The sequence below is a fragment of the Schistocerca serialis genome, chromosome 7, assembly GCF_023864345.2.
Source record: "Schistocerca serialis cubense isolate TAMUIC-IGC-003099 chromosome 7, iqSchSeri2.2, whole genome shotgun sequence".
NCBI lineage: Eukaryota > Metazoa > Arthropoda > Insecta > Orthoptera > Acrididae > Schistocerca > Schistocerca serialis.
This window is the reverse complement of record NC_064644.1, coordinates 212,371,747-212,507,540: the sequence shown is the minus strand read 5'-3', so window position 1 is coordinate 212,507,540 and position 135,794 is coordinate 212,371,747. Positions and strand designations below refer to the sequence as shown.

The 135,794-nt window shown below is 42.1% G+C and overlaps 1 protein-coding gene across 2 annotated transcripts; it reads left to right on the top strand.

Moving 5' to 3' along the window:
- The first annotated feature begins 24,058 nt into the window (after positions 1-24,058).
- Positions 24,059-81,683, top strand: LOC126412321 (glutathione S-transferase 1-like). 2 transcript variants are annotated; one of them, XM_050081842.1, is made up of 6 exons: positions 24,059-24,189; positions 63,374-63,527; positions 66,553-66,611; positions 66,707-66,848; positions 78,897-79,064; positions 81,403-81,683. In XM_050081842.1, exons 2-6 carry the CDS (start codon positions 63,387-63,389, stop codon positions 81,559-81,561), a joined length of 669 nt encoding a protein of 222 aa, XP_049937799.1. In that variant the 5' UTR covers positions 24,059-24,189; positions 63,374-63,386; the 3' UTR covers positions 81,562-81,683. The 2 variants fall into 2 exon arrangements, with proteins under 2 accessions (XP_049937799.1, XP_049937798.1); XM_050081841.1 differs by lacking the exon at positions 24,059-24,189 and adding an exon at positions 60,388-60,492.
- Positions 81,684-135,794: the final 54,111 nt, after the last annotated feature.

The window sequence follows — 135,794 nt, the reverse complement described above, 5'->3', positions numbered from 1 at the left end:
CGTTGTAGGAGTATAGGATAACGCATTCTGACTAAATGAAACGCGCACGTCACAGTAAAGGGCGCCCGAAAAGTCTCAAATGGTTCAAATGGCTCTGAGCACTATGGCACTTAACATCTGAGGTCATCAGTCCCATAGACTTAGAACTACTTAAACCTAACTAACCTAAGGACATCACACACATCCATGCCCGAGGCAGGATTCGAACCTGCGACCGTAGCGGTCGCGCGGTTCCAGGCTGAAGCGCCTAGAACCGCTAAGTCACTCCGGCCGGCCCGAAAAGTCTCATCAGCACACTGTGTACCCCAATCTGCCGCAACGTAGGGGTGTATTTTCGCATGAAAACAATCATTAAGGTGCCATATTATAAAAAATGGTTCAAATGGCTCTGAGGACTATGGTACTTAACATCTGAGGTCATCAGTCCCATAGACTTAGAACTACTTAAACCTAACTAACCTAAGGACATCACACACATCCATGCCCGAGGCAGGATTCGAACCTGCGACCGTAGCAGTCGGGCAGGCCATATTACATCCTGCGATATATTGTCCCAAGCATATTGTGCCTTTTGTTGCAGTTCAGCAATGGTTCTTGCGGGTCCTGGAGAAAGTGTACACTCCCTCTTCATCATCCCCGCACACATGTGCAACTGGCGAGAAATCTGGTTATCTTGCTATCCAGAGCAGCTTTACAGCACAAAAAGCATGTTACGTGGCAACAGCCGTATATAGATGTGCATTTTCCTGCTGGAAAAGCCCATCACCTTCCAGTCGAAGAAATGACAGTAGCGTAGGGATGACAGGCTGTGCAATGTAGGAGGCATGGTTAGTTGACCCTGCAGCAACTCTAAATGTGACCGCGAGTTGTTAACTGTTGGCCGCCCCTCACTATAAAGTCTGTGGTGGGGACTGTGTTTCGCGAGCGAATGCATTGCGGGATAGGCCACCCACCAGGTCTACGCCACAGATATTTATGTCCATCACTTGCATACAGACAGAATCTACTCTCAATACTGAAGACAACAGAGTGTCATTCCACTCTCCAGTCGACTCTTTCACGACACCAGAGTAGCCAGCCGTGTGTCAGCGGCAGCCTGACACACGTGATCTTAATGCTGCTGCAAGCAGACGGTTCCCATTGGTGCCTGGTGACATAGCAGGTGCAGCATGTGTCGGGATTTGTCCCTGGATGATATCCTGTGGACCACCGCTTCTCGCCTATTGCGTCTATCTGGACGTGCCTCCATCCTGAACGAATGTCCGGAACTTAGTCTACAGGTATGGTGACGTTCCACAGACCACTTCTGAAAGCAGCGACACACTGCCGATACGTTGTGCCCGCCATGTGTAGCAATCTGAAGACACGTCTATTCAGCTTCCCGTGTGTCCACAATGTAACCCCTTTTAAACGGATGAAGCTGTCCGACACGTGTACGTATTAGTCGGCGAGTATTGGTTGTACACTAGAATGAATGTTGCAAACACTGTTCTGTAAACTCAGCACAACTACTGCCTGCAGAGTCACAACAGAGGGTGCACATATAGGCCTCCTGAGCGCCATCTGATAACCTATGACTGTGGAAAATGAAACAATAACACTACAAACTCTCGCGACTGCTACGGTCGCAGGTTCAAATCCTGCTTCGGGCATGGATGTGTGTGATGTCCTTACGTTAGCTAGGTTTAAGTAGTTCTAAGTTCTAGGGGACTGATGACCACAGATGTTAAGTCCCATAGCGCTCAGAGCCATTTGAACCAACTACAAACTCTCTGGCAGTGAACACAGTCTTTGAGAGTGTTGCATTTTGTTTCTAGCAATGTATCTATACACACTGAAGCGTCAAAGAAACTGGTATAGGCATGAGTATTCAAATACTGGAATAACTAAATAGGCAGAATACAGGGCTGCGGTCTGCAATGCCTATGTAACACAAGTGTGTGGCGCAGTTGTTACACCGGTTACTGCTGATACAATTGCATCAAGATTTAAGTGAGCTTGAACGTAGTGTTACAGTCAGCGCACGAGTGATGGGACACAACACCTCCGAGGTAGCGATGAGGTGGGGATTTTCCCATACGACTATTTCACGAATCTACCGTGAATATCAGGAATTCGGTAAAACATCCAATCTACGACATCGCTGCGACCAGAAAAAGATCGTGCAATAACGGGGTCAGCGACGACTGAAGAGATTCGTTCAACGTGACAGAAGTACAACCCTCCCGCAAATTGCTGCAGATTTCAATGCTGGGCCATCAGTAAGAGTCATAGTGCCAGCCATTCAACGAAACATCATTGATACGGGCTTTCAGAGCGGAAGGCCCACTAGCGTTGATGTGTGGCGCCTTATATCGCTCCTGTCTAGAGCCTGTGCATTGGAAGAATGCCTCATGCATGCACTTCGACGGATGGTCTGAAGCGGGTTCAGTCGAGTATGTAGTTCTAAGTTTCATCTGCTAGAGGACAGTAGGGGACAGGACTAAACAGAAAAAACTATAAAGTAGTTAAGAATTTTGACCAACGGAGTCCAGCAGTACATATACACATTCAAGAAACAGGTCAAAAGAATGTTTTTGTGAATTGTTCTGTTTATTTCTTGAGCGCTTTTTTGTTTCTTTATGTCTGCACAGTTTTTTATATGCTTTTAGTAGCGTGAATGATGCGTGAACGTGATCTAAAGTAAATATGTAGATCGTTGTTCTACTGATGGACGCTGTACGAACTAGTGTGAGAAAGTTTTAAGACAGAGTGAATGCAGACGACGGGGAATTTTGTATCATAATATGTTAAGTAAGTTTATGGTAAAAGGAAAGCTAATTCGATTGCAAACGAAAATATTTAATAACGTTAAGTATAAACAAAATATCAGACTATTAAATATTTATTTCCGGAAAAAGTACAGTTCGAAAGTGTGTTATTTGTTGATTGGTTAGTCATGAAAAGTTCGGACTAACGCGGGAGAATAATATTTTTCTATTGGCCTTAAAGAAAACTGACCAATCAGAACGGAGTATTCTTCGCGTGTCTTCTCTCTTGGAGATATAGAATGCTTGCAGCAGTATAACGGAGTCAGAGTCCAGCCTTTCAATGGTACGGTCGTGTGTAGTATGAGATAGCAGGAAGTTATAATTTGCCGGTTTTAGTTGTGCTACATGATTCAAAAGGGTTTTCAAGTGAAAGCATATTTATTCCGATCTTGTTTTAGAAAGTACAGGTTTTTTAAAGTAATTTTGGTATGAGAAAAGACTAATTTCTCGTTGCATATTGAGCAGATAGAGGACCAAAACCTTGAGTGCATTGGACACCGATAAACTTAATAGTATGGCGAGCATTTTCATTTAAGAACAATCCGTGTTTAGTAGCTGTTTAGATTTCGGGATATATGTTACCATAAACTTGCTAACGTGAATGAAAGGGTTTGTGCGTGACTGCGTTAAGATTAGCACGGGCTTGGCAAAGTGTAAATTATCAAGATTCAGAATATACCAAAGTTATGCCAGTATTTCCACATTTCATTCAAAATTAAGACCTTTTCCCGATTCTTGGAATAGTTTAGTTGTATGCAGACTGGCTCGAGTTGCAGTACGGTAGTTTTCTGCTCGGTTTTCCTACCGGCAATATGCTGCACTGCTGCAACGAGTTCACAGATAGGTGCAGGTAATGGACGAAAGTAATCGCGCCCCCGCAGTGTACCCTTGACTACTGCACGACACAAAGCTTTACGCCTCGCCTGAGCTCGTCAACATCGATTTTGGACTGTTTATGACTGGAAACATATTGCCTGGTCGGACGAGTCGTGTTTCAAATTGTATCGAGCGGAAGGACGTGTACGGGTGTGACGACAACCTCATGAACCCATGGACCCTGCATGCAGCAGGGGACTTTCAAGCTGGTGGAGCTCTGTAATAGTGTGGAGAGTGTGCAGTTGTAGTGATATGGGACTCCTGATACGTCTAGATACGACTCTGAAAGGTGACACGAATGTAAGCATCCTGTCTGATCACCTGCATCCATTCGAGTCCATTGTGCATTCCGACGGACTTGGGCAATTCCAGCAGAACAATGCGACATCCCACACGTCCAAAATTGCTACAGAGTGGCTCCAGGAACACTCTTCTGAGTGTAAACACTTCCGCTGCTCACCAAACTCCCCAGGCACGAAGATAATTGAATATATCTGGGATGCCTTGCAACGTGCTGTTCAGAAGATATCTCCACCGCCTCTTACTCTTACGGATTTATGGACAGCCCTGTAGGATTCACGGTGTCAGTTCCCTTCAGCACTACTTCAGGCATTAGTCGAGTCTATGCCACGTCGTGTTGCGGCACTTCTGCTTGCTCACGGGGGTTCCTACACGATATTACACAGATGTACCAGTTCCTTTGGCTCTTCGGTGTAAAAATAAAGGAGCTATGAAATCAGCAGCAATCATTTAATATTTTTTGAAGAAATTGCGTATTTTTTTATTTCATCAGTCTCGATATCAGTCATATAAAATTCAGCTGTATTGGTTACCGGTTTCGTGCTCACACATCCATTCTGTAACCACTCATCTAATATTGCAAAATACTTGTCTTACAGTAATGTATTCAAACAGTATGTATGTCCATATTATTGGTAGTCATTTGGTTTTAGACATACCTTGCTATTAACCGTAGTTACTCACACAGTATGGTGTCAAAGGGCTAGATTAGCTTCTGTACAGCAAAGTATACAGTGGGCACAAGTACCCTCATTCACATTACTTGCAACTGAGTGACACAACCAGACTGGCAAATGTTACATACAGCAGTCAACGGGACATCTTCACAGGTATCGTCCTCATACATACTCGCATGCATATATGGCTGCGTGTTAGCTGTCAGTGGTGCTGCCGCAACCATTGTTATTTATTGATAAAATTCTTAGAAGTAGAGAAATATCAAATTTACGTTATAGAAAACGTTGACAATTCTTTTTTTACAAAATATTATAGCATCCAAATGAAAATATAAATATTACATTACTAGAAATTTAACTTTTTTTTTACAAAATAACTTAGCGTCCAAATGCAACATACAAAGCCAGGAGGCAATGACATTCCGCGGCCCTCGGTATTCTACGCTGTATTTTTGTAGCAGGTTATAGTACCAGCCATTACTACCTTGCATTCTGGGAGTCAATGCTAAAACTCGAAATATGCTGCTCGTTATTACATGTTAGCCACATACTGTCTAAAAATAAAATAAGCCGAAAGACATAAAACAGTTTCAGCCTTTACAAATTACATTATTAGTGTAACCTTTGGTACCAAATCCACAGTAATGCATTAAACAAACATTACACAGCATCATATTGCACATCATCCGACAAGTCATCATACTTAGCGCGAAATAAAAAATTATCCAATTTTCTCACTACTAAACTGTTGCGGACATACCATCCCGCGGCAACATGCCTCGAATAAGCAATATTTTTTTGCGACATAAGATAATATGCCTGCCGTAAATAGTATAGCTGTTCCCCATTCACATTACACTGAGTCATTTCTCCCCTCTGTCCCATTCTTTTTCCCTGTTCGTGACATTCACCACTTACTTTGTCCATATTACTTAGTAGTCAGTGCTAAGACTCACTCGTGTACCATGTCTGGTCTGTACCTTCTTATACTTTAAATCTTTGAGTGTAGAGTAATATATATTCATTATGCTTGTGTTTTTGTGCAGACGTAATATATACATGGTAACATACACATGGAAAAACAATCTTTGTACTGATATAAACTCTGGCTATAGTTGAGTGCAGCAGCTGTATAGTTTTAATTTGTCTGAGAGCGGCCGAGAAGATCGAGAGCTGATTTACAACGAACTATTAAATAATATTATTGTGGAACATAAATACTGTGTATTGCAGTTTTTCTTATGTCTATGCACCTACAAGTAGCGACGGAATATCCCGCAAATGTGGAAATATTTTTACACACATAAACGTGGAAAGAATGACTCTTCATTGAGAATGAACATCACACATACACAAACAGTGGCTACGTTCAGTGAAAATGACAACAACCACTGTGGGAATGTCAAGGTCCTTTAGCATGTCCCGCCTGTGAACTGCTTTGTCACCCACAGCCGTCCAGCTAAGATCGCTGAGTCAGTTGTTGCAGTGAGAGATACTACGGCCTAGTCATAGTAACAGAAGAAAGGAAATACTGGGTACCCTAAAATATAACTGGGCACACATTGTGAAAGCCGTAAGGTCGAAACAGAAGTAGTCATTTTATGCATCCATGGATCGCATTTACGAGGATACTGAACATGTCGTTGCACTGAAGTTTAAGGAGAAAAAAAATTCATACTCACAAATATTTACATACTTGGCAGTTCAGTTCGATGAAGATATGACAGCTGGTCAGTTGCAATTATTATTTCTGATAAGTTCGAAACTAGGTCTGTGGTGAAGTTGCTGCGTACATGCGCATACAAGTGAAAGCGATCGAAATTCATTGCCAGCTCCGTCCATTGCAGGGGCAAGCTGACGCCTCGTATAGCAGGCAGGTTTCCCGTAGTCTTCAAGATGTCGAAGACAGCAACGTGCTGCCGACCATCATCAACAGTGACCTTGTGGAACAGGCATGGTAGCGCAGTATCATGTCGAATTAAGATTACTGAGAACACCGGCCACTTCCTGAATACAGCGCTACTCCGTGAACTACAACGGAACATTCAAGGAAAAGGCTGAGTACCCATTACAAGTAGGCGGAATCCTGACAGTGCTCATCCACGCACGGCCTACAGCACAGGACATTTTCTCACAGCATGTGAAGAAATACCGGGGCTGTGAGTATCTGCGCTCCAGGTACAGACAGTCCTAGGAGACAGCTGTCACTACAGCATTGCAAAATACGTCACACAGTATGAAAAACCTCAATAAAACCGGGTAGCCAAAAGTATCGTGAATGAATCTCTCATTTGAATATGTGCTGTGTGTAGGTGATTCACTGATGGTATGAGAAACTTTCAAGGATGATGGAAAAAGGTAAATACACTCCTGGAAATTGAAATAAGAACACCGTGTATTCATTGTCCCAGGAAGGGGAAACTTTATTGACACATTCCTGGGGTCAGATACATCACATGATCACACTGACAGAACCACAGGCACATAGACACAGGCAACAGAGCATGCACAATGTCGGCACTAGTACAGTGTATATCCACCTTTCGCAGCAATGCAGGCTGCTATTCTCCCATGGAGACGATCGTAGAGATGCTGGATGTAGTCCTGTGGAACGGCTTGCCATGCCATTTCCACCTGGCGCCTCAGTTGGACCAGCGTTCGTGCTGGACGTGCAGACCGCGTGAGACGACGCTTCATCCAGCCCCAAACATGCTCAATGGGGGACAGATCCGGAGATCTTGCTGGCCAGGGTAGTTGACTTACACCTTCTAGAGCACGTTGGGTGGCACGGGATACATGCGGACGTGCATTGTCCTGTTGGAACAGCAAGTTCCCTTGCCGGTCTAGGAATGGTAGAACGATGGGTTCGATGACGGTTTGGATGTACCGTGCACTATTCAGTGTCCCCTCGACGATCACCAGTGGTGTACGGCCAGTGTAGGAGATCGCTCCCCACACCATGATGCCGGGTGTTGGCCCTGTGTGCCTCGGTCGTATGCAGTCCTGATTGTGGCGCTCACCTGCACGGCGCCAAACACGCATACGACCATCATTGGCACCAAGGCAGAAGCGACTCTCATCGCTGAAGACGACACGTCTCCATTCGTCCCTCCATTCACGCCTGTCGCGACACCACTGGAGGCGGGCTGCACGATGTTGGGGCGTGAGCGGAAGACGGCCTAACGGTGTGCGGGACCGTAGCCCAGCTTCATGGAGACGGTTGCGAATGGTCCTCGCCGATACCCCAGGAGCAACAGTGTCCCTAATTTGCTGGGAAGTGGCGGTGCGGTCCCCTACGGCACTGCGTAGGATCCTACGGTCTTGGCGTGCATCCGTGCGTCGCTGCGGTCCGGTCCCAGGTCGACGGGCACGTGCACCTTCCGCCGACCACTGGCGACAACATCGATGTACTGTGGAGACCTCACGCGCCACGTGTTGAGCAATTCGGCGGTACGTCCACCCGGCCTCCCGCATGCCCACTATACGCCCTCGCTCAAAGTCCGTCAACTGCACATACGGTTCACGTCCACGCTGTCGCGGCATGCTACCAGTGTTAAAGACTGCGATGGAGCTCCGTATGCCACGGCAAACTGGCTGACACTGACGGCGGCGGTGCACAAATGCTGCGCAGCTAGCGCCATTCGACGGCCAACACCGCGGTTCCTGGTGTGTCCGCTGTGCGGTGCGTGTGATCATTGCTTGTACAGCCCTCTCGCAGTGTCCGGAGCAAGTATGGTGGGTCTGACACACCGGTGTCAATGTGTTCTTTTTTCCATTTCCAGGAGTGTATATCAGTTTGATGTAAGGGACTCTGGTCTAGAAAAGACCGAATCGAAAGTTATTAGAGAAAATCACTTAGATATATCTGACGGAATACGTTTACCGGGACTGTTGCCAAGGCTGTAGTGCAGGCAATCCCGAACAGCTCTTAGGTGTAGAGGTTGGGATAAAAACTCCACTAATCCAATGCAGATGGCGTACTATGTACTGACATGAACAGTCCTGCTGCACAATGTCTATACTGTAGGGGACTGCAGTCTATGTTAACAAGCTGAGGTACTAACATCGACCAGCCCCTCCCAAATGGAGTTGTATCCGGTGACGGAACTTCCGGAGATGACTTTCCTGTAAAGGCAAGCAAATGAAAGAAGCAGAGAAGTGGAATTGTTATACAGGACCAAATATCCGCGTAGAAGACATCCGGCTCACACCATGTTTCCAGATATCTGTTCCAAAAATTAGAGAAACGGGGAAATTTGTACCACAATACAACGACAATGAGAGAGGAGAGACTCATTGAGTTCTGCAATAAATTTCAGCTAGTAATAGAGAATACTCTGTTCAAGAATCAAAAGAGGAGGAGGAATACTTGGAAAAGGACGGGTGATACGGGAAGATTGCAGTTACGATACATCATGGTCAGACAGAGATTCCGAAATCAGATACTGGATTGTAAGTCATACCCGGGACCAGATATAGACTCAGATCACAATGTAGTAGTGATGAAGAGTATGCTGAAGTGTGAGAGATTAGTCAGGAAGAATCAATACACAAAAATTGGATACAGAAGTACGAAGGAATGACGAGATATGCTTGAAGTTCTCGAAGCCTATAGATACAGCAATAAGGAATACCTCAGTAGGTAATACAGTTGAAGCTGAATGGACATCTCTAAAAAGGGCAATCACAGAAGCTGGAAAGAAAAATAAGGTACAAAGAAAGTAACTGCGAAGAAACCAGGGTAACATAAGAAATACTTCAGTTGATCGATGAAAGAAAGAAGCACAAAAATGTTCAGGAAAAGCAGGAATACAGAAACAGAAGTCACTGAGGAGTGAAATAAATAGGGTGCAGGGAACCTAAGACGAAATGGCTGCGTGAGAAATGTGAAGAATTCGAAAAAGAAACGATTGTGGGAAGGACTGACTCAACATACGGGAAAGTCAAAACAACCTTCGGTGAAATTAAAAGCAAGGATGGTAACACGAAGTGTGCAGCGGGAAACCCACTTTTAAATGCAGAGGAGAGAGCGAATATATGGAAAGAGTACTTTGAAGGTCTCTAGATTTGTATGATGTGACAGAAGAAGAAACAGGAGTCGATTTAGAAGAAATAGGGGATCCAGTATTAGAATCGGAATTTAAAAGAGCTTTGGATGACTGAAGATCAAATAAGGCAGAATGGGTGGATAACGTAACATCATAATTTGTAAAATCACTGGGGGAAGAGGCAACAAAACGACTCTTCACATTGGTGTATAGAATGAATGAGTCTGACGACATTCCATCCGACTTTCGGAAAAAAAAAACATCCACACAGTTTCGACCGCAAGAGCTGACAAGTGCGAGAATTATCGTATAAGCAAATTAATAGCTCATGCATCCAAGTTTTTGACAAGAATAATACACAGAACAATACAAAAGAAAACTGAGGATGCGTTAGATGATTATCAGTTTGGCTTTAGGAAAGGTAAAGGCGGCAGAGAGACAATTCTGACACTGTGACTGATAATGGAAGCAAGGCTAAAGAAAAATCAAGACACGTTCATAGAAATTTGTCGATTTGGAAAAAGCGTTCGACAATGTAAAATGGTAAAAGATGTTCGAAATTCTAAGAAAAATAGCGTAAGCTACAGGGAGAGATGGGCAATATACAATACGTGTAAGAACCAAGAGCGAATAAGAGTGGACGACCAAGAACGAAGTGCTCGGATTAAAAAGGGTGTAAGACAAGGATGTAGTCTTTCGCCCCTACTTTTCAGTCTGTACATCGAAGAAGTAATGCTGGAAATAAAAGAAAGGTTCAGGAGTGGGATTGAACCTCAAGGCGAAAGCGTATCAACGATACGATTCGCGAAAGACATTGCTATCCTGAGTGAAAGTGAATAAGAATTATATGATCTGCTGAATGGAATAAATAGTCTAATCAGCGCAGAATATGGACTGAGAAGAAATCAAAGAAAGACCGAAGTAATGAGAAGTTTCAGAAACGAGAACAGCGAAAAACTTAGCATTAGAATTAATGGTCATGAAGTAGAGAAAGTTGTGGAATTCTCCTACCTAGGCATCAAAATAACTTATGACGGACGGAGCATGGATGACATCAAAAGCGAACTAGCACTGGCAAAAAGGGAATTCCTGGTGAAGAGAAGTCTACTAGTAGCAAACATAGGCCTTAACTTGAGGACGAAATTTTTGAGAATGTATGTTTGGAGCACAGCATTGTGTGGTAGTGAGACATGGACTGTGGGAAAATCGTAACTGAAGAGAATCGAAGCATTTGAAATGTAATGCTACAGACGAAAGTTGAAAATTAGGTGGACTGATAAGGTAAGGGATGAGCAAGTTCTGCGCAGAATCGGAGAGGAAGGGTATATATAGAAAACACTTGCAAGGAGAAGGGACGGGATTCTAGGACATTTGTTAAGACATCAGGGAATGACTTTGAAAGGTGGCTACACTGAGCCACTGCGCCAGAGATTGCGCCAAAGAGTATTATTAAGCCGCCTCCACAGTGCTTGTCGAGAGCTCGTAGCAGTGAGTGCCTGTTAAGAACTCGTAGTAGACAGTGCTTGTCGAGAGCTCGTGGTAGTCAGTGCCTGCCGAGGACTCGGGGCAGTCTGTGCTGAGATGTTGTAGCAGAGAGTGTTTGTTAAGATGTGCTATTAGGCAGTGCTTGCTGAGATGTGATATTGGAGAGTTCTGGTTGAGATGTGATAGTAGAGAGATGGTGTGAGATGTAATGTAAGGATTAGAGTGATTTTCATCAATATAAATGAGGTAACTAACTCCGTTTCTTTTTATTTCAGTGTCCTAAATAATGCGTCATTACAGGTTCAGTCAACAAAGCATCTGGCGTGTGTTCTTGTATTAGAGTTTAAGTCTGCTTTCCTTACGCAATTATAGTATTTGTAATTTTCTTTTATCACGTCAGTAAAATTGGTATTTAAAAATTCTTGTCTTGTTGAAGAAGAACCGTGCCAGATGTGCGTTGAGTCACACTTCCACATACAGAAGCTATACTTGTGCTTTGGTTTCGTAGGTTTCATAGTTGCTGGGGACTTAATTAATTAATTGTGTTAACGAAAATTTTCATTTCATTCTTTGTTGTTGTTCTTTGCAGTCAGATAGCGTAATAATGCTAGTCAGGGCCAACCGATTACGAGACACAGCGTAATCGGACATGCAGCTACTAAAAACTAAAAGTATTTTCAATCATATTTAATTAAGCCCCCATGCACGTGGCGACCGCTGCTTCGGATCGTCCCTTGGAATTCTTCTGATTGTAAAAATAGTAGACAGTAGTATTGTTGTAGTAATTTGTAGTTTAGTAATTGTAGTCTATTTTGCATGTGTAGATTTGGTAATTGTCATTCTTCTAATGGTATTTTTTCTCAGAATTCATTTATTGCCTTGTATACGCGTTTGACAATCTAGTGCAATTATTTCAATTGTTCGTTAATCGTGTTTGAGGGAAACTTTTCATGTAAATGGTATTGTTGGAGATAAAGAGTCATTGTGTGTAATTTTCGTACAGTGACGAATTTTTTTATGTTTTGTAAATGATTACGCGATCAATGAAAAAGGCAAAAATGATGAATAGTGAGAATTACGAAATTGTTGAAATGGCGAACTCGCCAACACAGGACAACAGTATGATGAATAATGGAGCTGAAAACAATTTAATAAGTCGGAAAGACAGTCCGGAACCATTTCAAAATTTTTCTCAATCAGAAAATTCACAGAATCCGAGATTAACGACAGAAGATTCTGGAATAGTATCGAACTCAGATAGCTTTACAGCTATGACGAAGGAAACTGGTTTCGCGGGAAATGTTAGGGGTGAAAAGAATTTTGAAACAGTTAATATGGAGCAGTTGATGGGTGTAATATTAACTTTGGGATCTGAATTAAAAACAGTGACAACACGGTTAGACTTACAAATGGGAACAATGGAGCAGTTAGGATCTGAATTAAAAACAGTGGGATCACAGATACGATGATGATGATGATGTCTGGTTTGTGGGGCGCTCAACAGCGTGGTTATCAGCGCCCGTACAATTACCCAATCTTTGCTCAGTCCAATTGCGCCACTTTCCTGGATGATGATGAAATGAGGAGGACGACACAAACACCCAGTCATCTCGAGGCAGGTGAAAATCCCTGACCCCGCCGGGAATCGAACCCGGGACCCCGTGCTCGGGAAGCGAGAACGCTACCGCGAGACCACGAGCGGCGGACACACACATACGATCTGAATTTAAAATAGAGATGGGAACTTTACGATCTGAATTAAAAACTGATATGGGAACAATGGAAACACGGTTTGGATCTGAATTAAAAACAGAGATGGGAACTTTGGAAACACGGTTAGACTCACGAATAGGGACATGTTTCAAAAATATGAAAGATGAGTTAAAGAAAGAAATCAGAGAAGAAGTACAACCGATTTTGAATTCTCATAATAATAGATTAGTTGCAGTAGAGATTAGACAAAGGGAACAGGATAGAGAACAGGAAGAAAGAGATCGCGTGATAGAACAGAAGTTTTCAGAGTTAAATTTACAACGCGCACATGATAAGGAAGAAATATTTGAGAGAATCGAGGAATCCGTACCAAATGACAGAATAAATAATCTAACACAACAATATGAACAGTTAACTACCAAATGTGTCAATACTGAAACCCGAGTCGCGACACTTACGGAAGACGTAAATAAACAGAGAGAAAAAATAGGTGATTTAGCGGAAAGAGTTGAGGAGATATCAGATAAATTGACAAATCTTAGTTTACATGGGGACAGAGATTCGGATGATACAGCTCCATTACCATTCGCAGAAACCGAAGAGTACCAGAACATAAATAAACATGTTGAAAATCAGGGAAAATTTAATGAACGCGTTAAAAGGGAAGTTGAGGCATTACGAAAGCAAGTCAAACAAATTGAAGGTGAAATCGTAGGAAAAGACAGCAAAAGAAATATGGAATCACAGATAGCAGAGGGGTTTGAAGAAAATAATTTGTTTCATTTACGGGATGCGACAAGAGAGCGCCAGGCGCGCGAACTTGACAATAATCGTCATTGGGACTGGGACAGACGCGGTAGGTCTTTGTCGCCACGAGGCGAAAACTTTGACTATAAACACTTTTTGACTGTTCGGAAATTTAAGATCTTCCGCAATTCTAAGAATGACATACATCCATGTTCATGGTTAGATCAATTTATGTACGCACTCCCACTAAATTGGCCATTAAGTCACAAACTAGAAATTATGTGCGGCTATTAATGTCCTCAGGGGATTCACTACTCTAAGTGAATATGTGCCGTAGCGAGCATAGGGCCCCGAGCTGTAGTGGTGCTATTTCTCTTTTAGTTTTCTGTACCGCTGCCTACTCTTTTACTATTCTTTGCATCTGTCAATACAACTGTTCGACTATCAATCTATCTAGTGAGTAAGTATACAATAACCTGATATGAATATTTTACCCTAAATGTGATTTCGGAAATTACCGTTTGGACTTACTGTATCTTCAGCAGCATTCATTCGTAGTTTAAACGAAATTTTACCTGTTTATCTTCGTGACAACATTACTTCATATGTTGACGATAATCTTATTGCTAAACATTCTTGGAGTGAGCACAACAAAATTTTGGATTCATTGTTACGTATCTTTGCAAGAGTTGTATTACAGTGAACTTAGAAAAATCGGAATTTGGTCGTTCTCAGGTGAAATTTCTCGGTCACATTATTTCTACAGAAGGTATTCTCCCTGATCCAGAAAAATTAGACGCTATTCGTAATTATGCTGTTCCTACTACAAAACGTGATGTTCGTAGTTTCCTTGGTGTCTGTAATTTTCTTCGACGCTTTGTTAAATTGGACGATTTGGCCACACCTCGTCTATGTGAACTATCCGGAAAGAAATCTAATTGGTGTTGGGATGAGGAAGCTCAGTCAGAATTTGAACAGCTTCGTGATGCTTTAGTTGCTGCTCCACTTCTTTCACATCCGGATCTATCTAAAGATTTTTGTTTGGCGACGGACTCATCATACAAGGGCCTAGGTGCACATTTATTTCAAGAGATAGAAGAAGACGGCGTTGTAGTACAGAAAACTATTGCATTTTGAAGTCGTGTTCTCTCTAAATTAGAAAAGAATTATTCGATTACGGAACTTGAAGCTTTGGCTGTTGTTTGGGCTTTCACAAAATTTCGCACATTTTTGTTTGGCAGACATACTAAGGTTTACACCGATCATCGAGCTCTGGAATTTCTTATGTCAACAAAATTAACTCACGGCAGATTGTCACGATGGGCGTTATACCTACAGGAGTTTGATTTTAGTATTGTTTACATACAGGGTTCTTCAAATATTGTTGCTGATGCTTTATCACGTGCACCTATGGGTTTGAAACAAAGTGCTGAAGAGGACTGCATAGAAAACAATTATTGTTTGATGTATATTCAAGGTGTTGCGTTTGAGAACTTTATTTCGTCTTCGCTCCAGGACATCGCTAAGGAGCAAAATAAGGATCCAATCTGGAAGGACATTAAGGAGAAGTGGAGGAGAAAGGAAAGCGTAGCGATTAGACAGCATTATTTAGTCCGCAATGACATTCTTTTTAAACGAAAATCGGTCGACAACTCTGTTTGGTTAGTTTGTATTCCTGATGAGTGGGTTAATAAGCTGATTTGGTATACGCATTTCAGTTATGCGCACTTTGGTCCCAGAAAATGCTTTCATAAATTACGAGAAAATTGCTACTTCAGTAATATGGAAAAACGTATTCGATCTGTTCTGGCCAAATGCAAATTATGTCAAAAGGCTAAGCCGCCAACAGTTTCTCACAGAGCACCGTTGTTTCCTATCATTCCAGCGAAATCAAAGAACATGGCTGCAGTCGATTTGTTCGGTCCAGTGGTTCGTTCTACTAATGGTTTTGCGTACATTTTCGTAGCAGTGGAGTTGACATCAAAATATGTGTGTTTTACACCTTTACGCAAAGCAACAGCTCGTTCAGTATCTAACGCTTTCATCAAACATTTTCTTAAAGAAGTTGGTCATGTTGATAAGGTTATATCAGATAATGGATCACAGTTTCGTTCTAAAATTTGGCTTCGTACTCTACAGCGTCGTAAAATTAAACCAATCTTCATTTCACTTTTTCACCCCCAATCTAACGCTTAAGAGAGATGGATGAAGGAAATCAATAAATTGTGTCGACTTTATTGTCATCAGAATCACAGAACTTGGGATCAGTATCTTCATATTTTTCAAAACATTCTGAATGAACTCCCTAATGATTCAATTTCTTTACCGCCTTAACTGATATTAAAAAACAAAGCACCGGCAAATCGCATATCTGAAATCGTTCCTTTTCCGCCTTCACGGAAACTGCGACATTCTGAAGTTGTCAACCTGGCTCTACGAAATATTGCATCTGCGGCTGCTAGAAGAGAGAGATCAGCTAAACGTCCTGGTCGTTTAAAAATCTTGTCAGTTGGTCAGAAGGTGTTAATTAAGTCCCACCGTTTGTCTCACAAAGGAAAAGGCTTGTGTCGCAAATTTTTTCTGCTTTATAACGGTCCATATAGAATTCGCAAAATTATACATGATAACACTGTTGAAGTAGAAACTCTTAAATCACGACGCTCTAAAGGAATACATCATATATCTAACGTAAAAATTTTTGTGGAATGACATACTTTAGAGAAACTCACAGCTACATGTAAACATGCGGAGAGTACAAGGATACCGCGCTGTGTTTTGGCGGCGGCACATACTCAAAGCAACAGTCAAGTCTGCGCGCCGCACAAGGCAGTCGTTGACCGCAAACAATTGCTTCCTACGTCACGCTCCTACAGCTGATAGAGCGCTCAGTGCGAGTGCACTCACAGCCGTAAACAAATACACAGTTTAATTTCTCCGATTAAATTCAGTATAAAGCTATAGTGACTTGATGAATTATGTTATTAACATTCAGTATTTTTCAGGATACGGTTCTATAAAATATTTAAGAACTTCAGGTAAATTCTGTGTGTCTCCGACGTTAAGAGGACTTGCTAACGAGAAATTTTCAAGAAGAATGTAATTTCGAAGAAGGAACTAATAAACTAAAAAGGGCAACTATTAATTGAGTTCATTTTTCAGGTAACATATTTCCACTTAGGTACGTACTTTAGAAGTAATTTGCTGCTCGCATTACGTGATTCATACTTTGTGCTAAATTTCATGTTCTATGAAATTACTTGTGAAGCGACGTGCTTGCGTACGTTAACTGATTTTGACAATGATTATTAATGAACTGGGTTGTTATTTGTATATATTATGCATCGCTTGGCTGCTATGCTTTTTCACTGATGTCATTTTTTTTTTAATTATGTGCCTGCTGTGCTTATTTATTTAAATTATATTTGTCACCTGATTAGTTGTGCTGATATGTATGTAAGTTATACTTTGTGATTTATCTGCTTGCGCCTTCATGTTTACTTATTAAGAGGACATATGAACATTTATTTGCTTATGCTGATATGATGCTAATGACCTGTTTGCTGCTATGCGTATGGATTGCATATTTATACATTTCTGTTTGTTGTCACAACTACTCTTTAATTTGGTATATAGCAATGCTGATGTACAGTGTACGAACATAGAGCTTAGGTTACAGTATGGTGTTAATTATAGATTGTTTGCTTGGCAGAGCCTCGTTGTAAGAATTGTGCTGCATCCACTTGTTGACATTCTGTTCTCCACTGGTATATTTACTCGCTATTGCTTGTTTTGCTTACGCTCAGTGCCTTATATTTTTAAGATAAGAAAATGAACTGCTATAATTCGACGAACGACCTTGGTACAAAGAAACTTCATAGAAGTCACATGAACTGAGGTTTTATGGAAGCTGTATAAATTTATGCTAATAGGAAGGAAGCTAACGACATGACATACCAACACTAGGTTTAGACCATTGACAGTCATTACACTGCATTTTTCGTGAGCAATTGAAATAGGAAGTGACACTTGACACAAAAAATACTCCACATGTTTGCTTCTGCCATAATTCTTGAAGTGGTGTACACACTGTGAGATATTATGATTATTCACACTCCGTAATCGTACTTAATTACTGAGAGTTATTCGAACTAAGTCTGTTAGAGGTCATGTATGCATTTCTTTTGTTTATAATTCATAATGAGTAGAAGATTTGGGTCAGATGGATTACACAGAGGTTGTGTGTTGACAATGTGTCTTCAGATTGTATGGGATGATGAACTGAAGTTTGCACTAGGATTTTATCTGTACTTGTTCGAGGAGACTGACTAGAGGAAAGAGTTGTTATGGAAGTGAAGTGATATTGGTAATAAGGTTTATATGTATCGACGTATTGAAGAGGTATTGTTGAGGTATTGAGATTATATGAAGTTGATGATTATTGGAGTTTTTGTGGACAAGAGGTAAGGTAAATGCTATTAATGATAAGGTTTATATGTATCGACGTAAGAGGTATTATTGAAGTATTGAGATTATGTGATGCTGATGATTATTGGAGTTTTGGTGTATAAGAAGTAAAGTAAGTGAGGAGCATATTTTTTTTGTTGGTCTTATGGAACAAGGAGGATGAAGATAGCAGACTAGAACACTAAAGTAGAAGGAAGATAGTCTATACACACACTTTGTTAAATCACTAAGCAGTATATACTTTTTTTTGAAGAGAGGAAGTATTTGCATATCTTGGCTCACTGACAGTTGTTCAACAACAGTACATTTGATCTGGCTTGGCAAACATTGGTCTTGACATGATGACTATGACGTTGACTTAACTATTATTACTGTTATACATTGCTGCCACTACTACTTGATACACATGATGAACATCAGATTTTGACAGAATTGCATTTACACAGTTAACACTGTTCAATTATACAGTAGTACTTAATGTGGATGAAAGATGAATGAGTGTGTTTTGTGTGTTTTCCTTTCCTAATCCTACCCACCTATCTCCTAAATATTATTTTATTTGTTTGTTGTGGCTTGCACGGACACCCATAAATATTATAGGTTTACTAATATTTGAGTATTTGTAATAGTTAATATGAAAATTATCTGACATCATTTGTGTGTTTGTTATGATTTGTAAGTTTAGTGTGAAAGCATTTGTATGTGCATTCAAACTATTGTTCATGCCTGAACTGTCTGATTAGTGATGGTAAATATTATGAACTGTTACCTGCACTTTTTCAACATAATGTGTGATACTTAGGAATGATTAATTTCTGCTGATGAACTGTGTGATCAGTGATAGTGAATATTATGGACTGTTACTTGTACTTTTTCTACATGATTGGTGCACTAGGACATGTTTAATTTCTGCTGATGAACAGTGTGATCAGGGATAGTGAATATTATGGACTGTTACTTGTACTTTTTCTACATGATTGATGCCACTAGGACATATTTAATTTCTGCTTATATACTCTGATGAACAGTGTGATCAGTGATAGTGAATATCATGGACTGCTCTCTGGACCTGCTCATCATTGCTAGGTGCAACTGATGGACTACTTGTATGGAAATGAAGTCACTTGTTGCTGCCTGCACCTACTCAACATTGCTGGGTGCCACTGTTAGAACTGTTTCTACTGAAATGATGTTACTTCTTGCTGTCTGCACCTACTCAACATTGCTGGGTGCCACTGATGGATTGCTTTTACTGAACTAATGTGACTTGTTGCTGTGTGTACCTCTTCAACTTTACTGGGTGCCACAGATGGAACTGCTTCTACTGAAATGATGTCACTTGTTGGTGTCTGCACCTGCTCAGCATTGCTGGGTGCCACTAATGGAACTGCTTCTACTGAAATGAAGTCACTTGTTGGTGTCTGCACCTGCTCAACATTACTGGGTGCACAGATGAAGCTACTTCTACGGAAATGATGTCACTTGCCGGTGTCTGCACCTACTCAACATTGCTGGGTGCCACTGATGGACTGCTTCTACTGAACTAATGTGACTTGTTGCTGTGTGTACCTCTTCAACTTTACTGGGTGCCACAGATGGAACTGCTTCTACTGAAATGATGTCACTTGTTGGTGTCTGCACCTGCTCAACATTGCTGGGTGCAACTGATGGACTGCTTCTACTGAAATGATGTCACTTGTTGGTGTCTGCTCCTGCTCAACATTGCTGGGTGCAACTGATGGACTGCTTCTACTGAAATGATGTCACTTGTTGGTGTGTGTACCTCTTCAACTTTACTGGGTGCCACAGATGGAACTGCTTCTACTGAAATGATGTCACTTGTTGGTGTCTGCACCTGCTCAACATTGCTGGGTGCAACTGATGGACTGCTTCTACTGAAATGATGTCACTTGTTGGTGTCTGCTCCTGCTCAACATTGCTGGGTGCAACTGATGGACTGCTTCTACTGAAATGATGTCACTTGTTGGTGTCTGCACCTGCTCAACATTGCTGGGTGCAACTGATGGACTGCTTCTACTGAAATGATGTCACTTGTTGGTGTCTGCTCCTGCTCAACATTGCTGGGTGCAACTGATGGACTGCTTCTACTGAAATGATGTCACTTGTTGGTGTTTGCACCTGTTGACCATTGCTGGGCTGGAATTATCAACTATTTGTTTTTTTTTTTTTTGAACAGTTAAAAGTATTTTATGTGAACATTTGTATAAACTGATTTTTTGTGTATTGTGTTAACTATTATGTAAAGCCACATGTATGAAAAGAATTTGTATTGCCTACTGTATTTTATATATTAGGTTATTGAAAGGTCAGTGCAAAGCCAAAATTTTAACTAATTATGTGATATTTAGGTATTAATATTATCTTTTGTTTTGTCTGTATTTTTGTGGACGAATTTGGTGGTATTTTCTCCACCAATGCTGGCAAAAAATACCATCAAATTCTGGCCTGTGGAGGAGGGGCATATGAAAGGTGGCTACACTGAGCCACTGCGCCAGAGATTGCGCCAAAGAGTATTATTAAGCCGCCTCCACAGTGCTTGTCGAGAGCTCGTAGCAGTGAGTGCCTGTTAAGAACTCGTAGTAGTGAGTGCCTGTTAAGAACTCGTAGTAGACGGTGCTTGTCGAGAGCTCGTGGTAGTCAGTGCCTGTCAAGGACTCGGGGCAGTATGTGCTGAGATGTTGTAGCAGAGAGTGTTTGTTAAGATGTGCTATTAGGCAGTGCTTGCTGAGATGTGATATTGGAGAGTTCTGGTTGAGATGTGATAGTAGAGAGACGGTGTGAGATGTAATGTAAGAATTAGAGTGATTTTCATCAATATAAATGAGGTAACTAACTCCGTTTCTTTTTATTTCAGTGTCCTAAATAATGCGTCATTACAGGTTCAGTCAACAAAGCATCTGGCGTGTGTTCTTGTATTAGAGTTTAATTCTGCTTTCCTTACGCAATTATAGTATTTGTAATTTTCTTTTATCACGTCAGTAAAATTGGTATTTAAAAATTCTTGTCTTGTTGAAGAAGAACCGTGCCAGATGTGCGTTGAGTCACACTTCCACATACAGAACAGTTATACTTGTGCTTTGGTTTCGTAGGTTTCATGGTTGCTGGGGACTTAATTAATTAATTGTGTTAACGAAAATTTTCATTTCATTCTTTGTTGTTGTTCTTTGCAGTCAGATAGCGTAATAATACTAGTCAGGGCCAACCGATTACGAGACACAGCGTAATCGGACATGCAGCTACTAAAAACTGAAAGTATTTTCAATCATTTTTAATTAAGCCCCCATGCAACTTCCATGGTACAAGAGGGAGTTGTAGAGGGTAAAAACTGTAGAGGCAGACAGAGACTGGAATACACCTACCAAATAATTGAGGACGTAGATTGCAAGTGCGACTCTAAGATGAAGAGGCTGGCATAAGAGAGTAATTTAAGGCGGGCCGCATCAAACCAGTCAGACGACTGATGACTCAACAAAAAGAAAAAAAAGTAACGATCAAGGAGGACGACGAACTACACGGACTTCAGACTTAGGATATGCAGTGTTTTCTCGAGTGAATGAGACGTATGCTATCAGCACTCAATCAACTGCCCGTGAAATGGATGTGTCGAGTATTACGGAAAATGTAGCTACACTCTTACCATTCACAGAAAATGCAAGCTTTTATTCCTGCTGTCTTCGGACCTCGTGTCATGTTCAGCCAATAGTAGTTGTATCGCCATAGACCTCACTTTCCTGTGCATGTACTTTTCACGGATGAAGCCTGTTTCAAAAGAGACGAAATGCTAAATGGTCGCAGTAATCATGTTTGGTTAAATGAAAATTCCCACTCTATAGCCGCACAGAGTCATCAACTTAGATTACCAGTCAGCAAGTGGGCAGTCATAGTCAGTGATTATGTACTAGCCCCTTTTTCTTCTTCTTCCGCACTTAAATACGGTAGTGTGCAGTGTTTATCAGAGACATTCTACCCAGGTTTCTGGAACATACTCCACCTGTTACTCCTCAACGGATGTGGTTCCAACATCTTGGTGCCCAACCTCACTTTGGACGGAAGGTTCGTCAACACCTGAATCAGACAAGTCAACACCTGCGCATTCCTCGAAAAGTGGATAGGAGGAGGAGGTCCTGTTTCTTGACCAGCACGTTCACTGATGCCATCCCACCACCCCACTTGACTTCTACTTGTGGGACCATGTAGAAGGTGTTGTGTAAGAGACGCCTGTCAAGACTGTAGAGGATCTCCTGGCAAGAGTTCTCTCTGTCTGTTCAAACTACACTGGGGACCTCAACACGGGTACGACAGAACTTCGGGCGACAATTTCACTCCTGTATTGACGCTGGAGGACCCCATTTTGAACGGCTTTTGTGAATGTAACAGCTTGTATAATGAGGGAAATTATCTGAGGGTATTGGACAGCATTCAGTAGGAATTACGTACTTAATGATCTGTGGTGGAAGCTGGGGCCTCCGTTCGAGCGCTGCTGAGGATAACGAGGAACTTCAGAGGATTTTCGCTTATACTTTTCGGTTCGGTCATTTCCGGACTAGGCTCCCTTACCTCACATTGGGACATTTACCCTTGTCTATCATCCCCTAAATACTGTAACATCATCACGTAATCACCCAACCCAAAGACCGAAGGTTTGGGTTACATACGGCATTGGCGTGAGGGCAGTCTCTTACAGACAAGTAGTTAGTGAACATAGCAGCACGCGGCGAATTGAATGACTTGTACGTGAGATGATAATCGGTGCAAGGCGCATGGCTCAAAAATTACCGGAGGTCAAACAAGTATTCGCGTTTCAGAGGTCACCAGTGTCCAGGGTGGATCTTGGATATCGCAGAGAGAATGTTTCAACACACATAAACCGCTGGAAGTGATGGTTCAAATGGTTCTAACCACTATGGGACTTAACATCGGAGGTCATTAGTCCCCTAGACTTAGAACTACTTAAACCTAACTAACCTAAGGACATCACACACATCCATGCCCGAGGCAGGACTCGAACCTGCGACCGTAGCAGCAGCGCGGTTCCGGACTGGAGCGCCTAGAACCGCTCGGCCACAGCGGCCGGCGCTGGAAGTGTTGACTGCCAGTGTCTGACGAACGGAAGTCACGTCGTACTCCTGAAGAAAGTGAGGCTTGATGAAGCCATTTCTGTCACGCTGTAAGGAGACAAATTCACGGCACGGGCTTCAGCAGCCTACGACCAAGATCACAGCAAACGCCTACTCATTACTTTTGGGCACTGAGTAGGAGAACCCGGAAAGTTCCATAATGTGATTTCCTAGAAATCAGTGAAACAGGAACCAAAATGAAGTTTTTTGTAAATAATCAAGTACAGTTCAAAAGGATCAATGATTACACCATTACAATACCAGAAGGAAAAATGACATTCATTGCTCCACATTGAGGATGTCTTTAGCATAAAAAGGGGGCACAGTGCTGTAACAAAAATTTTTGGTCACTAACCGAGTGATATAAAATCTCTGACAGACAGAAAAATAAAATTTGAAAAGAAACTGAGAAAGTTTCTCGCTCACGACTCCCAATCCGTAGAAGAATTTCTATGATTGTAATGTGTAAAAGGTGGCGGGTATGAGGTAATACGAGGCGCGAGCTGAAGACATTCTCCCCCTTCAGACGTATTCACCACCCAATCATAAATACAAATTAATTTGCGGTGTCAAAGTTAATTTACGATTTATCGTGCAAAATGATTCGTGGAACGTGAAACTAACTGTCTGCAATAAGACGCAGCGTCGCTGAGACAGCTGCCTGGAAAGTTTTCAGACGAGGAGTGTTACAGCTCGGTGATTGGCCGAAAGCGAAGTACGCATAAACAACGTGCCAGCTGTTTGAGGGCAGCCCAGACAGCTGGCTGTGTTTAGCTCGGCACGCAGCTGGCGGTCGGCAAGGCATGCCGGCCAGCTGATCCGCCTCGTCAGGCCGACACGCGGGTTCGCCTGCCCCCGCTTGTGGCTTCCCCTCTGAGACGGCCGGCGGTCACTACGTCCTTGCCACGTAACGCTGTTTCAGCGTCATAAGGTGAGGCAGCTCCCGCTGCTGCGCAGGCGCGCGGCTCTTGAGATAATGAAGGAATTTAAATGACGCTGAGCGTGCAGGATGCAAAACTGAACTCAAGTGAGCGATTGGCGTCAACATCAGGCAGATTATAAACACTGCTACTATATCTCCGCTATCCGCCATATTTCTTCTTTTCTTTTTTCTGGGCCGGCCGGAGTGTCCGAACGGTTCTAGGCGCTACAGTCGGGAACCGCACAACCGCTACGGTCGCAGGTTCGAATCCTGCCTCGGGCATGGATGTGTGTGATGTCCTTAAGTTAGTTAGGTTTAAGTAGTTCTAAGTTCTAGGGGACTGATGACCTCAGAAGTTAAGTCTCACAGTGCTCAGAGCCGTTTGAACCATCTTTCTTCTGGACGGCTTTAGATTCCATTTCCTTATTGGAGTACTAACGTTCCTGCATTGGAAACACTGGAGAGTATATGAATTACCAAATGAGATGACATAACACACAGCTTACAAGGACAATCTGTCTTTTACATTAGCGGAGAAAATTTTCCTTTTGGGTCCGGTACCTCTCTATTTGTTAGGTTCCTTCAGCTACGCGAGCCAAAGCCTTTTTGTCATGGCACAAGTCAGTATATGGTTTAGTATATGAATTACCAAATGAGATGACATAACACACAGCTTACAAGGACAATGTGCCTTTTAAATTAGCGGAGAAAATTTCCCTTTTGGGTCCGGTACCTCTCTATTTGTTAGGTTCCTTCAGCTACGCGAGCCAAAGCCTTTTTGTCATGGCACAAGTCAATATATGGTTTAGTATATAAATTAACAAATGAGATGACATAACACACAGCTTACAAGGATAATCTGCCTTTTAAATTAGCAGTGAAAATTTCCCTAATGGGTCCAGTATCTCTGTTTGTTAGTTCCTTCAGTTACGCGAGCCAAAGCCTTTTTGTCATGGCACAAGTCAATATATGGTTTACGGAATGCTGATTAGAAAGTTAGAAGAAGGTTCTGAACTACTGCGAGAACTCCTGTACAGAACACAAGGAGTGTCATATAGAAACATTTTAATTTGAATTTGAAGACTTGCTGTTCCTCACTCAGTTTTTTTTCAGTTCTACTTGAAGTGTACTGAAAATAAAATCTGCTGAATAGTGCACATCTTTCTATACAATGTTTAAAGCTATAACTCTAAAGGGGGAAAAATTTTGTTGTTGCTAAACCATTGTAAGGTTTACTACTCCACATTTTATTCAAAGGAAGTCACAAGGTACAGGTTATGCATTAGTGAACGACAATTATTAGATCTCCAGTGATATAGTACATACCAAATTAAGTACAAAATATCCTGTTTCATATCCTACTGCAATCGTAGATTTTATGAGGGCTTAGTAATGTGTGGTTAAGAAAGTTTTCTCCCAGTGCATATCGTTTTTCCATCTAATGTTCTCTGAATGTGTGATGTAGTTTCTTCTCAGTGAGTCAATACCGTAAACAACAACACGGTGGGATTTGTGTAGAGAGTTACAATTCCGAGACACCTGAACAATGGTATACATGGTGTTCGCGAACTGAAATGCGGATCAGTCTCGCCACTTTTTACTGGACTGTAAAATGAAATTAAAATTATAAAACAGAATAAAGCATTTTGACCAATTTGCAGCAGAGCTGATCAGGACCGCTAAATTGCTGGTTTCTGCTATACGACTGGTGTTATAGGTAACGCAACATATTATTTTTGTCGTCGAATTTCGGTTTAAAATGCGGACTTTATTGTGTGACGTCGTGGAATATTCCCCCTTCAGCCCCTACAGCTTCATGAAGCTCCCATAGGTGCTGGCGCTACACTTAGGCTTCAAAACGGCGTCTGTAACGGAGGTACGTTCAGCAGCGAATTGTCACTGAGTTTCTTTTGGTGCGAAACCAGAGCATCAGAGGTATTTATAGGCTCTTGCAGAATATTTACGGAGACCTAACAGTGAACAAAAGCATGAGTTGTTGGGGAACGCCTCTGTCATCATTGCAACAAGGTCGCCCAAACCTGTCCAATCTCCCGCGTGCATCTGTGACTCCTCAGGAAACTGAAGAAACGACTGTAGCGTATTCTTTACCACAAAAATACAAACGAACTTCTCCGTTTATATAACGCTTCACACGTCTGCGCACACGACAGGGGCTCGCAAAACTTGATCGAACTGTTCTACCTCATCCGCCTACAGCCCAGATCTCGCATCTTCCGGCGTCTTCTGTTTAGCCCAGTGAAGTATGCACTCCTCGGGAAGCAGTGTGTCGACGATGGGGAGGTTATTAATGCAGCAAGGCGTTGGCTCCAACATCCACCAATAGAGTGGTACCATGCGAGCATACAGGCCCTCCCAGTACGGTGGTGTAAGGCCGTCGCATTGAACGGAGATTATGTTGAAAAATAGGGTTTCGTAACTGAAAGACCGGGGAATAACATGGTGTTATGGAATCCTGAATGAGACCAACCTGCTTTCAGACAAAAAAGTGTTGCATTACGCATTGGATGCCCCTCATATAGTCCTCAATGAAGTATGTTATAAATGCAGTAACTAACTATAAACAGAGAATTTTACAGGCATTACAAGCCTTCTTTGAGCGCTTGTATAGTTAAGTGAACTCGAGACAGATGTTTAATAATGCAATTAATGACATTCTTGGTGTGAAGAAAGGTAAGGCGTCAGGAGATGTTATGGTAGAAAGGACAAAAACCTTGCAAAATTATTTACAGATTGTCTCAGAAATAACTGTGTTTCCTCAAAACCGAGATAATGCTGTAAGCATTGTATTTCACAAGAAGGACCACACGCAAGAAACAAAAGAAGCTAGAACCATCAGCCTCCTCTCCGTAATGTACAAGATTTTTGAAACTTCCTGGCAGATTAAAACTATGTGTCGGACCGAGCACCTGCCCGAGAACGGCAAAGCGGAGTGTGCGTTGATATAAAATTTTCTGGCTGATTAAAGCTGTGTGCCAGACCGAGACTCGAACTCAGGACCTTTGCCATTCGCGGGCAAGTGCTCGGTCCGGCACACAATTTTAATCAGCCAGGAAGTTTCATATCAACGCACATTCCACTGCAGAGTAAAATTTCATTCTGGATACAAGATTTTTACCAGCATTACAGAAAAAAGCTCGTATATTCAACTTACAAAGGAATCAAATGGTTTCCTAATTGTACAACAATGGACCCCTTGCAAGCCGAAGGAAAACGCCGAGATAGTTCTTTTAAAAAGGACACAGTCACTTTAAGTACCTGTGCCTGACCAATTTAAGCTTCCGTATATGATACTGCCATGTCGACATGGAGTTAAATCGCACTGTTTCTTTTTTACCACCAAAACGTTCTGGTACAACATACTCAAGTATATTGTTTAAAACTGCAATACTGGAAATGACAGCAAATAACGCAATTCTGTTTGCTGTGCGTATAGTAGGAAGAATACATGACTAAATTTATGGTTGATTTTAAGGTGTGTATGGCGCGAAATTTAGTGCACGGGCCTGCCACCTCGGGAAACAAAAATGGCTCTAATCTGTCTGTGTAACGAGTCAAACTGAGGTTGGATGACGTATAATTACATTATTGCATGTTGCTTCAGCTCTATGCTGGAACTCATCAATTGTAGTAGGTGGCGAGTGGTAGAATACCATCCTCCCCGTCACCCACTATGAAATGGTTTCACAAGGTGAGAGATATGGAGAGCGTGCTGCCCGAGGCAACAGTCGAATTCGCTCTGTATCGAGGTAGGTCAGGACGGTACTGAAACTTGGTGTCTCGTGTTGTCTTGTTGAATGAGATTTGGAAGCTAGGGCAGAGCAACCAGCCTCAAGAAGGCACAAATACAGCAGCTGCTGTCCAAATTATCGGCAATGTGAACTAGAGGACATTGTGTTGTGTCCCCAGCGGAACGCCATCGAACCATACCCGAGCTTATGAGACGACGGTGAATACAATATGATATCATTTGTCCTCATTAGAGCCCCCAAACACGGCCACGAGAGTAGTTTGATAAGTGTAGGAAATTTCCACGAAAGACTGGAACATTTTTGTTCCTCCATCACAATTTGTAAGACTGATTGTCCCAAGAATCCTATAAATAATTTCAACAATGTACAGCGTACCTATCGTTGACAGCCGTCTGAACTGGTCTGTATTGGTGAAGAGGACGAAACAGAGTTGCATGCTGTTATTAAACATTTCATTTGAAGGGCTGGACAGCCATACAAATCGAAACAAAATGTGCGAGGACACGGCACCATCATTGGAGACCATTTATTTTTGGGCTAATGAACTTAAACATGGGTGAGCAAGCACCAAAGACGAAGCACGCTTTATCCGTCCAATTGAGGCCACAGGAAGAAAAGAACTGAGAAAATCCATGACATGACAATGCAAGACCGTCAGACAAAAATTCGTGGGATTGCTGAGACTGTAGGCAACTCAACTGAGCGAGTGCATAACATCCTGCGCGGAGAATTGACAGTGAAGAAGTTGCGTGCGAGTTGGGTGCCGCGATTGCTCACAATCGACAAAAAGCACATCCGACACGACATTTAAACACAATGTCTGGCAATCTTAAACCGCAAGGCTTTTTGCACGGATTAGTGAATTCATAAAACTTTGATGAATCATTGTACATCAGAGTCAAAACGGCAGTCAAAACAGTGGACGAAGGTTGATGAAAGTGCACGGAAGAATGCAAAGACTATTTTGTCAGCTGGTAAGGTGAGGGGCACTGTTTATTGGTATTCCCAAAAAAAAATTATCATAGATTGCTTGGGAAAAACTGTTGACGCGCCCATTTCCTGGCACTACGTGCGTGACAAGTCTGTTCGATCCTTCACGGCCGAGCGAACAGTATACCTGTCCTGTCGGGCGCTGGTCACATGGAGCCGTTGAGATCTTGCATGACGGTGGGTATGGCCTTCTCGAACAAATATCTTGGATATTACATTTACAGTTTTGGCCTCGAACAACGCGAGCAGCAATACTGCAAAAGAAATAAACTGCTGTTTCAATAGGCCACGATCCTACTGTTGTTGAATCCTGACATGTGCTCTTACACGTCCCTCTGTCTTACACGAAGCGTAACGCGATCTTCTCATGAACAATATCCAAATACAGCTTACGAATGAGAAACCCGTTGTATAATTCTTCCTTAATTCTTTCCGCCCTGAAAGAATGTTTTAACCGTTATCTGAAATGTACCAATTTCCATTCATTATAATCTGTAGAATCGGGTAAAAAAACTGAAAAAAATTATCATGGTGACCGTTTATTCAATATATCTCTAGCATGATCGTGCTACTCAAAGTACAGACAAGTGTAACACCCAAATGGCACTTCATGCATTTGCTGAAATATCTTATATATGTTAAGTAAAACCTTACCAGCCTAAAAATATGCAGGAATTTCCTTAAACTAACGAAATATGCGAAAATATGTTGTATTTACCTCGGAGACGCATGCCTCTGTCTTGTTTAAGTTTTAAGCGATATGTTGCCCTCCGGTAGTCACAAAATGGAATAAAAAAGCTGGCAAAACCGTGAACTCGCACAATCGTTGCAGTCCGGAGTGAAACAGAAAAGTGATGTAGTTGACCCGCGGCAAATTAAAAACCAAACCACAACAATCGTGCGGGTCAAGGCGGAAAGAGCAACATATAGACTGTAAATGCAGTTACTCCCAACTACTTTGAGCTGTTGCACGAAATACTGTTCATTTGTACATCTAGGCATGAAGTACACTTCATGCCAAATTGATATCTGTTGCATTCTGTCTGCATGGTGCTGCAATGTCAATGACCAGCAGCGTATGTAAGAGTAACTTCCGTCCTGAAACTCTGTGCACTTAATAATAGATCCAGATCTTTTCGATGATTAGTGCATATCTCCTCTTCAACTTTTACTAGGCCTGCTGACTTAGTGGACTCAGTCGGGAGTACAAGGTCAGATTCCCCGTTCGTCCATCGAGGTGTGTATTTCCCAAGGTTTCCCTGGGTCGGTGAAATCAAATACCGGAATGGCTCTATTAAAGAGGACACGGTCGATTACCTTCCCATCTCTGTCCAACTGGAGAATGTGCTCTGCCGCTTAATGAACAAGATACGAGCATAGACCAACTGTGTGATTGGACTGAACAGTGTCTAGCAAACAGAACACAGCATGACATTCTCAATGGGTAGAAGTCTTCAGACATAAAAGTGACTTCGGGCGTACCCCAAGGGACTGTTAGGCCCATTTTTCACAGTACACGCAGGGTGTTTCACAACTACACCGAGAAACTTCGAGGATGTAGAAGGTGCCTTCCGAACAAAATGAGGATAGGAACCGTGTCAGGAAACGTCATCAAACCACGCTAAGGAGCGCCGAACTCGCAGACGGACGACGCCTGTGTACCTATAGATACAGGGCGATTCCATGGTGATGTCGCAAACTTTCAGGGCTGATGAAGAAGTATAAGATTCGAGGCAAACAAACGGGTCGAAAGTTAAAAGGAACAATCGTTCTGATACCGTGGTGATGATGCAAAATTTTAGGGCTGATGGAGAGGTATAAATGTATTAATTTGAGGCAAACAAACGAGTCGAATGTTAAAAGGAACAATCATTCTGATACCTCTGACAGTTGAATTCATGTGCTGGTACTGTTGAAGTATAAAATTCGAGGCAAACAAACGGGTCGAAAGTTAAAAGGAACAATCGTTCTGATACCGTGGTGATGATGCAAAATTTTAGGGCTGATAGAGAGGTATAAATGTATTAATTTGAGGCAAACAAACGAGTCGAATGTTAAAAGGAACAATCGTTCTGATACCTCTGACAGTTGAATTCATGTGCTGGTACTGTTGTTGCTAACACTGAGCATACGCAACTTACAGAGGCGGTAATATGGACCAAAACATAAAAAGTCAAGTAAACAAGGGCCGTAAAGTGCATACCGTGAGAGTTATGAGCAATTGTTCAACAGAGATGTGTTTCACAGTAGTGAAGATGAACAAGTGGTCGTAGTTCCTCAGCTATGCATCTTATAACTCATGTGAACTGGACATTTCTTCTTGTTTTGGTCCATACTACTTCCTTTGAAAATTTCCTACCCTAAAATCTTAGCAACAACAGTATCGGTACACGTATTCCACTGCCCGAGGTATCAGAACGATTTTCGATTATAACTACAGACTCAGCCGCTTCCAGACCAGATTCCTTACCTCAAATTGATAAATTTATATTTCTCCATAGCCCTTGAATGATTGTAACTTCACGGAATCATCCTGTGTATACGTACATATAAGGGGCCGGCGCATATAACTTCAACGCTTTGTAGCTTCGTTGGATGAGACTTTTCGCAGATGATGTTGTATACAAAGAAGTCGCAACGCTAGAAAATTGTAGCGAAATGCAGAAAGACCTGCAGAGGACAGACACTTGGTGTAGGGAGTTAAAATCGACCCTGTTCGTAAACGAATGTAAGGTACTGGTGTAACTAACCTGTCACTACGGGTTATTACGTTATTATTGGGAATGGAAATACTTATTGCTTATGACATTGACGTGAGAAGATTAGGGTCGCCACCGACTCTAACCATAAGTATTGTAACAAGGCCGGTCCCATTCCAAAATACCATTATCCACGATGGCGGCCTTGACGCCAGAGACATTATGAACTGTTTTGATAACACCGCCACCATTCCAAAGCATCGTTATTCGACAACAACAAGGTCGCACGCAGTGTATCCGGCACGTGTTGCCTCTCTAGTCTTTATTACCACCACCAGAGTAATCTGTCATCAAGTCAGCTGATGGTGTTGTGGGGTGGTGGAAATGGGTGCATCCAATACGATCCCTTAATTGAGCCACATGTTCGACTTCTACCAATAGGATTCAACTATCCTATGACCTCATTGTAGGACATATATAGGTTAAGTTCCGGGACCTCAGTCTTGGTCACTCAGTCAGCGGGAGACTAAGAAGAACAATCATGAAGCACCAGTCGACCTCCAGTGCAGTCACTCAGAACAGGATCAAACGGAAAAGTAAGTATCATATTTTACATTATTCTATCTCGTTCATTATCCTTATTATTCAATGTTTTCACTTATTCGCTAATATCTAATCATTCATCTTCTTTTTTCAACAGAGTCAAGCGCCACCATGCTTAGCTCGGCAGACGCGTCCGAACCTGCATCATCATTAGCTTCGTTAACTATCTCATCCGGACCTACGCCAGCGACAGCCGACTCATCTGATCCAGTAGCGACCACGTGGGATCCTGTAGCCCACCTAGCTCACATGTTGGAGCAGGACAAGGAGTTGCTGCTCTCCGTCCCACTCAGCAACTTGTGTGATGAAGACGCTCGATCTGCTCACCACACAACGACTTCAACCACTGGTGGTGTTAAAGATCAACTAAATGGTGGTCAGTACTGGATGCCTACATATAACTCATCACAATCGAACACTCCCGTGATAGTGCAACCACCGAGTTTAGATACTGTAAATAAAAAGAATACGTCTAGTGCGGCTACACTATTCACCACGACATATAATTTAACCTCCAGTGGTTCCAAACGTGTGAACATTGCTATAGACGTCCATCATGTCTGGGGGATCCAAGCTATAATGGAGATTGAAAATATTTCCAAAAGTGTTAAAGTCCCGATTTCCGAGTTCGACTGGGCCGGGATCTGTCATGCAGGGCGCTACATCAATCAACAAATGACCACCGAATATGATCCAACTCATTCCCCACCAGAAATTCGTCTTGCCGATGTCACACTTTCCATTACTACTGTATATGATGACTGCGCCTTATGCATTAAATCAGGTGTCGACAGCGTCTATCTAAGGCATCCGTCAGTTATCAAATTATTCAACCTAGACTCCTCTATACGGTTTGCTCTCGAGAGACTGAATCGTTGGGTTCCTAGCATAGAGGCAGCATATAGTGATGTTAAAAACTCTCTACGTGTTAATAATATACATATTGACGATTTTGAGCAGCATCTTCGTTCGCATATGGCCATTAAAATTACAGACTTCCAATTGAAATGCGTGTGTCAAAAACCAGAGTGCTCAGAGTCACCTATCGGATTGCGTGAGATACGTGCAGAATTTATTGCCAACCAAAGAGAATTATTTGGTATATATTGCACAGGTTCTAAGAAGAAACGTGCAGATTATGATAACACCCCAGAAATAGTACATCCAATGTATGATTTTTAAATAAATAATTTATATCTAATCTTATCGCCTGTTTCTCTTTTATTTCAGACCACCACTCCTATTATAATAAAATTGATCCAATAATTTTTTAATTCTACTCAAATTATGACCATCTTACTCTTCATACACGTGTTCCTCGTGTAGGCAGTATAGCTCAATCGGTTAATTGATCGAACTATACTGGCTACACACAAATATTATTATTATCCTCTCAGTTATATTTTCTATATATGTCAAGTACTTGTTTGTACATGGCTCATTTACTATCATGGCTGGCTGGGTGAAGCACCCTCGCCACAAGGACTTTGTTGTTGGTGACTGGTCATGTGAAGATTCAAGTGATGAGCAGAAGAAGAAGAAGAACAAGAAAAATGGAATTCTCCTTCCCGATAATATAAGAGCAATTATTGTAGGCCCATCCAACTGCGGCAAGACTAATGTCCTCATGACGCTGCTAACTCATGTGCAAGGTGTCCGATTTGAACATGTCGGTCTATTCTCAAAAACACTCTTTCAACCCAAGTATCAGCTATTGCATGAGATATTTCGAGGTGTAGATGGCGTTACATACACAACATTCAGTGAAAGCTCTGATATCCCCCCACCTGAAGAAACAAAACCAAACACAGTATTCATATTTGACGATGTTGCAGTAGAAAACCAAGACCAAATTCGAAAATATTTCTCTTTCGGTCGCCATATGGGTGCTGACGTATTTTATCTAAGTCAAACATATTCCAGAATCCCCAAACAACTTGTTAGGGATAACGCAAATCTCATTATAGCCTTCAAGCAAGACAATCTTAATTTAAGACACATTTACCAAGCACATGTGGGGACGGATATGTCGTTCAATGATTTCTTAAAGATATGTGCAGACTGTTGGAACCATTGACAGTATGGGTTTCTCGTTATTGATAAAACAAGAAAACTGTATGATGGTAGATACAGACGAAACTTTCAAGAATTTTTGCATATATAAGAAGGTAATAGACGTTAGCACATCAGTCTACGTCATACCATGGACAAATTCGCGCGTATGTCCACCTCTCAACCTGAGATGATTGGTGTACACAGACAGAACATTCGCTTGTACATGGATGCGAAAATTCAAGCTATGGCTCTTAAAGTTGCAAGTATGCGCAAGGAACTAGAGACCTATTACGAAACCCTTCTGAGAATGGTGAATGCGTTAAATGAGCTAGTTAATCAAGTCAGTAAGAAAGTAACCGACTTAACTGAAAAGGTCCATCATATTCAGGGAAAAATAGATGTAGACCTGATTGTTGTCGATAAGGGCGATCATGATCATACTAAGAAGCTGAAGAAAATGAATGCATATATAAAGCCTCATGTCGCAGAGACGTCTGATTAGTATACGTTGAGATGTCGACGACCAAACAGAAAGTCATTCAAGCGCGTACAGCAGTCCGAGAGAAATTACGGTTGCTTAGGTTAGGGCATATTGGTCGTCAGCAAACACTAAGAGAGACCTTTAAGCCCGTTACTGAGTCTCTCCGACAGCTCTCACCAAAAACAAAAACGACCCAAAACGACAGTCATGCCATTGATGAATTCATTATTAGTCACGCACCAGGCCAGATAGATAGAACATTCGGCGTTAGCCCGGGAAGACCGTACATGTTGGGCGCGCATCCCATAACTGTAACAGAAGACAAAATACAAATAGCTGATAGGCAGTTTGACCGAACACCAGGCTTAATGAACCTTATTTTCCTAAGACCAACTAAAAAACCTATAAATTATTCAGTTAGTGATAAGGACACGTACCGTCAAATATTACACATGACTGGTGTGCACAAGATCACCAAAAGCCTAACCAACAGGAAGTATAAAACCAATACTTGAAGACCAAAACAACAACAACGGTGCCAGCAGCGGAGATGGTATTGACATTGGTCTTAAGACAGTGAACAATCGAGTCCCTCAGTATATATATTATGACGACCCCAACGAACTAATAGACCGACTACGTCTGCTCATGGCATCAGCTGCTGCAGGTAATACAGCTCATTCGAATGAAGTTATCTCCATAACCTCTGAGCTTCGAGAGAGAGGTATCATCGAATAAGTATGGAGACCGTAGCTCGAGAACTACACAAACCAGCACGCAAAACATACCCGCGCAGGCATGTCATGATTAAAGGGATGGATGACTTGTGGCAAGCTGATCTTGTAGATATGCGACAATATTCACATGAGAATAATGGCTTCAAATACATTTTAATTGTTATTGATACATACTCCAAATTTGCATGGGCAGTACCAGTCAAGACAAAAACCGGACCAAATGTCGCTGATGCTTTTGAAAGCTTGCTGCAGATAGGAACCAATCGATGCCCGGACAATCTCCAAACCGATCATGGTGATGAGCTCTACAATAGGTACTTCAAGACAGTGATGCAGCGGTATGGAATACATCACTACTCGACATTCACTCACCTGAAGGCAAGTATCGTAGAGCGCTTGAACAGAACAATAAAAGGCAGGATGTGGATGCGGTTTGACCTTCGTGGCTCATACAAATGGACAGATATCCTCCCAGAAATAATTGCTCAATATAATAGAACCAAACATAGCACAATAAAAATGCGGCCAATTGATGTTCGTGATAACACACTCATGGATACGGTATACTTTCACATTAAGATACTGGATCCACGCAAACAAAAATTTAATGTAGGTGATTTGGTGCGTATCTCAAAACACAAAACCTCATTTGAGAAATCATACCTACCGAACTGGTCAACTGAGATATTTACAGTTTCAAATGTGCAGCGAACGAATCCTAGAACTTATTTATTGAAAGACAGTAAAGGTGAAGAAATTTCAGGCTCCTTCTACACTGAGGAGATGCAGAAGAGCTCACAACCAGATCTTTTTCTCGTGGAGAGAGTCATAAGACGACTTGGAAATAAAGCCCTAGTCAAATGGCTTGGTTTTCCTGCTACACAAAACAGTTGGATTGATGCCAGGGATTTGCTATATAATGAACATTCATCGTCCACAACCACCACAGTAGCCTGACATGCGCGATCGAAGGCGCATTAGAGGAGGCGGTGGTGTTCTGGACAAACTACCTTTGGAATTACACATCCCGGGATATAACTACTGCAGACCTGGGACAAAGCTTCAGAAACGCTTGGCGCGAGGTGATAAGGGAGTGAATCTGCTTGACGAAGCGTGCATGAAACACGACATTGCATACGAAGCAGATAAAGATCTACCAAGTCGTCACATTGCAGATAGGATTTTAGCTGATAAAGCTAAGGCGATACGGAAAAGAAAAGATATTGGTATAGGTCAACGCATCGCGGCATTCGCAGTTGATAAAACCATGCGCGGAAAAATCAAGTTAGGATTAGGAGTGATGAATTTCAAGCGCGTTATGAACGCTGCACGTCGCGCACTAAACATGAAGAACAAGAAGGGTTGTTTGAAGAACTGTATCCTGACAGCGATGTATGCAGCTAAAAACGCAATGAAGGACAAAGAATCACCAACGAGAAGATCCGTTAAAGCACCTCGCATTCTACCAATACCCAAGACATCCGGCGCTTTTATTCCTTTTCTCATCCCAGCCCTCTCCGCGCTCTCAGCGGTAGCTTCGCTCGCCGGTGGGGCTGCAGCTATCGCTCGAACAGTCAAGAATGCGCAAAACTCGCAAACCCAGTTAGAAGAGGCGAGAAGACATAACCGCATGATGGAAGCAGCAGTCATTGGAAAAGGCCTATACTTGAAACCGTACAGGAAGGGTCTTGGTCTATTCATAAATAAAAAAAAGCCCAATAGCGGTCCTACCAGATCGACCACTCATAAATACAGACCTTCTTAAGTTTGTTAGACATAAATTCAAGATACCAAGATTCCGTGGTGTGTTTATGAGGGATACATTACCTAAGACTATGTGGAAAACTGGTGAATGCGGTATTGTGAATTTAGATGTTGTCGGAGGTCCTGGCACCCACTGGGTGGCGTACGTTATGAAAGACGCTGGGGTAGTCTACTATTTCGACTCCTTTGGTGACCTGCAACCACCCGAAGAATTACAGCAATACTTCACTCACAGAAGACAGTTACTATACAATTATCAACGGTATCAGGACTTTAATACATACCTCTGCGGACATCTTTGCATCATCTTTCTCTTGACGTTCACAAAGAAGAAGAAGAAGAAGAAGAAGAACTAACATATATAAGCAGGATGTTTAAACCTTCATTCATCAGTTGACGTTCAGATGCAATGTCGTACACTTTTGACGTTGAAAGGACGGTCATCTGTATTGCGTGCAAATTACTTCCCACCAATTGATTTGAGTGCAGGTCAATGGAGTGTTGCATTGATTGGACTGGAGACGTACAACAGCATCCCGAATATCACCAACACTAACAATAAACTGCATCTCGATATTAATGGTGAAAAAGATATTCTTGAAATAGAATCTGGTGCATACGATATTGGCGATTTAAACGAACTCTTAAAACAGTCTGGAAAAGGTATTGAACTACGTGCAACCATCAATACACTTAAATCTGAAATAAGGACTCTAAATGCAACGATTGACTTTAGCCAGAAACATTCAATAGGACCCCTGCTTGGATTCACAAAAGGGCAGATTTTGAAGAAAGATCCAACTAAATTTTACAAGTCCAATCAGTCTGTGGATATACTCCCAGTCAGCACAATACGTGTCGAGTGTAACATTGCTACGAATTCCTATCTCAACGATACTCTCATTCACACTATTTACGGATTCTTCCCCTCAGTTGCAGCGGGGTATAAGATTGTTGAGACACCTGCCAATGCAATATACCTTCCAGTGACTGCTCAGACATTGGGCTATTTGGAGCTGCGTATTGTGGATCAGAATAATAAACTTGTCGACTTTCGCGGTGAGGAAATCATTATACGATTACATCTAAAACAAGATGGGCTTGCGGTATAAAACAAGTGCACGCAATACACAGCGCGCCACTTCGCTACTGAACAGCAAACTGATAACACCTGTGAACTATGAATTTCTTAAATCAGTTGGTCTCAAACCCTGCAATGACGTCATCACTCAATATAACCAATCCAGTAGAGTATGATGACAGAATTATACGTCAAGAATACTTCTCTCATAAATCTTACGCTTCAACCACGTTTAACAAGAATGATGAAATCAGGATTGTCATACAACACCAGGACACACTCACTCTTCCGTGCAAGAGTTTCATATATCTCGAGGGGTCATTCAAGAAAACTGATGGCACCGATACAGTTGGGTCCAAGCTGACACGCAACGCATTGGCATTCCTCTTCCAAGAGATTCGCTATGAACTGAATGGTTCTGAGATTGATCGTACACGCAATGTTGGTCTAACATCGACCCTTAAAACATACGTCTCGGCATCACCAGCAGATCTGCACAGTTTAGAAAATGCTGGATGGTTCATAGACGATGTGGAGGGTAGAACACTCCAGGAGTACAAGCGATTTACTGCATGCATACCTCTAAAAATACTTATGGGATATTTTGAGGATATGAGACAGATTATTATGAACGCTAAACAGGAACTTATTCTCGTATGGAGTGCGACAGACAATAACTCGTACATTCAAGGAGCTCAAGAAGAGAATAGGATCACAATCAACATATTAATATGGAAAATGCCTCACGTCAGTGTATCCGACGAGGAACGATTGAAGCTTTTGAAACTGTTGAATTCAGGTACATTTCTGTCACTGACCTTCCGCTCATGGGAGATCTTTGAGTATCCAGTGTTACCGACCGCGAGCCGACAAACATGGGCTATTAAGACCTCCAGTCATATCGAGACACCCAGATTCATTATACTTGCGTTTCAGACTGATAGAAGAGCAAATACATCAAACGATTCCACCGTGTTCGATAACTGCAAGTTAACTAACGCCAAAGTCTACCTCAATTCAGAATTCTACCCATATGACAATCTACATCTGCAATGGAATGAAAATGTATACAGCCTCGCGTATGACATGTGTGCAAGGTTTCGTCCTTCTTACTATGAAATTGCTGAAGGAGAGGGAGGGGGGTGTCTACTGAGTCCTCGTAAGTTCAAAGAGCTTTCACCGATCATTGTAATAGACTGCTCTAAACAGAATGAGATAATTAAGTCTGGACCTATAGACGTTCGAATTGAATTTGAATCATCGACAAATTTCCCAGAACACACCGCTGCATATGCATTAGTCCTACACGACAGAATAATCAATTACTCTCCGCTCACAGGTGTTGTGCAACGAGCTGTACAAATGAAAATGTGCTGTCCTGTGCATTGATCATTTGACGATGGCAACTCAGCCTGTGAAGATCATTGCAGATGTTCAAGGATTCCATGATGGAGAGCGAAGACAGTTCGTATTTAAACAAGTTGCTTTTGTGACCTACACACAAGACGCAGGAATAATTGAAACCTTCTCCGCAAATATTCGATCACCAAGACCGTTCACGCAAGTGAAATCTTGTAAAACACGGACTAGTGCATTGTGGTTAACTAATTTTTATCATGGAATTCACTGGGATGATCCCGGCATACCCTATAAAGATGTGGTGATCGCACTTAAATTATTCGATCACAAGGACACCATCGTTTACGTGAAGGGGAAGGACAAAACCTCCTGGATGCGTCAAATATTTAAATTTGCATCTATTCAAGACCTTGAATGGTACGGATGTCCATCCATCCATCGACTGAAGAACAATTACCAAAAAAGTGCTTTTGTATCTGCATATGAGAATGTAAAATTACTTTTCACTTTTATTAGAAATAAATAATAATTTATAAGATTGAGTGTTTTTTTCTTTCTAAGACATCCAACGTCGCTAGTATTGTAAGTTTATTCTTTTTATATTGTATATGAAGGGAACTCCACTGGAACTGTCCGAGAGAGACACATACCCCGGCCTTTGACGTGGAATGAGCCTACTGTCATAGTTAGGCGTGGATGCGTCAGATGCCGATCTCGCGGCCTCCGTCGAAATCGACAGACACGCGCAGCCGCTGACACTTGGTAGGGGGTTGCACCAGTTGCCGACCTCGCGGCCGCTGTGGAAAGCGATGCGTCAGATTACCTTCTCTAAAGTATCTGTTGACGTAGGACTGTAAGAGATAGCGCTGCAGTGGGCTGTGTGTGTTAGTGACAACTAGTAGAAGTCCGGCACTTGTGATTAAAAGCAGGAAACCTTATAACTTTATGCAGTGCGATGTGGCTGTATGTACGTATTCTGCATACACACAAATAAATTTATAATATTTTAATAAAAAGAATAATCATTATTAGGCTATCAAATAATAACAACATTTTTTTGGAATGAAATAACTGAGTTTATTATTGAATTCAGAATTTAACATTTTTCACATTATATATAAATATGAGTTTACAGATAAAAGATTGGTTTTTAACCAAAAATATGAAATTCCACATCTTTTTAGATAATTTTTTTTAACAATTTTAGATAATTAAGAAATATATATAAGCATTCTCTTCAGATAAATTATATATATAATTTTAAAGCTAATGCAGAGGTACTACCCTATCTTACAAAGTAACTAATATCGCTAATGAAGTTCCACTAGAAAAACAAAGCACTTTTAATTAATACCAAACCTATTTGTTTCAAGTCAATGGCTCTAAACATTTTCGAAAAGAACAACAACAAATTGAATATATATTTTTTTTCCAAGTAAGTCGATTTAAAGATTTTCAACTACAAGAACAAGGTGAACATATATATTTTTCTTTAAAGTGGACGTCTAGAAACATTTTCCGCTAGAACAAGCAATTGAACATATAGAAAGAATTTAATTAGTGGAACTCATACACTTAAAAACTAGTTCTGACTGGATGGCTAGCGGTAGGTGAAACTTACAAACTAAAATCTAAGCTCTATAATGACTAGAAGTGATGCATATATTACGTGAGAAAATTTTATTATTATTTTTTTGTTCATACAGAAGTTAATTGGCTAAATTTATAGCCTTTTCATATATATATATATATATATATATATATATATATATATATATATATTAATAATGGTCAGCAATATGTAGATATAAAGACTTTTTAAATAAGTTTTTTTTAATTTTATTTATTATGATTTTCTTTGAAAAAATAATGATTATATTTACATACACACACACTTAACACAAGTTCGCGCTCATTCGCACACTCAGACATGCATGGAAGCACGCAAACTGATACACGCAACAAAACACTCTCATCAACTATTTACACTATGATAAAAGAGCCATACTATTTCCACGCATAGCCCACATTCGTAACATTCACACGCTCATTCCCTCTCTATCACTCAACCAGAGTACCCCACCCCTACTTTCGTTTCAAGTAAATAGTGTGAGTATGGGAGGGTTCCCACCCCATCCTCACAAATGACTGTTTTATCGTCATGAGGAGACAGTCCGACTTTAGACTGCAGCACAGTGTACACCTCGTGAGCTCGTGATCGAATGCTAGTTTGTTGAACCATGTGTGGATGAGCGCCTTCAACGCTACGACCGTACAGGCACTGCAAGTAGTCCTCGACCGTAAGCGCACGAGACGCGATCCGTCTAACACCCTTTGCCCGTCTCAGAGTGCTCCCGTCTACTGTGCGATATGCATACATTTTCGATCTCAGTCCCACAAACTCTACAATTGGTAAACCATTCGACTCGTCTTTCATGAGACCGATAACCTTGTTCTGTGGAACAATACCATAAGGATTATTGACCTCATAAGAAGAGGTGTCGAATTCTTTACCATTGCACCTAATTACTTCATATGGATCACAGTTCTTGATCCAGTAGATAAGTAATTTTGGATCTACGAAATTAGGTTTCGCAAACTCATAGTGGAATCGGTACATGTAGAATTTGGAGATATCGAGTATATACATCCCCAAATAGATGGGTTTCATAAACTCTACTGCAGTCTTCGACATCTCCACAGCAACAAAGTTTTCATTGAAGATGGTGGCACGCTTAAAATTTGGCCTGGCTATACATTTTCTCACGCCGTAACGCCCTTCCCATGCGGTTCTAATAACAATATCGCGTTCATTTCTTACATTTTGCATAGTTTTCCCGAAAATGGAATTATTCATTAATTTATAAAAGTCTTTTTCAAAATCATTACTCGCGACCGCCCTCTTTTCAGTATTTAGTTCAATATACTCCTTCAACCAGGGGGATTGCTTGAAGGAGATTGCCCGGGTGATTTTAATGAGCTCCATTCCTAATCTGAGACACTGCTGGAGGTTACGATAATGAATAATATACCTCTGCTTATCCCCAACAGTGGCCATCAGTTTAGGGATGGTGCTTCCTCGTGGAGTTTGTTGCTCTGGACATAACGGCAAGTCGCTTGTCTCTCCATGCAAATTATTAGGGTACGCGATGTCTGCCTCAAGCACATACCCTACATCAGAATCGGCCGCAAGACCCATTATCTGTCCACCTAATCCCTTCAATTCGTCTTCAGGCACCCATTGGAACCCGGCAACCGGCAGCGGTTGCTTCATAGCATGCCCATATAAATTGTTAACATCTAAGTACAAAATGTAACTAGAATCAAGGGATGCGTTGTACTCGACACCCATCCGCGGATTATTTGCCCTGGCGTGTCTGTGAACACATTGACAAAGTCCTCCGCGGATCCCTCGCTCAAAAAATAGAAGCATTGAAGCATCAGTCAAAAGTTCAATGTTGCAATCCGTTTTTTTTAGCATAGCGTCCCAGGACAACCCAGGTGCCGTGTAATAAAAGGCAGGGTCCAGAGAGTACGTGGTCATACATACACTCCGGAACTTTTCGAAAACATCTGCAAGCAAACGAACGTCCGTGTCCATGTATAACCTTGCATATTCTCCCAAATTGGGGATGTTGAATTCCTGCCAGACATTAACGGCATGCTCATAATCTGTGATAGTTATGGTATCGCCAGTGAGAGTACTGGTAAAAGAAGTTATGTCGGGAAGCCTGGTTTCATTGAGTTTTGCCATACTATCAAGATACTCGTACGGGAAAACTCCTTTCCTCGTCGCAAGTTGAAACTTTTCCTCATCGGTAAATGCAGATCGAGTGATATGCATATCATTCCGAGGTAAAGTCTCAACCAGTTTCTGAAGCGAAGTTTGCATAAATCGTAGAGAGTCAAGGAAGCGGAGCGTAATTTTCGGCGTCATTCGTTTTGAAAAAGAAATGTACTTTTCAACACTTTCAGGCAGGATATTGACCTGATCATTCTTCATACCGAACTTAGCCAAGTGCTCAACGAGAAAATGAGCGTCATACCCGCTCAGATTATGAAAAAAGACGGGTATGTGTGTAGGTAACTGATACTTCAAGTTGCATGCTTTGTGGGCTGCACCGCGGAACTTACCCGTAAGATGACAATGGTCTCTACGAGGAGTCTCCGCTTTTCTATCTAAGACCAGCCCGCAAATATGACAATTAACAGCCTTTTCATACAAGTCATCATTTTCCTTTGATTTGGTCATGGGAATATTGATGCTGTAGAGCTTGTGAACTTGCCAAGAAAGTTTTTCAAGCTCTGTGAGAAGCCAAACAGCCGGGTCGTTCCCTACATAAGACTGATAGCTATTAAGTTTACAATCATATGCGCATACAATTTGGAACGCAGCCGCATAAGGTACGTGTTTTTGTGTGAAGGTTGTGTGTGAGGCTAAGGGGTTCCCTTCACAACGAGTAATAGGAGCCAGCAAGCATTCAAAATCGGCGTACACAACAAAAGGACAACGCTGCTGGTGGTGAGCATTTTTAAATTTAATGAAGTTATTTTCCTCAGTGGGCATAACAACACGTACCGGGTCCTTGCATGCACAATCTAATAGATGTGTCGCTAATAACTCTTGAGATGAAAAATAATTCAAACACCTTATACAAATATGTTGTTTATGATCATTTTTACTTAACTGGGAGGAAATGAGTCGGGACATGTCTTTGATCCAGACGTAGTGATAATTATCACGTTCGGAGAAGAGCAGCATGTTGACATGCAACTCTCGCTCACCTGCAAATTTTGAGAAATGGAGGGGGCCTACTACTGTATGCTTGTTCTGCTCATCTGACTTGCTTTTCTTCTCCAGGCCATAAACGTGGACCGATATTGCGGTATTCTGAGCCTCAAACGTAGGTATGCCTTGGATTCTTAAAGGGAACTCTATTCCGTCAAAGTTATACTGTCTCTTAATATCTTTGACTTTGTAACTGCTGGGACGCTCGGGATGATGTTTGTAATTGTAATTTCTCTCGCAAGCCAGGACTGACCATGCAAAACACGCATTATCAACTTATTTTGAACATTAATGCATGCTTGCTTTTTCTCAATATCTATAGGGAGTTTAATATAACTGGACCCTCCATTCATTGGATCATAGACATGTATATGGATGTCGAGGTGTGGCATACTGCTGAGCGCTTTAGCGGATCCACGTACTTCCATCTCGGAAAATCGGGCCATAATAACGCTCAAGGTGGATTCTCGATACCACTCAGCAATCGATGTGCTCTGAGAAATAACGCCATTGTCACCCCATATATAAAACAGAGTAGCCGTCTCCGCGTCACCTTGATGTTTAGGGGGGTGACTCAGTTCACAGCATAACACAGCACTGCATTTAAAGGCGTTAAATTCCGGATCTTCTAAGAGTTTGAGGAGCTCGGTCTCCAAGACGGGGAGGCACGCCTCCAAAAACCTTACAGGATCGCGATACCTCCCGCCTGGATTCTCAATTCTGGTGAAAGAGATTCGCCCCTCAAACGCTGTAGCAACTGCTGAGTATTCTAAGGGAGTCATTACGCCGTTATTCTGATCGAATTCGTTATCGATAGGACGGGGGAGAGAACTACCGCTAGCCATAAGGAAATTACTATTATTACTGTTGCTACAACTAGGAGTCCACCTGATAGATGAATGGGCTGGTGATGGGTGATCGTAATCATCATCATTTGCGGGGAGAGGTATACGTCTCGGAACGCATACCTTGCGTGGGCGGCGGCGGCGAGCTGCTGCTTCTAGAGGAGGAGGGGGTGACAGCCGGTTTGAAGGGCCAGGCTGTGGCGACGGCGGACGGGCTGCGCTGCTGCCCCTACCTGCCGGTGGCGTGGGGACTCGGTGTTGTTTTTCGCAGCCAAACGGTTGCGACAGCGCTGGGGGAGGAGCTGGCGCGTGTTCTGCACCCGCCTCCCGCGAAGCCCTTATAGGGGCTACGCAAGGCGCGGCGTGTCTTTGCGGTTCGGTGCGCCCGAGTCCCGCCCCCGCAACCACCGCTCTAGGAACACGGCCTACGCCGTGTGATATACCTGTAAGATAAATAAGGAAAAAAATTAATTTAGTGATTTATATTTAAAAGAGCGATAAATAATAACAATAAGAGTAGATAATGGTGGTTATGTGAAGGAATGTTAATGTTCAAAATTATTCACCTTCTCCGCTCTGACTCCATGGTTTGAGCAACTCATTGCCTAAATCAAGTAGATCCTCAAACCACTCAGGTAGGTTGATCTCCTCCTCAAACGGGTCAGGCAGGTTAGTCTCCTCCTCCTCTAAAGACTGAGTGTCCTGTGTGGCGGGCGCCGTTTGAACGCCACCGCCGCCTCCTTGAACGTTTTGGGTGGTAGAACCGAATGCTGAATTAGGCGCATCTACAAAGAAAAGACAAGCTTATGAGGACTAAATGTATACAATCAGGAAACGGGTATATATTAGATTAAATTATTTAAGTTTAAGAAGTATGATTGTATTATAAATGTACTTACATTCGAGCTGCGCTTGAGCCCTTTCCATTTCGATCTGATTGTCTAGATCAGCCATGATTTGCTGGAAGAAATCTAGAAAGATGGAGAAGACTGAATATAACATTGCATATGGAAAGAGAAGTGTGCTTTCAGTTAAGTGATAGAGAAATAAGCGGACCAGCAAATTAAAAAAAAAAAAAAAAAAAAAAAAAAGGAAAGAAATGAAATATTTACAAAGAGCACTGCACAACGAATATAACAGATACACAACACGTGGAAGCTCTATCTTTATAGCGGATACGGTAAATTAATTATAGCACATACAACATGTGGAAAGTCATCCTTTACATAGAGATGTCCAAAACGGATATAAGACTTAACACATACACAAACATAGAATCCGGTAAAAGACTTAGTAAACTTTACAGAGAGAGATCGAAAACGGGTATAACACGTAACATACAACACGTGGATGAACAATATTTATAGAGAGCAGTACAAAACGAATGTAACACTTAAAATAAAAGATTCAGACACCCAAGTTAGAGGTAAAAAAAAAGGCGTGGATAAGCAATTTTTATAGAGAGAGAGATTCAAAAGGGTAAAAAACGTAAGCCGGAACACACACAGAACAAGTGGAGGAGCGATCTTTATAGAGAGCATTATAAAAGATATGTAGCACTCATACACAGAGTTAAAGGGTGTAGATATCAGAATACTGAAAATGTACTTACCAGGGAATGGAACTTCGTCCACATGAGCACGTTTGCTGCTGCTGCTGTCACTGGCGGTTCGTGATCGTTTCATTTTTACACGTTTAATTACGAAGACGTGACAAGTATTGGATGAATGAAGTATACGAGCAGTGTGAGAGTGAAGTAGGCCGTGCATTGATTTATATAGGTCCTGCCTAGCGCGTGTATGTATGCGCGGGGTTGTGACATAGAGAGAGATGGCGCTAACTCTCTCTCTCTCTCACACCCCGCTACGGTAATAAAGACTAGAGAGGCAACACGTGCCGGATACACTGCGTGCGACCTTGTTGTTGTCGAATAACGATGCTTTGGAATGGTTGCGGTGTTATCAAAACAGTTCATAATGTCTCTGACGTCAAGGCCGCCATCGTGGATAATGGTATTTTGGAATGGGACAGACTTGTTACAATACTACCATACAACTAATCAAAGGTTTGGTCGAGTCGGAAAATAAATTAATTTGATCACAGACCGAAAACTCACAAGAATGCATATGTTGTGATGTCGCTCATAGGGGATACGGCGTTATTAATAGTATTTCACGTGCACTGTTCATGACAATCAAACATTTAAAATAAAATAGAAAATGCATGAACACTGTGCAGATCAGCTCCCAGCAACACACCTGAAAATAAGACTTAATCTAAGGCATTTGTCTTAAAATAAAGGGAAACTAATCACTGGACCTGTGCGTAAGGAAACGCGTTGGATGGGCTAACAGGAAAGTTACGAGGTAAGTGGCTTAGGTGCAAAAACGTAACCTCGGAATACAAGAGGAAATTGTGGATAAAATCATTTATTTGTAAGACATGGATGTGAAGCATGTGCACAATTCCTGATAACATTGAAGAAGAGCGTCGATACGTTCACCGCTATAATCTACACCTAAAATCATTGGTGTGAATCATTCATACCACTGCTGTTGCCTGATCACAATAACTCGTAAAGCGGTACACGTTTCGCAGTACACCCGCGTGCCCACGTGGTTTGTGGAGACGCACTTCGTAGGTATCGTGTCCAAGTTGCAACAATATCACATCACACAATCATGAGCGGTTAAAGTTCTTTAAAACAAGCATGAGACCGGACAGTTAGTGATGACGGTAGCCCAACAAAACATTAGTGTTCAACTACGTGGTCGGCTCCCCACGGACGAAAGATACATTAAGCAAGGAAAATTTACGAGAAGGCAAAGCTATTAATATTTAGAAAAATGAAAGCTTATACAGGCACAGCTGAAGCCAAACAGACATTCATACAGAAGCGAGTGCTCACCTCTTATCGACACCTTTGTGTGGCGCTCTTCCAGTGGATTCAAGTCTGCTATAGAAATTTACTAAGTGAAGCATCTTCCAAAGTTTTGTGGACGCGACAGACTGCCTCCCTTTTTCCTCTCCAGCCTCCTCCACGCTCCGCGTGGCCCGGAAAACCCAAAGATGCCATTTCCGCCACCAACGTAACGCAGGTGGATTTCTCACAAGTAGCGAAAACCTCTTTGCCTACTTGACCACTACGAGAGTTGGCTATTCTGTACAACTCCTGCTGAATCTCTACGACTATCGCAGACTTTCTGCAGCAGACTACGCCACCGTCTAGCAACGTGACACACAGCCACATTCATTCAATCACGCCATTATGAGAGTAAAGAGAAAAGAGAAACAAGGAAAAGAAAGAGAAATGGTAATGAAAATGGGCTACCGGACTAATGAAAGGTAGCTACAGGACCCTTTCACTGGTTACACACAAACAGAACGATCCGTTAGTGTAGGATTACACGATTGCACAAAAATCACTGGGAACAATTCTATGTCTTGGTTTTCCATCCACTCGACGGCTGTAGGGGAGGCTGCCTAAAGTTCTCGAATGGATCCTTTAAACGCACGTTTAGGGCATTCCTGAATGATGTGCTGGATCGTTTGCTCTGGATGTCCACAATCGCACTGTGGTGAATCTCGTATGCCCCATCTACAGAGCATCTCGCCACTTCTGCCATGACCAGTTCAGAGTCTATTGAGTATAGCCCAAGTTCTTCATGGCAGGTCTGTACCAGGTAGGTTTCCACCAGGTGATATTTCATTGCAGTTCTAGGATAGTCCAGTCTGAGACCATTCGTTTTTCCATGAATCCATAGCATCGTAAGACGTAGCCATAAGGTTTTGAGCTGTTCTCCATGGTGGTCTTCTAGATCTTAGTCGGGGAAGATTTGGGACAATGTCCTGATGGATTGGAAGGTTGGTATTAGAGGAGATTTTACGCCATTCAGTAACTAAGGCGGTTTGCCGCCTAAGATGTGGTGGAGTTATACTGCAGAGAACAGGAAGCCAAGTTAGTGGGGTGGATTTAATGGTCCCAGTAACGGTTCTCATGGTATTGTTTAGTTGAGTATCCACCTTAGACGTGTGGCTGCTGTTAAGCCAAACAGGGCTGCAATATTCCGCAACAGAGTATACCAGCGCTACAGAGGAAATCTTCAGAGTATGTACATCAGGTCCCCAGCTAGTATTGGCGAGCTTTTGAATAATATTATTTCTTGTATGTATCTTAGCAGCAGTATCTATTAGGTGTGGTTTGAATGTAAATGATATATCCAATTTAATACCAAGATATTTTGGGTTTGAGTTATGCTTTAACTTTCTACCAGCAAAGGTAACGTCAAGGGATCGGGTTGCCTGTTGGTTGTTTAAATGGAACACTGCAACTTCTGACTTTATTGGGTTAGGAATTAATCTTCAAGATCTGAAATATTTACCCATTACTCCGAGGTCTTGGTTAAGGGAGTTTTCACACTGTTCAAAACTTTCATGTTGCATAGCCAGGGCCATGTCATCTACGTAACAGAACTTCCGCGCATTTGTTGTTGGTATGTCGCTTATGTACACATTGAAAAGTAATGGTACTAATACAGAACCTTGTGGTAAGCCGTTGTTTGAAACAATGGTTCGACTCTTCTTTCCTTCTAGATGAACTTCAAGGGTTCTATTGCTGAGCATATCACTTAGTAATTTTTACAAGGTCTGGCAAGGGATAATCTCAAGTATCTTGCTAAGAAGACCATGTCTTCATACAGTATCGTATGCAGCGGTTAAATCTACAAATGCAACAGCTGTTTTAAGTTTCCGTTCATAACCGTTCTCGATATGTGTTGTTAAATCCAGTACTTGGTCGCAACAGTTACGTTGTGGTCGAAAACCAGCCTGCTCGATGGGGATTCTTTCATTCAAAGTCGTCCCAATACGATTATACAAGAGTCTCTCCAAGAGTTTGAAGCAGGTGCTCAGGAGAGAGATTGGTCTAATATGTTCAGGCTTGTCTGGTGTTTTCTCAGGTTTTAATATTGGCAATACTTTAGATCTTTTGAACATCTTAGGCACTCGGCCTTCTTCAAGGATGTTATTATAGAAGATCACGAGCCAGTTGATAACATTTTTCCCACTATACTTAATAAATTCTGGGTATAACTCATCTGGCCCCGCTGCCTTCCTAGTTTTGATGTTCGAGATAGCCGTTTTCAGTTCTTCCACTGTAAAAGGTGCTGCAGGGTGCGATCTTTCAGTAGCTTGTCTCCACCGAGTTTCAATTAGTTTCTTAATGTTTCTGGCGGTTTCTTTGTCAAGAGGTGCACTGGACATATTGGCTATACGGCCTGCAATTGCATTGGGAGTGGTTTTTGCTCTTTCACAGGGATTGTATGCACTATATCCTAGTTTGCTGAGTAGGGCCCTCGCTTTTCGACTGGACTTTCTAAAGTCTATACCTTCCACGGTTTTTTTCCACTTTTCTCTTCGGGCGCTGTCAAGTGACTCGATAAGTTCCTCTGCCACTTCCCTGTCTCCCGATTCTTTGAACTCGTTATAGAGGCGTTCAGTTGTTTCATTCCAGGCCCGAAGGGCTGATGACAGATTGAGATTCATCGGCCGAATCCTCAGGAAAAGTAATCTGTCAAAAAATGAAGTAGCTTGCAAAACCCTCGTTCGCCCAGTACCTGAATGTTGCTCCTCAGTACGGGTCCGTACCAGATACGATTGATTGAGAAAGTAGGGAAGATCAAATGAAGAGCAGCGCATTTTGTTACAAGTTCACTTAGCAAGCGCGAAAGCGACACAGACATCACCAACCATCTCCAGTGGCAGCTGCTGCAAGAGAAGCTTTCTGCATCACGGTGTAGTTCATTGTTAAACTTACTACGGGTACGCTCCTCGAAGAGTCGACAAATATACTGCTTCCTCCTGCGCGTATCTCGCGAAAAGACCATGACGATAAAATTACAGAGGGTCGAGCCCACAGGGAGAATAACTGTCAGTTGTTCTTCCCACAAACTACATGCGACTGGAGCAGGAAAAGGGAGAAGTAATAGTGGTTCAAAAAATACCCTAAGCCACGCACCGCAAGGTAGCCTGCAGAGAGTACATGTAGATGCAGATGAATCGAAATGTTCCTTTCTTCTCTCCAAGGTTTTCAGGTACTGACTTTTTGGGGATCCACGCAGTTCCTACCAGTATTCACAAACATTTTTGAATTCATGCCTCTTGCAATTCAAATGCAACCCGAAGGCCATCTTTTCACTCGTTTTTGCGTGCTTCTTGAAAAAACTTCAAAACTCCTGGTTGTTTCTCCAACATAGAACGTAATACAGTTTCCATAGTTAACTGCTGATCTCTCTGCCTTTCATGCACTTTTCCCCGTCACCTTCACGAGGGATATAACTTTAATAATAGTTCTCACGTGTACTGGGTTGAAACTGGAATTGCTTGACTTGAGAAAAATTCCACTACTGTTACATTGCTGGACTGGCCCTCCGAGTTCATCGGAAAAAATCTGAGACCAGCTCGGACATCCATCATGACATAGATTTAAATGGCTTAACTGTTAAACGTGTCAGAATGGTTGAGTGGTCACGTATCCTACGTCTAAAATCTTACGCAACACATTCCACAGTCAATTGGAGCTCTCATTAGAGCTACTGAAGGTGTTTTAGTCTATTAGAATCATGGTTACAAATATTTCGTTGGAATTAGCGGCCACGATAACTGGAGGGGGGGGGGGGGGTGAGTGGTGATGGGTGACAAATGAACGTATCATTACACGGTCAAAAACAGAGCGCTGACAACATTTCTTTAGTTTTCTGAAAATAGGTTGTGGTGACATATTGATCTGTAGCGTATCCCGAGGTCTTGGTTTGGTGTGAACGGTGAATTGGCGAAGCGGTGTCGAACGCTTCAGTTAACAAATTTTTGTTACCCAATAGGCACTTTCTTCATAACAAAATGATCACACACTCATATATGTACAGGCCGAATTAGGAAAACAGCAATCATTTACTTGAGTTAGAGGAGCTATCTTTCTTTAACACTGGACTGATTTCGCGCTTGGCTTGCTCATTTCTTGATAGTTTACATTCAGTACGTATGCCTAGTGTGAATGATGCACACTTTAATTGCACCACATGCCCAATTAACTTGGTAAGTTCCTGGTTTCCGATAAAGGTGTCATGTTTTGTACCAGTTCATTTAGTGTGAAAGCAGACTCGGTCTGTTTTAGTGCAAAGACGACAAAGTGTGAAACTTCCTGGCAGATTAAAACTGTGTGCCCGACCGAGACTCGAACGCGGGACTTTTGCCTTTCGCGGGCAAGTGCTCTACCAACTGAGCTACCCAAGCACGACTCACGCCCCGTCCCCACAGCTTTACTTCTGCCAGTACCTCGTCTCCTACCTTCCAAACTTTACAGAAGCTCTCCTGCGAACCTTACAAAACTAGCACTCCTGAAAGAAAGGATATTGCGGAGACATCGCTTAGCCACAGCCTGGGGGATGTTTCCAGAATGAGATTTTCACTCTGCAGCAGAGTGTGCGCTGATATGAAACATTCTGGCAGATTAAAACTGTGTGCCGGACCGAGACTCGAACTCGGGACCTTTGCCTTTCGCGGGCAAGTGCTCTACCATCTGAGCTACCCAAGCAAGACTCACACCCCCTCCATACAGCTTTACTTCTGCCAGTACCTTGTCTCCTACTTTCCAAACTTTACCGAAGCTCTCCTGCGAACCTTGCAGAACTAGCACTCCTGAAAGAAAGGATATTGCAGAGACATGGCTAGGCATTATGAACGACAAAGTGTGCTACGTTTGTTCATATTGAGATGGTATTGGTAATTTAAAAGGCTTGTCTGTTTTAAGACTGGAAACATGAATAAAAACGATTTTCTGCTCATCTCAGAAATGTTACTTGGGTGGGAATCATGCATAGGAAATAAAATAACCCCTCATAAACCTCCTGTCCTGAAATGGATGAAAACAATTACACTAGTTACTAGCAACGGTTAAACGCTTCACATACAGTGACCTTAAAATTCTATAGATACTTTTCTTTTCCTAAGATTTATCCCCATCTCTGGGTCGCTTTTCCAGAATTTAGTAAAATTTATTTCAATCCTTAACTTTGCGGCTAGATGCTCTTATAATACTACAATCTTCGATGTAACGTGACGAAGAGAATATCATTAATGGCGACAGTGTCTGTGTTTATGCAGCAAAAGCATTTACTACAGTGGAAAGTAACAAATGCAAGTACTGCGTAAACAGGACACTGTCACCATTCATGATAAACACTGATAAGAAAAAAAAAGTCATGGGATAGCGATATGCACATATACATATGGGGGTAGCATCGCGTACACGAGGTACAAAAGGGCAGTGCATTGGCGGAGCTGTCATTTGTATTCACGTGGTTCATGTGAAAAGGTTTCCGACGTGAATTTGGTCGCACGACGGGAATTAACGTAGAATGGTAGATTGGGGCTAGACACATGCGTCATTCCATTTCGGAAATAGTTCAGGAAATCAATATTACGAAATCCACGGTGTCAAGAGTGTGCCGAGAGTACCAAATTTCAGGCATTATCTCTCATCACGAAAGAGGCAGCATTCACTTAACGACCGAGAGCAGCGGCTTTTGCATAGAGCTGTCAGTGCTAACAGTCAAGCAACAGTTCGTGAAATACCAACAGAAATCAGTGTGGGACATACGATGAGCATTTCTGTTAGGGGCGTGGCGAAATTTGGAGTTAACGAGCTAAGGCAGACGACGACGGACGTGAGTGCCTTTGCTATTAGCAAAACATCGCCTGCAGGGCCTCTCCTGGGCTCGTGATCAAATCGGTTGGACCCTAGACGACTGTAAAACTGTGCCCTGGTCAGATGAATCCAGATTTCAGTAGGTAGGAGCTGATGGCAGGATTTGAGTGTGGCACAAGTCCCACGAAACCATGGACCCAAGTTGTCTACATAGCACTCTGCAAATTGGTGGTGGCTCCACAACGAAATGGGGTGTGTTTACATAGAGTGGTCTGGCTCCTCTGGTTCGACTGAATCGATCATTGACTGGAAAAGTTTATGTCCGGCTACATGGAGACCATTTTCAGCCACTCATGAACCTCGTGGTCGCAAACGAGGATGTCATATCAGAGTCGACAGTTGTTCGCGATTATTTGAAGAACATACTGGACAATTCGAACGAATGATTTGGCCATCCGACCGCCCGACATGAATCCGACAGTCGGCCGGGGTGACCGAGCGGTTCTAGGCGCTACAGTCTGGAACTGCGCGACCGCTACGGTCGCAGCTTCGAATCCTGCCTCGGGCGTGGATGTGTGTGACGTCCTTAGGTTAGTTAGGTTTAATTAGTTCTAAGTTCTAAGGGACTGATGACCTCAGAAGTTAAGTCCCATAGCGCTCAGAACCATTTGAACCATTGTCTTTTAATCCGACATTTGTGGGACATAATCGAGAGGTCAGTTCGTGCACAGCATCCTTTACTGGCAACAGTTTCGCAAATATGGACGGCTATAGAAGCAGCGAGGTTCAACATTTCTGCAGGGGAGTTCCATCAACTTGAGTCCATACCACGTCGAGTTGCCGGGCGAAAGGAGATCCGACACGCTATTAGGAGGTGTCCCTTGACTTTTGTCACTTCAGTGCGATCGCGCTGGAAGTGAATAAGATGACGACACAAAAACATCGCTCTTCCTGTGCTTAGTTTAAAAAATGTGCGAGCATTTGTTTTGTGGCTACATGACATACGGAGGTTTGGACCGCCAATGGGGGCATGGTCGGATGGCCGAATTGATTAAGGTGACTGCTCATGACAGGCGGGAAATAAGTGTTCGAGTCCCAGTCCGACATTTATTTTCATTTGTCAGTAGTGCTACTCGACGATGATATTATTGCACTTGGGCTCCCATCGCTGATATCGGAAACATGCGGTGGCGTTACACTGACGAAATACAGTGATGGTTAAGGAAAACATATCGCACTGTGAAGTATTTCAGGACACTTGTGCATACAGTATCGAATGGTTCACCGTGTCCTCTTGAAGTATCACGATAAAAACTCACGATAAGCTGACCGAAGTGCGCTCACTCTCAGGTGCAATAATATTGTGCTCGACTCTTAGCTTACGCTAATACATATTCGCAATACGTGAATATATTTCATAAGGGAAAGAAACCGTGTGAGCACCTGTTGTGAATCGTGTATGCTTTGTTTTGCGTAATCGAACTTTTAACTATTTGAGTATCGTATTACCTGAGACGTAAATCCATTATTTGCTTAAAACAGCGTGGAAAACCGCCTAAAGGAAGGGTTGAGGCTGGCCGTTGCGCCAGCACACAATCGTTAAGTCGCAGCGCGGATTCGATCCGTGCCCGGCCTCCCTCCCTGTCCGGGAAACTAGAGCTCTGCGCGTGACGTTTTTTTTTTTTTTTTTTTTTGGGAGCAGGAACAGGGTAAATTAACAACAGATCTTTATTGGTACAAACTTAAATACAACAGAAATGCCATCCTTCCGGCGAAAATAACACAAGACATTATACTCGTGCCAGGCGTGCAATTTTTTTGTTTTTATGAACAAGGTGTAGGAAAAAAAGGATAATGATCCTGATGTAAGCAAGAAGTGTGAAGCAATATACAGTGGAGTGAGGGAAAAACCACTGTGTTCTGGTATAGTGCATAAACGAAAGGAGGTGCGTGTCCATGCGCCTACTCCACTGTGGGTTACAATATATAAAGTAGCGTGGGGAGTCTCAGATGTCAGCAGGGGGGGGGGGGGGGGGGAGTGTTGTCGGCGTGGGGCACCATCCAACTGAGCGGGGGTGACGTAAAGATCGCATGTAGGTAATTGGCGAAGAAGGCGCGGTAGCGCGGTCGGTGTTCGACTTGACTGTGGGCGGTTTGTAAGTACTGCCAGAAATCAAGGCGTGATTTGTCGCCATCATTATACATGTAGGTGATTGTCCATCCCTTGACCCATACAATCGCATGATTTTTGGCGGCGGGGAAATAAGTATTCTCAGGATGGATAAAAGTCCATGGGTCAATCGAGTTCGGCGGAACACGGAGGTAACAGGCAACGAACTGTCGGGCAAGTTTCCAGACGTCACTGGGGCAGTACAAGTCAGTTGATGGACATCGTCATCCACGAGGTGGCAAATGGAACAAAGTGGAGAGTCCTGTAGTCCGATGGCGTGAAGGCGATGGTTTGTGGCGAATTTTTCATTTGCGACTTGGTACCATGTGGCCCGGACGTGGGAGGGAAGAAAAGGCTGGTGGATATGACGCCAAACCGTGGGCCACCGCTTGGACGGATGTCTCACTTCAATATTGTTGCTGGATATGGAACGAAGCAGTGGGGTGTAAAAATCTTTAGGTTGAGGAGAACGCGTGGTCGGTAAGTGTGTGTGAGCGTAACTGAAGTCGACGATGAAATCAGAAATGTGCGCCAGATGGTGCTTGATGTGTCCTACTGGTACTGGTGGTGTTATGGTTGCGGGTACAAGAATTTCCAGCAAGCTGCGCGTAAGAGAGGTGCCCCCGTGCCACTGTTTGTGCATGGTGGACATGTACAAGGACGGTGGAGGCGAAAATAATACCAAGGTATCGTAGTTTTTGTACACACGGGAGAGGTGCTAAGTCGGCGTGTGAGAGGCCGCGTCCAATGGACATCGCCGCGGATTTAGCCACATTCATGGTACTGTCCGCTGCAGTGCCGTACGTTGATATCAAATCAAGTACCGTGTGTGTTTCACTCCGTGAGCGGATCAAGAGGAGGAGGTCGTCCGCATACGCACGACATTTAAAACTGTGCTGTCGCAAGGTGAGACCAGAAAGGTGGCTAGTCAGACTCCCGATGAGTGGCTCCAGGCTCATGGCATAGAGTAGGGTCGAAAGTGGGCAGCCTTGCCGTACGGAACGCCGGATCGCCACTGGTCCCGCCACACGGCCATTAACCTGAATCAGCGATTCAGCTGTGCCGTACAGGCGCCGGATAACGTCGATAAAGGCTGGTGGAAAACCCATACGGTTCATCACGGAGAAGAGAAAAAGATGCCGCACTTTGTCGAATGCGCTGTCAAAATCAATGGCAACCACTGCGGCGCGGAGTTTGCACGCCGCTGTCAGTGCAATTAAATCGCGACGTTCTCCTGTGGCCGTTTGTATATTAACTGAGCCGCCCGGAGTTGTCTGTTCCGGGGATAGAATGCTAGGCAGGACCTTGCGGCATCGCGTTGCCAGTAGGCGTGTAAAAATTTTATAGTCTGCACAAACAAAATCACCCGATCCGCCCTGTAGTGAATGGTATAGGCAGTCCACATCACACACTTGCTAGGCGCCTCCATTTTAAAATTAAAGATGCTTTCACATTTGAAAATAATTTTTCTGTAAAAAACAGTAAGGAATTAATTAACAATATTCAATCTGTAAGTTGTACACCTGACACTAGACTGGTGTCCTTTGACATCGTCAGCCTTTACACAAATGTTCCGGTTGATGAAACCATAAACCTTGTAAAAGAGAATCTTCTTAAACATAAAAAATTAAGTGAAACTCAGATTGCGGAACTCATTGGTTTGCTTAAGGTCATTTTAAAATACAATTACTTCACATTTAACGGGAAAATGTATGTACAGCCAGATGGTCTAGCAATGGGTAGCCCCCTCGCCGGTATTCTAGCAGAGATTTTCATCAACGCCCTGGAAACAACGTTCTTCAATTCAAGTTCAGAATTACGCCACAAAATCCGCTATTATGCACGGTATGTTGATGACATTTTCATTGCTTTTGATGGCACTGATCATGAGTTAGAGCATCTCTTTAATACTTTCAACGGTTTACATGAAAAAATTTCCTTCACAAAAGAACTTCAAAATGATAAACGTGAACTTAATTTTCTCGATTTAACAATTTCTATAGAAGATAATTCCTTCCATTTTAATATCTTCCGCAAGGAAACATATTCAGATAATGTCATTCCTGCTGACTCAACTCATCCAAAAGCTCATAAATTGGCATTTTTTCATTCCGCCATTCACCGAATGGTAACCACTCCTTTATCACCTGCGGATCAAAAAAAGGAATTGAATGTCATCAAAGCGATTGCGGTTAATAATGGGTACAACCAGAATATGATCGATTACCTGCTCAATAAGAAAATCTCCCAAAAATGTTCGACTTTGAGAAATAATCTCCCCACGGATACCACGGAAACTAAAAAAATTATTTCCATCCCTTTCTTGGGTAACTTATCGTATAGGATTAAACGACTTCTAAATAAAAAATATAACTGTAACGTCTCCTTTTCTACAGATAACAGTTTAAAAAGAAATCTTGTACAGTCAGTAGAGATTGCCAGCGATTGGTTTTCTAATTCAGGTATTTACAAGCTAACCTGTAATAACTGCCCCTCATATTATATTGGTCAAACTGGCAGAGCTGTGAAAACACGATATAAAGAACATCTTTCAGGTAAAGAAGGAACGAATATTCACAACTCTACTTTTGCTGAACACCTCTTGATAACCGGCCATACGCCTAAACAGTTAGAAGACACGGTTATCCTACATAGACAGGTCAAAGGACGGAGACTAGATCTGTGGGAAGAGCTATTTATTTTTAAACATCTAGAGCTCAAAGACGGCAATATACTGAATGATCAGTTGAATCTTGCCTGTAGACAATTTTTCGAAGGTTTTAAACCCGTACTGTTTAATATATAACATTAATGCTAGTAACCTCAGTAGTCTATTTCCTCAGGAAGCTATAATGCACTTTCAAATCTTTCAGTTCACTACCGTTTATATAATGTGTTCTTCTCACGATGTATGGCTGCCACTACAGCGGCCCTCATGTAATTCTCTCTTATTCTATAATATGTAGTAACTGGATTGTGGACCAGGTCTCTTAATTTATGTCTTTAGAGCCATTACTGATTGTTCTTGAAGTTTTGACTTATATACGTTCTATGTGCTTCACTAATATGGTAATATAACTTTTATACTCTGGCTGTATAGGCCACTGTATGTAACTCACGGCGGAAGCGCCACCTGTCTTTTTGATGTGTGTATCTACGTTATTGTTCCTATACCTCCCACAATGTCATAACGGGAGTGTTAAATGCTTTCCATTTTATTTATTATCACTCTATTTAAGAACGCATTTAATATTGATATTTCAAATGTTACTTCAGTACGCCAATAGGCACATAGTTCGCGACATGAGCGCCACCTGCCCTGGCCGCTGTGCTACTACGCTGGCCGATTTTACTCAGTCGCTTATGCCCCCTCCAACTTCCATGTACCTATTTTATTTGTCTGACAAACCCTGTTCTCAGGGCTATATTTTATATGACTAATGAAACTATGCAGATGTTTGTCTAAACGATAAGGACATATCACTTCATGTTATTATAATACTGTAAGTACCAGGAATCCTTCTCACATCTTGTAATACAATATTTTCCTAATATGTTAAACTTTATTCTTGATTCATGTTTCATACCTTAATATATATTACGATGTTCATTGCCCCCCAGGCCGTCTTCTGAAGAAGATAGATTTATATCTATTGAAACCTAGGTAAAGATTACTTTATCCTTTGCAACTGGTCGGCTGCTCTTAATCTGATTAGTCTGCGTTTAGCAAGGTCAGGGGACGGTAATGTGCTGTCGTCACCCCTGGTGTCTGTTTGTGGATGGGTATAATAAGTCCCGTGACGAAGGACGGCGGTACGGCGTTCCCCATCGTCAGCAGTTCGTGGAACATCATTGTCCACCGTGACGCCATTAGTGTGAGGAAAGCGCGATAAAATTCTATCGGCAATCCGTCGACACCAGGTGACTTATTCAGAGCGCCTTTTTTGATGGCATCGTGGACTTCGTCACGCGTAATTGGCTCCATCATCTCGTCTGCTAGGCGAGCACGCCGTTGTGACCTTGACGGCAGCGGCGTTAAATAGCAAAATGACTAGACGAATTTCCTTGATCAGTGGCAGGAGAGGAAGTAAAGACTCCAGTCTTTTAAACGACGCGGCCTGGTTGCTTCGTCAGGAACACCCACGTCTAGGTGACTCAGCGTTTCGAGCCGGGCAGTATATAGGGCACTGCCAAATCGGTGGGAGGCAGACCTGCCGTGTGCATCAAGGAGCTCACCTCGTTACTGCTGAAGTCTCGTTTCTCATGTAAGTCTCCCATTTCAGAATTCTGTCAGTGTAGACCAATGCATGTAGTTCGTTGCCTAACGTCAAAACCACCTTCTGTGTTATACAAATGAAAGGTATAAATGTCAAACTTTCTGACTTTTTAACAAAATGTGTTTCCAGTGCTATTGTGTTCTCGGTTCTCTGTTGCATGCCCCTAGACTTGTTACAAGTGCCAGATAATGGAGAGGAAATGTTCCAAACAAACATTACGAGAAGGCGTGTGATTTTTGTACCTTGCAGTGATTCCCTCGGGAGTTCCAAGTGCCATATGTAACGGTCTCTTCCATTTAGTGGATGAATTGTATGTGTATGTGGGCGAAATTTTATTGCCAGGACACTTAGAAATGAAACAGGTCTATTAAAGCAACTGCCTACACGACACTTGTTCGTCCTCTGCTAGAGTATCGCTGTGCTGTGTGGGATGCTTACCAGATAGGATCGACAGGGCATTGAAAAAGTTCAAAGAAGGGCAGCACGTTTTGTATTATCGTGAAATAAGGGAAAGAGTGTCACAGATACGATAAGCGAGTTGCGGTGACAACCATGGAAACAAAGGAGTTTCTTTTCAAGAAATTTCAGCCACCAACTTACTTCTCTGAATGTGAAAATATTTTGTCGCCATTCTACATAGAGAGAAATTGTCATCATAATGAAATATGGGCAATCAGAGCTCGTATAGAATGATTTAAGAGTTCATTTTTCTACACGTGCTGTTAGAAATTGGAACGGTAGAGAAATAGACTGAAGGTGGTTCGAAGAACCCTCTGCCAAGCACTTAATGGTGAACTGCAGAGTAGTCATGTAGATGCAGGAGATCTTGCTGCACGAAGTAGTTCTCAGGTTTCTTCATGCTTGTTTAAAATCGCCCGTTTGGGGCTGGTTACACCTAAGACACTTGTCATCTGGTCAGACCAATGTGTTGACCAAAATAAAAGGAGCACAGCTGTGTTTTCTATTGTGTTTCTGCTAAGCCTGGTATAGATTGAAGAGGTAACACACAAGTTTTTGTTTAGTTTTTTTGGCACAGTTTTTTGAGCTGCGGCACAGATTTTGCAATTATAATGAAACCATTAGATGGGTAGATCATATAACTTATGAGGAGGTATTGAATAGGATTGGGGAGAAGAGAAGTTTGTGGTACAACTTGACTAGAAGAAGGGATCGGTTGGTAGTACATGTTCTGAGGCATTAAGGGATCACCAATTTCGTATTGGAAGCTAGCGTGGAGGGTAAAAATCGTAGAGGGAGACCAAGAGATGAATACACTAAACATATACAGAGGGATGTAGGTTGCAGTAGATACTTGGAGATGAAGAAGCTTGCACAGGCTAGAGTAGCATGGAGAGCTGCATCAAACCAGTCTCAGGACTGAAGACAACAACAACAATGAAAGGAAGGAACGTAAACACGGCCTTGTTTCGCAAGATTTAAACAAGATTGTAGAGTCAGCTAAAGCTGTGAACACACTCCATATAATTGCAATGCATGCAGATGAAGTCTTTGATTTGAAAGATGCTGCTAAAACATGGTGAATGCAAGCATGTAACATCACGAACCAAATGCAGTTTACACGTTGTCAACTTAAATTAAAGGATTAAGTAACCACTAGTAGGAAAGTTAGTTAATAAGTTCAGTTGAGCAGTGTAATTTACAAGGTACCTCGGTAGCCAAGGGCGCTTGAAACTAGGCTAGGCTATGTTTTGCTCGGAACTGAAGGAGTGGTAGTTGTGTAAAATGTCCTGGATTAAATTCCAAACCACCCCGCAGTATCTCGTGAAGTGAAAGACTGTAAAAGAAATTTTTTTTTTTTCGGTTTCCTTACATGTGTTCCATGCTAGTCTTGGTCACAAGGACAACATCGAAACGGTAGTCTTTCACGCCATACATTCTCAACTTTAAGTGGGTCGTCAAAGCGAGAGCATTGGAAATGCGAATTTTGTGTTTTAGAAATGTTTTCGGCAAAGGAGACATATTTGCAGGGTCTTTCACATAAACTCGTCAAAAAAAAAAAGTGTGAGGTCCGGGTATCTAGGTGGCCGAGTACAGATTGCAGAATGCAGCAAGTACGACCGATCCAAAGAATCTACTTCACTGTGCTTGCTCAAAGATCGAAATTTTGAGCTTTCTTTTACATTCTGTGTAACTGTTACGACGTGTCACTATGCGTTAAATTGTTACACCCGTTTGTAATTTCTGTATTCGTTTTGTGTTGCCCTGTTCATACACATAAAGGTTAATACCCTCTCATTGGGTTTTGTACTATTCAATATGCACTCGGATGTGCTAGAGTCTCACTATAAATATTTCCCAAACTGTTTAGAAATCGAACCTCTGATAGATTTCACCATGGGCGTATTTATTGTCATTGTGTATACAAAACATGCGCCACTATTTCATACACGAAAGCGGCGTAAGAAACTAGCTACAATATAAATTTGCTCTCGTCGCAGTGTGGGGCAGAGGTAAGCCATTCGTTGCGGGAGCGGAAGATGGCGTCGAATTTGTCCTAATAATTATTCTTAGTTCAGCAGACACAGTAAGGAAGGAAAAGGAAGTAAGACAGCATCTACAGAGGAATGCACCAAAAGATTAGGACCCTACTGTGGAGTGTGCTCGTAGAATTAGGCGTACCGCTGATAAGCGTTCGAAGTGTCAAATCGGAATGACGTTCCGTAAGCACCGACTCCCAATAAAATAGCAGAAAAAACGCGACCTGCCAAATATAAATTTTACAGTCACAAGAACAAGTTGCCGACTGTCAGTGAAATGGTACTCCAGCACTTGAGTTTATTAACAGCACTGCTTGACGTTCTAACAGCAATGTCCATACTGATTTAGGTTGATTTCGGTCTGTTTTCAGACTGTACGCAAGCATGCCTATTACGCTGTACTATTACCCAGCAAGTCCGGGTCCGAGACTGGTCCTGGCCACAGCTAAAGCAATCGGCCTAGATGTCGACGTCAGACTTGTTGATCTGCTCGCGAAGGAGCACCTAAAGGAGGAATATCTCAAGGTACGTTGCACAGGATTTTTTCCAGACAAGCTGAACTTAGAGGTACTATCTTCGTTTAATCTTTCTATTACTTCAAACAACTATTTTCAGAACTCATGTTCATTAGTTCTCTTAATGTCTGTTGCAAAGGGATTGCCGGCTGGGGTGGCCGAGCGGTTCTAGGCGCTACAGTCTGGAGCCGCGCGACCGCTACGGACGCAGGTTCGAATCCTGCCTCGGGCATGGACGTTTGTGATGTCCTTGGGTTAGCTAGGTTTAAGTAGTTCTAAGTTCTAGGAGACTGATGACCTCAGAAGTTAAGTCCCATAGTGCTCAGAGCCATTTGAACCATTTTGCAAAGGGATTAAGAAGCCACCCTAAGAGTACTTGGCACAATTTTACGAGGGCTATTTGGAAAGGAAGATTCGATCGGTCACGAATGGAAACCACAGTGAAAATCAAAAATGTTTTATTTGGAGCACCTTCTAGCTACTTCTCTACATAGTTGCCGCTCCGACTTAGACATTGGTCGTAGCGTTGTACCAACTTCGCAACACTCTCGCGATAGAAGGCGGCCGCCTTTGCTTTCCGCCACTTCTCTACGCTGGTCTGCAGTTCTTTGGCTGTGGCAAAATGCTGTCTTCATAGTCAGCGTTTCGTGTGAACAGAGATGACTGTCGGAAGGGGGAGCTAAGTCTGAACAGTATGGTGGGTGATCAAACACTTCCCATCAAAAATGGTGTCCTCAATACCCCTGCAGTGTGCGGCCGAGAACTGTCATGAGGAAGGAAATGCATGACAGGTACGTCCGCAGCTCGTGGTCGTGCGGTAGCGTGTTCGCTTCCCACGCCCGGGTTCCCGGGTTCGATTCCCGGCGGGGTCAGGGATTTTCTCTGCCTCGAGATGACTGGGTGTTGTGTGATGTCCTTAGGTTAGTTCGGTTTAAGTAGTTGTAAGTTCTATGGGATTCATGACCGTAGATGTTAAGTCCCATAGTGCTTAGAGCCATTTGAACCAATATATATATGAACCATGACAGGTACGTTATGTGGGGGTTGCGTGAAATCAGGCGAAACCTCGCAGCGGGCAGCAATACTTGGCGGGAGGCACTATTTTCCTAGGCCTCTTTACGTGCTCACTGTGCGCTCAGAACTGAAAAGAGCAACACGACGTGATCGACAGGCATACTAGAGACACTGCCCAACACATCTGTGCAAAGCTTCACCGGATTTTCACTGTTTCGCGACGTATCGTACCTTACTTTCTGAGTAGCCCTCCTATACTGGATAGACAAAACGACGTTAACATTTAACGTTTACCACACATGTGGAAGATTGGTTTGATGCAGCTCTCCACGTGTTCTGCGCGAGCTTCTTCATCTCTACATAACTACTGCAACCCACATCAAGTTAAAATTGCATAACAGTATTTAAGCCTTCATCGCCCTCTACAATTCTTAATCCCCACATTTCCCTCCGTTACCAATCTGAGAATTATTGATGCCTCAGGATGTTTCCTATCAACCGATCCCTCCTTTTAGTCGAGCTGTGGTACAGATTTCTGTTTTCCCCAACTCGCTTCAGTACTTCCTCATCAGTTATCATATCTACCCATCTAATCGTTACAATTCTTCTGTAGCACTTCACTGCAAAACTTTTATTCTCTTCTGTTGTGAACTGTTTATTGTCAATGTGTCACTTTAGTACAAAGCTACCCTCCACGCACAGTCTTTCAGAAAGGACTTATTAACATTTACATTTATATTCAATATTATCAAATCCTCTTTTCCAGAACTGGTTTTCTTTCTCTAGCCAGTCTACATTTTACACCCTCTCTAGTTCGACTGCAGAGAAATTCTCTCTTAGCAGGACATCGTTTTATAGTTTTGTAATCATCCATATATGATCAGCACTGAAAAATTATTCTGTGTTATCCTCTTGCGTAGCTTATATGAACTGCTGTCTCAAAGATATTTATATATACCAAGGACTGTTATTGGGCGTCAAATATTTTAGATTTATCTACATATGGCATCTAGTAAAAACACGTTTCACTGAGTTGAGACATTATACATTGTTCGCTTAAGCTATGATTAAAATTTAAAATGTGACCCCACAGCCAAAGATCCAACGCGTTCAGGTCCAATGAAAGGGAACGCCACTCTAACAGGCCTCCTCCACCAATCCACCGCCCCTGAAACGCTGTGCTGAGGTACTGCCCCATGGTCCTTAGAAAATCGGGTGCTCCTCATCTGTCGGTCGGACATTCTGATACTATTTTTCTGGACTAGTTTCTGGCGTGGCGTGTGGATATGGTAGATGGTAATCACCATTGGCTATTGACTGTCGACAGGCTGACCAACCGTCGCCAAACGACGATTTCTGACTAGGCGCTTTTACGTCTAAGTATGTCAGGACAAATCAAGCTCCAACAGGAAACTTAAATGAAACTAACATCAAAGAGCTGCTAAATTTTATCATCCTTCCCTTCTTTCCATTGCTAGATTATCTAGATTCGAGGGTTTACCATATTTCCTGTTCGTCCTTCTTCGAATACGACTTTAACAAGGCTTGTTACGAGTAGTTTGTATCCATTGTTTGTTTTGTAATTAATCTGTTCACTTAGTTTTTACATCTTCCTGTAGCGCGACATTTCGAATGCTACAAGTTCCTTGTCCTACGGCTGTGCTGCTGTTTTTCGTTTTCAAAAACATTGTTTCGTTCCAAACATACAATTTTAGAAACGTTTTGTGCAATTCTAGCGTAATATTTGACAACAGCGAATTTCTGCTTCAATTTGATCGCTAAATTGTTGCTATTATTGTTTACACCATTCCTCATTAGTACGTATTTAATTTGTTCATCCTCGACTAGACTGTTGGGTGTCCTGAACATATACTATTTTTCCTACTTTCAGCCGGAAGAGTAATACGTAATTGAACAGTGGCTCTGATTCATATCCTCTATGCTCATTCACATTTCTTTTGAAATCTGTAATAACCGCTGAGTATCACGAACCAGAACGCGAATGACTGTTTTTGTTTCAGATTAATCCAGAACATACGATACCAACTTTAGACGACAACGGCTTTATTATATGGGACAGGTAAGCTACAGTTATTTACAGTTGTTTTCTTATGTAGTGGAAATGGGTTTCCCTGTAACGTATGACATGCCTGATAATACTGTGCACTTTGGCAGCCATGCGATCGCCACGTACCTCGTGTCGCAGTATGGAAAAGACAACTCTCTATATCCGAAGGACACAAAGAAGAGGGCACGAGTTGATCAACGGTTGTATTTCGAAGCTACAACGCTTTTTCCACGGTTGAAGGCCATTATAGTGAGTACAGAGATTCACGACTATTGCGGATTACCAATTCTATCCTTACTCAATTCTGGGCTAGAACACATATTAACTGAATTAAATACACTGAAATGAAATTAAGGGAAGCATTGGGGGTACATCTTGGATATTCGGGAATCCAGCCGGATGTTCAAGTCGTTCTCGCACGATATTTTAACATCGTGCCTCGCTGTCTTCTTCAGGTAGCACCTGAAGAAGACAGCGAGGCACGCTGTTGAAATATCATGCGAGAACGACGCGAACATCCGGCTGGATTCCCGAATATCCAAGATGTCAACAGATCGCCGGGAAAGCATGAAGAATTACATTGGGGGTACAGTTACAAAAAATGCGATGACGTGAAATACCAGAGAAATGCTGTTGGTAACACATCGGAATTCTATGTCAGACCACCTGCTTACCATGGACAGGTCATCTGAGCAGTGAAATCAGTTCAGCTGATTTGTGTTCCTACGGCAGGTTAAGCCGCGCCCTTTCGTCAAACAGGTGGTGGTATTTTGCACTGGGAGACCTTCGGGTTGTTGATTCTGGAAAACAGGAGGAAAATATGACATTGAATGTTTGGTTTGGTCATGAAAGTGTGCTCGAATACAATGATCTCCTCCATAAGAACCAGCAAGGATTACAAAAATATCGGTAATGTGAAACCCAAATGAAATGGTACGCCACTTCGGCGTTAATATAATTAGCTGTTCGATGGGAGGGTCATAATAATAATAATAATATTTCAAACACGATTCACAATTAAATAACAAAGTTCAATAAACATTTCTTTTCAAAGGTTACATTACACACTACTTATAATGAAATTATTTGGATCTTGACTGCAGCCGCGCGGGGTAGTCGCGCGGTCTTGGGCGCCTTGCCACGGTTCGCGCGGCCCCCCCCCCCCCCTCCCCCCCCCGCCCCCCGCCCCTTCCGGAGGTTCGAGTCCTCCCTTGGGAATGGGTGTGTGTGTGTTGTACGTAGCTGAAGTTAGTTTAAGTAGTGTGTAAGTCTACGGATCGATGACCGCAGCAGTTTGGTCCCATAGGAACTTACCACAAATCTGCAGTTTTCTCGATTGTAAACTTTTTCCAAAAGAATACAAAATCAAATATAGAATTAGTATTTTTAAATAGGCGTCATCGCAGACAGTCACAGCCTAGCGGATTCAGTGGCCATAACAGATCACCCAACAGGACCCACAGGCATGAGTAGAGGGTAGTTATGTTCAAATCAATACAACATACTTACAGTCCGCGGCTCGTGGTCTTGCGGTAGCGTTGTCGCTTCTCGCTTCCCGCGCACGGAGTCCCGGGTTCGATTCCCGGCGGGGTCAGGGAATTTCTCTGCTTCGAGATGACTGGGTGTTGTGTATCATTCATCATCATTCACTCGCAAGTCGTCGTAGTGGCGTTAAAGAACTTGTGCAGCGGCGGCTACCAATGCCATAGGCTCACTATTATTAACGGACTAACAACTAAGATTACTTTTCAGACATAAACAGCGCATCAATAAAAATTTTTTGAAGCAGAGAGCTAAAACATTTTAAAATCTTAAACCATGGCACGGTAGAAAAGGCCTGTAGATATCAAAATATTTTGAATACTGGTCCTGGATTGGCATTAACGGCCAGAAATACAATGACGTAAAAAAAATCGCAACAACAAGGAGTTGAGCGACATAAACGAAAGTTGGTGGATGTGTGTCTACAGCTCAGAGATGACGTCTATTCATATTTCGAAGCAGTCGCACAAAGTGCGGCTACTAGTGCCACTACGAGGAAGCAAATTAGGTTTGATGTAAATACACGCTCAGTCGGTTGTGAGCGTTAGTTACCTTTGAGACAGGACGTGGTGAGCTGATGTTAGTCAAGAATGCCTTAAAGGCGACAGAGACGCTATTATCAACACATTATCAGCACCTCACTGAGTGTGACCGATTTCGTGTTATACGGCTACGAGAAGGTGGATGTTCCTTCTGCGATACTGCAGAGAGACAGGGCAGGGATGTACCTATTGTGCATGACTGATAGCAGCGGTCTGTCACGACAACGTGGGGTCGCAAGAAGACCAGAGAGGGAAGACCATTGTGTTTGGCGTATGGCTGTGTCGCATCGTAACTGCACCTGCAGCAGCACTTTGAGCAACAGTTGGCACCACAGTGACACAACGAACTGTTAGAAATCGGCTACTTCGACAGCAAGCGCCCTGTAGCGTGCACTCCCCTGACCCAAAACCAACATCATTTACGACAATAATGGTGTTAAGCGAGAGCTCACTGGAGGGCAGGATGGAGATCTGTTGCGTTTTCGGATGAAAGTTGATTTGGCCTCAGCGCCATTGATGGCCGTGTGTTGGTTAGAAAAAGGCCAGGTGAAGACCTGCACAATCTATGTGCTGGACAGACTGGACCTAAGCTTTGAGTTATGGTCTGGAGTGCAATGTCGCAGGAGCATTCTCGTGATTATCCCACGCACCCCAACTGCAAAACTGTATTTCAGTCTGGTGATTCGACCTGTTGTGCTGCCATTCATGGAGAGCATTCCAGGAGGTGTTTTCCAACAGAATAACGGTCGTCCACATACAGCTGTTGTAACCCAACGTGCTCTACAGAGTGTCGACATTTTGCCTTGGCTTGCTCGATCACCAGATCCGTCCCGTCGAGCACATATTGGACATCATCGAACTACAAATTCAGCGCTTGTGGATACCGTCCCTAAATTGACCGACCAAGTGCAACAGGCATGGAACTCCATCCTACAATTTGAAGTTCTGCACCTGTGCAACACAATGCATTCAACATTCTGGAGGTTACATCGGTTATTAATGGACCAGCATTTCATATTTGCAATGGCTCATCTCGCACCTACATTAACCTGTGATCTTGCAGTGTTAATTACATAAATATGTTACCTAGAGACATGTTCTACATTAATTATGTTTTGGTGTTGTGATTTTTTCCGTCAGTGTAATTTAAATCTTGAATTATTTTTTTAAAATTCAATCTCTTTAAGAACATTCCAATATGGTTCCAGAAGACCTCTACTTTAAACAGCACTGATCGTAATAAATGAAATTAAAAATGTTAACCTAAAAACAAGTACATTCTTGAGGTTTAATAACTACAAGAAATTCAGGACGGTAACGACCAGCTACGCAGTAAAATTTATACTGATTTCGTGAACTACAATTAAACGGAAAATGCCGTATAACAGACTTTCAATGGCAGCTGCTGTTTGTGAATCCAACTGTTTAATGGAACGGGTATTACACCCACTGCTGAATGCGCTGCAATGATTCCAAAATCTCATTCAGACTGCACAGCACCTTTACAACTTAACAAACACAAACTTTTCTTCGCTATAAAGGTGTTCTAATCAATTTGGCCAATATTGGGAAGTCACGTAATTCTCAAGATTACGATAACCAAAGAATGGAACAGCTTTGCTCTCCAAAATGCTCTAAGAGAATACATTTTAACTACTCTCATTAATCGCAATGCAACCTTAACACAGACGCTAAGAAAGTTCGCTCAACAGCTTGATGTCAACTCACGTTCAAAAGTTACTTACAAAATACCAGACGCACAAAGGTTGTCATGCGTATTCATTGCGTTACATTCCCCGTAACTGACAACTTACGACATAATACAGACACCAGCGGAATCAATTTCCATTGAAATTTGTAATGTTTCCTATAATGCAAGAGAGCAGGTTATACAGTTCTATAGTCAATCTACAAATGAGTCACACGCTGGTAAACCACATACAAAATTGCAGCACTTCGTTACACGAATATCAGTTTTAGTCCTCCCAAGTAGCCATATCGATTAATACGTGCACATTCCCGGTACAGACAGTTAACATCAAAGTGCATGAAATCCAGAGCAAGGCGTTCCACTGACGAGGGCCACACAGTACATCCCAGAACCGTGCAGGTGAGCTGGTATACTATCCCGGGTGGCCAGGCGCCTGAAACCCACTCCCATAGCCACGTCACGACAAGTGGTCCCGGCTCGCCACGCTTGCACTCAGCTGGTGCTGACTTCCAGGTGACTGGCTGAACCATCACTCCACGACTGCCTCTCGCCGGTCTGATCACTGCCCGCATGCACCCTCTTCCCCACACCGCGCCCTCTACTCCACCCCGGCGTGGCTCTGTCAAAGATAGCGACAACCGCCTGGAAATAAGTTCAATAGGAGCCCACATGTCTCGGCAATTAACTCTTCTTTTACATGTCAAGCTGAAAGCCATGGACTGAGCCAGTCTGGTAGACACAGTAGTTCTTGACTTCCGAAAATCATTTGACTCAGTACCGCACCTACGCTTACTTATCGAAAGCACCGTCGTAAGAGATATCGAGCGGATTTTCAGACTGGGATGAGCGTTTTTGGTAGGGAGGACGAAGCGTGTTATCAGAGATACAGAGTAGAAGTAACTTCGTGTATGCTCCAGGAAAGTATATTGTGTCCCCTGCTGTCCATGTTCTACATTAACCTTGCACACGATATTAATAGTAACCTCATCCTTCTCGCAAATGATGAAGCTTTCTACAATGAAGTGTAAAATGAGAAGAGCTGCACAAGTATTCAGTCAGATACTGATAAGTTTTCACAGCGGTACTAAGTTTGACAACTCGCTTTAAGTGTTCAGAAACATACAACTGCGCGCTTCACAGAACGAATATACATCTGGACATTGTGGCGAAGCCATTACACAAGTGAATCAGGGCAGTTTAGAGAAGAACGCGGTTTTGCTTCGTCGCCAATGTTGTGGTTGACAGGGGAGGCAACACTGTGTTACTAGAGGAGGCCGAAATGCACGCGTTTCAGCTCACGCAGGCTGGCGTGAGGTCTGGAACATGACAAGGAAATTAGAATTTAGAAAAACGGACGTAGCTGGTGGAATACTTAACTTTAATCCATTAATGATGAACGTCAGTTTTGACGGTACATGATTCACAATATCAATAGTAACTGATAATGGCGCCTTGCTAGGTCGTAGCAAATGACGTAGCTGAAGCCTATGCTAAACTATCGTCTCGGCAAATGAGAACGTAAGTAGGCAGTGAACCATCGCTAGCAAAGTCGGCTGTACAACTGGGGCGAGTGCTAGGAAGTCTCTCTAGAACTGCCGTGTGGCGGCGCTCGGTCTGCAATCACTGATAGTGGCGACACGCGGGTCCGACGTATACTACCGGACCGCGGCCGATTTAAAGGCTACCACCAAGCAAGTGTGGTGTCTGGCGGTGACACCACATTCCTCCCCCACAAATCGGCGTACGGTTGTGGTATAAGGCTTCCGCCCTGCGTGGGGAGGACCCCATGTTGACGTATGCGCCGAGGTGGGGAGCCTAACAACAGGCGAGGCTGTGCCACCCGCACCCTGCCATTCGGACCGCGGGGAGCTAGGAAACGCCTGAAAACCTGCTCCAGGGTGCACGCCAACATGGGGTGTATGCATCCGCAGAGAGACAGGAGGGGCCGAAGGGTCGACCTCCATCGGACCGGGGCACCCGACGGGCGAAGGCGACATACGGTCCGGAGCGGGTAAGAGTTCCATGTCGGAGGACAACTGGTCACGGGAAGCGATCGGCGGCGCGTGACCCAGGGAGGCGCCCGGCGGTTGCAGCGACGCGTCCACTGCGGGCGTCGCCGGCAGGAGAACAGGCGGCGGTGGCGGCGTTGGCGGCGGCGCGTCGCCATGGGGCAAAATGGAAGGCATCGTCGGTAACACCTGGTGCTGAGGCGTGACAGTAGATGGGACCCCAGGGCGCTGACCGGCCGGCACCGTCGCTGAAAACAGACGGCGAGCGGCAGATCCCGTGCGACGACAGAGGCGCAGCTGGTTGAGATGCCGGCGCACCTCTCCAGAGTCGCCCAAAACCAGATACATAGCGCGTCCGAGGCAGCGAAGAATGCGCCCTTCGAGCCAACGCCGTGAACCTCGGTAGTGGCGGTAGTAGACAACGTCGCCTAGGGCAAAAGCAGTTGTCTGCCGCTGCACAGGAACCTGACAGGGCGGATGTAGCAAAGACATCAAGGTTCGATGAGGGCGACCGTGGAGCAACTCAGCCGGCGAGTGACCATCTCGGGACTGAGAGTGATACGAGGACAAAAAGAGCAATAACGCGTCCTCCCGAGAATGCGACTCTTTAAACTTCAACATCTGTGACTTGAAAGTCCTGACCAATCGTTCAGCGGCACCGTTTGACTGTGGTGAAAACAGCGCGGACGTCAGATGTTTAATACCATTGGCCTTGCAGAATGACTGAAATTCTGCGGACATGAATTGTGAGCCATAGTCGGAAACAATAGTCTGTGTAAGACCTTCAATGCAAAAGATAGCAGATAACGGTTGGATGGTGGCAGATGACATCGTGGAAGACATCCGGACAACAAAAGGAAAATTACTGAATGAATCTACAACAACCAACCATCGAGCATTCCAGAATGGACCAGCAAAATCGATGTGTTGGCGTTTCCAAGGGGAAGTGGCTTTTGGCCATACAAAGAATTTCCGCGGTGGTGCTGATTGTTGTTCGGCACACACCATGCAAGAAGAGCACATATTCGTAATCGCGGCATCGATTCCGAACCAGGTACAGTGCTGACGAGCAAGTTGTTTCGTTCTCACTATACCCCAATGTCCTTGGTGGAGAAGCTGTAAGACAGAGGACTGTAACGAACGTGGTACCACGACCCTGGACTGATCATTATCAGAACGCAACAGCGAAACACCACGTCGTACAAAAAGTCTCTCCTTGTGAGCAAAAAATCGGCGGACCAACGATTCCCGATCTGTGACTTTGACAAGGGCCATTGTGTAGCAACAAAACGCAGAACGGTAACAAGGACAGGGTCGGCAGCTGTGGCTGTAGCTACACGACGAAAACCAATCGGAAACGATTCGACCACGTCATCGGTTTCCGCATCAATGAACATGCAAGCAAGTTCGGAGGAATCGAATGCCCTATCCTCAGCAACAGGCAAACGGGACAACGCATCGGCGTTTCCGTGCTTAGCAGTGGACCGATACAAGATAACGTAGCGGTACTGCGAGAGGAAAATAGACCAGCGAATGAATTTAATTTCTGCTCTGTACATGGAGGTACAGGCTTGTTCCGATGAAAAAGCGATGTCAAAGGTTTGTGGTCTGTGATGATGGTAAAGTGACGACCATACAAGAAACCATGAATCTTTGTAACACCAAGTACGAGAGCCAATGCTTCTTTCTCTGTCTGTGAATAATTTCTTTGCGCAGACGAGAGCAATTTGGACGCAAAGGCTATAGAGCGATCGTGTGATCCGTCTTTGTGCGCAAGCACAGCACCGATCCCGAAATCCGATGCGTCCACCATCAACAAAAGGGGCTTCAGGGGATCGAATGGCGTAAGGCAAGTGTTGGAAAGCAACGCCGATTTCAACTGGCGAAAGGCGCGTTCGCATTCCGTCGTCCAGACGAACGGAACACCTTTACGGCGTAAGCGATGAAGCGGAGCTGAAATGGAAGAGGCGTGTGGAACATATCGGTGATAATAGATTTTTCCCAGCACACTCTGTAGTTGCTTCAAATTCTGCGGCGAAGGCAAGTCTTGTATGGCACGGAGGTGCTCGGGACTGGGATGTATGCCTTGGGCATTGAGTACATGTCCCAGGTATGGCAAGTCACGAGCAAAAAACACACATTTGTCCTTCCACAAGCGAAGATCATTTTGTCGCAAGACCTGAAATAATGTTCTGAGATTGGCCAAATGTTCTTCTTCTGTCTTTCCGGAGATCACAATATCGTCCAGATAATTTGCTGCAGTAGGGACCGACGCACAAACAGTTTGTAGATATTGCTGAAACAATGCAGGGGCGGATGCACACCCGAATGGCAGTCGTTTGTATTGATACAACCCAAGATGCGTGTTAACCACCAAAATGCACTGGGATTCTTCGTCCACCGGTATTTGCAAGTACGGATCTGCGAGGTCCAACTTCGAAAAATAATTACCCGGGCACAGTTTGTCAAAAACATCTTCCGGGCGGGGTACAGGAAAAGTTGCAATCACTAGTTGTGGATTCACTGTTGTTTTGAAGTCCACACAAAGTCTCAATTTTCGTGAAGGTTTTGGCAAAATTACTAAGGGTGATGCCCAGTGAGAAGCCTGCACACGTTCAAGTACACCTTGTGGTTTCAAATTGTGTAATGTTTTTGCGACCTCATCACGCAATGTGTGGGGAACATTACGTGCTTTGAAAAATTTCGGTTGCGTGTTTACTTTCAGTTCCAAATGTGCTTTATAGTTCTTAGCGCAACCGAGGCCCAGTGCAAAAATGTCTGCAAATTCTTCACATAGACGAGAAACACTGTCTGAAGGCACAGTCTGGTTCTCTGATACGACCTGATTTACTATAGACAAGTTAAACAACTGAAATAAATTGAAACCAAACAAGTTCACTGCAGAAGAAGAATGAAGGACGTAAAATGACAAGTTTTGTTTGTCCTTTGTATGTTGCAAGAAGGCTGCACTGTCCTAACACAGGGATATCTTGACCTCAATAACTAGTTAACTTAACATTTGCGGCACACAATGGAGGTGTGTCCAGCTGTTTGTATGTGTTTTGATTGATCAGTGAAACTGCAGCTCTGGTAGCAAGCTGGAATGGTATCACTTTGCCGTTAATGTTCAAGTCTACAAAAAGTTTGTCCTGCTGATGACAAGGGCGACTGTCTCGTGCAACGTGAACTGACACTGGTACAAAATCACTTGCGACTTGACAGGAGTTCTGGCGATGTTGACGCACACTATTTGTGGGACAAACACAGTCACTGTTAGAGCGAGTGGCACTGGGCAGAGTGGAATGAACTACATGAATTTCCATGGGCAAAGTTTCGCGAGCCTGACTATCCTTGGTTCGATTCCGATTCCGGCGTGAAGCAAAGGGCCTGGAATGGTTTTGAGCTTCCGATCTGAGCTTTTTCTGGCAAACATTCTGAACATGTCCTTTTTTATTACAATAAAAGCAAATAGCTTGGTGTGACGGGCAATTCTCACGTGAATGGCTAGTAGCGCACCGCGGGCAGGATTTGAGCACTGCGTCTGCTTGCCGGCGCAGCACACGTGGCTGAGAGCCTGGCGGCAGCAGTGCGGCTGGGCGCGAGAGCTGTTTACTGCTCTGTGCAGCTCGCCCGGCGGGCTGGTTAACCTGACACACGGCTGGTGAAGTTTCAAATGATTCATGGGCAAAGTCAAGTGTGTCCTGCCGATCCAATATGTCCATCACTTGTTGAAGGGAGGGATTGACTAGTTTCAAAATCTGTTCCCTTATACGAACATCAGAAACGTCCTGTGCAATTGCATCACATACCATAGTATCTGCATAAGGGAGTCCACATTGACACTCAAAAGCACAATCCCTAGTAAGGCCTTGCAAGGTTGAAACCCACTCTCGATTAGTCTGACCTGCCGTACGTTTTGTACGAAAGAAGGTATACCTTTCCGCAACTAAATTGACTGATTCTTTGAAATATGCATCTAATGCAGACAAAATTTCTTCGTAGGACAGAGTTGCTACGTCACGTTGGGAAAATAATTTGACTATCACACAGTACGTTTCTACGCCGACTGATGATAAGAGATAAGGCTGCCGCTCGTTACCTTGAATTCTGTAGGCGGCGAGATGGAATCCAAATTGGCGTGACCACTCTGTCCAGCTTTCCAGTGCAGCATCAAAAGGTCGAAACGTTGGTGCAACAGCGTGTTGAGGCTGTGTTAGCGGTGGGGCGGCAGCTGCTGCATCGTTTTGCATTGCACGTTGACCCTGGACGAGCTGTCCAAGGGCATCCAGTAATGCCTGCGTCTGATTCTGTAAGCGATAAAATTCGGACAGTACATCTGGAGATTGTGGCGAAGCCATTACACAAGTAAATCAGGGCAGTTTGCCTCGTCGCCAATGTTGTGGTTGACAGGAGAGGCAACACTGTGTTACTAGAGGAGGCCGAAATGCATGCGTTTTACCTCACGCAGGCTGGTGTGAGGTCTGGAACATGACAAGGAAATTAGAATTTAGAAAAACCGACGTAGCTGGTGGAATACTTAACTTTAATCCATTAATGATGAACGTCGGTTTTGACGGTACATGATTCACAATATCAATAGTAACTGATAATGGTGCCTTGCTAGGTCATAGCAAATGATGTAGCTGAAGCCTATGCTAAACTATCGTCTCGCCAAATGAGAACATAAGTAGGCAGTGAACCATCGCTAGCAAAGTCGGCTGTACAACTGGGGCGAGCGCTAGGAAGTCTCTCTAGAACTGCCGTGTGGCGGCGCTCGGTCTGCAATCACTGATAGTGGCGACACGCGGGTCCGACGTATACTACCGGACCGCGGCCGATTTAAAGGCTACCACCAAGCAAGTGTGGTGTCTGGCGGTGACACCACACGTAGTATCCTACAATTGCAACTAGCTGCAGCTAGAATCGGTCTGCAAATATTTGGAGGTATAAATTTGTAGTGATGTAAAATGGAACGACCATATAGCCTCAGCTGTAGGTAAAGCATGAGGCAGAAACCTAGGAAAGTGCAATCAGTGCACAAAGGAAATTGCTTACAAATCACTCATGTGACCCATCCTAGAATATTGCTCTAGTGTGTGGGACACGTACCAAATAGAACTAACAGGGGATATTGAACGTATACAAAGAAGTGCAACACGAATGGTCACAGGCTTTTCACGCACGTTAGAGTCCTATGGAATTAATAAAAAAACTGAACCGGCATAGAGATGAAGACACTCATTTCCAGAACCGGCTTTAAATGATGATGCTAGGAATGTACTACAACCACACACGTATCGCTCCCGTAGGGATCGCGAGAATAAGATTAGACTAATTCTACACCAGATGTTCATTTTCATTTTCCTTACATGGTTATACATTACTCTTTTAGCTTTTAGGACTGTAAAAAAGTATGTTGGTAGCATGTTGGTAGCTGGAAATTCAAGTAAATGAGCTCTGATATGAGATTACTGATTCATGATAATCATTTGTTGCAACCAAGCAAGACGTATTAAATATCTTCTTCTTTGCCTCAGAAGAAGTTGTTTGTTCACCTTGGGTGTATGGAACAAATGTTTCTTGAAGCTTGCATGATTTGATTCCCATTAAAAAATAGTCACAGAAAATTTGCGGAATTTAGTAGCAATCTCACATACATTGCCCTCGTACTCAGTGGCGATCACTGCTGTGGCCGTATCATAATACATTCCGTGTACAAACATTAAATTCAACCTGATGACACTTGTCTGGCATTTCAACACGTACGACACCAAGCCTAGCAAACTAGTAGATATCCTCACATAAGTGCTTCTAGTCAAGGTGTATACATTGAGTAAGTTTGCATACTATCTTGATGCAGTTAACCAACTGTAACTCTTCTTGCACTGTGCCGTAAAATTTTGTGTACGAAAAGGTATGATATAAAACAAATGAAACTGATGACGCTAATTTGTATTCTATTAGATACGTTTTATAAATGATGGCACGCCGGCCGGAGTGGCCAAGCGGTTCTAGGGGCTACAGTCTTGTGATGTCCTTAGGTTAGTTAGATTTAAGTAGTTCTAAGTTCTAGGGGACTGATGACCCCATAGTGCTCAAAGCCATTTGAACCATTTTTCTGAAATGATGGCTTCCTTCAAAAACAGGGCCCATTTTATTCCACATAAATCTGCATTCGTTCATTTCATTGTTCAAAACATATGTGCGTGTTGTAATTCTTCAGGCTTTCCCAGTGAACTAATGACATCGTGGGATATGTGCATATTGTTTTGCGTGTATCTGAAATTTTTGTCTTTGAGTGGAGTGCAGACACGCGTCTGTGGTAAACTGTCTCTGTGTCGACTTCGATAAATTTTATCATGGTGTATCAACAGAGCTAAGTGTCGGGAAAATGTCGTGTATTAATACGCCACGACAAACATTTACCTAGAATGGCTCTCTTGTATCGGTGTTGTGTTGCACACATTATACATATATATTGTCTTCTTCTCAGTTTCCACTGCTTTTCCTGGGTAAAAACGAAGTAGAGCCAGATAAGAAGACAGCCCTCTATGACGCCCTGGGACTCCTTGAGAAGTACCTGGAGCCGACGGGCTGGGTGGCTGGAGACGGCGCCACTATCGCCGACATCGCCTGCGCCGCCACGGCTTCCAGCATTCTGGTGAGTTCACACAGCGCCTCTGCATCCAGATCCACTCCTTCACGAGAGAAGTGCCACAAATCGCCATGTTTCCGCGGCTATGGGTCTCGTTATTCTTAAATTTTATCAGGCTTCCCAAAAGATGAGTGAGTGGTGAAAACCGTCTAAGAAGAAGGAGAGAGAGAGAAAGGAGCACCCAGAAACAATGTAGGAAATGAAACAAAATTTCACGGGTTTAGAGTATGTGATATTATTTCAGGAATTGCAATGTCGAGTCGAATTCACAGAGAACTTGACAATATGAGACTACTTATCGGACTGCAAAGGCTGTAGCCTGGATGCATCCACTGGTTCAGCTGGGAAGGGTGTCTCAAAGCTGTTTTATCTTATGGGGCTAGTTGGCTCACAACTGTTGTAACTGGACCTTGACACTGACACTGGGTCACAACTAACATCTGAGGTGGTGTCACACGTGTTCTATCAGAGACAGATCTGGGGACCTTGCTGACCGTTGTTTCATCATATTTGCCTCAATCACTACCAGCCCTGACCTGAAGTCATATTCGACATTAGGTAAATAAACTTGTATCACCTGATGATACAACTAAATTTTGGAATCGTGTTGTAATCAATAAAATGTGTAAGGCATTCTCTGGTGAATTTAAACACAATGCTGCCCTGTTTGTAGCAATAAAATATTACATTTTTTTATATTTACAAGAATAAAGTGCAAATGAATTCCTATAAAGATGGTGGGCTTGTAACTTATCTAAGATCGATTTTGAATTAATTTTTTTCGACATTCCTCCTGAGATATTATAAGTGCATATAAGTGAACATCGTAAGATCAAAAGTACGTAAATTCGTTATAACAGCTCGTTAAAGGTGTTGCTAAAATGTCCAGAAGAACACAAACTAGCTACTAAACGAATTTAATTGATATAACGGAAGATACTAGTCTTTCCTGTTAGAGATGTTACAACTGTCACTGGACTAATCGACGAATTTTATTGCGTTACCCGTCAACAGTTCTTAAACAAAACAAAAGAAAGTGATTTTTAAAAGCAGAGTCAAAATGAAGTACATTTTTCCGTTTAGTAACGAAAACAGAGTAAAAATTATACTTACTTTAGACCAAGCCCCAGTTATAAGACTGGTATTTCTGGAATACATATTTTATTTTGTAATGATGTCGTTAGTTATAGGGCGGAATAAGCTATAGCATTTAGGCATCTTTTGAAATCGGAGTAATTGGGCGCTGTTAAAAAAGAAGTGGTCAGATAAAATTTTAAACGTTCCATTGTGTATATGAGAAAATACGTCTTGAAAACCTGGACAGATAGACACATTGTTGAGCCCTGCAAGAGACACAACGGGAGTTGACTTATTACTGGAGTAACTATGGAACGGTAGTGGTTAAATGTTTCATGGGAAAGAGTACGCGACATACGAGAGGGGGTAGCGAAGATTATACAGAATCATGGTTTAACAGGTATGCAGGGACGACGTCATCGACTTGAGGGGCCAAGAAATTAATAGCACCAAATGAATGACAAGAATGATGAGCAGTTTCAAAAACTTTTGACTGTAAGACACTGTTTCAGTCAGTTAAGACAAAGGGCTCAGAAGACCGCAGGGAGTCACGGGAAAGGCGATTTAAGATACGTACAGACCAATAAAGTGGATAATAAAAATTACCATGGTAAACCATACAGAGTATACGTCTAGGTTGTGAAAATTAGTTTGTTATGCAGGTACAAGTTACAATTAAAATATAATTATAAAAGTGACATATGAAGTTCTTCGAACTGCTGGTGATGTGTACGTAACAAGATCACAATGCTACCTTCTGCTTACAGACACAGGTGCATCGAAATTTAGATTACACGCATAACTATTCAAACGGTAGGGTCCTTAGAATGGATATACGACGAGTTGAAGTTCGAAACGCGTTATCAGTATATCACAGTACATAATTATGCAGAACGTATGCGTTTATTACTTTCATATATATGCATAACGAACCCGTTTTCAGGAGTATTGCTTCTAGAAATGTATACATTTTATTAATGTATGAGTTTGCTGTGTTCTTAACTCTGAACTTACAATTGACAATTTTTTCCCGAAACCTATAATAAAACTTAATTTCATCTACAATCAGTCGTTGCAACATCTGATTTAAAATGAGTGTTGTAAGCTACTAGAACAGCTAATGGCGATCCTTACCTTTACAGTGCGGAATAGGACCAGAGTAGCAACTGTAAACCTTCAATTGCTTCCAATGATACGCTCTAACTTAACTGCTCCGAAAACGAATTTACAACTTTACGACTCACACGCTGGTCTTTCTGTTTGACAGGAAAGCGGCGTAGATTTTACTGCGTTTCCGGGGACTCGGAGCTGGCTGGAGCGCTGCAATCGCGACATTCCTGGCTTCGAGGCAGCCAACGCCGAGGGGGCGAAGCAGCTCGGCCAAGTTATCATCAGCCGGCTTCCGCCAAACGCTCTGGCTCTCTGAGCAGAACAGCAGGCGGAAGACGTCTCAGCACACAAAGAAAACTAACTAAACAATTTCCTTTGACCTTATGTAATTTGTTTATTTATTATCCAACAATAAATTTCATCCAGTATGTCTTCGCATCCCTTGGTGTTTATTCATGCATCCGTCCAGAGATAGCCACAAAAGCTTTGGCATCATTAAACTTGCTAATGTCGTTCTGTACCTAATCGCCCTTTTGTGCGCCCCTTTCTTGCAGCGATTGATTTGGTTGTAAAAGTTGGCATTTTGGCTGCTGAGGGAATGTTCCATCTCGTCTTTGATAGATCTACCAACGATGCAGTATAACGTTGAAACATCTCTCTACTCTAAAGATACCCGGCTCTTCACAGAGAGTCGGTCTGCCGCTTCTTCGACATTTACACTTTTTTGAACGCACTGAAAGTATCTGTACCATCTGAAAACTGTGCCATATTGTGGCGGTTTCCCAAGTCTATTTCAAAGGAATAGATGGTCTCCATCCCAAGGACTAACGTTCAGAATAAAATTTACAACTGTCTGTATAACTATGTTTGTACGAACTATCGCTTTTAAGGAGCCTGACTAAAAATTCTCTGGAAAAACTATTTTCACCAGAACACAATACATTCATTACTGGAATCATAAATAAGAGTCTGATTGCATAATGGTAATATCACAGTCCAACATACACAATCAAGACACTCACTGCTGTGAAAAATGTTTTCGTCCTACAGTTGTAACAACACTAGCGCCCCTATCAGGACGAAGATTAATGGTTTTTTAAAATTATTTTTGTGTTTATTAACGTAGAAGTTGCTATGTGTCCTTTCGAAGCGTTAGTAAATGATCAAGAGACATGAATGATCGTGAAAGAAATACAAAAGCAGGCGAATCTCCCTGATTCAGTGACAACAGCTACAACTTATTTGTGAAAAAATGCTACCGAATATGCATACAACTGCAGCTTACTCCGCTGAAATCAGTAGAATACAAACACATATTCCATACTTGAGAAGCATACACTGTGGTGAAAAAAGTCATGGGATACTTCCCAACATCGTGTCGGACCTCCTCTCACCCCAATTATTGGAGTATTGCATGGGGGCTTAATTGAAATGGAATAATTTTTAGTAGCTGTGTGTCCGGTTACGAAGTCTCGTAACCGGTAGGCCCTGAGTAGTATTAGTACACAATCTGACTGCATAAAATAACAATGAAGAATGAAGGGAAATTTCCGTTAACACAATTGATTAATTAAGTCACCTGCAACTATAAAAGCTACGAAACAACAAAGCACAAGTGTAACTGTTCTGTGTGTGGTAGTGTGATTCAACGTACATGTATCTGGCACGGTTCTTCCTCAACACGGCAAGATATTTTAAACACCATTTACAATGAACCAATTGAAAAACCAGAAATACTATAATTGCACATAGAAAACGGAATTAAAAGTCTAACACATGAACACGAGCCAGATGCTTTGTTGACTGAACCTGTGACAAAAAGGCATTGTCATTAAGGAAATGTGAAATAATTTTTTTTTTTTTTTACCTCCATATATATTGACGAAAAATGCACTGTGATCATTGCAACATCTTCCATCTATACATTACACCAACCGAACAGCATCTACTGTCTCGCCCAACAGAACAACTGCACACAACATGCTCTCACTAGTACTGCTCTCGACATCCTCTCAACAAGCACTGCCCACGACAACCTCTGAACTACTACTGCTCACGGTAACCTCTGAACTACCACTGCACCAGTGGAGGCGGCGGAATAATAATCTTTGGCGCAATCTCTGGCGCTGTGACTCAGTGTAGCCACCTTTCATATGCCCCTCCTCCACGGGCTAGAATTTGGTGGTATTTTTGCCAGCATTGGTGGTGAAAATACCACCAAATTCGTCCAAAAAATACAGACAAAAAATAAAAGATGATATTAATACGTAAATATCACATAACTAAATAAATTTTGGCTTTGCACTGACCCTTCAACAACCTAATATATAACATACAGTAAGGATTACAAATGCTTGCATACATGTGATTGTACATAATGGTTCACACAAGTATCATTTGTCAGAATGGTTAAACAATTCAATCAATGGTACCAGCGATGACGTATAGGTACAGGTAAGAATCTCATAACATTTCATAAACAGTAAATATACAAAAAATCAGTTTATACAAATATTCAAATAAAATCTTTTCAATAGTTCAATAAACAAGTAGCACTCCTCAGAGCAGTTGACAGTTGCAACAGTAGCACCCAACAATGATCAACAGGTGCAAATAGCAGTCCCATAACATTTCATCAGCAGTATTTAAACAGCTCCAACAGTGGCACCCAGCAATGGCGAGCAGGCGCAGACACCAACAAGTGACATTATCTCAGTAGCAGCAGTTCCATCAGTGGCATCCAGTGATGTTGACAGGTGCAGACAGCAACAAGTGACATCATCTCAGTAGAAGCATGAAGCTTGTTGAAGAACCTACCCCAAGTACACAACACAGACCCGTCGTTTGTGTTGTGAATGCCATTGTTAAACCAGAGGAGGTGCCTTTCCAAAGACGGTTTAATTTCAAAAAGGCAGACTGGCAGAAATTTAAAGAGCAATTGGACGAAGAGATTGAGATAATCCCTCCTCGACCAGATGAGTATGGTAGATTTATCTATCTTGTGAAAGGGATCTCAAGGAAAAACATCCCAAGGGGTTGCCGTACCCAGTACATCAAGGGTCTGACCGGCAGCAGCAAGGTCTTACTTGACAGGTACCAAAAACTGTTCACTCAGGACCCCTTCAGCGAAGATACGATGGAGACTGGGGAGGAACTAATGCAGGCTTTTGCTGAGGATAAGAGATCACAGTGGTGCAAACTAGTCGAGAATTTTGACATGAAACAAAACAGCAGACGTGCTTGGAAACTACTGAAAAACTTAAGTGGGGACCCAACTGACCACCAGCAGAAGAACAACGGGATAACAGCAAATCAGATTGCTAGCCAACTTCTGAAGAATGGGAAAACCAAAGGCAAAAGAGAAAGGGAAAGAGTTATACCCCAAGAACAAAAAGATTATGGACTCCTCAATGCTTCATTCACAGCAACCGAACTGGGAGACGCCATTCAGAGTATGAAACTGAATAAGGCCGCTGGAACTGATGACCTTAGAACAGAACAGATAAAACAGTTTTGGCCCAAAGCTCGAAATTGGTTACTACAAATGATGAACACCTGTATTAAAGAGCTGAATATTCCAAAACTATGGCGGCAGGCGAGAGTGGTGGCTTTACTAAAACCTGGCAAGGAGATAAAGGACCCCAAAAGTTACAGACCAGTGTTACTTCTATGCCATCTCTATAAGATACTGGAGCGGATGATTCTCAACCGGGTGGCAGAAACTATAGATGGAAAGCTCATAAACGAACAAGCCGATTTCAGACCAGGAAGATCTTGTTCTGGGCAAATACATAATCTGACGCAACATATAGAAGACGGGTTTGAAAAAAAATTAATAACTGGAGCAGCTTTCATAGACCTTACTGCTGCATACGACACGGTAAACCACAGAAAGCTATTGCGCAAATTATATCACCTCACAGGGGACTGTAGGTTGACGAAGGTTATTGGTAGTCTTCTGCAGAATCAAAGATTTTATGTCTCCCTAAATGGTAAGAATAGTAGATGGCGACTGCAGAAGAATGGCTTACCACAAGGAAGTGTACTTTCTCCCATCCTTTATAATGTGTACACTAATGACCAACCTATACCTCAAGATGCAAGACTGTTCGTATATGCTGATGACACAGCAGTGGTGGTCCAGGGGTCCAATTTTGATGCAACATCTGGAAATCTATCTAGAGCGCTTGAAGAACTGGCTCAATACTATGACGCCAATCACCTCAAGCCAAACCCTGACAAAACCCAAGTATGTGCTTTCCACCTGTGCAATAGAGATGCTGGAGTTGAGCTCGACGTTACATGGCAACGTAAGAAGCTACAGCACTGTCTAACACCTAAATACCTTGGGGTTGTACTTGACAGAACGCTTTCCTTCAAGCACCATTGCCAAAACACCAAGGCTAAATAAAATCTGCTCCAGGAATAACATCATCCGCAGGCTGACAAACTATGAATGGGGAGCTCAACCATCAGTACTGAGAACATCAGCACTTGCTCTGTGTGTTTCTGCAGCAGACTATGCAGCGCCAGTATGGGAAGCATCTGCACATGCTAAGCAGGTTGATGTAAGTGTAAATGAGACAATGCGAATTGTTACAGGCTGTCTCAGACCCACACCAACGGGTAATTTGTACCTACTTGCTGGAATTGGCCCATCCAAGATCAGAAGGCAGGTGGCAGCAGACGCTGAGAGAACAAAGAAAGAAACAGATTCTTGACACCCACTGAATGGGCACGTCACTCAGGCTCAGAGGCTTATGTCTAGAAATAGCTTTATTGCAAGAACCAAGATCCTTGACGGTTCACAGGAAGATAATAGAGTCCGTAAATGGAAGAATGAACAAACCGCACTACAGATAATACCAAAAGAGCAAATGGCACCTGGAAACAAACTTCCTTATACAGTGTGGAGAACACTAAATAGGCTGAGGGCTGAGGGCTGGTGTACCCAGATGCAAAACTAATCTGTGTAAGTGGGGACTGCTGACTAACGATGACGACGTTCTTTGCAGATGCGGAGAGGTACAAGATGAGGCACATCTGCTCATGTGCCGACTACTGCCGGAGCCCTGCAATTTTAGTGACCTGCTACAAGCCAACGACAAAGCTGTAGCGGTGGCTAACTATTGGAAAAATAAAATTTGATCTGGACATGAAAAAGTAAAAGTAAAGTAGAAGCAGTTCCATCAGTGGCACCCAGCAATGTTGAGCAGGGGCAAACAACAATAAGTGACATCATTTCAGTAGAAGCAGTTCCATCAGTGGCACCCAGTAACGTTGAGCAGGTGCAGACAGCAACAAGTGACATTATCTCAGTAGAAGCAGTTCCATCAGTGGCACCCAGCAACGTTGACAGGTGCAGACAGCAACAAGTGACATTATCTCAGTAGAAGCAGTTCCATTAGTGGCACCCAGCAATGTTGAACAGGTTCAGACAGCAACAAGTGACATAATTTCCATAGAAGCAGTTTCATCAGTGGCACCCAGTAATGTTGAACAGGTGCAGACACCAACAAGTGACATCATTTCAGTAGAAGCAGTTCCATCAGTCACGCCTGGGTTCCTGGGTTCGATTCCCGGCGGGGTCAGGGATTTTCTCTGCCTCGTGATGACTGGGTGTTGTGTGATGTCCTTAGGTTAGTCAGGTTTATGTAGTTCTAAGTTCTAGAGGACTGATGCCCATATATGTTAAGTCCCATAGTGCTCAGAGTCATTTGAACCAGTTCCATCAGTGGCACCCAGCAATGTTGAGCAGGTGCAGGTAACAGTCCACAACATTCACTATCAATAATTAAACAGTTCATCAGAGTTCATCAGCAGAAACTTAACATTTCCAAGTGGCTCCCATCAATGATGAACAAGTGCAGGTAACAGTCCATAATATTCACTATCAATAATTAAACAGTTCATCAGAGTTCATCAGCAGAAATTAAACATTTCCGAGTGGCACCCATCAATGTTGAACAAGTGTAGGTAACAGTCCATAATATTCACTATCAATAATTAAACGGTTCATCAGAGTTCATCAGTGGAAATTAAACATTTCCAAGTGGCACCCATCAATGTTAATAGGTGAAAGCACAAACAACAGATAGAATGCACACACAATTGCTTTTACAAAATTATTATCAATGCTCTTACACTAAACATACAAATTATAATAAATGCACAAATGATATCAGATAATGGTCATATTAACTATTACAAATACTCAAATATCAGTAAACCTATAATATTTATGGGTGTCAGTGCAAGCCACAACAAACAAGTAAAATAATATTTAGGAGGTAGGTCAGTACCACTTATTTGGGATTAGGAAAGGAAAACACACAAAACACACTCACTCATCTTTGTAATTGAATAGTGTTAACTGTGTAAATGCAATTCTGTCAAAATTTGATGTTCAACATGTGTATCAAGTAATAGTGGCAACAGTGTATAACAGTCAATAATAATTAGTCAATGTCATAGTCATCATGTCAAGACCAATGTTTGCCAAGCCAAATCAAAATGTACAGTTGCTGAACAACTGTCAGTGTGCCAAGATATGCAAATACTTCCTCTCTCCAAAAAAAAGTTTATACTGCTTATTGATTTAACGAAGTGTGTGTGTAGACAATCTTCCTTCCACTTGAGTGTTCTAGTCTGCCATCTTCATCCTCCTTGTTCCATATAAACCAACAAAAAAAATGATCCTCACTTACTTTACCTCTTGTGCAACAAAACTCCAACGATCATCAGCATCACATAATCTTAATACTTCAATAATACCTCTTACGTCGATACATATAAACCTTATCATCAATATCATTTACCTTACCTTTTGTCCACCAAAACTCCAATAATCATCAACATCACACAATCTCAGTACCTCAATAATACCTCTTCAATACATCGATACATATAAGCCTTATCACCAATATCATTTCACTTCCACAACAACTCTCTCCTCTAGTCAGTCTCCTCGAACAAGTACAGATAAAATCCCAGTGCAAACTTCAATTCATCGTCCCATATAATCCGAAGACACAATGTCCACACACAACCTCTCTGTAATCCATCTGACCCAAATTTTCTACTCATTATGAATTATAAAATACATTTTGGTCACCTTGTCCATCATTAAATAAAAGAAATGCATACATGACCTCTAACAGCCTTCAGTTTGAATAACATTCAGTAAGTAGGTACGAGTACGGAGTATGAATGATCACATAAGACATTGAATGAATAAATCGTAATATTTCACAGTGTGAACACCACTTCAAGAATCATGGCAAAACAGAAGCAAACATGTGGAGTATTTTTTTTTTTTTTTGTGTCAAGTGTCACTTGCTGTTTCAATTGCTCACGAAGAATGCAGTGTAATAACTGTCAATGGTCTAAACCTAGTGTTGGTATTTCATGTCGTTAGCTTCCTTTCTATTAGCATGAATTTATACAGCTTCCATAAAACCTCCAGCTCATGTGACTTCAATGAAGTTTCTCGTACCAATGTCGTTCGTAGAATTATAGCAGTTCATTTTCTTATCTTAAAATATAAAGCACTGAGCGTAAGCAAAACATGCAATAGCGAGTAAATAAACCAGTAGAGACCAGAATGTCAACAAGTGGATGTAGCACAATCCTTACAACGAGGCTCTCCCAAGCGAACAATCTATAATTAATACTATAGTGTGACCTAAACTCCATGTTCGTACACAGTATATCAGCATTTCTATATACCAAATTAAAGAGTAGTTATGACAACAAGACAGAAATGTGTAAATATGCAATCCATACGCAAAGCAGCAAGTATATATCTTACATAATAAACAGGTCATTAGCATCATATCAGCATAAGCAAATAAATGTTGATATGCAATCTTAATAAGTAAACATGAAGGCGCAAGCAGATAAATCACAAAGAATGACTTAAATACATAACCGTATCAGCACAACTAATCAGGTGACAATTATAATTTAAATAAATAAGCACAGTGGGCACATAATAAAAAAATAGGACATCAGTGAAAAAGCAGAGCAGCCAAGCGATGCATAATACACATAAGTAACAACCCTGTTCATTAATCAATCATTGTCAAAATCAGTTAACACAAAATATAAATCACGTAATCGCGAGCAGCAAATTACGTATAAAGTACATACCTAAGTAGAAACATGCTACCTGAAAAATAAACTCAATTAATAGTTACCTTTTTAGTTTATTACTTTCTTCTTCGAAATTACATTATTCATGACATTTTCTCGATAGCAAGTCCTCTTAACGTCGGACACACACAGAATTTACCTGAAGTTCTTAAATATTTTATACAACTGTATCCTGAAAAAACTGAACGTTAATAACATAATTTATCAAGTCACTATAGCTTTATACTGAATTTAATCGGAGAAATTAGACTGTGTGTTTGTTTACGGCTGTCAGTGCATTTGCACTGAGCGTTTGATCAGCTGTAGGTACGCGTGACATAGGAAGTAATTGTTTGCGGTCAACGACTGCCTTGTGCGGCGTGCAGACTTGACTGTTGCTTTGAGTATGTGCCGCCGCCAGAACACGGCGCGGTATCCTTGTGTTCTCTGCGAGTTTACGTGTAACTGTTAATTTCTCAAAAGTATGTCATTAAACAAAAATTTTAACGTTCGATATATGCTGTATTCCCTTAGAGCGCCGTGGTTTAAGAGTTTCTACTTCGACAGTGTTATCATGAATAATTTTGCGAACTCTATATGGACCGTTATAAAGCAGAAAAAATTTGCGACACAAGCCTTTTCCCTTGTGAGACAAACGATGAGACTTAATTAACAACTTTTGACCAACTGCCAAGGTTTTTAAACGACCAGGACGTTTAGCTGATTTCTCTCTTCTAGAAGCCGCAGATGCAATATTTTGTAGAGCCAGGTTCACAACTTCAGAATGCCGCAGTTTCCGTGTAGGCGGAAAAGGAACGATTTCAGAAATGCGATTTGTCGGTGCTTTATTTTTTAATATCAATATAGGCGGTAAAGAAGTTGAATCATTAGGGAGTACATTCAGAATGTTTTGAAAAATATGAAGATACTGATCCCACGTTCTGTGATTCTGATGACAATAAAGACGACACAATTCAATGATTTCCTTCATCCATCTCCCTGAAGCGTTAGTTTGAAGGTGAAAAAGTGAAATGAAAATTGGTTTAATCTTACGACGCCGTAGAGTACGAAGCCAAATTTTAGAGCGAAACTGTGATCCATTATCTGATATAACTTTACCAACATGACCCACTTCTTTAAGAACATGTTTGATGAAGGCATTAGATACTGAACGAGCTGTTGCTTTGCATAAAGATGTAAAACACACATATTTTGATGTCAATTCCACTGCTACCAAAATGTACGCAAAACCATTAGTAGAACGAACCACTGGACCGAACAAATCGACTGCAGCCATCTCCTTGAATTTCGCTGGAATGATAGGAAACAATGGTTCTCTGTGAGAAATAGTTGGCGGCTTAGCGTTTTGACATAATTTGCAAGAACAAATCGAATACGTTTTTCCATATTACTGAAGTAGCAATTTTCTCATAATTTATGAAAGCATTTTCTGGGACCAAAGTGTGCATAACTGAAATGTGTATACCAAATCAGTTTATTAACCCACTCATCAGGAATGCAAACTAACCAAACAGAGTTGTCAACCGATTTTCGTTTAAAAAGAATATCATTGCAAACTAAATAATCCTGTCTAATCGCTACACTTTCCTTTGTCATAAGGCTGGTATCTATTGTCCTGTCTGTTTCGTCTGTCATATTCAAAATTACCGTTATAACGTCCGTTCCGATCATTATCCCTTTTCTCTGAAAATCTATTGCGATTACCGTTACTGAAAAAATCACAAGAAGTTCCGTCGTCGTTGTCATACTCACGTTCTTGTAGCAAAGTCTTAAAAGTTTCAATGTCGTCTTTACATCTTCCGGCTAAAGCAATGTGTCTTATCGATTGTGGCAGCTTAGTTAAACAAATGCGAATTAATTCAGTCGGGCTATAAGGGTTGGAAAGGAATTGATTCTTTCGAATCATATCTTCAAGGTATTCTGCCGGCGTGCGGAACTCAGGCTGTTTAAAATTATGCTGCATAATAAGACTATGTTTCACTATATCTTGCGTTTTTCGGACCAATATGCCGATAGAAATGCATGATAAAAATCATTTAAACCATTACAACTCTAATAAGTGCGCACATGCACGTCGCCGGTTCGTTTTTCATCAATATCCAGAAAACTGTCACTTTGGGTACAATAGTCATGCCCGGTTGGTCTTTACTGACTCCTTTTCTAGATAGATTGATAGTTGAAGAGTTGTTTTGATAGATACAAAGAATAGTAAAAGCGTAGGCAGCAGTGCAGAAAACTAAAAGGGAAATAGCACCACTACAGCTCGGGGCCCTGTGCACACTATATTCACTTAGTGTAGTGAATCCCCTGAGGACCTAAATAGCCTCACATAAATTCCAGTTTGTGACTTACAAGGGGAGGCCGCCAATTGTGAAATTCAGATTGGATTCATACTGCGCATAATAAAAGCTCATGGCCAGAGGTGTAATGTGGCAAAGCACCAAGATGCACTTCTCAGCCGTTGTCGAGAAAATCGAAGGGTTAAAAGAAACCGTTGCGGTGAAATACTCTCTATGATTAATAGTTTTCTACAGCGCCGTGGCGCAGCGGTACGCGCTCGGGTTCGTAATCCGAAGGTCGCCGGATCCAATCTCGCGCCATGCAATTTTTTTTAATATTAGTTTTTTGTAATTCAAATATATATATATATATATATATATATATATATATATATATATATATAAACTATTAATGAATTGCTTATGCATGCTGGTGAAGGCGGATCGCTCTCCAATTGTACCGCCTCCATTTTTCCGTTTTTTTAACATGGTGTACCAAAGCTCTCCCGTCCCCACTGATTTTCGACGATGTTATAAGTTGCGCTAGGGACCGGATCTACCTTCTTTCGAAGTTAGCGGGCAACTACGCTGTTATGCGGCGGCTCGTTTCGGCCCATTCAACATCTGTCCTTCAAGTGTTACGAGCGAGTAACGGAGTTTATATTTCATACCTGCCACAGCGAATTTGTGTTCGTGGGGTCTCTATTCTAATTCGAACGTTTGACTTACGCTATACGTATTCGTTTCGGAATATCGTTTCTACGTCTTCCGTTAACTATACGTGGTTAACATTATGAAGATAATTAATAACATTTGTGAAACACAACTTTGTTTGCGGAAAACATAATGATGTTCGAAGTCGCCAGTTTTTCCACGACAAACGACTTTCAACAACTTATTATATGCATAATTGTTGCAACTGATTGCCGGGAATTATATATATATATATATATATATATATATATATATATATATATATATATATAAATTTGAATTATAAAAAACAAATACTAAAAAAAATTGCCTGGTGCGAGATTCGATCCGGCGACCTTCGGTTTACGAACCTGAGCGCTTACCGCTGCGCCACGACGCTGTGGAAAATTTTTAATCGTATAGAGTATTTCACGGCAACGGTTTCTTTTAAACTGTCGATTTTCTCGACAACGGCTGAGAAGTGCATCTTGGTGCTTTGCCACATTACACCTCTGGCCATGAGCTTTTATTATGCGCAGTATGAATCGAATCTGAATTTTACAATTGACGGCCTCCCCTTGTTAGTGGCCAGTTTGGTGGAAGTGCGTACATAAATTGATCTAACCATGAATATGGATGTATGTCATTATTAGAATTGCGAAAGATCTTAAACTTCCGAACAGTTAAGAAGTGTTTATAGTCAAAGTTTTTCCCTTGTGGCGACAAAGACCTGCCGCGTCTGTCCCAGTCCGAATGTCAAGTTCGCGCGCCTGGCCCTCTCTTGTTGCATCTCGTAAATGAAATAAATTATTTTCGTCAAACCCGCTGCTATGGGTGATTCCAAATTTCTTCTACTGTCTTTTCCTGCGATTTCGCTTTCAATTTGTTTAACTTGCTTTCGTAACCCCTCAAATTCCCTTTTAACGCGTTCATTAAATTTTCCCTGATTTTCAACATGTTTATTTATATTCTGGTACTCTTCTGTTTCTGCAAATGGCAATGGAGCTGTATCATCTGAATCTCTGTCCCCATTTAAACTAAGATTTGTCAATTTATCTGAAATCTCCTCAACTCTTTCCGATAAGTCACCTATTTGTTCTTTCTGTTTATTTACGTCTTCCGTAAGTGTCGCGACTCGGGTTTCAGTATTGACACATTTAGTAGTTAACTGTTCATACTGTTGTGTTAGGTTATTTATTCTGTCATTTGGTACGGATTCCTCGATTCTTTCAAATATTTCTTCCGTATCGTGTGCATGTTGAAGATTTAACTCTGAAAATTTTTGTACTATCACGCGATCTCTTTCTTCCTGTTCTCTATCCTGTTCCTTTTGTCTAACTTCTATTGAAATTAATCTGTTATGGTGAGCATTCAAAATCGGTTGTACTTCTTCTCTAATTTCTTTCTTTAATTCATCTTTCACGTTTTAAAACACGTCGCTATTCATGAGTCTAACCGTGTTTCCATTGTTCCCATCTCTGTTTTTAATTGAGATCCTAACTGTGATCCCAAATTTAATATTGCACTCATCAACTGCTCCATATTAACTGGTTCGAAATTCTTTTCGCCCCTAACATTTCCCGTAAAACTAACTTGCTTCGTCGTAGCTGTAAAGCTATCTGTGTTCGACACTATTCCAGAATCTTCTGTCGTTAATCTCGTATTCTGTGAATTTTTTGATTGTGAAAAATTTTGAACTGGTTCCGGACTATTTTCCCGGCTTATTAAATTATTTTCTACTTCATTATTCTTCATACTGTTCTCCTGTGTTGGCGAGTTCGCCATATTAACAATTTTGTTATTCTGACTATCCATCATTTTTGCCTTTTTCATCGATCGCGTAATCATTTACAAAACATACAAAACTCGTGACTATACGAAAATTACACAATATAACACTTTATCACCAACAATACCATTCACACGAAATGCTTCCCAACAAACGTGATTAACGAACAATTAAAATCTTCATAATTGCACAAAATTTTCAACCCGTATACGAGACATCAAAAATTAAATTCTGCAAAAATACCATTAGAAGAATGACAAGACAACTACAAACGTTCAATTACCAAAGCTACACATGCATCATAGACTAAAGTTACTAAACTACAAATTACTACGATAATACTACTGTCTGCTATTTTTACTGTCAAAAGAATTCCAAGGGACGATCCGAAGCAGCGGTCGCCACGTGCATGGGGGCTTAATTATAATGCAATAATTTTAGTAGCTGTGTATCCGGTTACGAAGTCTCGTAGCCGGATGGCCCTGAGTAGTATTAGTACGCAATCTGACTGCATAAAATAACAATGAAGAATGAAGGGAAATTTCCGTTAACACAACTGATTAATTAAGTCACCTGCAACTATAAAAGCTACGAAACAACAAAGCACAAGTGTAACTGTTCTGTGTGTGGTAGTGTGATTCAACGTACATGTATCTGGCACGGTTCTTCCTCAACACGACAATATATTTTAAACACCATTTACAACGAACTAATTCAAAAACCAGAAATACTATAATTGCACATAGAAACCAGAATTACGAGTGTAACACATGAACACGAGCCAGATGCTTTGTTGACTGAACCTGTGACAAAGAGGCATTGTCATTAAGGAAATGTGAAATAAATTATTTTTTTTACCTCCATATATATTGACGAAAAATACACTGTGATCATTGCAACATCTTCCATCTATACATTACACCAACCGAACAGCATCTACTGTCTCACCCAAACAGAACAACAACTACACACGACATGCTCTCACTAGTACTGCTCTCGACATCCTCTCAACAAGCACTGCCAGTGACAACCTCTGAACTACTACTGCTCACGGCAACCTCTGAACTACTACTGCACCAGTGGAGGCGGCGGAATAATAACCTTTAGCGCAATCTCTGGCGCTGTGACTCAGTGTAGCCACCTTTCAGTACGTGGACGTGGGCCTCTATAGCTGTCGATAATTGCGAAAGTATTATCGGTGCAGGATTTTGTGCACAAACTGACCTAAAATTTGACGCCAGTTATGTGTGACGATGTGGGTGGCCAATCATTCGCTCAAATTGTCCTGAATGTTCTGCAAACCAATCACGAATAACTGTGGCTCGCTGACATAGCGCATTGCCATCCATAAAAATTGCATCGTTGTTTGGAACCTGCAAGTGGTACCCAGTAGCCGAACATAACCATTTCCAGTCAATGATCGGTTCAGTTGGACCAGAGGACCCAGAACATTCCATGTAAACACGGCTCACACCAACATGGAGTCACCACTAGCCTTCACAGTGCCCTTGTTGACAACTTGAGTCCGCGGTTTCCTGGGGTCTGCGCCACACTCGAGCCCTACAGCATCCTTTGATTGCCTACTTGAACCGCGTCTCATGACCAGGCCACGGTTTTCTAGTCGTCTAGCGTTCAACCGATACGGTCACGAGCCCAGGTGATGTCCTGCTGTTAGCAGACACTCGTGTCGGTCTTCTGCTGCCATAGCCCATTAACGCCACTTTCCTAACGTATGCGTTCGCCGAACGCCCCACATTGATTTCTGCAGTTATTTCACAAAGTGTTGCTTGTCTATTAGCACAGACAACTTAACTCACACGCCACTGTTCTCCGTCGTTAAGTGAAGGCCGTCGGCCACTGCGTTGTCCGTGATGAGAGGTAATGCCTGAAATGTGTTATTCTCAGCATATTTTGACCGTGTGAAATCTCGGAATACTGAATTCCCTAGCGGTTTCCTGCATGAAGATTACATGCCTTTCGCTCCAACTACAGTTCCGCGTTCAGAGTCTGTTAATTCACGGCGTGCGGTCCTAACCACGTGGGAAACATTTTCACACGAATCACCTGAAGACAAATGACAGCTCCGTCGCCAGCCGAAGTGGCCGTGCGGTTAAAGGCGCTGCAGTCTGGAACCGCAAGACCACAACGGTCGCAGGTTCGAATCCTGCCTCGGGCATGGATGTTTGTGATGTCCTTAGGTTAGTTAGGTTTAACTAGTTCTAAGTTCTAGGGGACTAATGACCTCAGCAGTTGAGTCCCATAGTGCTCAGAGCCATTTGAACCATTTGAACAGCTCCGTCAATGCACTGCCCTTTTATACCTTGTGTACGCGATACTACCGCCATCTGTATATGCGCATATAGCTATCCCATGAGTTGTGTCGCCTCAGTGAATCTCTCTATGTTGTCCATTCACACAGTATTATGGTTGGCACTTTTTTGACACGTAACAGTTTTGTAAGGAGTTTAATGATTCGCAAATTATTACTCTCCGATAGATTTTATAAGAAAGGAATATTTTTGCAAAAGTAATTACTTACGCTTCGAAAGTAAATGTGTTTAAGATTGCTGCCGTTTGTGGCTCAGATGTAGCAACAATTGTGCAACTAATTTTTTCTGTGTTGGGAAAGAGTTTCATTGCTTTTGACATGTTATTATCGTGTCGATGTGGTTTTCCATTCAGTTACAGCTGTGATGTCTTATCTGGTACGTCAAATAACTTAGGTATTGCATTCCACACAAGTCTCCCACGTTCCACTCTGAGTGATTTGACTGGAAGTACAGTGAAAAAAACTTTTCGTTGCTGAATAGATACACGACGCCCTTCTGCGATTGGTCAGGTCTTGTGCTGTTTACTAGCCATTATCTTATTCTTAAAAGAAAACAGCATTCTTCATTAAATTTCTGTAGGTCACAAGAGAATCGTAAATAAACTGCCCCTTAACGTGCCTTTTCATAGCTCCCAGGGTTCTTACGAAAACAAGGAAGAAAAATGTGGTGTAATTTTATAGCCGTTGCCAATTTTTATGGCACTAAATACAGCCCTATTGTAAAACTGTTACAAATCGACATAAACGATACTGTTCGTACTTATTCCGTATCGTATTCAGAAATATAGCTTTCTATCCGCTTGGAACGTTGCTGTCACAATTCATAACAAAAATGATCAGGAGTATCGTGACGTATGTGTTAGATTGTGCTAATGTTCTGCCACTGCACAGTGTCTCTCCAAACAAATTTGGAATTCCGAAGAATAGACAACTGTCCTAGCTTAAAATGTCGATTATAAATAAAATTTTAAAATATTACGTTACTCTCTTTAAGGTAACGTAAAGGTTGCAAATAACTTTTCTGATCAGTTCACCCATACTTCATGAAATACAGGAAGGTCAAGAAGTAGAATTTTCTTCATAAACCGCCATAACTCTACATACACCCAATTGTTTTCCACAATATTCTGAATATGAAGCAATAAAATCTTGAGTCCTAGCCTGGCACAACCAAAAATTCAGTTCAGATACAAAGCAATTTCTAATTTTAATACAATATAAAGTTAATTGTTTATTAAAACCAATTATCGGCTGTGAAGGTTCTGTCATGGCATTCCTCGCTCTCTCTTAACGGCCCCCGCCGCATCCATCTCAGTTTTCCAAGTATTTAGTTCCCCAGTACGCGATGCTGGATGACACTGTCCGCGTGCCGCCGCGGTTAAAATACACTCCTGGAAATTGAAATAAGAACACCGTGAATTCATTGTCCCAGGAAGGGGAAACTTTATTGACACATTCCTGGGGTCAGATACATCACATGATCACACTGATAGAACCACAGGCACATAGACACAGGCAACAGAGCATGCACAATGTCGGCACTAGTACAGTGTATATCCACCTTTCGCAGCAATGCAGGCTGCTATTCTCCCATGGAGACGATCGTAGAGATCCTGGATGTAGTCCTGTGGAACGGCTTGCCATGCCATTTCCACCTGGCGCCTCAGTTGGATCAGCGTTCGTGCTGGACGTGCAGACCGCGTGAGACGACGCTTCATCCAGTCCCAAACATGCTCAATGGGGGACAGATCCGGAGATCTTGCTGGCCAGGGTAGTTGACTTACACCTTCTAGAGCACGTTGGGTGGCACGGGATACATGTGGACATGCATTGTCCTGTTGGAACAGCAAGTTCCCTTGCCGGTCTAGGAATGGTAGAACGATGGGTTCGATGACGGTTTGGATGTACCGTGCACTATTGAGTGTCCCCTCGACGATCACCAGTGGTGTACGGCCAGTGTAGGAGATCGCTCCCCACACCATGATGCCGGGTGTTGGCCCTGTGTGCCTCGGTCGTATGCAGTCCTGATTGTGGCGCTCACCTGCACGGCGCCAAACACGCATACGACCATCATTGGCACCAAGGCAGAAGCGACTCTCATCGCTGAAGACGACACGTCTCCATTCGTCCCTCCATTCACGCCTGTCGCGACACCACTGGAGGCGGGCTGCACGATGTTGGGGCGTGAGCGGAAGACGGCCTAACGGTGTGCGGGACCGTAGCCCAGCTTCATGGAGACGGTTGCGAATGGTCCTCGCCGATACCCCAGGAGCAACAGTGTCCCTAATTTGCTGGGAAGTGGCGGTGCGGTCCCCTACGGCACTGCGTAGGATCCTACGGTCTTGGCGTGCATCCGTGCGTCGCTGCGGTCCGGTCCCAGGTCGACGGGCACGTGCACCTTCCGCCGACCACTGGCGACAACATCGATGTACTGTGGAGACCTCACGCCCCACGTGTTGAGCAATTCGGCGGTACGTCCACCCGGCCTCCCGCATGCCCACTATACGCCCTCGCTCAAAGTCCGTCAACTGCACATACGGTTCACGTCCACGCTGTCGCGGCATGCTACCAGTGTTAAAGACTGCGATGGAGCTCCGTATGCCACGGCAAACTGGCTGACACTGACGGCGGCGGTGCACAAATGCTGCGCAGCTAGCGCCATTCGACGGCCAACACCGCGGTTCCTGGTGTGTCCGCTGTGCCGTGCGTGTGATCATTGCTTGTACAGCCCTCTCGCAATGTCCGGAGCAAGTATGGTGGGTCTGACACACCGGTGTCAATGTGTTCTTTTTTCCATTTCCAGGAGTGTATATCTGCGTAGCAATATGGCGCTATCCAGCTACCAACAGTGTCTTCAGTGAACGTCGCTGCGTATGGGCCCCTGCAGGAGGCGCCTGGTTCGTGCTGACTGCTGTTCATTGCCCACAAAGTCCAGAATTTTCACGCCAATACCGCAACTGGATGTCCACTAAGTGGCCACAGGTGTGTTCCATTGGACAGATGGCCTTTGACCTGTACGGAAGGATACGTCTGAAAACACCCTTCAACAATCACGAGAGCGTTATGTGCTGGAGAATGTTTTCGTGGCCGTCCGTGGGTGATGTTGTCATTGTGGGAGGCACAGTGGATCAACACAAGTATGCACGTATCCTTAGAGACCGTGTCCACCCTACATGCAGTTTATTTTTGTTTGACACGTTGGTGTCTATCAGCAGGACAATGCAAGTTGTCACACAGTTGGCAGTGTACGTGTGTGCTTCGAAGAGCACCACGACGAGTGCCTAAATGCCATACCTCCATAGCCACGAACCCCCCTCCCCCCGCATTTAAGCCCAATCGACAATCTGTGGAACTACCTCGATCGAGTTGTTCACGCCTTGGATCCTCAACCGTGAAACCTGGCGCAACTGACCTCGGCACTGAAGCCGACATGGTTCCACAACCCTGTCGGTAACTTCCAAAACTTCACTCTCTTCTCACGTGTCTCTCAGCGGTCCCCGCTATAAAAGGTGTGTTGTTCAGGCTTTTGATAGGTGATCACATTAATGGAACTGGACAGTGTAGCAATATGATGGTGCTTTGATCCAACAACACAGTATGGATTTGTGAACCGTTGTTCCGTCGAGTCTCATTAAACGAATCATCGCGTGATAACCACTTTATCATCTGGCTACACCATTTCGTTTTGTCTGATCTAATAGCGTGCTACAGTACTATGCACAGGGACTTCAGTACGTACCAGAGCTCCAGACACATACCTGAAACAAACAGAAAATAAAAAACCTAAACCTATTTTTTCGAAGTGTTCGTTAGAACTTTGACTGCTCGTCGTGTGGTTTCGTCAACAGTACAGCACCTACAATTGTATGTTCCCTTTCTCAGCACACTGTGTAGCTTCCAAGAGAATTCTCACACCCTCTTAGCTCAACAAATGCAGACCCGTATTTCGCACATCATTTGACCTCAGAAAAGTCTTTGGCTATATAAGCCGTTGAAAAATGTGGTCTGTTGTTTGAAATGGGTGACTAATGCGGTATGATGATCTTCTGTTTATCGTCTTTCCTTCTCAGACAGGAAGTTACACTCACCTGCTGTTCTGCTGAACCGTAAAGTTGTAGGGCTTCTTCTCTCAGCAGGTATTTTGCCACCTAATTGATAGCTTCAGTTAAAGACAAAGAGACAGTCGGGAAGTTACAGGGCATGGTAAGCAGTAAATACGATAAAAATTGGCATATGTATTGCAACAAACACACGAACCGATCTGTCTTCTGTGGTAGTGGCATGTGTCAACATGGATCCCTCCAAAGTTCCAAACATGCACCAGCTATTAGCAGAGAGGAGGAGCCCAACCGAAGAATGCTTTGGTTTTTGATTATTACTGGGGCACATCGACAATCTTGTTGCTTATGCTGGTGACATAAGTTACACCGAGAATGACATGTTCCATAGCAAGGTGGATTTAAATGTCCATTACAGGACTGTTTTGCGACAAAATTATTGTGGCTAAAATCTGTGACCAACTGGACTGTCAGGAGCAATTAGAGAAGAGCAGATCTGTAATATCAAAGAAAAATATGTTTGGTTCTTTCAATTATTATTTACACGGTAAATCCTCAAAGTTCATCTCTACAAGCCATGACATTGAGGCAAAGCTTCCATTTCTGCTGCACGGGAATGACAGGTTTACATCAGATAAATAATGGGAAATGTCGTCAAAGAAGGACTGGAAACCATACCGAGGTAAAATCCTGTTATACCATATAAAGAGAAATTGGCTGACACTAAAATGTGTGTACCAATGGAAGACCTGCCTGGAATATTGCAGCAGCATCTTGTAGGTGTAATGTAAATCCTAGATGTAATGTAAGATTTTCCTGGGATTTTTTACAAAATGGAGATGTGACTACCTAATATGAAATCAAAACTGCAAGGAAGCTACCAAGGAAATAGCAGTGTGATTGTGGATGACAAGTTTTAAATTTCGCAACAATTAGACAATTGCTGTAAACTGTTTTATGTGAATAAGCTCCAATTGCAGAATAAACTTACATATCAAATTTTTATGTCAAATCATAAGCACAGGAATGAACAAAGATATTCGTAACCAACTTATTGATTTTATGAAATGTCAAAACATGCGTCTACGACAAACTTTGTTGGTTAAAATTACGTGGTACTACGAGGCTGGAGGATGCAATACACAGCTACAGAATGACGTAGTTACGTAGACTTCTGCAGCCATTGCCAAAATGATCAAAAATCTTGGAAGTACTGTATCATATCTTGTTTTAAAATAGTTTAAAATATAAAGTATTAAACCGCCACTTCGGCCATGCCCTAAGGAAGGCCATTGTAATATGGCCGAATCGTCGGTTTAAATTTTAAAGCATTTTACACAATTAGGCAATACAACACCCAGAAGAAATTCAGTCAACTACAGAATGGGTCTTTGTTTGACCCTGTGCTAGACTATACCTAAGTATATGAAATACCAACAAACAGAATTTTCAATGAGCTCCACTACATGCTGTGCCAATCTTCCATGTGGTGTCAACTAACCAATAAGTTACAGAGTAATTGCTATGTGCTGCATCAAGACCAAGAAGAGATTATAAGCTATGTTCTGTCTCCCTATAATTTTATTTATTGGCCTGCAAACCTTAAATCAGATTTCAACAAAAACAACGTATTACACTGAAGTGCTACATTAAAGCAGGATAAACATATTTTTAGCACTCCAGAACATTGTAAAATTGGTGCTCCCAAGGCTGGAAACGTCACAATTAATAAAATATCTTGGGGGGTTATGCCTTAGTCGAATGGATTTCACATTAAAACCCAATGTTTCATACCCATTTGCGTAGGATATTTTCAGGGGGAATCGTAGCTTCTTTGAGTGTCCGGTCCACACCCTGGCTCGCCACTGACTACAGTAAACTTCCGTTTATGCTGTCTTCCGCACAGTGCCATGACGTCAAACGCTTTGAATACCCGAGTGCAATTGGCCGTTGTTGGCAGGGAAGCGGCGATGCACAATGAGGGGAGGAGTATTAGATGGACAGGGAGAGAGGGGGGAGTTTAGGATGTATGTCCAATTCCCATACATATTTATCAATTGTGATGCATTGTATGGATCTACAGTAGCACATATTTACAATTTCTACAATCTGCACAATACCAAATGTACTAGTCACATCAGAACCGATCGGATGAAGACAATAGCGATTGAATCGAGGCGCACACCATGCATTCTTTCTCAAACGATGTTACATAAACTATTCAATTAAAAATGATTTTTGATTTATTTATAGATTTATATGTCAGTTTCATTATGATGTGCCCATCATTTCGTTAATGGTAATAGTTGTCGTGATATTTACATGGAAGTAACACACTGCACGAAATTCAAAAAATTGGCAATGAAAATTAGAGATCGCAATGATTTTGCGTTTGGTGCAAATTGCATAATATGTTGCTGCGTATGAAATTTAGCTAACATACTGAATTTTACTTTAGACTTCGGTAGAGGTGTCTGTCACCACTCTCAAGAAAACTGATCTGACGTAGCACATTCATTTACAATCACGCAGCGCCAGCAATGAAGCCAGAGTGAAATATCCACAAAATTCCTCATATTTCGTAAACGGTTTCAGATATCGATATGTCATTTTGGCAAACAATAGCAAGTAAAGAGGAGAGTATTTTGCCATGTCGTTATTATGCCAAACGTCATTTTCTATTGTGTTATTACAATAGCTACAGAATTTTTCAACGAAAGAATGTAATTTTTAAGGGCTATAGATGGCTGGTGAAATGGAACAACATAAGTGAAGACATTAGACTTTTTTTGTACCGAGAAAGTGCTTTTTCATAAGCTACTGGCCTTACATTTCCTCAGTTCCTCACTTAAGAAACTTAATAAACCACTATTTCAGAATTGTCTCGCAACTGTGTCTGCACAAGTTGTTAGTGAAGTGAGACTAAGTAAACTTGCAGTGTTTTGGAAAAAGAAGCAAATTTTTACATGGCAGCCAGAGAAAGATGTAGATTTTACTCAAAATTCGCCAATCAGACGTTTCCCTGAAAGTTACATATGGTTAAAAAGCCAGGCAAAACTAAATCGCTGCATTTTTGGCGGAATTCTTTTTATATACTAACCAAAACAGAGATGTCAGATCTTTTTGAATGGTCACCGTACAAGTGTGGGCGTAGAGGTGCTCCACTTAATATTTACAAAAAAATGTGAGCGTAGGCTTCGGTATAGATCTGCAATTCCCCTCCAGCGCTCCGCATTTTCCCTACACCCTGCATCGTAACAAAGCCCCATCTCACACAACCACATCTGTCACGTAAGCTTCGATCTCAAAAGGGATTCCTTTTGTCCCGCAACCTCCATATTCACCTGATCTGAGATCTTGTCACCTTTTTCTTCTCTAGAAATTGAAAATTGTATTAAAAGGACGTAATTTTGGTACTCTGGAGAACATTCAAAAGAATGTGAGCGAAATGTTAAAAGCCCTACCACTTGGAGCATTCCAGCGTTGCTACCAAGACTGAGCATTACGACACCACCAGTGTATGCCTGCTGAAGGAAACTACTTTGAAGAGGACAATGTTGCGGACAATACTGTTACTTGAAAAGAAAAACTTCAGTAAAAAAGCCAGCCTCATTACTTTTCTCACACAGCCTGAATGACACATTTGACAATAAGAAGCTGGTTCACGCTCAAATGTATCAGAGCACACCATCTAACGCACGTTGTTCAACAAGATACTCTATGGTAGATCAATCCTAAGTGTTCACATGTTGACCCAAGGACATCATCAACTGTGATCGCAGTGGGCACTTGGTCGTCGAAATTGGACAGTAGATCAATGAAAACGTGCTGCCTCGTCGGATGAATCACATTTCTTGTTACACTCTGTCATTGGAGGTGAGGGGATACGCCGTTATCCAGACTAACATGCACTGTACCGCAGTCACGGATTGCCGGGAGCAGTATCATTCTTCGGGGGTAATTTTCCTGCTATTCCCTGCGACCTGTGGTAGTAACAGAAAGCATCGTGATAGCTGTAAATTACATTGTATTACTGTGGACCATGCTTGATGTCTTCCCCGATGGCGTCAGCATGTTCCAGCAAGATAATTGTCGGTGTCACAAGGTCAGAATCGCGCCTCGATGATTTGAGAAGCATGATAGTGGACTCATGGGGATGTCTTGGTCACCAAATTTGTCTTGTCTGGAACCAGCGAACACATCTGGAACGCTACCGGGTGTCAGCTCCTCGTGTAAAACCACCAGCCTGTAATTTGCGAGCATTTCGCTACTTGTACATCTGGAGCCACATCCCCCTGGAAACCTACCACGGACTTCTCGAATTAATATCATGGAGCCTCAGGGCGAAAAGGTTCCAAATATGGACCAACGCTATTAAGCAGCACGAAATAGCGGTGCCTATGTCATTATGAAGTACGATGCTTCGGACATGTACGCTTGCCCGAAGGAACTTTACATTGTACTTCTTAATAACATAGACATATCCGAAGGACATTACATCGTACTTCTTGGTAACACAGGCACTGCTATTGCGTATTTATTCGTCAATACGAAGCCCTCGACTGTCAATCAATACGTCCTTCCTGAGCGGGAATACGAGCGGCGTTTGAAAAGTCCGTGCAAAGTCCGAGAGATGGTACCACCGGCGCGTGTCGAGGTCATGTTTAGTTAGCATCATCTTTGGAAAGAACGCACACAAATTTTCAACCACATTGATCGATTCCTTTGTGTTTGGCATTCGTGTGAATCAAGGAAGTCGAGTGATTGTCAAAAAATGGACGAAAAAGAATTTCGTGTCGTGATTAAACATTACTTTATGAAAGGCAAAACGCCTCAGGAGACTAAAGAGAAGATTGATAAACATTACGGTGAGTCTGCACCTTCGATTAGAACAGTTTATAAGTGGTTTCAAAATTTTCGGTGTGGCCATATTGGCACAAATGATTTTGAACGTTCTGGACGCCCTGTGGAGGTTACGACTCCAGAAATCATTGATAATATCCATGATATGGTGATGGATAACAGAAGAGTTAAGGTGCGTGAGATTGCTAGTGCTGTGGGCATCTCGAATGAATGGGTACATAATATTTTGCATAAACATTTGGACATCAGAAAGCTATGCGCAAGGTGGGTTCCGTGATTGCTCACGCTTGACCAAAAACGGAATCGTGTGAAGTGTTGCAAGGATTGTTTGCAACTGTTCACGAAGAATCCGCAGACTTTAAGCGTCGTTTCGTCTCTGTGGATGAAACATGGATACATTACTATACTCCTTAGACCAAACAACAATCTAAACAATGGGTTACCAAGGGAGAATCTGCACCAAAAAAGGCGAAGACCATTCCTTCGGCCGGAAAGCTTATGACGACTGTCTTTTGGGATTCGCAAGGGATAATATTCATCGACTATCTGGAAAATTGTAAAAATGTTACAGGTGCATATTATTCATCGCTATTGGACCGTTTGAAAACCAAGCTGCAAGAAAAACGCCAGCGATTGGACCGCAAAAAAGTCCTTTTCCATCACGACAATTCACCAGCACATATCTCAGAAGTTGTGGTCACAAAATTAATGGAAATAGGATTCCAACTCTTTTCACATCTCCCTATTCTCCAGACGTGGCTCCCTCGAACTACTATTTGTTTCCCAATTTGAAGAAACGGCTGGCAGGACAAAGATTTTATTCGAAGGAGGAGGTGATTGCAGCAACTAATAGCTATTTTGCAGACTTGGACAATTCCTATTATTCGGAAGGGATCAACAAATTACAACAGTGTTGGACGAAGTGTATAAGTCTAAAAGGAGACTATGTCGAAAAATAAAAAAGGCTTACATCAAACACGTAAGTAGTATTTACTTTTGCACGAACTTCTCAAACATCCCTCGTATACGTAACATACGAGTGCAGGTTGTGACACCTGGATGACAGCGAATGGAAGTTTGAGTCTGAGGCACAAGTTTTTACTGTCGTCATTTCAATATACAACAGATGATGGTTCATATTCGCAATTACGAATACACTTCCCGCTATGAAGCAGGTCATCATAATGTTTGGGTTCATCAGTGTATTTGCAATATTTTGTTGACACATGGCTCGTTCTGTACATGTTTTTCTACAAAGCAAACTGTAAATTTGGTAGTATGTTGAGCTGTAGCACGACGAAGCACATCCACATTACAAATCAAAATTGTGTTTGATTTCACCTCGATGAGCAATCAGATAAGTGATTACAGAAAATATTTTTTCAGACAAGCGTAATGGCTTGTTGTTAAAGTAATTAAATTTATTGAGCAAAAGAGGAAAAGGATGAGTGTCCCAACAAAGATAATGGGGCAGCATGCTCTTAAGACAATGCTGTGCAAATGAAGGAAGCTTGAATACGTTACAAGTGGAAAATGGAATCTGACGAGGCGAACACACCAAAAGCTGTACCCGATTTCCCAGAAACTTAGCTCAGTGGAAGATGGGTGAAAATAAGCGAACCTGTGTCTCGACTTATCCGTAAATATTCAACAATATCTGAGAAAACGACGGCCAGAATTTTCGACGTAATTATGTGCCTTTTAGCGAGTAAGCAACTCAATTGTAGCGGTGGCACAGTTGCTGGCGTAGGTGCTTCACATTTTCTGCGCCCCGTGTCTGAAAGCCGATTACTACTTTTATTTTTGTTTTTCACTTATCTGCCCATTTCCCTTGAAGTTTACAACACCAATGTCTTCAAATATATATCGAGGTAACTGTGCCCCTATGCGTCCACTAATTGTATGTCTGGTGAATGAATTACAGAAAAACAAACAATAAATGAACGTAAAAATCATTTGAAATCGTTGTCGGTGAAATTCCTGTAGTGTATCTTGATTCGTAATCAACTGCAAGTGCCAGTTTCCGGGAAGGTCATCCACTAGATCCACTGTGAGTGCTTTGCTGTGAGAATACTGCCAGAGCGTGAAATCTTCAACAATGTTAATGACGTTTCTTTCCCCATTAAGATTCATATGAAGAAATGTCGCTGTGGCAAACCGACCTCCAAGTGGAACTCGTCGTGTTCGGAATTTCTGTGTTTCGAATGTTTCTTCGATCGTTTTCATACAAGGTTCCGCATCAAATCTTTACGAAGAATAAATATATCAATAGAATATAAAAATTGTGAATTCACGAATGAACGAAATATAAGACTACAGGAATCTGAGATGATTGTAACCCCTGTAAATACCATACACACATGCATTATATAATAAATGTATGACACTTATTTTCAAATCCATTTGTGAGTTTACAAATAATTTAACGCCCTTCTATCACCTAATTTGATGTGAAACATTGGTCTAGTAATCTTCTACGGGCATGGGCAAATAAATGAAAAACAACAATAAAAATAATAATCGGATTTCGAAAACAGGACGTAAAAAGGGAAGGGCACAACGTTAACTGCTAAGCGACAGAATAGGATGAGCTTACTGCGTGCTAAAAAGTATTTAAATTACGCTGAAACCTTTTTCGGTCGTTTTCTCAGAAACAATAGAGTAGCTACAGATAAACCAAAACGTGTGTTAGCTTATTTTGGCTCCTCTTCCACTGAACGAAGTTTCTGGGAAATCGGGCTATGGCAGTTGCCGTGTTCTTCTCTTGAATATATAGCCTTAAGAGAAGGAGTAATGTACTAAAATTAATATTGTACTTACAATACACAGCACTTTTTACTATAGCACTAAGAATGAACGGAATATTAACTTAGTGAAATTTATATATATTGCATAGAACGAGAGTTCAGTGTCAGCAAAGAAACTGAAAAACTCATACTATGTAGGTGGTTTGTTAGAAATTGTCGCCAGAGGAAATGAGTGATTAAGCTTGCTACAAGGAACGCACTTTTCGTTTTCAATAATAATTTTGTGTTCTGTAAACTTTGTGTTGAGCCACTGTGTTTGATCCTTAGTCATTTACCAGGACAGGGTCCTATGTAGATACAAATCGAGCATCCAGTTTGTTCACTGAAACGTGAACTTGCACACGAAGCAGTGTGAATAAATGAAGGCAATGTGAGTGGGTGAGGAGTATATCGAATGGAAACGCCGAGCAGTTGTAGGAGAAGTTTACGTATGTGTCACTTCTCCGCCTCGCTTTTCTTGGTTATGTCACAAGGACTGTAAGCAGAGATTTGGTTTTCTGTGTTCGTTGTGGAGCTGGCATATTCGGCCTAAATCAGAAGACACGGTGCTTTGTAGCTAACAGAAAAAGTGGTCACTTTCTGATACAATTATCGATATCAACTATAGTGGTCTCACGTAAATTATTTTTCTGTTTTTACCTAATGTGACTTCTGTCTAACTGTCCTCTTTGCTATTACATTCCTTATTTATGATAATTTATGTAATTTTAATTAGTCTATGAATATAATCTCAGAAGCAATGTGCTGTGAAAGAACGCAAAAGCTAAAAATTTAATTGTAATACTTTTTCATGCAGACGAAAAGTAGGTTTGTAATCACGTAAAACTTGGAGGGAAGTCCCTCCCCAACGGAACTAGCTAGGCGGGAATAGAAAAGGTGGATCCTGTCATTGAACTGCAAGGCTCCTGTGTGGCATGAGTCAGTCGTTGGCAAGCAGGCAATGGGTGCGCATCTTGTGATCTGAAAGAGGCGAGAACAACTGCCAGATTATGTAATACTGCGTCGGATGTGGAAGTAATGCAGCGTATTATTCATGGCATACTTTGGTTAGCTCTGAAAATCTGACGCTAAGAAGAGAATTTTCATAGGCGGTCACATAGGAAGATCCACAGATACTTTTTCCGCTTTTTTTGAATACCTCAGGAGATCGACGTTGCTAAAACCATCATCTCACATTAACAGTTGAGTACTGTGTAACTGCATGGACCAGTTATGTGGTTTCTTTTTCAGTAATAATTTTGTGTTCTGTAATCTTTGTGTTGAGACACAGTATTTGATCCTTAGCCATATTCCTATACAGGGTCCTATCCCAAGTGCAACGATGAATCCGAGTATCCTGTTTTACTGAACTGAAAAGCAATTATTTTCCTTAACAAAAGTTAACAGACTTTGTAGAGTTGTAAAGTACATAATTATTTAGTTTTGAAATACTTCAACTAGTTTTCATGAATGGACAGTTAAAGCACCCAATTCAAAGATTATTTTAATTGAAATAATGGTATTTACAATTTCATGTGTAATGTTGTTAACAGTGTTTCCCATTTTGTGTTGTGATTAAAGTGTTCAGCCACAATCTGAATCTACCGATAAATTAGTTTCCGGGTTCCCATGCTGGCTGTTGAGCCAAGTTTAAATCTCATAGTACAATAACAGCAATAAAAAATAAGCAACTGGCTACTATTATTCAAACAATACTAGATCAGGCACCACATATTCCATTTTAGCTAAATAATATAAGGTAGTGATGTACCTTAAAAATACAAATAATGATCAGTACAAAAGATACTATTAATTTGTAATTATTTCAGTATTAATAATTTCCTATAAATAAATTGACAAAAGAACTTCTCGTCCATATCAATAGTGCTCCTCCATTAGTAATCATTTACCTACAATTATCATGTTTTTTTATGTAATGTACAGATAGAAGTGTTATTGAGAATCAGTTGTTGCCTAAAGACATTAATACTTCTCCAGTGTAGTTGAAGTCAGTTGACTGGAACGTTACTTACTAAATTGTGCTACTGTCCTATATCTTATAAGCAAAACAATAGTTTAGTATCAAGTAAAGGCGACCCACATAGTTAAATTTCTTTATGAATCATACTAGTACTGAGTACAACTTCACTTAATTAGTCTGGCGACCGTTTTCTTTGACGTAATTACTGTTTGCTTGATTGCTAATAGAACCTTGGTTAGATTCCCGTTAGTTTTGCTATTGTTTCCTCTCAATAACAATATTTCTAGAATCAAAAAATAGTTCCACACGTTTCCATTAGATATAGTCATAATCATAAAAGTCCTTTCAAAGGAATAACATTATCAGTGTAGTACTAATATAATAGCAGCCGGTAGTGGTATAACTTCCGGCAAAAGTATCGTTTTAAAAATATGCTTTAATCTGAAGCAGTATTTTTATGTTTGAAAATAAATTGTGCGTAGCATACACTAGGACGATGTTACCCACACATGCTGCTGTTTCGTGGAAAATCTTGTAGCAACAGCGCCAGCAAGCTGCGGGTCTCATGTCTGCTGCAATTGCAGGTGCACTAACTGTATCACATATGATGCATATTAGTAGTGCTATATTTATATAGATTACTACGTCCACTCTTCATCGCAATTATTGTCTTTGAATAGAGGTGCCATTTTCGTTCGTCTCATTGCGTATTTCTTTAAGTTGCCTTCTGTGCTATACTGTAGCAGTTCGTTCTATATATAGCCCAAGTTTCATCGAACCATTTGATTTTTGTACATATGGTAAAATTTACTTTTGATACCTTCAGCAACAACATAAATATATTTCAATAAGAGGGATAATTATCACAGTCTACTGTTTTTTATTTTGCTTTTCACTGCTTCAAATCAGTATTCCAACCACCAGAGCAGTAGGAAAACTACAACCTAAAGCCTCACATAGAGCTAAATTCGCAATAACATGGGAGTTTACAGTGTCGACAAGAATCAGTCAGGAGAAGGGCACAAATGTACAAAAACTGCAGATACGACTCTTTATTGCACAGAACCATACTTTCTTAAAAAGTTGTGCATTGTTAATGAAAAAATGAAGTTACAGAATCAAACAAGCTCAATACAGTTCCTGGGAATAAGCTGTGCCTTTTTGACGAGATGCTGCAACAATTCGGTGTGGTTCACGATTCGCTTTCGGCGCCACAAACGCGTTCTCAAGCGGCAGGCATTGTAACAAACACTTTCAGCATCAGTCACTTACTGCACAATAATGACTGCAGTGACGTAGGATCATGTGACGAGCCTGCTGAGTAGAGACCGTGGGGCGGGAACACGACGGTGGTGCTTCTCCGATCGGCAGGTATGGTACTTCAGTTCGAATTATCAGACTATACCAGGATCACCCAAATCCACTTCGTTAGGTTCATTACGTAATACTTTTGTTGCTGGGTTCTTTAATTCGAAGACTGGTTCGATGTAACTCACTATGCTAGTTTACCGAACAAAGCTTCTATATCTCTACACAACTATTACAGGCTACATCCATTTGTACTTGCTTACTGCAGTCAACTCTTGGCCTCCCTCTGTGGTTTTACCTCTCACTCTCTCCCCCCCCCCCTCTTCCCACTCACCAGACACACATTTTACTCCAGAACTAAATTGACGATTCCTTGGTGCTTCAGAACGTGTTCTCTGAACCAGTCCTTTCTCTCCGTCAAGTTATGACACAAAATTCTTTTCACCACAGTTCCGTTCAGTACCTCGACATTAGTTACGCGATCGACCTATCTAACTGCAGCATTCTCCTGTAGTATCACATTTCCAAAATTTCTATTCTCTTCTTGTCTTAACTGCTTATCGCCCACTTTTCATTTCCATACAGGGCTACACTCCAGACAAATGTCTTCAAAAAAGAACTTCTAACACTTAAACTTATATTCCACGTTAACAAATTTCTCTTCTTCAGACACAGTTATCTTGCCATTACCAGTCTACATTTTATATCCTCTCTACTTAGGCCGTAATCAATTATTTTGCTTCCTAAATATCAAAACTCATCCATTGCTTTTAATGTCTCGTTTCCTAACCTGATTCCCTCAGCATTGCCTGATTTAATTACCCTTGTTTCTCTTTCGCTAAGCTACATCTTATATCCTCATTTCAAGAGACTATTCATTCCATTCAATTGCACTTTCAAGTCCTTTATTGTCTGATAGAATTATAATATCATCAACAAATCGAAAAAAAATTTATTTCTTCACGCTGAACTTTAATCACTTTTCCATATTTCTCGTTCTTTTCCTTTACAGCCTGCTCAGCGTACAGATTGAATAACCTCGGCTACAACCCTGCCTCATTCCCTTCTCAAGCACTACCTCCCTTTCACGACAATCGACTCTTATAACTGCCGTCTGGTTCCTGTACAAGTTGTAAATAACCTTTCGCTTCCTCTATTTTGCCCCTACTACTTTCAAAAATTTAAAGACTGTATTCCAGTGAACACTGTCAAAAGCTGTCTGCAGATCTACAAAAGATACAAATGTAGGTTAGATTTCCTTTAACATATCTTCTAACATACGTTGTACTGTAAGTACTACCTCACATGTTCCAACTTTTTTCCAGAACATAAACTAGTCTTTCCCAAGGTCGGCTTCTACCAATGTTTTTCGTTATTCTGTAGGTAATTCGTGTTAGTATTTTATTAACATGACTTACTAGTCTGATAGTTCAGTACTTTTCACACCTGTCAGCCCTTTCTTTCTTTGGAATTGGAATTATTATATTCTTCTTTAAAATGTAAGGTTATTTCATCTCTGTCATAGATCTTGCACATCATGTGGAATAGTTTAGTAATGACTGACTCTCCCAAATATCAACTGTTCTGAGGGAATGTTGTCTACTCCAGGGGCCTTGTTTCGGCTTAGGACTTACAGTGCTCTGTCGAATTCTTCTCGCATTCTTCTCCCGTTTGATCTTCATCTACTTTCTCTTCCCTTTCTGCAATATTGCCTTCAAGATCATCTCCCTTTCACGACACTTCTATACACTGAGGTAACAAAATTCATGAAATAGCGATGTGCACATATGCAGGTGGCATTAGTATCACGCACACAAGGTATAAAATGGCAGTGCAGTGGTGGAGCTCTCATTTGTACTCAGGTGATTCATGTGAAAAGGTGGTTGGAGCTAGACATGTGGATCATTCCATTCCGGAAATCGTTAGGGGATTCAATATTCCGAGATCCACAGTGCCAAGAGAGTGCCGAGAATATCAGATTTCAGGCATTACCACTCACCGCGGATAACGCGGTGGCCGACGGCATTCACTTAGCGATCGAAGGCAGCGACGTTTGCGAAGAGATGTCAGTGCTAACAGACAAACAGTGCTGCGTGAAATAACCACAGAAATCAATGTGGGACGTACGAAGAACTTCTCCGTTAGGACAGTGTGGTGATATTTGGAGGTAATGGACTATGGCGACAGATGACCGACGCAGTGCGTTTTGCTAACAGTATGACATCGCCTGTAGCCTCTCTTGGGCTAGTGATCATACTGGTTGGGCCATAGGTGACTGGAAAACCGTGGTCTGGTCAGATGAGCCGAGATTTCAATTGGTAAGAGCTGTTGATAGGATTTGAGTGTGACACAGACCCTACGAGACCATGGACCCAAGTTGTCAACAAGAAGCTGTACAAGCTGATGGTGACTTCATAATGGTGTGGGCTGTGTTTGCATGGAATGAACTGGGTCCTGTGGTCCAACTGAACCGATCACTGACTGGAAATGATGATGTTCGGTTACTTGGAGATCACTTGGAGTCGGCCATGGATTACACGTTCTCAAACAATGATGTCGTGTCACCAGGCCACAATTGTTCGCAATTGGTTTGAAGAACATTCTGGACGATCCGAGCGAATAATTTGGCCTCTGAGATCACCCGACGTGAATCGCATCGAACATTTATGGGACATAATCGAGTGGACAGTTTGAACACAATATCCTTCATCTGCAACACTTCCGTATTTGTGGACAATTGTAAAGGCAGCGTGGCTCTATATTTCTGCAAGGGACTTACAGAGATCTGTTGAGTCCCTACCACGTTCAGTTGCTGCACTACGTCAGTCCAGACACGACATTAGGAGGTATCGCATGTCTTTTGTGTCCTCAGTATATATTCCTTCAAAATTTGAGCTTTCCCTTCTTTGCTTAGTGCTGGTTTTCCATCTGAGGTATTTATATACGTACAGCTGCTTCTGGTTTCTCCAAAGGTATCTTTAATTTTCGTGTAGAGGAGTCATCTTTTTTACCCTAGTTCAAATGCTTCTATAAACTTACAATTGTTTTCTAGCCATTCCTGCTTAGCCATTTTGCACTTCCTATCAGTCTCATTTTTAGACGCTTGTATTTACTTTCACCTGCTTCATTTTTATATATTCTTCTTTCATCGTCTCCTGTGTTATCCAGGAATTTGTACGAGACCTTGTCTTTCAACTTATTTTTGCCTCTGCGGTCTTCAGTGTTTCATTTCTCAAAGCCGTCGATTCATCTTCTACTGTATTCCTTTCCCTCCTTTCAGTCAATCGTTGGCTAATGCTCTCTTTGAAACTCTCAACAACTTCTGGTTCTTTCAGGTCCCACCTCCTTCGTATCCTACCCTTTTGCAAACTCTTAAGTTTTAATCTACAGTTCATAATCAATAAATTATGGTCGAAGTCCCCATCTGCACCTGGAAATGTTTTACAGATTAAAATCTGCTTCCGAAATCTCTGTCTCGCCATTATATCACCAATCTGAATCTCTGCATTACCACTATATAGTCAGTCTGAAATCTCTGTCTTAACATTATGTAATCAGTCTAAAACCTACCAGTGTCTCTTCCTCGTATACAACCTTCTTTCATGATTCTTAAACCAAGTGTTAAATTATGCTTTGTGCAGAATTCTACCAGGCAGTTTCCTCTTTCACTGGTTTCCCCCAATCCATATTCTTCTGTTATTTTTCCTTTTCTTCCTCTTCCTATTATCGAATTCCAGTTGCCCATCACACTTAAGTTTCCTTCTCCCGTAACTATCTGAAAACCATTTTTATCTCATTATATATGTCTTCAATCTCTTCATCATCTGCGGAGCTAGTTGGCATATGAACTTTTACTACCGTGATGTATGTTGGCTTTTTACCTATTTGGCTACGATAATGCGTTCACTTTGTTGCTCAAAGGAGCTTACCCACTTCTCTAATTTCTTCTTCATTATTAGACCTACTGGTACATTATCTCTATTTAATATTGTGTTTATAGCCCTGGAACTTCCATATCTGGCCTAATTCAGAAGACACGGTACTAGGAAGCTAAGAGAAAAGTGGTCACTTTCGACAGTAATTATCGTTTTAGAAGTAGGTTCTAAATTGAAGCAGCATTTTTAGTTTGAAAATGAATTGTATGTAGCATTTACGAGAACGATTTTGTTCACACATGATACCTGTTTTCATGAAACACGCAGCAACTGAACCAACAAGTCGCAGTTGTCACTTTGCTGTAACTCCACCCGGACTAACTGATTCATATGTGCTGCATTTTAGGGGTTCCTATCTTTGTGTAGATTATTTTGTGTGCTCTTCATTGTAATTATTGTCTTTGAATAAAAGTGTCATTTTCGTTCGTCTCATTGCGTATTTGTTTCAGTCATTTTCTGTACTTGTGGTTGTGCGTTCCTTCCTCCACCAGCGTGTTTAACAAGTGCTGGATCGTCGCTGGTGCACGTGGCCGGGCTGTAATACGTCTCCTCAACGCACCCCACACGTGTTCGGTGGGATTCAAGTCCAGAAGGGGCGGGTCAGTCCATTCGGCGAATGTCTTCTCGTTCCAAGAGCTCCCCCACCTGCTCTGTTCGATGCAGTTGCGCTTTGTCATCCATAAAAATAAAGTGAGTGCTGAATGCAGCCGAGAAAAGGCAGTACAATGCTACAATAGCGCTGACCGGTGACTGTGCCGTGTTCAAAGATTTGGAGATAAGCACACCCATGTAACGTTACGCCTCCCCACATCATAACACCTGGCCATCAAAGCGACCTTGTTCGACAATGTTCCTGGGCGCATTACATGTTCGCACCTCTCACCACATGTGGGTATGTTCAGCATCTAATCTCGCACTTCTTCTGTAGCATCACATTGGAAATGCTTCTATTCTCTTCTTGTCTGAAATACTTATTGTCCACGTTTCTCTTCTGAGCAAGGCTACAGTCCAGGCAAACATTTCAGAAAGGCTTCCGTGTAATTAAATGGTTTAGGAAAGCTTTTCTTGCTATTGGAAGTGTGCATTTTATATCCTCTCTACTTTGGCCATCATCAGCTATCTTGCTACCTAAATAGCAAATCCCATGTAAATCTCTTATTGTCTCATTTCCTAATCTAATTCCTCGGCATCGCCTGACTTAATGCGACTATGTTTATTACCTTCGTTTTACTCTTGTCGATATTCATCTTATAGTCGATTTTCAAGACACTCATTTCTGTTGAGATGTTTTTTCCAAGTGCTTTGCCGTCTCTTGCAATGTCGTCGGCATAGTTAAAATTTTGGTATTTCTTCTCCCTGAACTTTAATTCCCTTTCCTATTTTGTCTCTGAATTCCTTTAGCATATGTTTAATTGGCATACTGAATACCGCTGAGGATAGGATACAGCCATTATCTTACTCCTTTCTCAACTACTGAACGTTTCCTGTCGTTCGACTCTCACAATCGCAGTCTGATTTGTGTACAAGTTACAGTTAACTTTTCACTCCATGGTTTCAGCTTTTTTGCATTCAGAAATACAAAGAATCTCTTTCAGTCAAAATTGTCAAGAGCTGTCCCTAAATCTGCTAATTGACATAATACTCCAAGTTTAAAAGCAGTTATTCGAGTCAAATGGTGTATAACTCATGCCACATTTGCACATAAAATTTTTCGAATACATTCAAATTAATGCACTAACAAGGTGTGATGGTCAACAGAAACTACAATAGAACAGCGTGTAGCTGCTTTTGGACCTCGGACATACGAGGGACACTGAAAAGGCTACATTCTTACCACCAGCTAATCAGTGCATTACTTCAGCAAAATTAACAAGTCCTGCCAATCAGGACGCAACGGGTAGTTGCTTACACTGTTCAGCTGAAACATCACCTTGTTTCTATAAGATATCATGACGTGCCACAGAGCTTTCACAAAATGACACACTACTTGTTATCGTAGCATTCTTAATTACCGAGTTATCAGTATTGACTTTGCCTTTTCGCTGATGTTGGTGTAATAATGCTTGAGAAATCGATTTCCAAAAGAGTATCGGTCATTGACACCTGTCAACAGTGTCACACTTTGATACAAATGTGTGAGTCGCAAGAAGGGGAGGTGTCTTCAGCTAACGTATCACTGCAGCCGGATAGCCAGAAAAGGGTAATACGAATTTGAAATTAAGGCTTTTCTCGAAGTTCAAAAAAATTGTGTAGTCTCTCTCTTGTACATATCATGTGGTACCGCTGTTTTGTGAATAGAAATCCTAGCATAAAGACTTTAAGAAACTGTAATGGTCTTCATCTTCCCAAAATAATCATAATAGAGAAATGCACTTTTGTAAATGTTTTGTAGAATTCTTCTAGGTAACAGCAGAATTAACATGTTAATAAATAACTTGAGTGCTCTCACAGATGACTTTATTAGCATGACTGAAATACGCACATTTCACGGGTTAAGAACCAGGAGACCAAAAATATAGTGAAGTTATAGGACATTAGAAATGTGTTCAAGTGACATGATTTCCGACTGAAAAGTATTCCGATGCTCCAGAACCACATATTATAGAATCATTTACATAACATTTGTTAATTTTTCCTTATGCGCTTTATACTTGTCATTCATTTACAGCGGGTAAGAATTCTTTTGAGCACCTTGTAAGTGTGCAATCATTTGCTACAATTATTATAACTTTTGGTCTGATACATGATAATATTGTGTAGGCCTTTTCTAGAAAGTTCTTTGCTAGTTATGAGTCGCTTTCAAATCTGGGCATTGTCACAAGCGGCGTTGCGGCGGTTAGGTACGAGTTTGTGACCCATTACCGACATATATTCTAAGAAAAAAACAGAATAAAACGAAAAGGAATTAACCGAATGGGGCTGAAATCGGTAGACTGATGTACATGTGCAGACAAGCAAATGATTAAAATTTCAGATAAATTGGATGACCGATTCAAGAGAAAGAGCTTCATAGATTGAGCAAACCAATAACGTGTTGGTCCATCTTCGGTCCTTATGTAAACCGTAATTCGGCTTGGCATTGATTGACAGAGTTGTTGGATGTCCTTCAGGGGGATATCGTGCCAAACCCTGTCCAATTTTGGCGTTAGATCGTCAAAATGTCGAGGTGATTGTAAGGCCCTGTTCTTAACGCTCCGAACATTCTCAACTGGGCCGACATTCGGCGGCCTTGCTTGTCAAGAAAGGTAGCGGGTAGCACGCAGACAAGCAGTACAAACTCTTGACGTTTGCGGGCGGGCATTATCTATCTGAAATATTAGGCTATGATGACTTGCCACGAAGGAATGAAAGGGGGCGTACAATATTGTCGACGTACTGCTGTGCTGTAAGGATGCCTCGGATGACAACCAAAGGCGTTCTGTTATGAAATGAAACGGCACCCCAAAGCATCACTCGCGGCTGTCTAGTTGTATGGCGGGTGATAAGCTGGTATACCAGCGCTGTCTGGGGCGTCTCATGACACGTTTTAAGCCTGGGATCTCATTGACTGGAAAATAATTTCTTTCAAGTGATGAGTCACACTTCGAACTGATCCCCAATAACCAGCAAAGATGTGTCTGGAGACGCCCAAGACAGTGATGGGGTACCAACCCGACTGTGGCCAGCCATGCGGCCCGAGAATCATCAGTGATGGTCTGTGTTGCCATTTCTTTTCGTAGCAGGACCCCTCTGGTTTTCATTCGCGGTACCCTTACATCACAGCGGTACTCAATGATATTCTACGTCTCGTTTTCTTGCCCTTCATGGCAAGCCACCCTGGGATTAGATATCAGCAAAATAAGGCCTACCCACACATGCGAGAGTTTCTGTTGTTTGTCTTCGTGCTTGCCAAACCCTGTCTTGGTCAGCAAGGTCACCAGATCTGTCCCCAGAACATTTGGAGCATTATGGGCAGGACCCTCCCACTACTTCGGGTTTTTGACGATCTAACACGAAAATTGGACAGAATTTGGCGCTATACCCCTCAGGAGGACATCCAACAACTCTATCAATCAATGCCAAGTTGAATAACTGGTTGCATAAGCGCCAGACCATCATTTTCAAAAATGGTTCAAATGGCTCTGAGCACTATGGGACTTAACATCTATGGTCATCAGTCCACTAGAACTTAGAACTACTTAAACCTAACGAACCTAAGGACATCACACAACACCCAGCCATCACGAGGCAGAGAAAATCCCTGACCCCGCCGGGAATCGAACCCGGGAACCCGGGCGTGGGAAGCGAGAACGCTACCGCACGACCACGAGATGCGGGCAGACCATCATTTTATTGACAAGATTTTAAACATAGCTGAAACAGCAACTACTGAAATTTTTCATGGTAAATGATAACAGCCAAACAGTTGCAGGATAAAGATTTATTAAAATCCTTGACCACGGTTTCGGTATATCTAAATATACCTTCATCAGAAGCAAAATACACTAAAATCACATCCTGCAGTGGAGGTACATAAACTACTGACGACGCCTTTGGCACAATTGTTTTATGTATCTTCACTGCACGATGTGATTTTAATGTATTTTACTTCTGATGAAGGTATATTTAGATATACTGAAACTGTGGTGAAGGATTTTCATAAATCTGTATCCTGCAACTGTTTGGTTGTTATCATTTACCGTGAAAAATTTTATTGACAATTGGTCAAGCTCTTCCTCTTGAATAAACAATCCAATTTTTTTGAAACTGTAATATCATTGGTTTGTCTGTACGTCACATCTACCGATGTCCGTCCCATTCAGGTAACTCCTTCGTGGTGCGTCGTTTTTTTCATCTCTGAGTTGATTTTGTAATTATGAACCTGCTTTCGGCTTTTTAGGCAACCTCCAGACAACTTAAGACTATACATATAGTCGCCACAACATGATGAACACGTAATATGGCGGAAATGAAAGGTTCGCGAATGTTTCGCTCTGTAAATTATGCCAATAACGAAAATGTTCCGTTGTGAAGAATATGTAAAGTTAGTTTAGAGAATCCTGGAATGTGTCACCGTTGTTATTTGAAAGTTAAATATGCCAACGAAATCGTAACTAGGTCAAAATCGAAAAGCAAAACAGTCACAGATGCAAACACGCGAGCTATTCATCCTTGTGACCAATGTGTCGATTATCGCCGCATGTTAACGGTAAAAAGCAGTGAAATCAACGGACTAAAAAAGTTAGTTGCCGCTTTAAGAAGTCAACTGCGAGAGAAAGAAGTCATAAATGAGACATACGAAGACCATAACCTCAAGCAACCTGCCAACTGCAACATAAACAACGATCAGAACAACAGAGTCCACATAGGGAAAACGAGTTCAAAATCTAACCTGAACGTAAGTCTTGCACAAAACTACATTTACCGAGCTAAGACCGCAAATATTATAACTAAAAAACGTTCACTTTGTTCAAGCAGTAAAGAACAGTCAGTGTTGTGTAGTGAAAACTGTCCAGATCGCGGTATGTCAATAAATAGCATCATCCAAAAATGCCCATCTGTTTCAAACAATAAAAAATATACGGAAACATGCATTTTAGATACCGCTATGATAAACAACATAGAACAAAACAATATAGACCAGCTGAGACTGTGCAAAAAAGATCGACTGGTCCTTGTACTCGCCGACAGTCACGGTCGTCAAATTGCAGAAAGACTGTCAAGCCTTTTACCAAGCTACACTGTCATGGGTTTCGTGAAACCAGGAGCTCGTTTTTCGGGAGTAACAAAACCAGCTGAAAACTCTTGTAAAAACTTTGGACCATCAGACTACGTGGTAATTTTTGGAGATGCGAACGATGTTGCGAGGGATCAAGCCAACGAAATAAAAATAGCTCTTAAATGTGTACTGCAGCAGACAATCCACACGAATGTGTTAGTTATTAACCAAACACAGAGGCATGACCTACCTTCCTGGTCATGTGTGAATCAATTAGTGATTAAGATGAACTCTGACATAGAGGATGTTTGTGGAAAATTTGAGCATGCAAATGTAATAGATGTAAGCACTCTTGAAAAATCCATGCACACCAGACACAGACTTGATCTAAACTATGCTGGTAAACAATACCTAACAGAGAATATATATAATTTTGTAAAGCATTACACTAGTAAACTTACCAGTACGTTGGATAATTGGCTCATAACAGGCAACGAAAGCCCAAAAAACAAAGCAGAACATGTTAAAGAGGTCCAAATTGACTCACAAGGAAGGATGAAACCCAAGGAAAGAACGAATAACACAACAATGGTCCAAAGCACATTGGATAAAGGGCTGGGTAGAAACACACACCAAGGGACAGGTAGACGTTTCTTAGAGTAGCTGAGGGTGCCACAGGGGAATGTGTTACAGAACAAACTTATACACACACTTTAAAAGTCGTTCACCAAAACTTGATGAAATAAATGTGGTTCTTAGCAGTGAGTGGAAGGAGGTATCAGTTTTAGCTTTTTGTGAGCACTGGCTAGAGGAGGACCATTTACAGTATTCAAACATAACCAGTTTCACTCTGGCAAACTACATTTGCAGATCAATATCAAAGCTTGGAGCAAGCTGCATACACTATAAGATAATAGTCTGTGTAAATCACTTAGGAAGCGAAAAACACTTTGAAGTCTCAGCTATTGAAATGACATCAGGAAAAGCTATAATAATGTGTGTTTACAGATCACCCAACCGCAATGTAAACATTTACTTTAAAAAACTTGACCTTGCACTAGGGAAACTTATAATACTTGCAAAACTATAGTTCTGTGTGGCGATTTTAATATTGACCTCTTAACACACAGTTCCCAAAGAGAAAAATTCCTTAATATTATTCAAGAATATAACCTGTGCACTAAAATAAACTCCCCTACACACATAACAAAAACTAGTGCTACACTTATTGATCAGATCTTTGTAAACACTGACATGCACCCCTCAGAAAACTTTAATACCAGCTACAGTGACTAGAATGCACTGCTAATTGCCATATGCGGAAGTACTGATTTGTCTAGAAATGGAAGTGCTATCCACAAGAGAAATTTCAGCATGCAAAATATTGAGCACTTCAAACATATGATAAGTATCCACTTATGGGATAAAATCTACAAAAATTACAACACAGATGAAAGGCTGGATAATTTCATGGAAATATTCAGGCATTGTTTCGAAATTGCATTTCCAAAAAAGAAAATAATTTGTAAAGGCCCCAGCAAACCCAAAACGTGGATTACATCAGGGATCAAAGTATCACGTAGAAGAAAAAGAGAACTTTTTGCACTATCAAAAACAGATAGCAACCCTGAATTTGCTCACTACTTCAAAAAATACAAGTTAACTCTGAGTCGTGTAATAAGGGAAGCAAAATTAAGGGAAAATGACAAACTTATTATGGAATCATCAAAAAAGACAATGTGGAACACGTTACAGAGACTTACTGGAAAGGTGAAAACACACAAAAACATTGTATTGTCACAAAAAAATGGTTCTGAGCACTATGGGACTCAACATCTGAGGTCATCAGTCCCCTAGACTTAGAACTACTTAAACCTAGGGACATCACACACATCCATGCCCGAGGCAGGATTCGAACCTTCGACCGTAGCAGCAGCGTGGTTCCTGACCGGAGCGCCTAGAACCGCTCGGCTACCGCGGCCGGCGTATTGTCACAGGCAGGCAGCAAGATCACTGATCCAAAATTAATTGCTAACCACTTCAATACTTACTACACCAATATTGTTGGTGAGCTGGTGAAGGAACAAATGGGAAAAACACCAAACAAAATATTACAGGAAATTTCTGGAAATAGTGTAACAAATACATCCATGTTCCTTTGACCAATAAGTAGGGAAGAACTGTTAAACACCATAGTCCTTAAAAATAAATAAATATTCAGCTGGAGTTGTCGATATGCCAGACTATATTGTAAAAGTATCAGCTAAACAGATACTCGCACCACCGCTAGATGTATGCAATTCTTCACTATCAAGCGGTATTTTCACACAACAGTTAAAAACTGCAAAAGTTGTGCCCCTTTACAAAAAGGGCGATCGGCAGCAGATGATCAACTATAGGCCTGTGTCACTCCTCTCAGGTTTTTCAAAAATTATTGAAAAACTAGTTCTGCCACAATTAACTGATTTCTTTAACAAAAAAATATGATCTCAGGATGTCAGCATGGCTTCAGGCCTCAGTGCAGTACTGAAACAGCCACTTTTAGCCTCATAAATCGTATTTTAAATTCAGTGGATAATCACAAAAATGTTTCGGGGATTTTCCTGGATTTAACAAAAACATTTGATTTAATAGACCATGAAATTCGCCTAAGAAAGTTAGAGTGGTATGGTGTAAGAGGCCTGTCACATGAGTGGCTGAAATCGTACCTAGAAAATCGCTCTCACATAACAGAGGTAAAACACATAGGGAAAAACGAACCCCAAGCTTATCAATCGAAACCTTCCGCATTAACCCACGGTGTACCACAAGGCTCAATTTTAGGTCCCTTTCTCTTCTAAATTTTCATAAACGATTTCCCCCTACTCGTTCAATGATCCGAACCAGTGCTATTTGCAGACGACACAAGCATATTAATTGAAGGTGAAAACGAAATGGCTCTAAGTTTAAATACTAAAGTCACAAATGAAAATATCACAGAATGGTTTATGAGGAATAAATTACTGATAAACCCTCAACAAACAGTCGTCTTCCACTTCCATACACAACAAAATAAAAACCCATGAAAACCAAACATGTCCATGGAAAACCAAAGAATTAACAGTGTCACTGTAACAAAATTTCTTGGTTGTTGAGGCTTTCGTGGCCACTTGTTGACAAACTGCCTATTGGCTTCTGTCTCGGGCTATTCGGCCGACGTTCATCTAATGATTTTTCTGACGTTTCGCCAGCACGAGTGGCTGGCATTGTCAAAGCTTCACCCCCCATTGCCGGTGGTGAACTGGAGCCGAGCTCGCGGGCGCAGACTATATGTACCTGGCGCGTCAACGTCCGAGGGCTTCTCCGCGGTCATTTCCGGTGCGGTTCTCCTCTTGCTACCTGCGACGGTCGTTCGCTGCAGTACGGGAAGTCAGGATCCGTTTACCTTAAGGCTTTTCTCTTTCTTGTTCAAACTATTCGCGTGTTTTTGTATTTCTACAGCTTCTCTGAACAAGCGCGTGTGATAGTGCTTCTCTACAGCCAGAACTTCCGTGTCGGCGAATTTTATTACGTGGTCGGTCTCATTCAGTGCGTACTCTGCCACGGCTGATTTCTCCACCTGCCCCAACCTGCAATGTCGCTTATGCTCTTTGATCCTGGTGTTAATGGATCGTCCAGTCATTCCGACATAAACTTTTCCGCATGTGCATGGTATGCGGTATATTCCCGACATTGCAAGTAGGTCTCTTTTCTCCTTCGTCGATCTAAGACACTCTTTGATCTTCCTTGTCGGTTTGAAAATCGTCTTTATTCCATGTTTGCGCAATATACTGCCGATTCGGTCCGTCACTCTGGGAATGTATGGCAGAAAGGCCGTACCCGACAATTCTTTTTCTGGTTCCTTACTTCGCCGAGTGGTTGGCTCTGTTACACTTCTAATATAATTTGTGGAGTACCCATTGCTCCTCAGTACAGTTTCCAGGTGTTGCATTTCTCGTTTGAGGTGTTGCGGCTCACATATTCGTCCTGCTCTCGTTACGAGCGTGCTAATCATGCCTCTTTTCTGGCTCGGATGGTGGTTTGAGAGTTTGTGCAGGTATCGGTCCGTGTGAGTCGGTTCTCGATACACGCTGTGTCCCAGATTTTCGCCGTCCCTTGTGACCAGAACATCTAGGAATGGCAGTGTCTTGTTCCATGTTCCATGAAGAAGTTGGCCACCACTGGAACAATTCGAAGCACAGGCACTGGACTCGGCGACTTGCAAACCTAAGGTGTGGTACAGGTACGTCGACGATACTTTCGTGGTGTGGAGCCATGGTGAAGAACAGCTCGGTGACTTCCTAAGACACTTGAAAGCCTCCATGCCAACATAACATTTACCATGGAAGTAGAAAAGGACAAGACACTGCCATTTCTAGATGTTCTGGTCACAAGGGACGGCGAAAATCTGGGACACAGCGTGTATCGAGAACCGACTCACACGGACCGATACCTGCACAAACTCTCAAACCACCATCCGAGCCAGAAAAGAGGCATGATTAGCACGCTCGTAACGAGAGCAGGACGAATATGTGAGCCGCAACACCTCAAACGAGAAATGCAACACCTGGAAACTGTACTGAGGAGCAATGGGTACTCCACAAATTATATTAGAAGTGTAACAGAGCCAACCACTCGGCGAAGTAAGGAACCAGAAAAAGAATTGTCGGGTACGGCCTTTCTGCCATACATTCCCAGAGTGACGGACAGAATCGGCAGTATATTGCGCAAACATGGCGTAAAGACAATTTTCAAACCGACAAGGAAGATCAAAGAGTGTCTTAGATCGGCGAAGGAGAAAAGAGACCCGCTTGCAATGTCGGGAATATACCGCATACCATGCACACGCGGAAAAGTTTATGTCGGCATGACTGGACGATCCATTAACACCAGGATCAAAGAGCATAAGCGACACTGCAGGTTGGGGCAGGTGGAGAAATCGGCCGTGGCAGAGCACGCACTGAATGAGACCGACCACGTAATAAAATTCGCCGACACGGAAGTTCTGGCTGTAGAGAAGCACTATCACACTCGCTTGCTCAGAGAAGCTGTAGAAATACAAGAACACGCGATTAGTTTGAACAAGAAAGAGGAAAGCCTCGAGGTAAACGGATCCTGGCTTCCCGTACTGCAGCGAACGACCGTCGCAGGTAGCAAGAGGAGAATCGCACCGGAAATGACCGCGGAGAAGCCCTCGGACGTTGGCGCGCCAGGTACATATAGTCTGCGCCCGCGAGCTCGGCTCCAGTTCACCACCGGCAATGGAGGCTGAAGCTATGACAATGCCAGCCACTCATGCTGGCGAGACGTCAGAAAAATCATTAGATGAACGTCGGCCGAAGAACCCGAGACAGAAGCCAATAGGCAGTTTGTCAAAATTTCTTGCCATCTACTTACAAGACAATCTTAAATGGAATTCCCACATCACATCATTAAATTATAAACTATCGAAAATGACTTATGCGACGAGGATTATATGGAACAACACAAGTCCTGAAACAGTTAGAGTGGTGTATTACACTTGCATACACTACCTATAGAGGTATGGCACCATATTCTGGGGAAATTCTCCTCATAACATAACAACATTCAGGAAACAAAAAAAGATTGTGAGGATAATGAAAAATGCTAACAGCCGAAAATGATGCAAACCATTTTTTGAAGAACTGGGGATTCTACGCCTACCATGTATCTATATACTAGAAGTTGTCACGTACCTAAGAAAAGCATGTTAAAAAATGGAAATATATTTATTCAAAATAAATCTGTACATGAACACCACACAAGGGCAAATAGTGACATACGCAGACATCATTGTTATACCACACTGTGTAAGAAAGGTGTATATCACTCAGGTTCACATTTGTTTAATAAGCTGCCATAAACAAAATCCATAACTTTAAAAAATCTGTAACTTCATATGTCTTGGAAAACTGTACTTACTCAGTAACACAGTATCTTGAAAAATAAGTTAATTTTGGATGTAACAATATAAAAATGTAATGTAACAATATAGCAATATAACAATGTAACAATTTGTAAATGTAATGTATACAATCAATGTAACAGTATATTAATGTAACGTCATTTTGTCCAACATCTAAGGTATGGTATTGTACCTCAAAGATCCAGGACACAAATAAATAAATAAGCAACTGTTTGTAGCTGGACAGAGATTCTTATAGATATGTATTTATATCGATATTATCTATACTTATCTCTTGTAACTTCTTTGTCTGCCTTCACTCAATGTGATGTGTGTACAACCACGAACTTTGATGTGACATCTATGTAAAAGTTTGATTCATTATTTATGTCCATTTACATCTTTATAATTAATCTATAAATGTAATTTTAAAGTAATGTTCTGGAAGGTTATTGAAATGTGAAGACAATACTTGTATCTCTGGTTCATTCATAGAGCAATTAGGTTTTTAATCATGTAAAACCTGGAGGGAAGACCCCTCCCCTACACAACCAACACGACAGGGAGATAAAAGGTGGATTTAGCAGTCACGCAAGCCTCTTTTGTGGTAGGAGTTAGTCGATGGTTGGTAGGCAACGTGTTCGCATCTTGTTTGCTGTACAATAGCTACAGTATCTCTGTACTACGAAAATCCTACGCAAAGTACAAAATTTTCAGAGTGTGTTACACAACAATAACAATGGGTACTTTCGTCGCCTTTCGAGTGGCCACGGCAAACCGCCACAGCCACCACCTTCATTTCAAATTATCGTTTGAGTACTGTATAACTGCAGGGAGTAATTGGTTTATCATATAACTAATAAAGCTATTTCTTTAAACTTTGTGTCAAAGACTCGTATTTAATCGCTTTTCACTTACCATGGCAGGATCGTTTCCCATATGCTTCAGTGTTTCTGAATATCCTATTTTATTAAACTAAAAGACAATTATTATTGTCTATAAACAATTTAATAACTTTTGTGAAGTAGGAAAGCTCGTAATAATTCAGAGATTCTAGTGTTTGAAGTATTCCATGTGCTTTTTCGTAAAAGAATAGTTAAAGTTTCATCAACGAACAATTCCAAAGACATGATTTAAAATGTTTTGCCTGGATGCCGTTATCGAAATCCCAGACCAGTATTAAAGTTGCATGAATAAAACTGGACTCGTTCAGAATAGTTTACTAACTAATAAACTTGAAGGGCCACCACAATTAATAATTATTGTACAGGATTTAAATAATAGTTTCATAATATTTTTTAAATATGCATAGTTAAAAGCAGTGCTTGATTTGTAAAAAAAAACACAAAAAAACAAAAAAGAGAGGTTCTGGTACTGTGATCGGCCAGGAGGTGTTTCAGAAATTTAAGCTTCTTAAAACGTTATTTTAACTCTTTTTACACATTTAATTACAACACTGGTACTGTTAAAAAATGAAACTTCCATGTGGTCCATCAGTCTTTTACTACATGCTATAGTAACTAAGTTAAATATTATTCTCAGTTTACAGTCTGTTACAAAAAGAAATTAAACTGAGGTGAACACACGTAGATTTGAACAACAGGATACTGAAAAAGGGAAATACAGTTAAATGTTTTAACTTACAATTTATAAAACTATCCAAAGCTTTGAAAGCTTTTTGTTGTATGTCCCTTCTCCCTCTCCTTCGTTGCTGTTGGTGCCCATAGCAGAGACCCATCCACGAAGCAGCCAAGACACTATGCACATTGAAGGGGCAGTGGTGCGCCATTCAACTTAAGAAAAAGTAGCTAAGAAACAATTTTGTTAACAGAGAGGCTCTACTGCCTGGAATGATCAAATTCATTTGGGAAAACGTTCATTCATATTCACTATGTGGCAGTGGAATTGTTTTGATGCTAATTTTCAATGGAAGCAAATTTTTGCGATACTTTGTTTTCTTTTCACAATTTCCGCCAAAGTTCTCACAATTATCATAAACATACTCACGAAATGCTTTAATCATGCCGTTTGTTCAACTGAAAGTGAACTGCAAGTGACTCAACATCCTTTTGCCCTAAAGCATTGTCTTTGGACCTGCTGTTTGTGTCAACCAAGCGGACTGAATTGACCAAAGCTGTTTCTTGCCCACTCAAAATTCTCTTTTCAGTCGCCTGTGGAAGGTTTCATAAAAGGCAACAGAATTAATGGGCTGTTCTTTAGTTCATCAAGATAAAGTACCAAATAGGCGTAGTTTTATATGACTTGAATCGCAGCGAAAGCTCTGTTGTACCACATCTCAAAATTTGCGGATCTGATAATTTTCGTTAGAGGTACCGGTATGGGGTGCCGATGTCTACCGCCAAAAATCACGAACTTAGTTAAAAGTGTTTCTCATATCATGTATTAACAAAAATGATCAGTTTTGATTTGACATAGTTCATATATAGAATAGTTTCTGGGTCCCCATGCCAGTTGTTGAGCAGTTTGCAGTACATGTTACAAGAAAAGTACTAAAAAAGTGGAACTTTCATTTTTGTAATTAGTGTATGATATAATAGGTAACTGGCTACCATTGCACAAACTGTGATAGACCTAGGGGCCACACGTTACATTTGAGCTACACACACTGAAGCATCAAAGAAATGGTGTAGGCATGCATATTCAAATACAAAGATATGTTAACAGGTAGAATACAGCGCTGCGGTCGGCAACTCCTATATATGACAACAAGTGTCTGGCGCGGTGGTTAGATCGGTACTGCCTCTACTATGGCAGGTTATCAATATTTAAGTGAGTTTCAACGTGGTATTATAGTCGGCGCACGAGCGATGGGACACACCATCTCCGAGGTAGCGATGAAGTGGGGATTTTCCCGTACAACCATTTCACTAGTGTACTGCGAATATTAGGAATCCAGTCAAACATCAAACCTCCGACGTCAATGCGGCTGGAAAAAGATCCTGCAATAACGGGACCAACGACGACTGAAGAGAATCGTGACAGAAGTGCAACTCATCCGCAAATTGCTGCAGATTTCAGTGCTGGGCCATCAACAAGTGTCAGCTTGGGAACCATTCAACGAGACATCATCGATATAGGCGTTCGGAGCCGATGGTCCACTAGTGTGCCATTGATGACTGCACAACACAAAGCTTTACGCTTCACCTGGGACCGTCAACAGCGACATTGGACTCTTAATAACTGGAAACATGTTGCCTGGTCGGACGAGTCTCGTTTCAGATTGTATCGAACTGATGCACGTGCACGGGTATGGAGACAACCTCATGAATGCAAGGATCCTGAGTGTAGGCAAGGAACTGTTCAAGCTGGTGGAGGCTTTGTAAAGATATGAGGCGTGTGCAGTTGGTGTGATATGGGACCCCTGATACGTCTAGGTACGACTCTGACAGGTGACGCGTACGTAAGCATCCTGTGTTATCACCTGCATCCATTCATGTCAATTGTGCACTCCAATTAACTTGGGCAATTCCAGCAGGACAGTGCGACACCCCACATGTCCAGAACAGCTACAGATGGCTCCAGAAACACTCTTCTGAGTGTTAACACTTCCGCTGGTCACTAAACTCTCCAGACATGAACATTATCGAGCATATCTGGGATGCCTTGCAACAAGCTGTTCAGAAGAGATCTCCACCCCCTCGTACTCTTACGGATTAATGGACAGCCCTGCAGGATTCATGGTGGCAGTTCCCTCCAGCCCTACTTCAGACATTAATCGAGTACATGCCACGTCGTATTGCAGCACTTTCCCGTGCCTGGGAGGGGCCCTACAAGATACTGTATTCGCTCGACTTATCGCCTAGTGACTTCATTCTGCTTTCTTTTCTCAAACAAAAAAATGAAAATTTCTTTCGCTACAAGCAGCCACGGATCTACGATATTTCGGAACCGGGGCAATAACTGTGATAATCGATTTTTCAAAAATATGTTCATTTTGTAGCGCACGTCTTTCTGAAGAGGTTGATGCATGAAACGTAAATGCTTGAGGAAATCTATGACAGGTTATTTGGTCTAAAGTGTGCCAAAGCGCATTGCCACGCCTCTTCATCTAGCATTCTTCTATAGCACGTCACTGTTCTGCACAATTCAAATACATTTTGTAATGGAAGCCATCAAACCTATATTCAGGATAGTTGAAATTAAAATGTCCTGTGGTGTCCCTGTTTGTCCTAGTTGGCAGGTTTACCATTCTATCACCCTTTTAAAAAAAAATTAACACGGGGTGTGATTATTTGTGACTGGGAATAAGAAATCTTCAGAAAATATGCACTCTTGATTGCCTGTTAGATAATAACTTTCTCTTTTGTGTGACATAAAATTAAATATGTTGTTGTTGTTGTTGTTGCGGTCTTCAGTCCTGAGACTGGTTTGATGCAGCTCTCCATGTTACCCTATCCTGTGCAAGCTTCTTCATCTCCCAGTACCTACTGCAACCTACATCCTTCTGATTCTACTTAGTGTGTTCATCTCTTGGTCTCCCTCTACGATTTTTACCCTCCACGCCGCTGTCCAATACTAAATTGGTCCCTTGATGCCACAGAACATGTCCTGCCAATTGATCCCTTCTTCTAGTTAAGGTGTGCTACAAATTTCTCTTCTCCCTAATTCTATTCAATACCTCCTCATTAGTTATGTGATCTACCCATCTAATCTTCAGCATTCTTCTGTAACACCACATTTCGAAAGCTTCTATTCTCTTCTTACCCAAACTATTTATCGTCCATGTTTCACTTCCATGCATGGCCACACTCCATACAAATACTTTCAGAAATGACTTCCTGACACTTAAATCTATATTCGATGTTAACAAATTTCTCTTCTTCAGAAACGATTTTCTTGCCATTGCCAGTCTACATTTTATATCCTCTCTACTTCGACCATCATGAGTTATTTTGGTCCCCAAATAGCAAAACTCATTTACTACTTTACACATCTCATTTCCTAATCTAATACCCTCAGCATCACCCGATTTAATTCAACTACATTCCATTACCCTCGTTTTGCTTTTGTTGACGTTCATCTTATATCCTCCTTTCAAGACACTGTCCATTCCGTTCAACTGCTCTTCCAAGTCCCTTGCTGTCTCTGACAGAATTACAATGTCATCGGCGAACCTCAAAGTTTTTATTTCTTCTCCATGGACTTCAATACCTACTCCTAATTTTTCTTTCGTTTCCGTTACTGCTTGCTCAATATACAGATTGAATTACATCGGGGATAGGCTACAACCCTGTCTCACTCCCTTCCCAAACACTGCTTCCCTTTCATGCCCCTCGACCCTTATAACTGCCATCTGGTTTCTGTAAATAGACTTTCGCTTCCTGTATTTTACCGCTGCCACCTTCAGAATTTGAAAGAGAGTATTCCAGTCAACATTGTCAAAAGCTTTCTCTCTAAGTCTACAAATGCTAGGACGTAGGTTTGCCATTCCTTAATCAATTTCTAAGATAAGTCGTAGGGTCAGTATTGCCTCACGTGTTCCAACATTTCTACAGAATCGAAACTGATTTTCCCAGAGGTCTGCTTCTACCAGTTTTTCCATTTGTCTGTAAAGAATACGAATTAGTATTTTGCATCCATGGCTTATTAAACTGATAGTTCGGTAACTTTCACGTATGTCAACGCCTACTTTCTTTGGGATTGGAATTATTATATTCTTCTTGAAGTCTAAGTGTATTTCGCCTGTCTCATACATCTTGTTCACCAGATGGTAGAGTTTTGTCAGGGGTGGCTCTCCCAAGGCTATCAGTAGTTCTAATGGAATGTTGTCTACTCCCGGAGCCTTGTTTCGGCTTAGGTCTTTCACTGCTCTGTCAAACTCTTCACACAGTATAATATCTCCCATTTCATCTTCATCTACATCCTCTTCCATTTCCATAATATTGTCCTCAAGCACATCACCCTTTTACAGATCCTCTATATACTCCTTCCACCTTTCTGCTTTCTCTTCTTTGCTTACAACTGGGTTTCCATCTGAGCTCATGATATTCACACGAGTGGTTCTCTATTCGCCAAAACTTTCTTTAATTTTCCTGTAGGCAGTAGGAAACATAAAGCCAATAAAGACAAGGACAGGCAAGACAGTACACATTTCTTCAATCCATAGGTCCCAGAATTTTTTTTCGTGATTTCCTTTCTGTCAAAGAATCTGTTGCCTTATCAAAGTCGTCAAACGTTTTGCTACACGAAAAATCAAAATGTCGTTGTCTAATAATGAAGAAGCTGTTAGAATGAATACTACCCTAGACTGGCGTTCCTTGGTTTGATTACGTCTAATTTGTCACTGGCTGCTAGATAACACGGAATAGGCCTTTCTAATATAGCAGCAATTGTAAGAAACTCCAAATAAGCTAGACTGTTTTGGCACAAATGGTCATTTTTATCCACCTGATTTCTATAAATAACACGACAAAATACAATTGATGAAGTATCAATATCGAATGCCTATTACGCCTACTACAAGCAAAAAGTCTTACGTTAGGAAATAGTTTCACATTTCGTTCATACACTCCAGTTTCCCGAGAATAAGATCGAAAATTAGTAGTGGTGTGAAATTTTTAAATAAATTAGGACTCGTCAAATTCTTCCATATAATTTGTGTGATGTCCCCGTTCCTTTTCCTTCCTCGTTCTGTCATCACTAATTCTGTAACTATTCCTGCCACTGTCAAAACTTATTCTCTGGTTAACTTCACTATCCTAGACAGAATCAGCGGTTCAGTCAGCGCGCTTTTATTTTCCGGTTAGGCGTTATTACGTGTTCGTTCAACGCGTTTTCCGCGCTATTCCGAGGATAAAAACTTAAGCGGCTGCTAACCGTGGACTGTACAATTTGCCTTTAGTAGTGTATCGATCTGGCAGAAATTTTATGTCAAAATTTCATATTCTTGGATTTCTCCCCTGTTATTCGTTTCAGTCGTTTATTTCCAAATTGCTAGTCCGAATCTACTGATTTCGCTAGTAATTACACTCCTGGAAATTGAAATAAGAACACCGTGAATTCATTGTCCCAGGAAGGGGAAACTTTATTGACACATTCCTGGGGTCAGATACATCACATGATCACACTGACAGAACCACAGGCACATAGACACAGGCAACAGAGCATGCACAATGTCGGCACTAGTACAGTGTATATCCACCTTTCGCAGCAATGCAGGCTGCTATTCTCCCATGGAGACGATCGTAGAGATGCTGGATGTAGTCCGGTGGAACGGCTTGCCATGCCATTTCCACCTGGCGCCTCAGTTGGACCAGCGTTCGTGCTGGACGTGCAGACCGCGTGAGACGACGCTTCATCCAGTCCCAAACATGCTCAATGGGGGACAGATCCGGAGATCTTGCTGGCCAGGGTAGTTGACTTACACCTTCTAGAGCACGTTGGGTGGCACGGGATACATGCGGACGTGCATTGTCCTGTTGGAACAGCAAGTTCCCTTGCCGGTCTAGGAATGGTAGAACGATGGGTTCGATGACGGTTTGGATGTACCGTGCACTATTCAGTGTCCCCTCGACGATCACCAGTGGTGTACGGCCAGTGTAGGAGATCGCTCCCCACACCATGATGCCGGGTGTTGGCCCTGTGTGCCTCGGTCGTATGCAGTCCTGATTGTGGCGCTCACCTGCACGGCGCCAAACACGCATACGACCATCATTGGCACCAAGGCAGAAGCGACTCTCATCGCTGAAGACGACACGTCTCCATTCGTCCCTCCATTCACGCCTGTCGCGACACCACTGGAGGCGGGCTGCACGATGTTGGGGCGTGAGCGGAAGACGGCCTAACGGTGTGCGGGACCATAGCCCAGCTTCATGGAGACGGTTGCGAATGGTCCTCGCCGATACCCCAGGAGCAACAGTGTCCCTAATTTGCTGGGAAGTGGCAGTGCGGTCCCCTACGGCACTGCGTAGGATCCTACGGTCTTGGCGTGCATCCGTGCGTCGCTGCGGTCCGGTCCCAGGTCGACGGGCACGTGCACCTTCCGCCGACCACTGGCGACAACATCGATGTACTGTGGAGACCTCACGCCCCACGTGTTGAGCAATTCGGCGGTACGTCCACCCGGCCTCCCGCATGCCCACTATACGCCCTCGCTCAAAGTCCGTCAACTGCACATACGGTTCACGTCCACGCTGTCGCGGCATGCTACCAGTGTTAAAGACTGCGATGGAGCTCCGTATGCCACGGCAAACTGGCTGACACTGACGGCGGCGGTGCACAAGTGCTGCGCAGCTAGCGCCATTCGACGGCCAACACCGCGGTTCCTGGTGTGTCCGCTGTGCCGTGCGTGTGATCATTGCTTGTACAGCCCTCTCGCAGTGTCCGGAGCAAGTATGGTGGGTCTGACACACCGGTGTCAATGTGTTCTTTTTTCCATTTCCAGGAGTGTATAACAGTGCCGATCATTCGCACACCAAGTAAACCACATAAACAGTGATTGGCATTCACCTGTTCAGGTTTATTCAGCTCAGCTCGCATAGCCACGTCCCCTTTAGTCTGCGGAAAAGGTTTTCATTTCTTGATGCAGCAGGGATTCCCCTGGAAGAGACATCACGTAAACTAAACACTTATTCAAAAATCGTTGTGTCATTTGTTGAGAAATAAAATTAGAATGTGTTCAAAAATGGTCAAAATATCCAACAAGGATGCGTTTCAGAATAACATGAATAATAGAGAAACTAACATACGCTGGATGCTAGACGCTTTGTGAA

Excerpts from the sequence above, each read along its gene's own strand:
- LOC126412321 (XM_050081842.1), top strand. The coding sequence starts at position 63,387 with ATGCCTATTACGCTGTACTATTACCCAGCAAGTCCGGGTCCGAGACTG. Across the intron at positions 63,528-66,552 it reads TAAAGGAGGAATATCTCAAG|ATTAATCCAGAACATACGAT; the intron begins GTACGTTGCACA and ends TTTTTGTTTCAG. Across the intron at positions 66,612-66,706 it reads GGCTTTATTATATGGGACAG|CCATGCGATCGCCACGTACC; the intron begins GTAAGCTACAGT and ends GCACTTTGGCAG.